Here is a 144179-nt window from a genome sequence, read left to right as displayed (position 1 = left end):
GTGCAGAACAATAAGTGCAGAATAAGAACAATTTTTTTAGAAAGAACTTATTGTGTCCTTTGTGCTCCCACTAGTTTAATGGGCGGCGGATAAGGAGGTCACCCTGTCTCGCGCATCCTCGGGCATAATGTCCAGCGTGTTTTTTCCTGGCAAGGTTCAGGATCAGTTCTGCCTCCGGAGGGGTTCAGGATTACTGGAGGTTTCTTCCTTAAGTCGGACCATTCTTCTTGCATGTCCTGGATTTCCTTCCAGATTTCTCTCACCCAGCCTGGTTCAGCTGCGGGAAGAACATATACCTCCCCGTTCCAGACTTTCCCCGCCGGGGCTGTCATCCCCTGCTCTTGCTCACGCGTGCACACTTCCGCCCCAGCTTCCAGGAAAGACATATACCGCTTAACTCGCAAGCACTCTCACAAGGCCTGTTTAAGCAGCGTATCTCTAAAGCCTGCTACTAGCTGGTCTCTCAGAATTACATCAGGAGGCCCTACGCCCACATCATCACGCTTAGCGATCGCAGTGTGGATCTCCTGCAGCATGTCATGTATTGGGTCGCAGACTCCCCCTCCATTTGGACACAGCTAAACATGCACATTCGCAATTCACTGATGTCCTTGGTGAAAACGTTTCGCTCATGCGGGGGCTGGAACATGACAGAGCACCTCACCTCTTCATCCAGGGCCATCATGGCAATTTCTGCATCCTTTGCAGAAGTCATGGGGTGCATTCTCAACATACCCTTAACCCACCCAGTCCAGTCCCACAGCAAAGAATTGCTCCCTGTGAACTTTGGGAGGTTGCTAAGTATGGCCCCCTGCAGTAAGCTGGCCCTTGGGACACCTACGGCTGCTTGGACTGTCACCTCTGTGCTTGTGAACTGCATCCTGCCGACTACATCAAGCGTTAGCAGGTTGCGGGATGCCGTGACAGAAAGAAGGCAGACCAAGGATTAACAATGTTAACAGTTTAATTTAACAAGGGATTAACTCCTCACGGGGGGACAAATAGTTAATGGGGAAATGTGCAGAACAATAAGTGCAGAATAAGAACAGTCTTTTTAGAAAGAAATTATCGTGTCCTTTGTGCTCCTCCACGGCAGACGATCCCGCAGGGAGTTGCAGCGTCATCAACGGCAGAAACGATGTCCAAAGGGAGGTCCTTTACATGATGTTCTGTCTTCTGGCAGCATTGGTCATTGTCTGGTACCTTCCGCTGAGCACCTAGTCCATGAATATGTGCGGCCAAATAGACAAGACGGCAGCTCTCCCAGAGTCAAACGTGAATGGCCATGAAACAGGTGGCAGGGAAGGCCGCAAAAGTTTGTCCGGTACTTGGCTCTGCTTGCTCTGCACCGGTACTCACATGCAGTGGGCGCACGGAACCTCTATCTCTGGCAGTTACTGAGTGTATGGCACCTCTCTGCGCAGTGGTCCCACTGCAGACGACAGGGACCAACAGACGTGGCCTGTCGCGGCGTCGGTACTCGGAGGACAGAGCGTGCTGCTCGCCTGTCTGCACGCTGCTGCTGGTTGGCATGAAAACTGACTGCTTCCACGCGCGCTGCTGCTTCGCCATGCCCCCTGCTTCTGGGTCAAGACATTTGTCCGGTGTCTTGTTCTTTCCCCCGGACAACAGAGGAGACAGCCCCGATAGTTCTGGAACCGGCACAGGAAAGGTACCTGCAGCCCGGTCTTCCTCCTTACAAGTATAATGAAAGTTATTTTTACTCTCTACCAGGTCAGATCGAGGGCTTATCTACAGCATTATAGAATGCTGTAGATAAGCCCTGAAAGGCGGTGCCCGTAACTCTTATCGTCCAAACCTAGTGACAGGTTCCCTTTAACGTCCTTACTCTTTTTCTAACCATTAGGGCTACCGATTTGCTAAGAGTTGGGGCTAAACTTATTGCTAGGGTTAGGGATCCTGTTATGGCTGGAGTTAGGGTTATTAGAAAGGATAAGGCTAGAGTTTTAGATAGGGAGAGGGCTAGGAGAATAAAACTTATACCTAAAAAGAACGCAATAATAAAAAAAAAAAACAAGCGAACGTATAACTTTTTGTTTGAAAAAATGTATAGCTGATTTCAGGAAAAAGAAGAAAAATAATAGAAAGGTAAAGAACAAACTGTAATTCTATCAGCAATTTTCTCAAAGTTTATAATACCTGTTCAATACTGCATTGCTGAAAGGCACTTAAGGAAAGAGTGCTAATGGTTTACCAGTATGGCAAACAAAAAATATAATCACATAGTATTTAATTTAATATCCTAAATATGTAATAGTTTGCAAGAAATATAATGAATATAGTACAATAGGGGTCGAAAATAAAGGGAGAGAGGTAGGATTGGAAAATCCCTGGAAATAAGGTATGCAACTAGTTTTAGATGCAAATATCTTGTTTTTATCTTAAAAGAGGAAAGAATCAATATAGTTTAAACGGCTTTTCTGTAATGGAGACTTGTAGTATGACACTATTATCTGAGGATACCATGTTGAAAAAGAGGCATTCATAGAACCTGTTATGGCAGCATATACTTTTTCAGAATTGATTATATTACAGACCTGGTTTATTACAGTTGAAAAAGAGAAAGTTGAGTGTGACACCCCAGAGTCCGGTTGTCACAGTGACATTACCTCCCTCTAAGAGGTAAAGTCATGCTTGGAGGCAGAAAGGGGACCCCCATACCAGGCAGCATAGATTTAATCACAATTTCCTGTTGCAAATCAGGAAAGGGAGATGCCTTATAAATTCTGGCCAGCAGAGGGGGTTGGTGAGTCAGATAGAAATCAGCTAAGGGGTTGTCATAGAAACAAAACAGCTGTGAGCTGTGAGGAGAAAGGACAGTTTAAACGTGAGGACGTAAGGTAAAGAGATCTTTCTGGAAGATCCTGTCAGATAAAGACAGGCAGCTGATCTGTGAAGAGGGAAAGGACAAGAGCAGAGACTGAGAGACTCTAGGGAAGCTAAAATACTGCATATAGCAGACCCCTGAGTGAAGTGCTAATAAAGAGAAAAGGGAACTGTACTCCCTGATAGCCGAATCTGAAAGTACAGGGGATTGTAAATTCCTGTGCACATTGAACACCTGAGGGCACGTTCTCGGATAAGGAGCCCGGGGCTGATGGTGAAATGGACCGTACCCGTTGAATAGGCTCACGCTGACAGCCGTACAGGTTAGTGAAACCATCACGAATAGCGGGTCTCAGCATAGTTATATACAGCAGAGACCCACACACATAGCGCAGAAAAGAAGGTCCTAAATCCCCACCTGGCAAGGTGGATCCCCTGAATGCCTCCAGGCGAGCCGGACTTATTCCATCACCTGCATGTGATACTCCGGACTGCAACCTATTACCGAGTACCCCCAGGCCCCGCAGGGCCCTCCATGAGCTTTTTCATTGTGTTGTAGTCTAAATGCTTGCATCAATAAATATGAATTTGGAAAACTTATATTTTTTATTACAGAGACTTGTCATTCACTTCTCATTTTTTCATCATTTTATTTCACTTTGTAGTCACTAATTCATCATGTGTGCAGTTCAATATGAAAAATTTGGTAAAAGGTCCTCCTCCTTATCCTCATTCTGTTTAACTACTTCATGATATATGACATATATTTACATCATATATCGTGTCCCTGACATTGATGTGGGCTCCGCCGCTGAGCCTGCATCTTTGCCTGTACATGACAGCTAATTTAATCTGTTAAATCACTGCTGTCAATGTCTGATAGCGGGATTTAACACGCTGGGGCGCACAACTTTCTTCGTGCCCATCGGCTTTCCATGACATGATCGCGGGATACCAATGGGTTGTCATGACAGATGAGGGTCTGCTGTTGACCCCTATGTCTGTCATTACAATACTCCTGTGAATGCCGGCTCGTGATTGACATTCATAAAGGAACGTGATTTCTGGTATACATAGCTGTGCTATATATAGCACAAGCAATCAGAAGATCACAGCTAAAAGGGGACCATTAAATTAAGTAAAAAGTGAAAACAAAGGTTTAAAAATATGAAAAAAGCACAAAAGTTCAAATCACCCACCTTTTGCCTCATTGAAAGTAAATAAAAAAATACACTTATTTAGTATCGATGCGTTCATAATATCCAATTTATCAATATATAAAATAAATTAAACAGATAAACAGCATAACAAGAAAAAAACCGAAACGCTAGAATTACTTTTTTTGGTCTCCGCAACATTGAAATAAGAGGTGATTAAAACATCGTATCTACTCCAAAATGTTATCAATAAAAAAGTCAGCTCAGGGCACGAAAAATAAGCCATCACACAGCCACAGACCCAAAAAAATGAGGACTCGGAAGACGGCGACAAAGCATAAACTTTTTTTCATACAAAGTTTGGATTTTTTTTCACCTATTAAATAAAACATTATTTATACATATTTGGTATCTGCGAGCTTGTACTGACCTCGAGAATTATACTGACACATCAGTTTTACTATATAGATTTACAATATAGTTAACATTAGAGTTGAGCGATACCGTCCGATACTTCAAAGTATCGTATCGGATGGTATCGGCCGATCTTTAAAAAAAGTATCGGTATCGCCGATTCCGATACCGGAAGTCCCATTCAAGTCTATGGGACTTCCGGTATCGGAATAAGAAAAACCCTTTCCTGCCCTTGTACAGCCTCTCTGGGGTCTGTACGGGCCTTTCGGGGGGCTGTGCCGGCCTGCCAGGGGGTCTGTGCAGGCTCCGGTGGTCTGTGCCGGCCTGCCGGTGGTCTGTGCCGGCTCCGGGGGGCTGTGCCGGCCTGCCGGGGGGCTGTGCCGGCCTGCCGGGGGGCTGTGCCGGCCTGCCGGGGGGCTGTGCAGGCTCCGGGGGGCTGTGCCGGCCTGCCGGGGGGCTGTGCCGGCCTGCCGGTGGTCTGTGCAGGCTCCGGGGGTCTGTGCAGGCATCGTCCGATGGGACTACAAGTCCCATCGGGCGATGCCTGCTACCATGACAGTGATTGACACATTAGCCAATGATGGGACAGTAGTAGTCCCATCATCCGGCTAATGTGTTAAATGTAAAAAAAAAAAAAAAAAATTACATGCTACATACATACAACATGCATACTACATACATGCTACATTCATACTACATGCAACATACATACTACATATATACTACATGCATGCTACATACATACTGCATGCTACATACATACTACATATATACTACATGCATGCTACATACATACTACATGCTACATACATACTACATATATACTACATGCATGCTACATACATACTACATGCTACATACATACTACATATATACTACATGCATGCTACATACATACTACATGCTACATACATACTACATATATACTACATGCATGCTACATACATACTACATGCTACATACATACTACATATATACTACATGCATGCTACATACATACTACATGCTACATACATACTACATATATACTACATGCATGCTACATACATACTACATATATACTACATGCATGCTACATACATACTACATATATACTACATGCATGCTACATACATACCACATATATACTACATACATACAATACATTCATACAATACATACATAGACATACAGTACATATAACATAGAGTAACATACTTACCAATACTTGTCACATTGTTCCCCGAAGCCATTGTCTTTCCGGAATAAATATTAACATAACAAACCACAAAAATACTCACCCACGATCCGAAGCAGTCCACGAGTGTGTCCCACGACGATCTTGGGTAGAGAACTGCAGCATCAGCTGTTGCTGCCGTTCTCTACTGGCTGCAGGAATCCAATGACGGAAGGTAGGTATCCTTCCGCACTGTATTCCTCCGCCACTTAAAAAAAAAAAAGTCCCTAGTCTCACTTTATGCCATTGCTGTGTGGGAAATTCCCACGCAGCAATGGCATAAAGTGAGACTAGGGACTTTTTTTTTTTAAGTGGCGGAGGAATACAGTGCGGAAGGATACCTACCTTCCGTCATTGGATTCCTGCAGCCCGTAGAGAACGGCAGCATCATCTGATGCTGCAGTTCTCTACCCAAGATCGTCGTGGGACACACTCGTGGACTGCTTCGGATCGTGGGTGAGTATTTTTGTGGTTTGTTATGTTAATATTTATTCCGGAAAGACAATGGCTTCGGGGAACAATGTGACAAGTATTGGTAAGTATGTTACTCTATGTTATATGTACTGTATGTCTATGTATGTATTGTATGAATGTATTGTATGTATGTAGTATATATGTGGTATGTATGTAGCATGCATGTAGTATATATGTAGCATGTAGTATGTATGTAGCATGCATGTAGCATGCAGTATGTATGTAGCATGCATGTAGTATATATGTAGTATGTATGTAGCATGTAGTATGTATGTAGCATGCATGTAGTATGTATGTAGTATGTATGTAGTATGTATGTAGCATGCAGTATGTATGTAGCATGTATGTAGTATGTATGTAGTATATATGTAGTATGTATGTAGCATGCATGTAGTATGTATGTAGCATGTAGTATGTATGTAGCATGCATGTAGTATGTATGTAGCATGCATGTAGTATGTATGTAGTATATATGTAGTATGTATGTAGCATGTAGTATGTATGTAGCATGCATGTAGTATATATGTAGTATGTATGTAGCATGTATGTAGCATGCATGTAGTATGTATGTAGTATTTTTTTTTTTTTTTGTTAACATTTAACACATTAGCCGGATGATGGGACTACTACTGTCCCATCATTGGCTAATGTGTCAATCACTGTCATGGTAGCAGGCATCGCCCGATGGGACTTGTAGTCCCATCGGACGATGCTTGCACAGACCCCCGGACATCAGCACAGCCCCCCGGCAGGCCGGCACAGCCCCCCGGCAGGCCGGTACAGACCCCCACAGGGTGCACAGACCACCGGCAGGCCGGCACAGCCCCCCGGCAGGCCGGTACAGACCCCCACAGGGTGCACAGCCCCCCGGCAGGCCGGCACAGCCCCCCGGCAGGCCGGCAGAGACCCCGGGCAGTCCACACAGCCCCCCGGCAGGCCGGCACAGCCCCCCGGCAGGCCGGCAGAGACCCCCGGAAGGCCCGAAATGACGGCGCATCATGATGCGCACACACCGCGCATCATGATGACGTCAGGCCGTCAATCAACTGAACTTCCGATTCCGATGCCGAATTCCGATATTGAAAAAATATCGGAAGTCGGTATCGGAATTCCGATACAGCAAGTATCGGCCGATACCCGATACTTGCGGTATCGGAATGCTCAACACTAGTTAACATGGTAATTAAAAACCAAAAAACAATTGTGATATTGCACTTTTTTTGCAATTTCACCGCACTTGGAATTTATTTCCTGTTTTCCAGTATACTTATACTACAGTATATGGTAAAATCAATAGTGCCATTCAAAAGCCCAGCTGACCCAGCAAAAAACAAACCCTCATATGGCTATATTGACAGAAATATTAAAAAGTTATGGCTGTTTCAAGTAGGTGAGGAAAAAACAAAAATGAAAAAAATGAGGGTGAAGTGGTTATTAGACATCTTCAAAGGGAATCTGTCAGCAGGATTGTGCACAGTAACCTACGGGCAGTGTCAGGTTGGTGCCATTATATCGATTAGGGCTCATACTCACTTGCGAGAGACTCGCACAACGCTCGTGCGAGTCTCTCGCATGAAAGCCTGGCACTGCCGCAGGCACTCGGACCGGATCGTGCGGCTGCATAGAAATACATATAGCTGCATGCTCTGGTCCCAGTGCCGGCGGCAGTGCCAGGTTTTCATGCGAGAAACACGCACGAGAATCGTGCTAGTGCTCTCGCAAGTGAGTATGAGCCCTTACAATGATGCCTTGGTTGATGAAATCCATCTTGTGGTTGTTGTTTAATCTTTATTTTCAGTTTTGAGCTAATGATATGCTCATGCTCTGGGGCAGCCTGTGGGGGGTCTTCATGTGGGGGTCTGCTTAGGTATTCATAGTGAAGACTGCTGACAGGTCACTCATTTTGGGATGTAATTGACACCTGTAATATTTCTTAGCTCCTCAGTAGTTAATAAAGGTGAAAACAGTGACGTTTCTACTAAACATTCCTCAACAATAGTGCAAATATCTTCTTATGACATGAGCCTGATGGGGCATCATTATCTTTATCTAAGTTTCTTTTCTGGAGTCTTTTAATGGTACTTTTCAACCTTTGCATCACATACTATTCAAGTCAGAAAGTGAAGTTTTTAACAAAGAAGTCACATATGATACGATATGATACACTTTATTGATCCCGAGCGAAATTATGGTATCACAGCAGCGTTACAACAGCATTGCAAACAAAACATTACGAACAGCATTAATACATTACATTACAAACAGCATTACATAGAGTAATTACTAGACATAGATCCTGCACATGACTAACCACAATACTTAACAAACAAAGGTACACAAGTCTCTGATCCTTTACATTAGTATGCCGGCCCTAGGTCATAGCCATCTTTCACCCTTAGTGAATTGTTATACATCCCTAGGTCATAGCCATCTTTCACCCTTAGTGAATTGTTATACATCCCTAGGTCATAGCCATCTTTCACCCTTAGTGAATTGTTATATATCCCCATAGCAGTAGGCACAAACGATTTCCTGAATTTCTCCTTCTTGCACCTTAGTAGGATTAGACGGCTGCTGAATGTGCTCTTCTGATTCAAGAACAGCTCGTATAGTGGGTGTGTATTATTGTTCATTATAGCCCTGCACTTCTTTTGAATCCTATCTTCCACTACCTCCTCCAAAGAGTCAAGATGGAGGCCAACAGCCACGCTTGCCTTCTTGATAAGTTTGTTGAGCTTATTGGCATCAGCTACTCGCACACTACTGCCCCAGCAAATGATGGCAAAAAAGATGGCTCTTGCTACAATGGACTGGTAGAACATTTCCAGCATTTTACTGCACACATTGAACGACCTGAGCTTCCGCAGAAAGTACAGTCTGCTCGTTCCCTTCTTGTGAATCTTCTCTGTATGACACCTCCAATCAAGTTTGCTGTCAAGGTGAACCCCCAAATATTTGTAAGTCTCAACCATCTCCACCTCCTGGCTAGCAATAGTGATCGCTAAGTAGTCATCTTTTTTCCTTCTATAACTCACCACCATCTCCTTGATTTTCTTTACATTTAGTTCTAGACAGATAGTCTGGCACCAATCCACAAAGTCAGAAACCACCCTTCTATATTCCTCCTCACCCTGGTCCCCCATAATGCCCCCTACAATCACTGGGTCATCTGAGAATTTTTGGAGGTGACAGAAATCAGATTTATACTGAAAGTTAGCTGTATACAATGTGAAGAGGAAGGGTGACAGCACTGTACCCTGAGGGGCTCCCACACTGCTCCGTACACTGCCAGATACCACCTCTCCCATTCTTACAAACTGCGGCCTGTCCGTCAGGTAGTCACTTATCCAGTTCACCATCCCCTCATCCACTGCCATATCAGTCAACTTATTTCGTAATAAGAGCAGCTGTAAGGTATTGAAAGCACTAGAGAAGTCAAAGAACATGGCACGCACTGCAGTTCCATCATTGTCCAAGAATGAATGTATTGTATGTAGCAGAAACACTACAGCATCATCCACCCCCAATCTCTGCTGGTACCCAAACTGCAGGGGGTCAGTGTAGTCCCTCACCCTCGGGTGCTAGTAGGTAAGTACTATTCTCTCCAACGACTTCATAGCATGCGATGTTAAGGCCACTGGATGATAGTCATGTAGGGAAGTTGGAAAGGTGATCTTGGGAACCGGCACCAGGCAGGTGGTCTTCCACAGCACTGGTATTGTCTGAGATTGTAGGCTCCTGTTAAACAGGAGTTGAAAGACATTACACAGTTGGTTTGCACCCACTTTTAGGACACGTGGACTGAGGCCATCAGGCCCAGCAGCTTTGCCAATGACTAGTTTACGAAACTGTTTCCTCACATCACTTGGGGAGAACATCACTTGGGGAGACAGAGAAAGCAGACAGTTCATCTAAGTTCATCATCAAAGTTCATCATCAAAGAAGTCACATCGAACTAAGAGCTGCTAAATTCCACATTCTTATTTGGAAATAAGGACAGACAGATTAAAATCATTATTTTGGGGGGTAAAATAATCGTGAATTACATCGGCAGGGGAGGAAGGCATTGCTGGGTTTGTATGCCGCTTATCTCAATTTTGCATGCATAAAATACTCCATACAGGTAAAATCATAAATACTGTTTCTTATTTTGAGACCTTTCTTGGAGGTGATTTTAAAAACACTTGACGTTGGCAACCAAGGGCTCAGATGGTTTACGAGTGATTCATCGCAATCTTCATTTGAAATATTATTATTATTTTGAACAAAAATGCTTGTTATTTCAGAAACCTCCACAGCATTAAACATTCCACAAGCAAAATAATTTGCTTACACTGTGGGTTGGAACCATGCAAGGTTGTCAGGCGTGGGAGTACAACACAAAAACATCATCTTTCGAGTGAAAAGTCCACTAATGTATTTGTGTCCATATCATTGTTAGCAGCTTTTAAGCAAAACTCCACTGCTCCGACTGCATACATTTGGTTTGCTTAATATTATAGACCAGCACACACACACACACATACATATGCTTATTTTTCTTGTAATCACGTGTCCAATAAGTTGGTGACTATGGTGTCACTGTTTGAAAGTCACCTTTTCAGTATTTACAAGACATACTAATGGAAAGTGGAAAGTTGTATGCTGTTACTCATGAGAATCCCTCCTGTTGTTATACAGACTCACTATTGGGGTCCTCTTTATAAAGTAACAGCACGTATTAGGTGATTGAACTTGTAATATACAGTATGTGTTATCTGTGTAATTATGAAATTTGGAAAGGCAAACCTTTTTGAGTTGCACTTTTCAGAAATCATGGAGCGTAGTGCAATTTGGTTTTAGATATTGGGGACTGTAACTTAACCCTGGCACTGAGTAGGCCCATGTCCATGAGATGGACTCATTGATCTCTCTTCAAATTAATGAGGTACTGCCAATGTTGGCAGAACACGCAGCCGCTATTGGGTCTGTGACTCGGGGGGGGGCTTAGCTGCCTCACCCCACCTCCCAGTATCATACTTTCAACTGTATTGGCATCCATCTGCCTGTTGCACCTGCTCCCATCATTCCCCTTCTGCGTCTGAGCTCTGTAACATCTCAGTGCAGAGGGTGCAATGATGTCACAACTGAACACCCTCTGTGCTGAGGAGTGCAAAGGGTCAGAAGAAGTGCTGCAGAGACTGGAGCATGGGGGGAGGGGAAAAGGTGAGTATTTTTTTATTTTTAATGTGGGCCCCATTATACTGTATGGAGGGCTATATGGGACCCATAATACTGTATGGAGGACTATATGGGGCTCATAAGGCTGTATGGAGGATTATATGAGGCACATAATACAGTACTGTATGGAGGATTATATGGAGCCCATAATACTGTATGGAGGACTATATGGGGTACATAATGCTGTATGGAGAACTATATGAGGCCCATAATAATATATGGAGGAGTATGTGAGACCCATAATACTGTGTGGAGGACTATAATTGGGCCCATTATACTGTATGGAGAAATATGTGGGGCCCCTTATACCATATGGAGGAATATATGCAGCTCATTATGCTGTTTGCAGGAATATGTGGGGTCCATTATACTGTATGGAGGACTATGTGGAGACCATTATACTATATGGAAGACTATCTAGAGGCCATTATACTATATGGAGGGCTATGTGGGGGCTATTATACTATTTGGAGGGCTCTGTGGGGGCTATTATACTATTTGGATGGCTATGTGGGCGCCATTATGCTATTTGGAGGGCTTTGTGGAGGTCATTATACTATATGGAGGGCTATGAAGGGGCTATTATACTATTTGGAGGGCTATGTGCAGGCCATTATGCTATGTTGAAGGCTTTGCAGGGGTAATGATAATATATAAAGGACTATATGGGGCCCATTATACTGTTTGCAGGTCTATTTAGTAGGCATTATACTGTTTGCAGGACTATATGGGAGCCATTATCCTGTTTTCTGAACTATATGGGGGCCATTATACTGTTTACATGACTATGTGGAGGTGCCATTATGCTGTTTGCAGGTCTATGTGGAGTGGCATTAAAATGCTTGCAGGGCTATGTTGGGGTCCATTATATTGTTTGGAGGGTAGTTTCCTCTCCCCTCTGTACCTGTCTGTCTCTATTAGTTTGATCATTGCAATTTCTATTTGTGCTTTGTATGTAACCCCTTCTCATATACTACACCATGTAATCAATGGTGCTCTAAAAATAAATAATAATAATATGGTGACCATTATACTGTTTGGAGGATTGTGTGGGGGTCAATTTGTTGTTTGGAGGGTGATGTGGGCCATAATACTTTATGCAAGCAATTATACAGTGTGAAGGTTTTTGTGGGGTCCATCATACTGTGTAGAAGGCTGTGTTGGTGACCTGCAATGTTTGGAGGATTGGATGGGGCCATTTTACTGAGTGGATTGTTGTGTTGGGGCCATCATACTGAGTAGAGGAGTGTGAGGGCCATTATACTGTATGGAGGACTGTGTGGCGATAACGGTGCTTCTAACTTTGTTGGGGTCACCTCACCATACTAAGTTGTAAAATATTCTCTTCTGTGTCCCTGCTGAATATTAAGGATTTTTGGGGAAGATAAGCCCAATTAAATCTTCTGCTATGGGGTTCCCTGATTTCTATGTACAGCCCCGCCTCAATCTTGGAAGAACTTTATATGCTTTGTGCTCTTATTACTAATAAATATGACTGTGGAACACGTAAATTATATTTATAATTAAAAAAAAAAATTTGAGTAGTCTATGGGCTCAACAGAACAAAATGGGGCTTAGTTCTGTGCAGTACTCTTCCTCCTTGTGACTATGACTGTGGCATAAATTGTTTACCCTGTGACATTGTTATTTATAGTTTCTAAATTTTTGTTTTACTGTAACTTCCAATTTATTTGGTATGTATTATTTTCCTTTGTTTTAGCTTACACAGGAAAAAAAATCTTAAAAGAAAAAAGAAACATGGGACAATGGATCAGGATGGGAAAACATATGGGACCATGATGGGAGGACAGATGAGGGCAGGATGGAGACACATGGGGCACGGATGGGAGGACACATGGGACAGTATATAGACAAATGGGGCCAGAAAGAGAAAACATATGGAGCCAGGATAGGAGAACATATGGGGCCAGGAATTAGACACATGGGACCAGGAATAAGATGAATAAGATGCATGGGGCCAGGAATGAGACACAAGGTGCCTGGAATGAAGCACATTGGGCCAGGATGTGTGATGTTATTACAGGAAGGGGCCAGGATGTGGGACATTATTACTGTTGGGGCCTATCAAGGGATATTATTACTGTTGTGATATATTTTATTTTTAAGGATACTGTTTTCAGTGGGGGTCCTGTTACTGTCCAGGGTGGCAATATGTTGCTTTTTCCTTTAATCTGGCATATATTATATACAGAGCTCCTGTGCATAATAGCACTGGTGATCACTAGATTACCTGCACACTGACACTATATACAGAGCTCCTGGGTATAATGTCAATGGTGATCACTGTATTATCTGTACACTATATAGAGAGCTCCTCTGTATAATGTTACCTGTGATCACAGTATTATCTATACACTGTATACACTACATGCAGAGCTCCTGTGTATAATGTCACTGGTGATCACTATATTACCAGTACACTGACACTATATGCAGAGCTCATGTGTATAATGTCACTGGTGATCACTGTATTACCTGTACACTTATGTGGCACCGCAGAGTCTGGATGCCACGGTGACATTGCCTCCCTCTAAGGATTGATGTTATGCCTGGAGGCAGGGGGGGTCCCCCATGCCAGATAACACAGTGTACATATCAATTCCTGCTCCAGACCAGAAATGGAAGATTCCTTATAAATTCTAGCCAGCAGGTTGGGTTAGTGAGTCAGAAAGAAGCTAGCTGAGAGGGTAAGCAGGGGAGTTGTCATGGTGACAGGACAGTGAGAGAGGAGAGTTGGCAGTTGGTCTGTGGAGAGGGAAGGGACAGGAGTAAAGACAAGGGCTCTGGGGAACTAAAATTGCATATAGCTGACCCCAGAGCGGAGCGCTGATAAAAAGGGACGTCAGAGTCCTTGGCTGGGCGGGTGCTGTACGCCCTGACAGCCGAATATGGAGGGCAGGGGACTGAAAGCTCCCTGGCCTCACTGAATACCTGAAGGCGCGGCAGCAGACCAAGAGCCCGGGGCTGACAGTGAAAAGGACAGTGCCCGTGATATAGGCTCATGCTGTCTGCAATACAGGTTAGAAACCATCACGCAGGACTGCAGCTTAGCTACAAGCAGCAGGGACCTAAAAAGAGAGTGCAGAAGGAAGGTTCCCAACCTCACCTGGCAGGGTGGATCCACTGAATGCCTCCAGGCAAGTTGGACTCAATCCATCATCTGTAATTGGTACCCCAGATTGCATCTACTTTCAAGTAAAAGGGAAAGAAAACTGCACCTCTCTGTGTCCTTCACTTATTCTCTGCACCCCAATGTTCACCACCATCTGAACAATCAAATATATTTGCCCTGGGGCCCTGCTATACCCGTGGGGAGCTGAACCATCTTTGCTGTGTCACCATCAGCCCCAGTGGAACAAAACCGCAGTGTCGGCCACCCATTGCCGAACACCACGGGTGGCGTCACGATTAAACACCTCATAACTATCCTCTATATTATGACACGGCCAGGGCAACGGAAATGGATCACGGCTCCATGATCTCCCCCATAGAACTGTCCGGTCCGATTCCGGGTACCCCACGGCCTTGGTGGGCGCGTCATTTTGGCATCACGAACAGGATTTTCGGAGCCCAGCATAGCCGGGTACTGTGTGCCAGAGACTTTATTAAATTGTATACCAGAGACTTTAATGAACTTTCAAATCACTGCCATAACTGCATCACACAGTGTGCGCGAGCACAGAGGGGCATGCAGTTGTGGGCGGAGCCAGAAAAAGAATACGAAGTGAAGCCCTGCCCGTGCTCTGACGTCAGCGGGCGAAGTGAAGATGGAGCTGCGCTCGATTGTGAGCGAGTGAAAAACCGGAAGTCACGCCTTGGAGACCAGGAGGAGCTCAATCCAGCCCGTCGGAGATCAGCTGCTGACAACTGTAGAGGTAAATGGAGCTTGGATGAGGTTCACTGAGGGGGGGAAGAAAATGCCCAACTCGGGTGGAGATTCAGCGGCGGTCGCAGCCGCAGCCCCCATAGTGCAGCAAGACCCAGCGGCGGCCGCAGCCGCAGCCTCCATAATGCCGCTATCAATGCCATATATGCCAGGAGCAGCATGGTTACTGCAGTACTCAGGGGAGTCGCACACCCTGAGCGATTTTAAGGAAATACTATGTAGTTTGTTCAAAGTGTACCCCCTGTCTGAAAGTCAAAAAGTCAGTATCTTCATTGGCCAGTTAACTGATGCGGCCCAGAAGGAAGTAAAGTCCTGGCCGGACACTAATAAAGGAACTATCAAACAAATCTTGGCCAGACTGATGGACTCAATTGACACCCGCACTGCAGCAGTTAAAAATGAGATTCAGGTACAAACAAAGCGTGCAGGACAGTATACGGGACTATGCCGTTAACCTTCAGGAGGCACTACGGGCCATAAAGCAGGTTGACCCTGACAGCGTGCAAGATGAGGATAGATTGCTAACGGAGCAGTTTATAGAGGGACTCCAGTCTAACAATCAAAAGACACAGCTGCGCATAATGGCCCTACAAAATTATGAACTGGACTTTGCACACTTTAAGGATAGGGCCATCCGGGTGTTGTTTGAACCAAATCCTAGCGGCACAGAGCCCTCTAGGCACCCAGCAATAACATACCAGCAGGAGGCAGCATCAATTCCCCAGACATCTATTGACACCGACACACCAACCTAAGATGATGACTCTGCTGCAGACCTACGTCTCCAGGTCAAGGAACTGACCAAAAGTGTGGCTGCACTCACAAAAACTCCCCAGCTCGGGGAGACACTGGTGAGTGTCTGACAGCAGGACGAGCAGGATGCAAAACATAAAGCGAGGTCACTGGATTTCTTCAATAAACGTGGTTTCAAGCTTTAATCAGGTGCAAGGCATAAACAGTGAAACACAGCAAAGTGCATGCAAGGGCACGCCAAATGTTCAAGGCATAACACTTGCTAGAAAACATACCAGGGTCCAAGGCAGGGTATGTGCTAGGAGACACAACAGGGTTTCAAGGAAGGATGCGTGCTAGGAGACATGCCAGAGTCCAAGACAGGGTGCGTGCTAGGAGACCCGCCAGGGTACGTGCTAGGACCTGTACATGCAAGAGGGCACGACAGGGTACATGGCAAGACCTGCGCGTACTTTAGAGAAGCACAGGGGGGAATGCCAAGAAGCAGGCTAGGGCCTCCGTGTGCTTTAGAGAGCACGCAAAGCACAGTGCACAGACAGCGTGGGTGCAAGGAAGCACAAAGGGCATGGCTGGGGCACTGGATAGCTGGTCAGGCTGCGGCACAGAAAGACGGGCAAGACTGAGGCAAACCCGGCTGAGGCATAACAGGCGACACAGCTGTCACTGGCCGACGAGCACGGCTGAGGCACAAGCAGGAGGCTAGGAAGGCCAGGCACATGCAAAGGGCACGCGAAGAAACAAGGCGAGAAACAAAGCAAGGAAAGGCAAGGTACAGAGCAAGGAGCGGAACGTAGGCAGAAACACAGTGTCAGGTCATAGCGAGTATAGAGCTAGCAGCGAAGCGTAGGCTGAAGCCCAGAGCCGGGTCAAGGCAGAGCCTTGAGACTAGCCTGGAAATGTGCAAGAGAGCACCATAAGTCAGAGAGCAGAGATGGTGCGTGTGCCAGGAGGCACAACAGAGCACCAGGCAGAGGATAGGGCTAGCAGCGGAGCATAGGCCGAAGCCCAGAGCCCGGTCAAGAAAGAACCTTGAGACTAGCCTGGAAATGTGCTTGAGAAGCACCATAGGTCAGAGAGCAGAGGAATGGTGCGTGTGCCAGGAGGCACAGCAAAGCACCATAGGTAAGAGAGGAGGAATGGTGCGTGTGCCAGGAGGCACAACAGAGCACCATAGGTAAGAGAGGAGGAATGGTGCATGTGCCAGGAGGCACAACAGAGCACGCTAGGTCAGAACAAGGAAGACCAAGCAGAAACAGGGAAGCGGAAGCAGTACAAGGAAAGCATAGCATAGACAAAACATGGCAAAGCAGGCAAAGGCAGAGAACACAGGAAGGACTACAAGTCCAAGCATGACAGAGACAAAACATGGCACAAAGGACAAGGCAAGACATGGCACAGGACAAGAGGCAGAGTACAAGCACAGAGCGTGTGCAGAGACGCACGACAGGGCAAAGTGCAGGGGCACAGAATATGAGGAGCGACCGAGCAGACCAAGCAGCCATGCAGGGAAGCAACACAATACTCAGGCCCCGACCATAGGAAGGGGCGGTCTGATATAGCACCATAGCACCTGCACTTCCGGGTCAGGACAAGGGAAGGACTTCCGGTTCAGATCCTCCAGGATCATAGAGAGCATTGCTAGATCAGACTGGGCTGGACCATAGAGAAGGTCACATGATCAGGGGCTCCAGAAACACTGTGAGGTTAGGTGGGTCAGACAGTGCTGGAACATAGGAAATGTCACATGATCAGGGGCAGGACCACAGAGACAACCACAGCAGGCAGAGCAGAGATGGTCGCACACAAAGCAACGGCGTGCAGCCATGAGGTACGCATGTGCCTACACACTGCTCCAAGAGTCACGCAGCACAGCAGTCATGAGGTGCGCAGGCACACTGCTCCAGGGATCTTGCAGCATAGCAGACATGAGGTGCGCGTGCACACTGCTACGGGGATCTTGCAGCATAGCAGACATGAGATGCACGTGCACACTGCTCCAGGGATCTTGCAGCATAGCAGACATGAGGTGTGCGTGCACACTGCTTCAGGGATCTTGCAGCATAGCAGACATAGCAGGCATGACAGTATGCCACAATTGCTAAGCTGTTCACTGTCAGCAACAATGCAATACAGGCAGCAGAACCCTTGCTTCCGTCCGATCAGGTGGAAGACAATGGCTCTGAAGGGCAGCTGGAGGATTGGTGTCAGCAGCTACACGTGAGCACTGACTCCACCCCTTCACACCAAAAGCATGGGGCTTACCGAGTGGCTCGAGAATTTGAATGGGTCTTCGGCAAACATCCTCTAGACTTTGGGCAAGCAAAAGGGGTCCAACACCATATCCCCACCGGAGATCATCCGCCCATTAAAGAAAGGTACCGGCCTGTACCCCCAGCACACTATCAATGTGCATGTTACGGGAGATGAGATGAAGGAGGCTGGGGTAATCAGAGATAGTTGTAGCCCCTGGGCAGCTCCGTTAGTCCTCGTTAAGAAGAAAGATGGTGCTATGAGAATGTGTGTGTAGACTACAGGCGGATTAACGGCATTACACATAAGGACGCTTAACCATTACCTAGAATTGAGGAATCACTAGCTGCACTAAGAACCACTAACTACTTCTCTACTTTAGAATTCACCAGTGGGTATTGGCAGGTTCCCGTGGCAGAGGCAGACAAAGAGAAGACAGCATTTATGACACCAATGGGCCTCTGTGAGTTTAACTACATGCCGTTCAGGCTCAGCAATGCACTGGGAACATTTCAGCAGTTGATGGAATGCTGCCTTGTACATAAAAACTTTGAAACCGTTCTGCTGTACCTGGATGACATCATCGTCTTCTCCAAACCCTACAAAGACCATTTGATGCACCTGGCCGAGGTATTCAAAGCCCTGTCCAACTTTGGCTTGAAAATAAAGCCGTCCAAATGTCACCTTTGAAGCCCAAGGTGCAGTGCCTAGGCCATATGGTAAGAGCGGAAGGTGTGGCATCAGACCCTTACAAAGTCACCATTATCCGGAACTGGCAAAAACCCAGCACGATTCTTGAAGTAAGGCAGTTTCTTAAGTTGGTAGGCTACTACTGGAGATTCATCAAGGACTTCACCAAAATATCTGCACCCTTGAAAGATTTTCTAGTGGGCCAATCCAAGAAAGCCAAGAACAAGAGTCTTCCATTTGAATGGAAGAAAAGGATAGAAGAGACCTTCATCATGTTGAAATTGGCCCTCATGGGAGATGAGGTCTTGGCCTATCCTGACTATGACCAACCATTTGTACTTTACACTGATGCCAGCAATGTGGGATTGGGAGCAGTGCTGTCACAAGTGCAGAAAGGCAGAGAGAGAGTGATTGCTAAGCCAGCAGGAAGCTTCGTCCCACTGAAAGGAACACCAACAATTACAGTTCCTTTAAACTGGAGTTCCGCGCCACAGTCTGGGCGGTAATGGAGCGCTTCAAGCACTACTTGGCTTCAGCGAAGTTTACCATCTACACGTACAATCATCTGTTAACCCACCTTGAAACGGCAAAGTTAGGTGCACTTGAGCAGCGATGGATGGCCCGGCTGTCCAACTATGAGTTTACTGTCAAGTACCAAGCGGGACATAAGAACGTAAATGCTGATGCGCTGTCCAGGATGCCCAATTCACCAGAAGAAGATCCAGAAGAACTCGAAGAAATCGAGTTACCAACCTTCCACCGTCCAGTTGCGGCCCAGCGCTCCCCAGAGGTAAGGAATAAGCGCTATATCGTACAAGAGGCAACATTGAACCCATTACCCCATCATGAGTGGGCAGAGACGCAAGATAGTGACCCAGCCATTCGCCTAGTAAAGGAGTTGCTGATACAAGCTAATTCACACCCTGGTCCAGATGCCCCACAGGAAGCACAGCAGTTATGGAAGGAGAGAGGCAAGCTGTGTTGGAGGAATATCAACTCGCGCACACACGAACTGGTCTGGCAGGTGGTAGTCCCGAAGCGGGATGTGCCAATGGACTTGGAGGCATACCACAACGGAGCAGGACACTTCGGATGGAAAAAGTTGGAGGTTCTACTTCATGAAAGATTCTACTGGGTTGGCATGAGGAGAGCCATTGAAAATTGGTGCCGAGAATGTGGCCCATGCAACCTGCATAGGAAAGACCGTAACAGCCAGCGAGCCCCATTACAGCCAATCATCACGAAACAGCCGGTTGAACTGGTAGCCTTGGATCACATGAAGTTGACTCCAAGTAGGACTGGCTACACCTACGCTCTGACCATCATTAACCATTACTCAAGGTTCTTGGTAGTCATGCCTGTCAAAGACCAAACAGCAAAGACAGCAGCCAAGGCATTTCAACAACACTTTTGTTGACCGCACGGTTACCCTGAACAAGTGCTCAGCGACCAAGGTCCAGCCTTTGAGGCAGATGTGTTCCACGAGTTCTGTAACATTATATCGTTGCAAGAAAATCAGGATGACGCCATACCATCCACAGACAAATGACATGTGTGAGAAGATGAGCCAGGTGGTAATTAACCTATTGAAGACCTTACCTCTGGAAGAATGAAACCAGTGGCCAGAGAAGTTGCCAGATCTGATAGATCTATATATTCATATACTGGTAAACTCCACCAATTGCACTTCGGCCTACCTGATGAGAGCAAGACCTGTTAAGTTACCCATTGATTTGGACATGGGAGTCTTAATACCTGAGACGACATCACCTGATGCAGACTGGGATACGGAGCGGCAGCAACAATACTGCAAAGTGCAAGAATGTGTGGAGAAAAGTTTGTCCCAGGCAAGACATAGGCAGATGTCATGATGCGCGGTCTGTGTGCGGTCTGTGCTGGCCTGCCGGGGCTCTGTGCGGGCTTGCCGGGGGTCTGTGCGGGCCTGTCGGGGGTCTATGCGGGTCTGCCGGGGGTCTGTGCGGGCTGCCGGGGCTCTGTGCGGGCCTGCCGAGGCTCTGTGCGGGCTGCCGGGGCTCTGTGCGGGCTGCCAGGGCTCTGTGCAGGCATCATCCGATGGGACTACAAGTCCCATCGGGCGATGCCTGCTACAATAACAGTGATTGACACATTAGCCAATGATGGGACAGTAGTAGTCCCATCATCCGGCTAATGTGTTGAATGTAAAAAAAAACAAAAAAACATACATACTACATACTACATACATACTACGTATATACAACATTCATACAACATACATACATACTACATACATACTTCATATATACTACATTCATACAAAATACATACATGCTACATACATACTACATATATACTACATTCATACAACATACATACAACATGCTACATACATGCAACATACAAACTACATACATACAACATACGTACTACATACAATACATTCATACATTCATACAATACATACATATAGACATACAGTACAAATAACATAGAGTACATATTCACCATCACTTGTCACTTTGTTCCCCGAAGCCAGTGTCATCTCACTGTAAAAAATATTAAAATAACAAACAACCGATATACTCCCTGATCCGTAGAAATCCACGAGTGTCCCACGACGATCTCCTGCACTGCATCACTGAGAGGTTACTATAGTTCACTGGTCTCACTTTATGGCAAATGCTGCGTGGGAACTTTCTCACACAGCAATGCCAAAAGTGAGACTAGGGACTATTTTTTTACAGTGGCGGAGGAATACAGTGCAGAAGGATACCTACCTTCCCGTCATTGCATTCCTGAGGCCCCTAGAGAGCGGTGGCATCAGCTGATGCTGCTGTTCTCCATGGGAGATCGTCGTGGGACACTCGTGGATTTCTGCGGATCAGGGAGTATATCGGATGTTTGTTATTTTAATATTTTTTATAGATGACACTGGCTTCGGGGATCAAAGTGACAAGTGATGGTGAGTATGTACTCTTTGTTATATGTACTGTATGTCTATATGTATGATTGTATGAATGTATGAATGTATTGTATGTAGTATGTATGTAGTATGTATGTAGTATGCCTGTAGCATGTTTTATGTATGTTGTATGCATGTAGTATATATGTAGTATGTATGTAGTATGTATGTATGTTGTATGAATGTTGTATATATGAAGTATGTATGTAGTTTGTATGTTGTATGTATGTATTATGTAGTATGTATGTTGTATGAATGTAGTATATATGTAGTATGTATGTATGTTGTATGAATGTAGTATATATGTAGTATGTATGTAGTATGTTTTTTTTTTACATTCAACACATTAGCCGGATGATGGGACTACTACTGTCCCATCATTGGCTAATGTGTTAATCACTGTCATTGTAGCAGGCATCGCCCGATGGGACTTATAGTCCCATCGGACGATGCCTACACAGAACCCCGGCAGCCCGCACAGAGCCCCGGCAGGCTCGCACAGAGCCCCGGCAGCCCGCACAGAGCCCCGGCAGGCCTGCACAGAGCCCTGGCAGCCCGCACAGAGTGCCGGCAGCCCGCACAGAGCCCCGGCAGGCCCGCACAGAGCCCCAGCAGGCCCCCACAGAGCCCCGAGAGGCCCGTACAGACCCTGCCCGCACACACAGACACGCACAGTGTCTGCCCACACTCTTCACCCCTCCCGAACTGGATGTGCAAGTAAAGAATGGGGTTTTTTGAATTCCGATATTTCTGTCCCATTGACTTGCATGGGACTTCCGGTATCGGAATCGGCGATACCCGATACTTTTCGGGTATCGGTCCGATCCAATCCGATCCGATATTTCCCAATATCGGAAAGTATCGCTCAACACTGGTTGTAACCATTAAGCATGAGAGCCTACAGAGACTTACTGTATGAACTTTTTAAGTATTCATAATAACCAGTTGAAGGACAATTGGACCACAGGACTATATGTGGTCAGGACTTTATTTGTAAATAGTTACCCCAACTTGGCCTTGAAAATAAGCCACCAGCGTGGCCAAAAAACCAGGCTCATCTACAGAGTGCCCTGTAGCCACTCCCAGGGATGACATACAAACCCCAGGTACAAGGACAAATACAAATCCTGAACAGTAGCGTAAGGACTGGTCGCTGCAATAACTGTGTTATTATTTTTTTTTTAGGTTTTGATAATTTTTACATTTTTAAGACTTTGCAGATTTTCATTTATTGTTGTTGTTAACAGTTTTTGTTGTTACCTCAGTTCGGGAGTACTGAATTTGACTGGGGGGGGAATGTGGCACTCCAGAGACCGGTTGCCACGGTGACATTGCCTTCCTCTAAGGGGTGATGTTATGCCTGGAGGCAGGGGGGGTCCCCCCTGCCAGGTAACACAGTGTACATATCAATTCTTGCTCCCGGCCAGAAAGGGGAACTTCCTTATAAATTCTAGCCAGCAGGTGGGGTTAGTGAGTCAGAAAAAAGTCAGCTGAGATAGTAAACAGGGGAGTTGTCATACTGACAGGACAGTGAGAGAGGAGAGTTGGCGGTTGGTCTGTGGAGAGGGAAGGGACAGGAGCAGAGACAAGGGCTCTGGGGAAATAAAGTTGCATATAGCTGACCTCAGAGAGGAGCGCTGATAAAAAGGGATGCCAGAGTCCTTGGCTGGGCATGTGCTGTACGCCCTGACAGCAGAATCTGGAGGGCAGGGGACTGAAAGCTCCCTGGCCACACCAAACACCTGAAGGCACGGCAGCTGACCAAGAGCCCGGGGCTGACAGTGAAAAGGAAAGTGCCCGTGATATAGGCTCACTCTGTCTAAAATACAGGTTAGAAACCATCATGCAGGAGAGGGCAGCATAGCTACAAGTAGCAGGGACCTGAAAAGAGAGTGCAGAAGGAAGGTCCCCAATCCCACCTGGCAGGGTGAATCCCCTGAATGCCTCCAGGCAAGCTGGACTCAATCCGTCATCTGTAATTGGTACCCCAGATTGCATCTACTTTCAAGTAAAAGGTAAAGAAAACTACACCTCTCTGTGTCATTCACTTATTCTCTGCACCCCAATGTTCACCACCATCTGAACAATCAAATATATTTTCCCTGGGGCCCTGCTATACCCGTGGGGAGCTGAACCATCTTTGCTGCGTCACCATCAGCCCTAGTGGACCAAAACCGAGGCATTGGCCTCCCATTGCCGAACACCACGGGTGGCGTCACGATTAAACACCACATAACTATTCTCTATTTTATGACACGGCCATGGCCATGGAAACAAATCAAGGCCCCGTGACCTCCCCATAGAACTGTACGGTCTGATTCCGAATACCCCACGGCCCTGGTCACATACACTATCTCTATACAGTATATAAAAATGAATGTGTGTGTGTATAACCAACCAATCACGAAGCATCTTTCATTTCAACAGAGCTGTTCAAAAGAAGCTGAGCTGTGAATGGTTGCTATGAGCAACAGTTTTCCTTGCAAACAATCACTAAGCATCTCTCATTTCACCAGAGCTGGTTAACGGAAGCTGAGCTGTGATTGGTTGCTATGACCAACAGTTTTCCCACTTGACAACACCTCAGCAGACACTGACATGGTGGGAGAAATATAGCATCCCTGGGAACATAAGCTCCCAGCCATTGTCTGCCCCCCTGAAAGGAGCAGAGAGCACATGACAGAAATGAATCCCCTCCTCCCTGCCCATATCCCCATCACACATCCTCCCATCACACATCCTCCATCCCATAGACACATCTTCCCTCTTAAAGGGATCATTGGTATGGAAGTCAGAGCAAATCCATCCAGCGCTTTGATTTTGACCCCAGGCCTCTCTTAAAGGGATCCCTGGTATGGAAGTTAGGACACTTCCACTCAGCTCTGTGGTTTTGACCCCAGAGTCTCTTAAAGGGATCATTGGTATGGAATTTATGGCAAATCCACTGTGCGCTTTGGTACTGACCCCTGGCTCTTCTTAAAGGGATCTCCGGTATGGAAGTCAGGGCAAATCCATCCAGCTCTTTAATTCTGACCTCAGGCCTCTCTTAAAGGGATCCCCGGTATGGAAGTCAGGGCAATTGCCTTCAAATTCTCTGGTACTGACCCCAGGCCTCTCTTAAAGGGATCTCCTGTACGGAAGTTAGGGCAAATCCCTCGGCGCACTGATTCTGACCCCATGGTTCTATTAAAGTGATCATTGGTATGCAAGTTAGGGCAAATCCACTCAGTGGTCTGGTTCTGATCCGAGGCTCTCTTAAAGGGATCCCCAGTATGGAAGTTAGGGCAAATCCACTCAGCGCTCTGGTTCTGATCCCAGGCTCTTTTAAAGGGATCCCCGGTATGGAAGTTAGGGCAAATCCACTCAGCGCTCTGGTTCTGACCCAAGTCCCCTCTTAAAGGGATCCTCGGTACAGAAGTGAGGGAAAATCCACTCTGCGTTTTGGTACTGACCCCAGGCCTCTCTTAAAGGGATCTCCGGTATGGAAGTTAGGGTAAATTCCTCAGCACTCTGATTCTCACCCCAGGCTTTTATTAAAGCGATCATTGGTATGGGAGTCAGGGTAAATTCACTCAGTGCTCTGGTTCTGACGTCAGGCCTCTCTTAAAGGGATGCCCAGTATGGAAGTTAGGACCGTTCCACTCAGCGCTCTGGTTCTGACTCCAGGCTGACAGGATAATGTTGGATACTAGTGGTAGTTGTCCGGTGGCTCTGGCTGATGGGATGATGTGGGATATTAGGAGTAGTAGTCCGGTAGCTCTGGCTGACGGGATGATGTGGGTTATTAGTGGTAGTTGTCTGGTGGCTCTGTCTGATGGGATGATGTGGGATATTAGGGGTAGTAGTCCAGTGGCTCTGGCTGACGGGATGATGTGGGATATTATGGGTAGTAGTCCGGTAGCTCTGGTTGACGGGATGATGTGGGATATTATAGTGAATGTGGCTATGCGGAATGGGCGGGGTTCAGCTTTATATATATAGATATAATCATTATAATTTGTTATATCTAACCATAGTTAGTTACTATGCCCGGGCAGCGCCGGTCTCTTCAGCTAGTACAATATATGCAGGACTCCCGTGTATAATGTCACTGGTAATCACTGTATTACCTGTATAATATATACAGAACTTCTGTGTATAATGTCACTGGTGAGTCCCTGAATTATCTGCACACTTTACACTATATACAGAGCTTCTGTGTATAATGTCATTGGTGACCACTGTATTACCTGTACACTTACAGTATATACAGAGCTCCTGTATATAATGTCACTTGTGATCACTGCATTACCTGTATACTATATACAGACTGTATTTGTCCCTTGAATGTGGCATCATTTTAACCCCGGGGCTCAGAGGAGGAGAGGGGCCCCTGCAGGAGGGCTAATAATGAGGGCAATCTTGCCTGTTTATCTGGCCCCAAGGCTCCGGGGGGGCCCTGGCTAGAGATCTTTCCTGCCTGCGCTTTCTGTCGCTCACAAAGTCAGCAGCGCGGCTAGATGACATCATCATTCAGCTCCGCGGCTTTGCCAGAGAGAGGAAGCTGCCGGCGACAGTGATGCTGTGGGCGTGCAGAGAGGTAAGAGGTGCTGTGTGTGTATGTTTGTGTGTCGCTGTGGGGGAATGTGCAGAGAGGTGAATAGTGCTGTGTGTGTGTAGGTGGAGGAGAGGGCAATGATGGGGAGAAGGCAGTAATGGGGGTGGCAGAGAGGGCAATTATGGGGTGATGGGGGAGAAAGCAATGATGTGACAGTTAAAAGGACAATGATGGGGTGGTAGGGGAGGAGGAAATGATGGAGGTGGTGGAATGGGCAATGATGGGGGCTACAATTTTGTTCCTGGTGTACTTCAACAGCTCTTTGGTCTTCACCATAGTGGAGATTGGAGTGTAACTATTTGAGGTTGTGGGCAGGTGTCTTTTATACTGATAACAAGTTTAAACAGGTGCCATTACTGCAAGTAATGAGTGGAGGACAGAGGAGCCTCTTAAAGAAGAAGTTACAGGTGTGTGAGAGCCAGAAATCTGGCATGTTTTTAGGTGACCAAATACTTATTTTCCACCATAATTTGGAAAATAAGTCTTGTTAATTCAGACAAGGTGATTTTCTGGATTTTTTTCTCAATTTTGACTCTCATAGCTATGGTCTACCTATAATGTCAATTACAGGCTTCTCTCATCTTTTTAAGTGGAAGAACTTGCACAATTGGTGGCTGACTAAATACTTTTTTCCCCACTGTATACTTCTCACATGTGCAGGTTCACGCTGAGCGCCGCCAAGGTCAAGTGCAGGTGCCAGCTCTATAAGAGAGCTGACACCCTACAGCAATGCCCACAATCAGTCCTAGCACCGATTGTGGATGTTTAACCCTTCTGATGCCGCTGTCAATAGTGACAGCGACATTGAGGAGCATCGCAGAGGGAGTAAGCTCCCTGTCTGATCCTATCGGCACATCTTTGTGCTGATGGTCTCCATGGTGACCCCAGGCCTCAAAATTCCCATGAGGTCCCTCAAGATCCTTCAGTCAAGGTGGCTTGTGAGCTCCTGCTCAGAGCAAACGCTGATACGCTTCCTCCCTGCCTGTCAGACGCTGCTCTGTTGAGCAGCAGTGCTGCAGCATTGCTGAGTATCAGATCAGCGATCTATTAGTGTAAAGATGATGTCCCATAGTGGGACAATGTAAAAAAGTTTTTAAAAATTGTAAAAATATTAATAGAGCAAAGAAAAAAGAACAAATAAAAAAATATTAATCCAATAAATTCATTTATGTAAAAAAATAAAATTTGCAAAAAATTAGACATATTTGTTATTGCTGCAAACAACCCAACCTATAAAACTGCTAACACCTGCAGTGAACAGCATAAAAAAATATAAATAAAAAATGAGGCAAAAAACTATGCTTTATCATCATTCTGCCGAACAAAAAGTGCAATAAAACTTGATCAAAAAGATGACTGTAAATAAAAATACTACCGGTGAATATGTCATCTTTTCCAGCAAAAAAAAAACTGCCATACAGCTCTATCAGCGGAAAAATAAAAATGTTATAGCTCTTAGAATAAAGCAAAGCAAAAATAGTATTTTTTTCTTAAAAACAGTTTTTATTGTGTAAAAGCGCCAAAACATAAAAAAAGATAAAAATGTGATCTCGCTGTAATCATACTGACCCAAAGAATGAAGCTGCCTTATCAATTTTACCACATGAGGAACAGCATAAAAAAAGCTGAATTGTTGTTTTTTGTCCATTCTGCCTCCCAAAAATCAGAAAAGAAATTGATCAAAAAATGTAATGTGCCCAAAAAAGTACCGTTAAACAAGTCAACTCATCCCATAATAAAGAAGCTGTCAAATGACTTTGTCGGCCAAAATATGGAAAGATTATAGCTGTCTAAATATGGGGATGTAGTTTTTTGCAATAAAAAGCGTCTTTTACTACGTAACAGCAGCCAAACATAAAAATCCAATATAAATCTAGGTACCCCTGTAACCACACCAGCCCAAAGAATAAAGTCGTGTAATCACTTATAACAAACGAGTATTGGTGAAAAAAATCAATAAAACCAATTCTTCACCTTCTGTTGATTTGTTCATTATGCCTCCCAATCATCACAGTAAGGCTTGGCTCACATTTATCCTGTTCTTTGCGCTGAAAGCTTTCACTGGGGTTTCCATGTAAATTTATAAAATATGTGATTCATACGAAACCCTTAGCAGAAGATTCCCTATAATGAGGCAAAAGGAGGCACTGGGAATGCATTAGGACCTGTGATCTGGCAGTGTCCGTCTATTTAGGCATGCATAAAAGCGCGATTGACCACTGTTTTATGTACTTCTGAAAAGAAAGGCACCACTGGACAGACGCCAGACGGAGTCCACATTAACTATGCTGCCTCATTATAGTGAATTGATCCATCGGGGGGTTCTTCTGTCATGTCACTTGGAGATTTAGCTATAAAACTCAAAGTGTTCAGTGTAGAGCGCCGGATAAATATGTTAATAAATGTTATGTAAAATGTTCCCAATAAAAGCTTCAACTCAATCCACAAAAAAGTAAGTCCCACTCAGGTCTGTCATGTGTTAATGGAAATATAGAGGGGTTCCACTTTACTGGTAGTGCAAAGGCTCGAGAAAAGCAAAATGGCTCCTTGTCACCCAAAAGAAATTCTGCAAATTCTGCACTCTCAAATGCAAGTGCCCCCCTCCATTATAAGCCCCAGTGTGTCTAAACTACACTTAGCATCCACATGTTTGGCATTTCTGTAGTAAAGATAGTCTGCCTAATTTACAGGTGCGCATCTTCAGAAGTGTGAGCTGCTCACTGCAGCGTGTTGGTTACTACGTGTTGCAGATTTCACTCAGCAACACCCACTAATGTTTGTTTCTAGAAAACACCCATGGAGTCAAAATCGTCAGTAAACCTGTAGATACATTCTGAAAGAGGTATAATTTCCAAAATTGGGTCACTTGAGAGGGATTCTGCTCTTCTAGTACTTAGGGGCTCTGTATATGGAGTCTGCAAACTATTCTAAGAAAATCTGCGCTCCAGGAGTCAAATACCGCTCCGTCTCTCCAGAGTCTCGCTGTGTGGCTAAACAGTACTGTACAGCCACATATGGGGTATCTACGTTCAGCAGAAATTGAGGAACAAATACTGGTGTCATTTTTAGGCTACTTTCACACATCAGGTTTTCGGCGTCAGGCGCGATCCGGCGTCGTGCCGGAATGCCGGATCCGGCAAATGTTTTGTAAAACCTGATGTGCCGGATCCGGTTTTCTGCCGGATCCGTCTTGTTCTTGACAGACAAAACCGGATCCGTCTCATCCGGTTCATCCGTTTTTCTATCCGTTTTTCGACGGATTACGCCGGATCCGGTTTTTAAAATTGACCCTTGTGGCCCCTCAAGGCAGAGTACACTGGCAGGATGACAGAGTGTGAAAGATTTGTGCCCTAACCAAACTTGTGTACCTTCTGGACCAACAGTATATACCTTTGCCAACCAAAGTTGGCTATCTTGTCATGGTCTACTATTTTTAGCTTTAGGCCACAGGTGTGTACCTGGTTGTGTTTTATGCAAAGTATTTCACCTTTTAACAAAAATTGTGTACATTGTTAGGAAATCACCAACAATAAACACAACTTTTTAGGTGAAATACTTTGCTTCAAACACAACCAGGAACACAACTGTGGCAAAAAGCTAAAATTTACCCACAGTTATATACCTGGTTTTGAATACCTTTTTACCTTTGAAATACCCTGTATTTAACCTTTTTTTTAAACATAGTTCGCCGCAGAAAGAAAAGACAGACAACCATTGTGAAACGATAATTTAACTTTTATTTAAAATTTTTTTTTTTTTTGTAAAATGGTTTTAAAGTGCAAAAAACTTTTTTAATAAAGGTTTTAAACCCAATGGGCATTTTTATTAAAAAACACACATTACAAATCTGTGTAGTGTGGGGTGGAAATACTGCTGGAGGGGCTGCGGGACACTTCGACACTGGGTGTGTGGAGAGAGGACTGGGATCGTGGTGGGGAAGGAACAGTTAGAGGTGAAGTTGTGGAAAAAGCTACAGAATGGGTGGACATGTTGTAGGCAGAAGAGGTGGTGGGTGGTGGAGTGGAGGGTTGGGCAGGGACTGTAGGAACAGATGATGTTGATGGAAAGTTGTATGGGGAAGGAGTTTGGTACGGGGAAGGAGTTTGGTACGGGGAAGGAGTTTGGTACGGGGCAGGTTGCTGGAAGTGGGGAGATGTCTGGTACTGGGGAGGTTGCTGGTACTGGTGAGGTTGCTGGTATGTAATAGGAGGGGGAGGATGGAAAGTGGCTGGAGGGGGTGCAGATGTAATAGGAGGGGGAGGATGGAAAGTGGCTGGAGGGGGTGCAGATGTAATAGGAGGGGGAGGATGGAAAGTGGCTGGAGGGGGTGCAGGTGGAGGAACTACAGTGGTGGGAGGTGGAGGTTGGGAGGTAACCTGCTGTAGAGCACCGTGGCACGAATGCATTACATGCATCTGCTGGGTAGGAGATAGTGTTGCCATGTGCTCCACAACAGACCTGAAAAAGGTGTGGTTTGGCGAAGATCTTGCTTCTGAATGCATGGTTTGCAGAAGTGTCTTCACCTCCAGAATGCTGGAGTTGATCTGCTGAAAGCCTGCGGAGATTTGCTCTGACAAGACTTTTAGACAGTTCTGGAAAGATGCATTCAGATGCAACAACTCTTGCGCATAACTCTTTTTCTGACCCCTCTGCCGCTGCCGCCCAGTACCCGCAGGTGTACTAGAGGTGGCAGGGGCAGAAGGGTGGGGTAAAGGGAAAGCGATCTCCTCACCAGCAGCTTCATGTAATGTAGGCGGCCACGATGCTCCTGTGCTGGTGGATGGGACAGATGGGTCGAATGTGTGGGAAGGCTGGGAAGGTGCAGATGTACCGGGGCGGTCGAAGTGTCCCTCGGTGCCGGTCTCCTCAGGGATCGCCTCAGAAGGGTCCAATCGTGCAGGCTCCCGAGTGCTGCTCACCGTGCTGTGGAATAAAGAGAAAAAAAAACAATTAAAATACTGACATGGTATGGCCCTGGCTGAAAAAAAAAAGTTACATCTAACATTTTTTTTCACATGTGGTGTGTAATATTTACCTTCTGGTGAGCATTGTTTCCCAGAGGAACGACAGGGCTTGTGCGTACTTGTACTTGCTCCTGCGTCCTCCAGATCCACTCGGGGCCCGCATCTCTTTATTGAACTCCTTCTTGAAACGATCCCTCACAGACCGCCACCGATTCACAATTCTGTTCCCTGAAACGAGAAAGGAGTGGTTAGTATACAACATCAGTGTTTCACAAACTCCAGTCCTCATGGTCCCCAGGGGTCATGTTTTCAGGATTTCCATAGTAAATAGAAATCCTGAACACATGATCCGTGGGGACCACGAGGACTGGAGTTCGGGAAACACTGGTTTACATCAAGCAACCGGTACTGTATATACTTACGCTCTTTAATCTGGGCCCGAACATCGAGGTCCTCCCAGCGGCCCACAAGGAGCGAACAGATTTCCTCCCAGAGTCGTCGGGTAACGATAAGGTCAGCGTGGCGGCGGTCAGCCATATTCCAGAGCGGCTCCCTTTGCCTGACGAGATCGATGAGGTGGTCCACATCGAGTCCTCCATCCTCACCGTCAGAGTCGGGAGCACGCTGTGAAGGCTGTTAAAGAAAAAGACAAAAATAACATTAGCCTCCACAAAAGAAATGAAATAAAAAGTGCAAAAAAAAAGCAAAAATATTTATACTTACACGCTGGTGACCGCCGCGTTGCTGTCGCCGACGACCCTGGGAGGCACTGCGAGGACCTCTTGGCCGAGCACCAGATTGGGAAGACTAGAGAAGAAAACAAAAAATGTTATGTCTTTGGATGTAGGCATTTGTTTGCTGTGTGTGGTCTGCAGAACATTGTTTTCTATGTGTTGTGTGTAGTGTGATGTTGTGTTTCTGCGTTTTATGCAAAAAACTTACCAATTGTGAGCCCACTCCAGGTGTCTGTCCACCCCTTCCTTCTTCTTCTGGGAGCTCCTCTTCATCTTGTGATTCCTGTTTTGAAATAAAAGGCAATGAATAGACATATATTACAGAGATGATGGATTTTGGAAATAAAAACTTACCGTCAAACGCTGACGATGCGAGGGAGGGCTCCCAGAAGAAGATGTGCTGTCCTGTTGATGGCCAGACTCCATGGCTGTGGGTATTGCTGCTGCTGTTGCTGCTGCCAGTGATGCCATTTCTGCTGCTGCTGCTGCTGCATCTCTTTGGCGGCTGTTGAATAAAGAGAAACAAAGGGCCAATGAATATCTTGATATTCCATGGCCCTAGTTTGGAGGAATGGGGGATTTGATAATTACCGTCTCTCATCTGCTGCTGGACTCCCCTCCTCAGCATGTTCCATTTGCTGCTCCATTTGGGGTGGTGCTGATGGTGCTGCTGCTGCAGATGTCTGCTGCCTTCTCCTGCTCCTGGTTCTTGGCTTGGGTGGCATGTTGGGTGTGGCTGAGGGTCCCATTGTCTTGCTTTTATATATCTCCTGTGGGCAGAGCTACTGAGCATGCTCAGACCAAAAAACCGGATCCGGCGCATTGCGGCGCTCATAGGCTTTCATTGTGTGAAAAAGCCGGACGCGCCGGATCCGGTGTGTCCGGCTTTTTCGCCGGAGACAAAAAACGTTACAGTAGCCGTTTTTTCCAGACGCCGGATCACGACACATTGCCGGATCCGGCGAAAACCGGATGAAACGCATGGCCATCCGGCGCGATCCGGCGCAAATGCAAGTCAATGGGGGGGAAACCGGAACCGGCATTGCATTTCGCCGGATCCGGTTTCTGTCAAAAGCGCCGGATCGCGCCTGACGGCGAAAACCTGATGTGTGAAAGAGGCCTTACCCATTTCCCCATGGCAAAAAAAGTAAAATCTGGGGCTAACACAAAATCTAGGTGGTAAAAATGTAATTATTTACTCTTCACTGCCCAATAGTTTAAAATTCTGTGACACACCTGTGCTGTCAATATAATCACTGCACTCTTAGATGAATCCATTGAGAGATGTAGTTTGTAAAATGGGGTCACTTATGGGGGGTTTTGCTGGTCTGGCACCTCAGCGGCTCTACCAATGTGACATGGCACCCTCAAACCAGTGCAGCAAAATCTGAACTTCAATATGGCACGCCTTCCTTTCTGAGCTTACTTTCACTAAAAGTAGTTTTTGACCACATTTGAGGTATTGGTGTACTCAGGAGAAATTGAAAAACTAATTTTGGACTCCACCTGTATAGTCCATTTTTTTCCTATTACCCTTGTGAAAATACAAAATTTGGTGCTAAAAATACATTTTTGTGGGAAAAATTAGACTTTTTTATTTTCAAGGTGCTCACCACACATTTAGATAACCATGAGGGGTAAAGTTTCCAAAATGTTGTCACTTGTGGGGGGTTTCCACTATTTAGGCACATCAGGGGCATTCCAAATGCGACATGGCGTCCGATAATTATTACAAAAAATTTTGCATTCAAATAGTCAAATGGCACTCATTCCTTTCCAGGCCCTGCCGTGTTCCCAAACAGTGGTTTTCCTCCACATATTGGGTATTGGCGTACTCAGGAGATATTGCACAACAAATTTTATGGTGCAATTTCTACTATTACCGTTATGAAAATCCAAACTTTGGGGCTAAAAAACATTTTTGTAGTAAAAATTTCAATTTTTTACTTTCAAGGCGCTCAACATTATAAACTTCTGTGAAAAACGTGGGGGTCCAAGGTACTCACCACACATCTAGATAAGTTCAATGAGGGGTCTAGTTTCTAAAATGATGTCACCTGTGTTTTTTTTACTGTTTTGGCACATCAGGGGCTCTCCAAACACGACATGGCATCTTCTAATTATGACAGCAAATGTTACATTCAAAAAGTTCCTTCCGAGCCCTGCCATGTGCCCAAACAGTGGTTTTCCCCCACATACAGTTGTGCTCAAAAGTTTACATACCCCAGCAGAATTCTTGCTTTTTTGGCCTTTTTTCAGAGAATATGATTGATAACACAAAAGCAGTTTCTCCACTCATGGTTCATGGTTGGGTGAAACCATATATTGACAAACTACTGTGTTTTCTGTTTTTAAATCATAATGATAACCCAAAACATCCAAAAGACCCTGATCAAAAGTTCACATAACCCATTTCTTAATACTTTGTATTGCCCACTCTAACATCAATGACAACTTGAAGTCTTTTGTGGTAGTTGTGGATGCGGTTCTTTATTTTCTCAGATGGTAAAGCTGCCCACTTCTTGGCAAAAAGCCTCCAGTTCCTGTAAATTCCTGGGCTGTCTAGTATGAGCTGCATGCTTGAGATCTCCCCAGAGTGGCTCAATGATATTGAGGTCAAGAGACTGAGATGGCCAATCCCGAACCTTCACTTTGCTCTGCTGTAGCCAATGACAGGTCGATTTAGCCTTGTGTTTTGGATCGTTGTCATGTTGGAACATCCAAGTACGTCCCATGCGCAGCTTCCAGGATGATGAGTGCAAATTTGCATCCAGCATTTGCTGATAACGTGCTGCATTCATCTTTCCTTCAACTTTGACAAAGTTTCCTGTACTTTTGTAGCTCACACATCCCCAAAACATCAGCGGTCCACCTCTATGCTATAAAGTAGGCCTGTAGCATTTATGGTTGTGGCCAAAAAGTTCAATTTTGGTCTCATCATTCCAAATTACCTTGTTTCAGAAGTTTTGAGGCTTGTCTCTGTGCTGGTTTGCGTATTGTAGGTGACATACTTTGTGGCATTTGCACAGCAATTGCTTTCTTCTAGCGACTCAGCCATGCAGCCCATTTTTCTTCAAGTGCCTCCTTATTGTGCGTCTTGAAACAGCTACACCATTAGTTTTCAGAGAGTCCAGTATTTCAGCTGTTATTTGTGGGCTTTTCTTTGCATTCTGAACAATTTTCTTGGCAGTCGTGGATGACATTTTTGTTGGTCTACCTGACCGTGGTTTTGTTTCTACAGAGCCCCTGATTTTCCATTTGTTAATCACAGATTGAATGCTGCTGACTGGAATTATCAATTCCTTGGATATCTTTTTGTATCCCTTTCCTGTTTTATACAGTTCAACTACCTTTTCCCGAAGATCCATTGACAATTCTTTTGCCTTCCCAACGACTCACAATCCAGAAATGTCAGTGGCTGGATGAAAGATGCAAGAGTCTGTCTGGATCCCAGAAACTCACTCAGCTTTTAGGCACACACACTGATTACAAGCAAACAGTTCACAGGTGAGGATTTTACCTTTAGTAGCCATTCAAACCCATTTGTATAAACTTTTGTGCATGTTATCAGGCCAAAATCCCCAGGGTATGTGAACTTTTGATCAGGGTCATTTGGACATTTTGGATTGTCATTATGATTTAAAAAGAGAAAACACAGTAGTTTGAATAACTTCACGCAACCCACTAACCATGAGAGGAGAAAAAGTTTTGGTGTTATCATTCATACAGTGGGTGCGGAAAGTATTCAGACCCCTTTAAATTTTTCACTCTTTGTTTCATTGCAGCAGCGATTTGGTAAATTAAAAAAGTTCATTTTTTTCTCATTAATGTACACTCTGCACCCCGTCTTGACTGAAAAAAAAAAAATGGAGAAATTTTTGCAAATTCATTAAAAAAAAACCTGAAATATCACATGGTCATAAGTATTTAGACCCTTTGCTCAGCATTGATTGGAAGCAGCCTTTTGAGCTAGTACAGCAATGAGTCTTCTTGGGAATGATGCAACAAGTTTTTCACACCTGGATTTGGTGATCCTCTGCCATTCTTCCATGCAGATCCTCTCCAGTTCCATCAGGTTGGATGGTGAACATTGGTGGACAGCCATTTTCAGGTCTCTCCTGAGATGCTCAATTGGGTTTGGGTCAGGGCTCTGGTTGGGCCAGTCAAGAATGGTAACAGAGTTGTTCTGAAGCCACTCCTTTGTTTATTTTAGCCTGTGTGCTTAGTCATTGTCTTGTTGGAAGCTTAACCTTTGGCCAAGTCTGAGGTCCAGAGCACTCTGGAAGAGGTTTTCATCCAGGATATCTCTGTACTTAGCTGCATTCATGTTCAGTTGTAATCAGTCGTCCTGTCCCTGCAGCTGAAAAACACCCCCATAGCATGATGCTGCCACCACCATGGTTTACTGTTGAGATTGTATTGGGCAAGTGATGAGCAGTGCCTGGTTTTCTCCACACATACCGCTTAGAATTATCACCAAGAAGTTCTATCTCATCAGACCAGAGAATCTTATTTATCATATTCTTGGAGTCCTGCATGTGTTTTTTAGCAAACTCTAGCGGGCTTTCATATGTCTGGCACTGAGGAGAGGCTTCCGTCGGGCCACTCTGACATAAAGGCCCGACTGGTGGAGAGCTTCAATGATAGTTGACTCTGTGGACCTTTCTCCCATCTCCCTACTGTATCTGTGGAGCTCAGCCACAGTGATCTTTTGGGTTCTTCTTTATCTCTCTCAACAAGGCTCTTCTCCCATGATTGCTCAGTTTGACTGGACGGCCAGGTCTAGGAAGACTTCTGGTGGTCCCAAACTTCATCCATTTAAGGATTATGGAGGCCACTGTGCTCTTAGGAACCTTGAGTACTGCAGAAATTCTTTTGTGCCTTGCCACAATCCTGTTTCAGAGGTCCTTGGCCAGTTCCTTTGACCTCATGATTCTCATTTGGTCTGACATGCACTGTGAGCTGTGAGGTCTTATATAGACAGGAGGGTGCATTTACAAATCAAGTCCTATCAGTTTAAATAAACACAGCTGGACTCCAATGAAGAAGTAGAACCAGCTCAAGAAGGATCACAAGGAAATGGACTGCATGTGACCTAAATATGAGTGTCTGAGCAAAGGGTCTGAATACTTATGACCATGTGATATTTCAGGGTTTTTTTTTAATAAATTTGCAAAAATGTCAACATTCTGTTTTTTTTTCAGTCAAGATGGGGTGCAGTGTGCATATTAACCCTTCCTGACATCAGACGTACTATCCTGTCCATGGGACCCGGGCCCCTATGCCCATGGACGGGATAGTACGTTTACCGCGATCAGCGGCGCCCACGTGGTGAGCGCCGCTGATCGCGGCCGGGTGTCAGCTGATTATCACAGCTGACACCCGGCACAATGTGTCAGGGGCGGTCACGGACCGCCCCCGACATGTTAACCCCTTGCACACCGCGATCAAACATGATCGCGGTGTACCGGGGGTTAAAGGGAAGCATCGGCAGGGAGGGGGCTCCCTCCGTGCTTCCCTGAGCCCCCCACGGCAGCGCAATGTGCAGCACTGCTGCCGGGGGCTCCTTTCCTGCAGGCCCCCGATTCCAAGATGGTGACGGGGGCCTTCGGGGGCCTGCAGAAAGCTGGCTTCCTCAGTGCCTGCAAAGCGCAGGCATGAGGAAGCCTTGTGCACTGCCTGTGACAGATCGCTGATCTGTCACAGTGATCTGTGATGTGACAGATCAGCGATCTGTCACAGAACAGTGATGTCCCACCTGGGACTATTTAATAAAGTAAAAAAAAAATAAAAATAAACTGTTAAAATAATTTTAAAAAAATCGCCAATTACAAAAAAAAAAAAAATATTCCCCCAAATAAATCCATTTTTTGAAAATAAAAAAAAAAAAAGCAATAAAAGTACACATATTAGGTATCGCCGCGTCCGTAACGACCTGCCCTATAAAACTGTCCCATTAGTTAACCCCTTTAGTGAACCCCTTAAAAAATAAAAATAAAAAACGAAGCAAAAAATAATGATTTATTATCATACCGCCAAACAAAAAGTGTAATAACGCGCGATCAAAATGACGCATATAACTATCCATGGTACTGCTGAAAACGTCATCTTGTCCCGCAAAAAACGAGCCGCCACACAGCATCATCAGCGAAAAAATAAAAAAGTTATAGCTCACAGAATAAAGCGATGCAAAAATAATTATTTTTTATATAAAATAGTTTTCATTGCATAAAACCGACAAAACATAAAAAAACGACCTAAATGAGGTATCGCTGTAACCGTACTGACCCGAAGAATAAAACCGCTTTATTAATTTTACCGCACGCGGAACGGTGTAAACGCACCCCCCCAAAAGAAATTCATGAAACGCTGGTTTTTGTTCATTCTGCATCCCAAAAATCGGAATAAAAAGCGATCAAAAAAGTCACGTGCCCGAAAATGGTACCAATAAAAACATCAACTCGTCCCGCAAAAAATAAGACCTCACATGACTCGGTGGGTCAAAATACGGAAAAATTATAGCTCTCAATATGTGGTGATGCAAAAACTATTTTTACAATAAAAAGCGTCTTTTAGCGTGCGACAGCCTCCAAACATAAAAGCCGCCATAAATAGTAAATCAAACCCCCCGTTATCACCCCCTTAGTTAGGGAAAAATAATAAAATAAAAAAATGTATTTATTTCCATTTTTCCATTACGGTTAGGGTTAGGGTTAGGGTAGGGTTAGGGTTAGGGTTAGGGCTAGGGCTAGGGCTAGGGTTAGGGTTAGGGTTAGGGCTGAGATTAGGGTTAGGGGTGTATTGGGGTTCGGGCTGGAGTTAGAATTGGGGGTTTCCACTGTTTGGGCACATCAGGGGCTCTCCAAATGCAACATGGCGTCTGATTTCAATTCCAGCCAATTCTGAGTTGAAAAAGTCAAATGGTGCTCCTTCCCTTCCAAGCTCTGACATGCGCCCAAACAGTGTTTTACCCCCACATATAGGGTATCAGCCTACTCAGGACAAATTGCAAAACAATTTTTGGGGTCCAATTTCTCCTGTTACCCTTAGGAAAATAAAAAATTGGGGGCAAAAATATCATTTTTGTGGAAAAAAATGATTTTTTTATTTTCACGTCCGAGCGTTATAAAATTCTGTGAAGCACTTGGGGGTTCAAAGTGCTCACCACACATCTAGATAAGTTCCGTGGGGGGTCTAGTGTCAAAAATGGGGTCACTTGTGGGGAGTTTCAATAGTTTAGGTACATCAGGGGCTCTCCAAACGCACATGACACCCGCAGACCATTCCATCAAAGTCTGCATTCCAAAACGTTACTACTTCCCTTCCGAGCCCCGACGTGTGTCCATACAGTAGTTTTCTCCCACATATGGGGTGTCAGCATACGCATGACAAATTGGACAACAACTTTTGGGGTCCAATTTCTCCTGTTACCCTTGGGAAAATGAAAAAATTGGGGACTAATTGATCATGTTTGTGGAAAAAATACGATTTTTTTATTTTCATGCCCGGGCATTATAAACTTCTGTGAAGCCCTTGGGGGTTCAAAGTGCTCACCACACATCTAGATAAGTTCCTTAGGGGGTCTCATTTCCAAAATGGGGTCTTTTGTGGGGGGTTTCCACTGTTTAGGTACATTAGGGGCTCTCCAAATGCAACATGATACCCGCAGAAGATTCCCTCAAAGTCTGCATTCCAAAACGTCACTACTTCCCTTCCGAGCCCCGACGTGTGTCCATACAGTAGTTTTCTCCCACATATGGGGCGTCAGCGTACTCAGGACAAATTGGACAACAAATTTTGGGGTTCAATTTCTAATGTTACCCTTGGGAAAATAAAAAAATTCGGGACTAATTGATCATGTTTGTGGAAAAAATACGATTTTTTTAATTTTCATGCCCGGGCATTATAAACTTCTGTGAAGCCCTTGGAGGTTCAAAGTGCTCACCTCACATCTAGATAAGTTCCTTAGGGGGTCTAGTTTTCAAAATGGGGTCATTTGTGGGGGGTTTCCACTGTTTAGGTACATTAGGGGCTCTCCAAAGGCAACATGACACCCGCAGACCATTCCATCAAAGTCTGCATTCCAAAACGTCACTACTTCCCTTCCGAGCCCTGACGTGTGTCCATACAGTAGTTTTCTCCCACATATCGGGCATCAGCGTACTCATGACAAATTGCACAACAACTTTTGGGGTTCAATTTCTCCTGTTACCCTTGGGAAAATAAAAAAATTGGGGACTAATTGATCATGTTTGTGGAAAAAATACGATTTTTTTATTTTCATGCCCGGGCATTATACACTTCTGTGAAGCCCTTGGGGGTTCAAAGTGCTCACCTCACATCTAGATAAGTTCCTTAGGGGGTCTAGTTTTCAAAATGGGGTCATTTGTGGGGGTTTCCACTGTTTAGATACATTAGGGGCTCTCCAAAGGCAACATGACACCCGCAGACCATTCCATCAAAGTCTGCATTCCAAAACGTCACTACTTCCCTTCCGAGCCCCGACGTGTGCCCATACAGTAGTTTTCTCCCACATATGGGGTATCAGCATACTCGGGACAAATTGGACAACAACTTTTGGGGTCCAATTTCTCCTGGTACCCTTGGAAAAATAAAAAAATGGTGACTAAAAGATCATGTTTGTGGAAAAAATACGATTTTTTTATTTTCACGCCCGGGCGTTATAAACTTCTGTGAAGCACTGGGGGGTTCAAAGTCCTCACCACACATCTAGATAAGTTCCTTGGGGGGTCTAGTTTACAAAATGGTGTCATTTGTGGGGGGTTTCCACTGTTTTGGTACATCAGGGGTTTTCCAATCGTGACATGGTGTCCGATCTCAATTCCAGCCAAAAACGTCAAATGGCGCTGCTTCCCTTCCGAGCTCTGCCATGCGCCCAAATAGTGGTTTACCCCCACATGGTATCAGCGTACTCAGGACAAATTGCACAATAACTTTTAGGGTCCTGTTACCCTTGGAAAAATAAGAATTGAGGGTGAAACGATCATTTTTGTGGAAAAAATATGATTTTTTAATTGTACGGCTTTATGTTATAAACTTCTGTGAAGCCCTTGGGGGTTCAAAGTTCTCACCACACATCTAGATAAGTTCCTTAGGGGGTCTGGTTTCCAAAATGGTGTAATTTGTGGGGGATTTCCACTGTTTTGGTACATCAGGGGTTTTCCAATCGCGACATGATGTCCGATCTCAATTCCAGCCAAAAACGTCAAATGGCGCTGCTTCCCTTCCGAGCTCTGCCATGCGCCCAAATAGTGGTTTACCCCCACATCTGGGGTATCAGCGTACTCAGGACAAATTGCACAATAACTTTTAGGGTCCTGTTACCCTTGGGAAAATAAAAATTGGGGTGAAAAGATCATTTTTGTGGAAAAAATATGATTTTTTTAATTGTACCGCTGTACGTTATAAACTTCTGTAAAGCCCTTGTGGGTTCAAAGTTCTCACCACATATCTAGATAAGTTCCTTGGGGGGTCTAGTTTCCAAAATGGGGTCACTTGTAGGGGGTTTCCACTGTTTAGGTACATCAGGGACTCTCCAAACGTGACATGGCATCCGATCTGAATTCCAGACAATTTTGCATTGAAAAAGTCAAACGGCGCTCCTTCCATTCTGAGCTCTGCCATGCGCCGAAACAGTTGTTCCCCCCCACATATCAGGTATCAGCGTACTCAGGACAAATTGCACAATAACTTTTGCATTCCAATTTCTCCTGTTACCCTTGGTAAAATAACAAAAATTGAACCTGAAGTACTTTTTTTGTGAAAAAAAAGTTAGATGTTCATTTTTTTTTAAATATTCAAAAAAATTCCTGTGACGCACCTAAAGGGTTAATAAACTTCTTGAATGTGGTTTTGAGCACCATAAGGGGTGCAGTTTTTAGAATGGTGTCACTTTTGGGTATTTTCTATCATATAGACCCCTCAAAGTGGCTTCAAATGTGATGTGGTCCGTAAAAATAAAATGGTGTTGTAAAAATGAGAAATCGCTGGTCAACTTTTAACCCTTATAACTTCCTAACAAAAAAAAATTTTGGTTCCAAAATTGTGCTGATGGAAAGTAAACATGTGGGAAATGTTAGTTATCAAGTTTTTTGGGTGCCATATCTCTGTGATTTAAGGGCATAAAAATTCAAAGTTGGAAAATTGCGAAATTTTCAAAATTTTCGCCAAATTTCCATTTTTCTCACAAATAAACGCAAGTTATTTGAATGAAATTTTACCACTAACATGAAGCACAATATGTCACGAGAAAACATTGTCAGAATCACCGGGATCCATGGAAGCGTTCCAGAGTTATGACCTCATAAAAGTACAGTGGTCAGAATTGTAAAAATTGGCCCGGTCATGAACGTGCAAACCACCCTTGGGGGTGAAGGGGTTAATGAGAAAAAAATGAAATTTTTTGAATTTACCAAATGGCTGCAATGAAACAAAGAGTGAAAAATTTCAAGGGGTCTGAATACGTTCCGAACCCACTATAATCTCCGAAAAAAGGCCAAGAAAAGAAAAATTCTGTCAGGTTATCTATACTTTTGAGCACAACTGTATGGGGTATTGTTGTCTCAGGAGAAATTGCACAACAAATTTTGGTGTCCATTTTCTCCTGTTACCCTTGAGAAAGTAAAAAAATTTGAGTCTAAAGTAAATTTTTGGTGAAAAAAGTTAAATGTTTATTTTTTCCTTCTACATTCCATTAATTCCTGCGAAGTACCTGAAGGGTTGATAAACTTCTTGAATGTGGTTATCAGCACCTTCACGGGTGCATTTTTTAGTATGGTCTCACATATGAGTATTTTCTGTCACTTCAAATGTGATGTGGTCCCTAAAAATGGTTTTGTAAATTTTTTTGTAAAAATCAGTGATCACTTGTCAGTTTTTGACCCTTCTAACTTCCTAACAAAGAAAAATTATGTTTCAAAATTTGGTCTGATGGAAAGTTGACATGTGGGAAATGTTATTTATTAACTATTTTGCGTGACATGACTCTCATTTTAGGGCATAAAAATGAAACTTTCAAAATTGCAAAATTTTCACCAAATTTCCCGTTTTTTTCACAAATAAACATTCATATCAAAGAAATGTTACCACTATCATGAAGTAAAATATGTCACGAAAAAAAAAAACAGAATCAGTGGCTTATTACCTCATAAAGTGACAGTGGTAAGAATTGAAAAAATTGTCCTGGTCAGGAAGGTGAAAAGGGTGAAAGGGTTAAAAGATGTATGTCACACATTCCCTTTAAGAAAAATAAATACAAATATACCTAAATAGAGTATTGGATTGTTTAAGAAATGTTTATTAGGTTAGAAGAGAGTAGGGCCCTGCCAAAAGTCCACCTTTTAATGGTGGCGGCTTAAAAAATCTTTTGGCCAAAAAAAAAACGATGACTATGTATGTGATTTGCTATTCAGTGGGAACTGTTAATGTGTGATTGATGAGGACGTGGTGCAGAAGTGGAGTTTTTCCAAGAGTGGGCAGTGAGACTTTGGAAGGATCGAGGGGGGGAGGTAGAGCTGGGGTGGATGCTGGGCAGAGTCTCAAGGTGGCTCGAAAATTTTGCCAGTATGGGGCCCTGAAATTCCTGGTGGCAGCCCTGGCTGTTATGCTTGGGTCAGTAGACCCATGGCCAGTCCATGCATTGTAGTCAGATATCAGACCAAAATCCACAGGCAACTGAATGAGCCTTAAGACAGAGAGGCCTTTCAGTGTTCTCACGACCTTGGTGCAGTTCTTACCTTTGAATCCTGCAGAGCTTCATCACCATTTTGGGCTGTTATGGAAACATCACTCCAGCTTGTAATAGGATCCCAACAGTAATTAGGACATTTTTCCAGAGTTTCACTTTGCATCATACTTACCACCTCTCCAGGAGTGTCAAAAACCTCCCAGAAAAAAAAGCTGACCCTATTGACTCCCAGTGTAGATGACTAATCTCCCAAGTCTTTCAAAGGCTTCCTGCAACTTCCAAAAAGCAACACTTCACGAAGGTTTCCTATGCGTGACTCCTGGATGCTTCATCATTAGATCTAGAACACACATGGTCGGGGGATGGAAAACTAGGGAATGAAACAGGTGCTGCCCTGTTAAATGATGCATGTTATAGGGAAAAAATATGTGTGTCGAAATCTGGGGTCTCCAGCAAAAACTGTCACAGGCCACTATGGGGCCTGTGAGCCAAGGGGTGCCAGCACACCGCTTGTCTTGCAATTTCAACTGTATCAGCATCCAGGATGCAGAACCAGTTGAAAGTAATGATGGAGGAGGGAGCGTCTGCTGAGGTTCTCTCCCAATATTTTTCCTCAGCATCTGACATCTTGGTGCAGCTGATGCGATTATGTCACTACATGGCGCCCACTGCCCTGAGATATGCAGCACTTCAGAACGCTCACTGCAGAGAACAGAGCAGCAAGGGAACTAATTGTTTAATTGTGGTGGCCATAATACTATAGAGGACTATGGGGAGTGCATTATACTGTACAGAAGACTATGGGGAATGCATTATACTGTATTGACTATAGAGGACTTTGGGGAGTGCATTATACTATATGGAGAACTGTGATGAGTGCATTATATTACATGGAGGACTATGGGAACTACATTATACGGTAAGGAAGACTATGGGGAGAGAATTATACTGTATGGAAGACTATGACGAGTGCATTATGCTGTATGGAGGACTATGGGGAGTGCATTGCACTGTATGGAGGACTATAGGGAGTGCATTATACTATATGGAAGACTATGGGAAGCATAATATACTGTATAAAGGACTATGGGGAGTGGATTATACTTTATGGAGAACTATGAAGAGTGCATTATACTGTATGGACTATGGAGGACTATGGGGAGTACATTATACTGTATGGAGGACTATGGGGAGTTCATTTTACTGTATGGAGGACTATGGGGAGTTCATTATACTGTATGGGCTATGGAGGACTATGGGGAGTACATTATATTGTATGGGGAGTGCATTATACTTTACGGACTATTGAGGATTATGGGGAGTGTATTATACTGTATAGAGGACTAAAGGGAGTGCATTCTACTGTATAGATGATGGAGGACTATTGGGACTGCATTATACTGTATGGACAGTAGAAGACTTAGGGGAGTGCATTATACTATATGGAGGACTGTGAGAAGTTCATTATATTGCATGGAGGGCTATGGGGAGTACATTAAACTGTATGGAAGACTATGGGGAGAGCATTATGCTTTATGGAAGACTATCTCGAGTGCATTATGCTGTATAGAGGACAATGGAGAGTGCATTATACAATATGGAGAACTAAGAGGAGTGCATTATACTGTATGGACTATGGAGGATTATGGGGAGTGCATTATACTATATAGAGGACTAAAGGGAGTGTATTATACTGAATAGAGGACTAAAGGGAGTGCATTCTACTGTATGGATGATGCAGGACTATTGGGACTGCATTATACTCTATGGACAGTAGAGGACTTTGGGGAGTGCATTATACTATATGGAAGACTGTGAGGAGTGCATTATATTACATGGAGGACTATGGGGAGTACATTAAATTGTATGGAAGACTATGGGGAGTGCATTATACTATATGGCCGATGAAGGACTAGTGTGAGTGCATTATACTGTATAGATTATGGAGAGAGCATTATACTGAATAGAGTACTATGGGCAGTGCATTATACTCTATGGAGGACTATGGGGAGTAAATTATACTACATGAAGGCTATGGAGAGTGCATTAAATTACATGGAGGACTATGGTGAGTGCATACTACTGCATAGAAGACTATGGGGAGAGTGTTATATTGTAAGGAAGACTATGAAGGAGCGCATTATACTGTAAGGAGGACTATGGGGAGTACATTATACAATATGGAAGACTTTGGGAGGTGCATTATACTCCATGGAGGACAATGGGGAGTGCATTACACTGTATGGAGGACTAAAGGGAGTGCATTATACTATATGGAGGACTATGGGGAGCGCATTATACTTTATGGAGTACCATGGGGAGTGAATTATACTATATAGTTATTCTATATGGAGGACTATGGGGAGTGCATTATACTATATGGATTATGGGGTGCCATATACTATATGGAGAGCTATGGGACCCATTATACTATATGCAGGGCTATGTTGGCACTATTATAATATAATTTGGAGGGCTATGTGGGGGGAATTATAATATTTAGAAAGCTATGTGGGAGCCTTGATACTTTATGGACAGCTATGTGGGGGCCATTATACTGTATGCAAGCAATTATACAGTGTGAAGGTTTGTGTGGAGTCCATCATACTATGTGGAGGGCAGTATGGGGGCCATTATACAGTGTGGTGAGGTGTGGGAGCCATTATACTGTATGTAAGCCCATTATACTGCATTGAGGGTTGTGTGGAGGTCACAGTTGGAGGATCATACTACGTTAAGGTCACCATACTTTGCCAGGGAAGCTAAGGTGGGGTTCAGTAGTAGTGCGTTTGGAGGGTACTGGGAGGAATTCACTATGTGAGTATCAGTGTTTGTGGAGCACTTTTGTTTGCATCATACTTTATGTGTACAATGAAAGGGGAATCTAGAGCTTCAATAGAAGGAAAATTGCTCTTATGTGACCCCGTCAAATTTTTTTTTTTTTTGGGCAGGAGGCCCAATTAGAACTTCTGCTATGGGCCCCATGATTTCTATATACACCCCTGAAAGATACACTACACCTTTAGTAATAATAATGATGGGATTTATAGATCCATATAAAGAGAAAAAAATAGGATCATCAAAATAAATGCATATAACTTCATGGCTTTATTTTTTATTTCTTACAGGTATAGAAACTGAACAGTACTAAAGAAATCAGCCTTTTTCAGGATTTATTCTATAATCTCCTTCATAAACCATAAAAAAGGCATTCAATGTTTGCTGATTTTAAATAAATATACACCCCCTCTAATGACGGCCCTTGCCTATGTGTAGTGGCTACATCTCCCTTCTATTCCACAATGTGCCCTCTGTTGGTAAACTATAATATTGCATCTGTATTCAATACAGTAGAGTACAGAACCATAAAGTACATTATGTATGTCTCTCCCAATGTGTGGATCATTAATCTAAGAATGAATAATGATGTTAATATGCACCAATGCTTCGACCGGTACTATATGCATTCCAGTTATAATTTAGTCTGTATGCTTGGCTCTTAGGATATTGAGCTGTGACAGCATTACCATAATTAGTATCTTTTTTACCTCCATAAAACATCAAATATTGTATGTTAACTGAAAAAATAAAGTCTCAAAACTGGCAAAAATAAAATATAAGGACTATATGACAACACCGATTTACTTGATAGAACCCTCCTGCTCATGTTCTATGCCAGTCTTTGCTGTAGGACAAGTTTATCAGGCAGGCGTTCTCCATCTGTACATCCACCTTCCTTCTGGTGGAACAAGAGAATATGCTGCATAAAGTAAATGTTCACACTCCCTGAGTGGGGGTCACGGCAGCATTTAACTCATCTTATAGCAATAAACCCCATGTTTTGTGTGCTTTTCGGGGAAACCAAAGCTCCGTATGCCAGGTTCTGGTGGTCCACAATTAAGACGAGGGAAAGCAACTGGATATCTCACACTTCCGTCATCTAACCATCCAGCATCACAGCGATCTAAGTCCACAAATTTCCACGCAGCGTAAAGTTGACCGATTTTGGCAATCTGAGCACCATCTTGAAGACAGGCATCTCTGGCCTCTTCAAATGTCAACTTGTCAGGGTGTTCAAGATAGTAAACTCGACCTGGTTAATAAAAAATAATGCACGAAAATAACTTTTCATATATAAGAGAGCCATCATTTCCATGTACGATTTCAATGAATTTGCTAGCAGTTAAGAATTGAATTAAATACAGTATATGTGAAAGTCATCATGTTATATAATGTACTGACAATGCTGTCTTTACATATAGTACTTTATAGTACTTTATTTTTATCAAAAGATATGTAATTGAATATATTATAGCAAAATATAGGGAAGGCATGGACACATTCACATGTGATTGTTGTACATGTTATTAAAGAGAACCTGTCACCAGGTTTGGCCGATACTAGGGCTTACCTACAGCATTCTTTAATGCTATAGATAAGCCCTCTATCTGACCTGCAAGAGAAGAAAAATAACCTTTATTATACTCACCTGCGGGGTGGTCCAGTCCAATGGGTGTCACTGGTCTTGGTCCGTCCCTTCTCATCTTCTTGTGATGCCACCCTCTTGCTTGCTTCACAGGCTTCCCGGCATCGCGCTTCTGTGCAGGCGTAATTATCTGTCAAAGTGCGCAGGCGCTGGGCCTCTCTGACCTTTCCCGGCACTGGGGTACTTTGCTCTGATCTTAACAGGGCAGATAAGTGCGCCTGCACAGGAGCGCGATGTCGGGGAGCCTGTGAAGCAAACAGGAGGGCGGCATCGCAAGAAGATGGGAGGCGCCGGACCATGACCTGTGACACCCATTGGACCAGACCGCCCAGCAGATGAGTATAATAAAAGTTATTCTTCTTCTCTTGCAGGTCGGATAGGGGGCTTATCTACAGCATTATAGAATGCTGTAGATAAGCCCTGAAAGGCGGTGGCCGTAACTCATATCGGCCAAACTTGGTGACAGGTTCCCTTTAAATAAATCATGGGGATTAATGTGAATTTCATTCCCCAATAACTATTACTGGCTGCAAGTAGTATAAGCCATAAGCCTGCAAGGTAACCAACACTCAAATACATGTAATAAGAATTAAAGAGCAGCTGAATTTTTATTTTATTTAATTATCTTCCAAACACTCAAAAGTGGTGAATCTTTTTAATATACTTCATTACCTTAATTTGCTTCCTTATCTCCCAAACACAATGCTGCAGTGCAGTTTCAATGCGCCGCTCATGCTCATTTAAAAGTTGCTTACAGCTGCCGCTCAACAAAACCCCATGCATTTCACTCAAACAATCTGTGCGGTTGGAACTTTATCTGTCTGAGCCTCTATGTCCCTGCCCGATACTGGAAAATGGAAAGACCTGTATACAGACTGTTTGAATAATGAACAAGGGATTTTGCTGAGCAGCAGTTGAGAGCAGCCTCTGACAGAGCATAAACTTGACATTGAAAAAGCACTGCAGCAAACAGTTTGTGAGAAAAGGAAGCAAACAAAGGTAATTAAGTATTTCACAAAAAATAAATCAAACATTTGCCTGGGAAATAATTTAAAAAACAGCATTGATTTACTCTTTAATAGAGATAGGCGCACCCAAACAGTAAACTTCGGCGTCCGTACCAAACACCTATTGTTCGGGCAAGGACACCAAACACAGACTTCAGCAATATGGACTTCCTGGTGTTCATAGTGCTTTCATGTGCATGACAGCATGGAAAACACCGCTGCTGATCAGCAGTAAAATCATCTCCACTGGTCAGACAGCCGCAGTTCCCACTCTTTCAAAAGACAGCATGTACGCTCAGCTATGATCGGAGGTATAAAGTTTAGCTCCGGTCACTGATGACAGCTGATGGGACTACTGCTCCCATCAGCCGACTTCTGCTGCCGCTAATATCAGTGAGAGCAGGAGCGGCTTATGGGAATATTCAGTCATCTCCTATGCTGTAAATAAATAATAAAAAAAAACTGTGCGGGTTCCCCTGTATTTTTCATATCCAGCCATGCAAAACTCACAGCTGGGAGCTGCAACCCTCAGCTGTCCGCATTACAAGGCTGATTATCAAGAATAGAGGGGTCCCTACGTCGTAATTTTTAATTATTTAAATAATTTTAAAAAACGGTGTGGGGTCCCCCCATTATTGACAACCAGCCTTCCTAAAGCAGATAACTGGTGGCTGGTATTCTGAGGCTGGTAAGAGGCCATGGATATTGCCTCCCCCAGCCTCTAAAAATAGCAGCCCACAGCCTCCCAGAAAAGGTGCATCTATTAGATGTGCTAATTCTGGTGCTTTGCCCAGCTCTTCCCACTTGCCCTGTAGCAGTGGCAAGTGGGGTTCATATTTGTGGGGTTGATGTCACCTTTTGTTAAGCATCGGGTTCCTGTTGCTGCACAGCGGGAATACCGAGCCCTGCTCCCGGCGCTCTCCCATTCCTCCCCAGTCGCAGAGGAGGTTGCTCAGCAAACTCTTCAGTCTTGGCACTCTGCCCAGACCAGCTCTGTGGGTTTGCTTGCTGCTGCCACCTCTGGCACAGCTATGGCAATGAATGCTGCTCAGCAGCGAGTTTCTCCAGGGACTAAGTCCACATTTCGGGCCACTGGGCATGCCCGTGGAGTGATCTCCCATTGGAGATCGAAAGTCACGTGCTCAGGTCCTGCGCGTGTTCGGATTGGCCCATCCGAGAAGCCAGGAAGGTCCCGGATGCGCGTGGCTATAAAAGGTTCGCATGGCCGCTCGGCCATGCGCTAGGATAGACTGTAATTTCAGACTATGAGGAGTGAGTGTTGTATGCACATATGAATGTCTCTGGTGACTGACTCATTATGAAACCCCTACCCTTGGTACGCATGTGTTGTACAGCCTAGCCTGCTAGCGCCCAGGCTTAGGTGTAGATAGGTCAGAGTCTGAGTCAGGCTGTAGGCATCATCAGTGACTTGGCACGCCTCAGTGCACATGCTCCACACTCCATTGCCAGCGTCTATAGCAGCGTTCGTGGCAGTGACGCCGCACGCTCAGAGGGCCTAGAGGGACTCTAACCCCGTGTCCTTGGGGTAGAGTTCTGTGGCCGCTTTCTGTGCGCGCTTTAGCCGGGCTCTGTGAGCTAAACAGGCCCCGGCATTTATGTTCAGCGGTAGTGCGGCTCTGTGAGCTAACAGAGTTCGCTCCTGTTCACACGGGGTGACGTAACACACGTGTGACCTTTCCACACCGCTTTATACTTCCGCCATTACCTAGCAGCAGTATACCAGCTCTGCACGGTGGACCCTGGGCTGCAAATGCACCTACTATTATTTTATAATTTGGTGCATTCTGCCAGCCCTAACACCTTTGTACTCTTAGGTGACATCAAGCCCACGGATTAGTAATGGAGAGATGTCTATAAGACACCTATCCACTACTAATCCTATAGTTATATATATACTAGCTGAAGAGCCCGGCGCTGCCCAGGCATAGTAACTAACTGTGGTTAGTTATAACAAATTATAATTATTCTCCATCCCATAGTCCCGTGCCCATATACCCATCATACATATCCACCATCCCATAGTCTCATGCCCATATACCCATCATACATATTCTCCATCCCACAGTCCCATGCCCATATACCCATCATACATATTCTCCATCCCATAGTCGAGTGCCCATATACCCATCACACATCCTTCATCTCATAGTCACATGCCCATATACCCATCATACATATCCGCCATCTCATAGTCCCGTGCCCATATACCCGTCATACATATCCTCCATCCCAGAGTCCAGTGCCCATATACCCATCACACATCCTCCATCCCATAGTCCCGTGCCCATATACATATCCGCCATCCCATAGTCCCGTGCCCATATACCCATCAAACATATCCTCCATCCCATAGTCAAGTGCCCATATACCCATCACACATCCTCCATCCCATAGTCCCGTGCCCATATACATATCCTCCATCCCATAGTCCCGTGCCCATATACCCATCACACATCCTCCATCCCATAGTCCCATGCCCATATACCCATCATACATATCCTCCATCCCATAGTCCAGTGCCCATATACCCATCCTCCATCTCATAGTCAACCATTATGACATCATAATGAGCGGCGGCAGGGCTTGCAACCTATAATGACATCAGCGTTGCCATGGCAACCATTGTGACATCATAATGAGGGGCGGGGCTTGATACGCACACACTGTTTCCCCAGTATGCAAATAGGGGCATTATGACATCATAATGAGGGGCGGGGCTTGACGCGCACACACTTTTTCCCCAGTATGTAGACAGGGGCAAAATTGCTTGGTGAATTGGAATGCGCGGGGTTGAAATTTCACCTCAGAACATAGCTTAGGATGCTCTCGTGGTCCAGACGTGTGACTGTGCCAAATTTTGTGGCTGTAGCTGCGACGGTGCCTATCCCGGACATACACACACACATACACACACACACACACACACACACACATACATACATACATACACACATACATACATACATACATACACACTTTGAGCTTTATATATTAGATATATATATATATAAAAACGAGTGTATGTGTGTATGTACAGGGCCTGGACAAAATAATGGAAACACCTTGAAACATCAACAAAAGTTAGTTTAATATGGTGTAGGTCCACCTTTTGCGGCGATTACAGCCTCAATTCTCCGAGGTATGGATTCATACAAGGTGTGAATTGTTTCCAAAGGAATTTTAGCCCATTCTTCAGTTAAAACACCCTCCAGTTCTTTGAGCGACGATGGCGGCGGAAATCGACGTCTAACTTGAATCTCTAAAATCGACCATAAATGCTCACTAATGTTGAGGTCTGGGGATTGTGGGGGCCAGATGAGATGCTCAACTTCATTAGAATGTTCCTTGTGCCATGCTTTAACGATTCTAGCTTTATGAATTGGTTCATTATCATCCTGAAAGATGGCGTTCCCCTCCAGGAACAGTGCTTGAACCATAGGATGCACTTGGTCGCCCAAAATGCCTAAATAATCTTGGCTATTAATTCTTCTATGAAGGGATATTATTGGCCCTGTGGATCTCCACGAAATAGCACCCCAGATCATCACAGAACCTCCACCATGTTTTACGGTTGGGAGAAGGCAGTCTGGATGGAATGCTTCTTTCGGCTGACTCCAAACGTACACTCGGCCGGAGGTCGGAAATAGGGTAAATGATGATTCGTCTGAGAATATCACATTTCCACTGCTCGAGGGACCAATTCTGGAGGTTTCTACACCACTCTAAATGCTTGGAAACATTTGTCATTGAGAGCAGCGGTTTTCTAATCGCAACTCTTCTGTGGAATCCAGATTTGTGCAGCTCCCGATGAACAGTTTTCATGGAAACTGGGTTCTGTAGGTGTTCATTGAGCTCAGCAGTGATTTTCAAAGCCGTGGTCTTGCGATCCTCTCTCACAATTCACTTTAGAATCTGACGGTCTCTCTCAGTCTACTTCGACTTTTGGCTGGACCTGTGCTTTGCTGCGGACGTTTTTCCTTCTCTTTCAAATGCAGTCATCACTTTGGAGACAGTACCTCTTGACATGCCAAACATTCGGGCACTTTCTGTTACACTAGCGCCTGCCATACGAGCACCAACAATTTGGCCTCTTTGAAAAGCCGAGAGGTCTGCCATTGGTATTAGGTTCTGATCAATGTTCTTACAATTCTGCAAAACAAACAGTTAATTTACATATACATATCATATAACACAAATAATCTACTACAAAACATTACCATGTGTCACGGTTTGCATGTTTATAACATGTTCAAAGATTATGATGCCAAAACATTAGGTGTTTCCACTATTTTGTCCAACCCCTGTATGTATGTGTATATCGACGATGATGTCATAATGGTTGCCATGGTGACGATGATGTCATAAAGGTTGCCATGGCAAAGATGATGTCATAATGGTTGCCATGGCGACGATGTCATAATAGGTTGTAATTGTGATGGTTATGTCATAATGGTTGCAATGGAGACAATGATGTCAGAATGGTTGCCATGGCGAAGATGATATCATAATGGGTATACGGGCACGGAACTATGGGATGGAGGATATGTGATGGGAATATGGGCACGGGACTATGGGATAAAGGATATGTATGATGGGTATATGGGCACGAGACTATGGGATGGAGAATTTTTGATGGGTATATGGGCACTGGACTATGGGATGGAGGATAGGTATGATGGGTATATGGGCACTGGACTATGGGATCACGGATATGTGTGATGGGTATATGGGCAGTGGATTATGGGATGGAGGATAATCATTATAATTTGTTAAAACTAACCACAGTTAGTTACTATACCCGGGCAATGCCAGGCTCTTCAGATTGTTTTAAATAAAGACACAACCAGAATAAAATCTTTTATTGTAAATAATACAAAACACTTACTTTTTTATTAAAAAATAACATACACAGTTATACTCACCTAACGCCTAATTCCCCCAAAGCTCTCGTCTCCAGTAATAAAACAAAAATAAAAAAAAACAACAATATCCCTCACCTATCCATCGTTCTGTCTCACGCCATAATCCATGTCTGTGGGATAAATAGTTTTCAACCTGGACGGTGCAAAGATGCAACTGTCCAGGCTGAGAACCACTGACGAATGAGCTTCTGCCATATTTTAATATTATTTATTTAAATATTAAACAATTACAGCATAGGGACCCCTCTATTCTTGATAACCAGCCTTGCTAATGATAACCAGCTTGCTAATGCCAGCTGTGAGTTTTTCCTGACTGGTTAAAAAAAACAGGGGAACCTGCGTCAATTTTTTTATTATTTATTTACACCACAGAAGCCGGCTGATGAGTACTCCCATCAGTCGCTCCAGCTTTCACTGTTATTAGCGGCAGCAGGAATTGGCTGAAGGGAGCAGTAGTCCCATCAGCTAACATCAGTGACTGGAGGTAAACTTTATACCTCCAATCAAAGCTGCATGCTCATGCTGTCTTTGGATAGCATGGGATCCACAGCTATCTGACCGGAAGTGATGATTTTACATGACAGTGTGGCAGACACTGGATATTCGGGCCAGCTATTCAAGTGAATGGGGTCCGGGTTTGAGTTTGGATCCGGGTACTGTTCTGGTACCTGAACCCAAACTTTTTGTAACTGTTCGGCAGAACCCAAACATCCAGATGTCCGCCCATCTCTACTCTTTAACTCAGCCTGTCAATGGCTTACTTCAAACTTTGTAAATAGTTTTTTTATCGACTACACTTTGTGCATTCCAGAGGGAGGCTAATAACAAAAATATTTGCATTGTTTCCATGTCATCCCAAGATCCCTAAAGGTGATTTTACAGAATAGTAAAATTAATAACCCATCCTTAGGATAGTACATTAATGTCCAGTCTGTCCAACTTTTAGCAGCCCCTAAGATGAGAAGTTCGAAAAGGTAGGTAAGCAACCTCTTCAATGTTTAGACTGATCCGTCTACCAGCATGCCATCATGGTTAGTAGCAGCTGTGTTGGGTATAGCAGCTTTGTTCCATTCAAGCGGATGGAGCAATCATGTAATAGCAGGTAGAGAGAGCAACGCAAATATTAGAGAGGCCACAACTCTCACTCGAGTACCATGATCGCTTCAAAAGCTCATTCACGCAAGTGTCTGGAAAAGTAATCTAATATTGTTGACCCATCCTAAAAGTAAGCCATCAATATTGTGATCCTGGAAATCCCCTTTGATGATTATTAGTTAGGTGTCTTACAATTAATATCTTCATACATTCTCTATTAATGCTCCAGGAGGTAATTCAGTCACTGACAGTCTTAAGCAGGGTCCTTTTAGATTAATGTAAAATGAATTGATTTAATTGAATGCTTTAAATATTTGTAATCAAAACGGGATCCATTTTCTATATACTATTGCTTGCTTGACAAGCCAATTAGTTTGTTCCAACACGAGATAAGTGGCTGCTAGACACTCAAAGGGAATGTGTCATCGGAACATCAATTAAAACAGGTGTTTTTATGATAAATTAACTTTTTTTTTGTTCTTTTCTTTTTTTTCTTGAAGTTTGTCTTGCAATTTTCACACTGGCCACTTAGGCTGGATTAGAATGGCTGGTGATACCACTATACAGAGCTGACTAAAGTCCATACTAAGACTAAGTCCACAACCTTCAATCTAAAGGCCCCTTTACATTTAGCGATGCACCAGCGATCCCGACCACGATATGACCCGGTCAGGATCGCTGGTGCATCGCTAAATCGTCGCTAGTGAGCTGCCAAACAGGCAGATCTCACCAGCGACGCAGCAGCGGTCGTTACTTACCTGTCACACGCAGCGATGATGACATCTTCCCGCCCGCGTCCATGTGTCGCTCGTCGGCGCCAGCAGGAAGCCCAGCAGGAAGCCGTCGACAAGAAATGGACCTGGACGATCTCGCGCGATCAGCGATTGTCAGCGGGGGAGCCGGTCGGTGGTAAGTAACACATGTAGCGATATCGCTAGCAATATCGATGCTGCGTCACATAATCGGTGACGCTTTAGCGATATTGCTAGTGATATCGCTACGTGTAAAGTGCCCTTAAGGCTAATGGGAACCTGTTTTATATACAGCCAACATTTTTTGGTGACTCTATTCTTCACCCATTTTCTTCTGTTGTTATACTCGTCCCTTTTTCCTAACTAGCCAACTTTCAGGAGCAAACACCAGATAATAAATCTTTGAGGACAATTTACAGATCTAGACTTTGGATTGGACCTCACCTTTCAATGCTGAAGAAAAGCAGAAGACATCATACTTGTGCAGGTGCTTGTGACGTTCCCCATAGCTCCTTACTCCAGGTGCTGTCTCCTTCCCACCACAAGGTTCTCTGGGTAAAGTAATAGGGTATTGAACAGTACCATCCATTAACCATCCAGCATTGCACCAATCCAGACCTTCTTCCCAAGCTCTAAACAACTGCTCAAATGAAGCCATCATGGAGTCTTGAGTTTCACAGGCTTTCTTTGCATCATGGAAATTTAGTTGGTACCTTCCATAACGTGGTTGGTATGGAAAGACAACACCTGTGAATAAGAGTATTTTATTAGCAAAACACAGGAGGACCCAGGCACCTGTCCACTTGTAAATTACAAAAGAAACATGCCGGAGACCAAGATGAAAACAGTAACATTTTTACACACAAGAGTTGATACAAGATAATTGGGATAACATCTTATAATATTAAAATGGACTAATGAGTGACAAAGAGCGAATTCATTTAAGTGGAATTAAATGTAAAAAAATTTGTGATTAACAGAATACCGATTTTTTTGTAATTCGTTTCGCAAGAATTCAGTGAAATGGTGGCCAACTGCAAAAAGGTAAAGATTATTATGATGTTAATCACCATCAGCCTCTTCATTTCAGACCAGGACTTATTGCTTTACTAGGCTTACAGTGTTACTGTTCGCCGTGCCATCGTGGCATTGCAAAAGTAATAGCACTGCATGCAGGGACAGCAGAGACCTAGTTGTACTGAGAATTTTGGCATGGACTGAAACGGCCAAAAAGGATGTGCACAACAGGGGAGAGGCAAAAGAAAGATGTGAAGGACCGGATGGGGGAAGGCAGGACAGATGAGGTGAGTATTAATTTCTTTTACATCCTAAGTTTATTGTGATCTGGAGTTTGGAGAGAAAGGAAATAAACATTGCCAAATTCAAATCCTGGCATATCCGCTCATCTCTAACTCTGGGTGATTTTCTAGAGGACTGCTCTATTTTCTTAAAATAGTACAAAGTAAGGCAAAATTTCTCAAACCAGTCATTGTCTCCTGTTATGAAATTAATACTTAGAAATCCAAGTTCTGGAGTTTGGTAGCATGTTCTTTCAGTGAAGAGGTCCAAAATGTTAATGATGTGTACTAACAGGTTCTAAGTGCCAGCCCCTGTGTAGTGTGGAGAACGATACAAACATGCTCTCCAGAATCATGGAGATCTGAGATCTGGGAATGTCAGATAAATAGTGCAGCAAAGGTTTTAAGGCTGTGTTCACACACAGCGGTTTCTTTTTTGTTTTTCCTGCGGATTTACCAAAAAATCCACTCAAAAAATGCTTCAAAGAAGCCTCCCACTCATTTTAATGCATTTTGCACTTTTTGTGCATATTGATGAGTTTTTTCCGTGAAAAAAACTCTTTAATTTTGCGGAACATTCCGCATTTCTAGCCATTTTCTATGTGTCTGGGGACGCGCGGAAAAAACCACGGCAAAAACGCGCAAAAATCGCGGCAAAAACGTGCGTTTTCTGGGAAGGAGTCCGGTTTTTATGCAGAAATTTTCTGCATACGTGTGCACATAGCCTTAAGAAGCAAATTACATATTCAGCTTCTGCTACGAGATTAACAAAAGGGTGGCTCAAAATATTGGTACTCGTCTTATTTTTGCATTCTTTTCATATGGGGAAAAAGAAGTGTTTAGAACTCCCAAAAAGTAAATGCACCAAATTTTCAGCAAAATGTGGCAAAAGTTGGCCCATTTTCAGGCAAAAATAAAGATTTGAAACCGTCCCCCCCAACCTGATACATACAAGTGCTTCCCACTAAATTAGAATAACATAAAAAAAAATTATTTCAGTTCTTCAATACAAAAAGTGAAGCTCATATTATATAGAGGCATTACATACACAGTGATGTATTTCAAGTGTTTATTTCTGTTAATGTTGATGATTATGGCTTACAGCCAATGAAAACCCAAAAGTCATTATCTCAGTAAATTAGAATACTTTTTTAACACCAGCCTGAAAATTTATTTTAAAATCCAAAATGTTGGCCTACTGAAATGTATGTTCAATAAATGCACTCAATACTTGGTCAGGGCTCCTTTTTCATCAATTACTGCATCAACGCAGCGTGGCATGGGGGCGATCAGCCTGTGGCACTGCTGAGGTGTTATGGAAGCCCAGATTGCTTTGAAAGCAGAATTCAGCTTGCCTGCCTTGTTGAGTCTGGTGTCTCTCATCTTCCTCTTGACAATACCCCATAGATTCTCTATACGGTTAAGGTCAGAGGAGTTTGCTGGCCAATCAAGCACAGTGATACTGTTGTTTTTAAAACAGGTATTGGTACTTTGGCATTGTGGACAGGTGCCAAATCCTGCTGGAGAATGAAATTTCAAAACTCAAAAAGCTTGTCGGCAACACCTTGGACCATTGAGCAACAGTCCAGTTCTTTTTCTCCTTGGCCCAGGTAAGACGCTTCTGGTGTTGTCTATTGATCATGAGTGGCTTCCCACAAGGAATGCGACACTTGTAGCCCATATCCTGGATACATCTGTGTGTGGTGGCTCTTGAAGCAATGACTCCAGCAGCAGTCCACTCCTTGTGAATCTCCCCAAAATTTTTGAATGACCTTTTCTTAACAATCGTTTCAAGGCTACGGTTATCCCAGTTGCTTGTGCACCTTTTTTTAATCACACTTTTTCCTTCCACTCAACTTTCCATTAATATGCTTGAATACAGCACTCTGAACAGCCAGCTTCTTTAGCAATGACCTTTTCTGGCTTACCTTCCTTGTGGAGGGTGTCAATGACTGCCTTATGGACATCTGTCCAGTCAGCAGTCTTCCGCATGATTGTGGAGTCTACTGAAACAGACTGAGGGACCTTTTTAAATGCTTAGGAAGCCTTTGCAGGTGTTTTTTGTTAATTTTTCTAATTTACTGAGATAATGACTTTTGGGTTTCCATTGGCTGTAAGACATAATCATCAACATTAACAGAAATAAACACGTGAAATAGATAACTCTGTTTGTAATGACTCTATATAATATATGAGTTTCACTTTTTGTATTGAAGAACTGAAATAAATTACCGTAACTCTTTCATATTTCAATTTTGTGAGAAGCACCTGTATGTCCCTCATCCAGTCCCCATCCTGGTATATATATATATATATATATATCTCCTCTATCCTAGTATATATATATCCTCTATCCTAGAATATATTTATATGTCCTCCATCCGGGTATATATGTCCCTCATCCTGGCCCCATCCTGGTACTGTAAACACATTTCTCTTCCTGGTATAAATGTTCCCCTTCCAGCGCCCCATCCTAAATATATTCCCCATTCTCATATATGTACAGTATGTCTCTTATCCTGGGCCCCAACCTGTTATATATGTTCCCTTTATCCTGGTATATCTGTCCCTCATCCTGGTCCCATTCTGGTATATTCCCCATCCTGGTATATATGTTTATTATCCTTGGTTCGAACCTAGTATATATATATATATATATATATATATATATATATATATATATATCCCCCAACCTGGTATATATATATATATATATATACATATATCATAGTAGAAAAAGACAGCAGGATGGCACTCACCATTCTCTTGAAATGATTCACTTTATTTCATATTAATAAAGCATAGGCAATGGCACGGGAGAAATGCAAAAAGACGGACAACAGCCGTTTCGTGCATTGTGCACGAAACGGCTGTCGTCCGTCTTTTTGCATTTCTCCAGTGCCATTGCCTATGCTTTATTAATATGAAATAAAGTGAATCATTTCAAGAGAACGGTGAGTGCCATCCTGCTGTCTTTTTCTACTATGATATTTCATGTTTTTTCTTCACATGGATAGAGCACCCGTTCAGCAAGGGTTACAGATGTCACACAGATAGCGGTTATTAGTGGCTTTGCGGGTATTTCATTCTCAGGGACAGTGCCGGATGTTTATTTTTTCTTTGATTGACTATATATATATATATGCTCTCCATCCTGGTATATATATCTATATATATATATATATATATATATGTATACGTGTGTAGATAGATAGATAGATAGATAGACAGACAGACAGACAGACAGACAGACAGATAGATAGATAGATAGATAGATAGAGATATGTCCTCCATCCTGGTATATATGTCCCTTATCCTGGGCCCCATCCTGTTATATATATTCCCCATCCTGGTATATTTGTCTCTTATTCTGGGCTCGAACCTGGTATATATATATCCCTGTTCGAATATGTTTGGTGCAACAACTCCATTCCTGTCTGAGTGTTTAGTTGTTAGATTTGTATGCTGTTCATAAAGTTAGAACAAATAAAAAAATGCCCCAGAGGCTCACACAGGGAGAGCATGTACCTTTATTTCCTGTTTTCCTGAGTCTGTGTATGAGAGAAGCAGCCTGCTGTAGATGCTCCACAGATACAGACACATAAATGATTTATTCCTGATCTATAAAGCTTATCATATATTGTTTCTGTTTGTTCCTGAATAAAGAAGCTCTGTTGTCACACGCTTGGAGAGTATCCTGAATATTCCGCTGCCAACAATCCCCCATCCAGGTATATATATATAAATTTGTCCTCCATCCTGTTATATATGTCCTTTATCCTGGGACCGAACCTGGTGTATATATATTCTCCATCCTGGTATATGTCCCTCGTTTAGAAAAAAATGAACGATTGTACTCACCTCCCATCCGCTCCCCTCCACGCAGTGTCCTCAGCTGAAGCCGGCAACTGATTTCAGTGTGCAAGAGAAAGAGTGCATGATGTCACAGCCATGCGCTCCCAGTCACATGCTTGCCACCATCATCTGACTGGCCAGCAGCGTGTATTGCTGTGCATGGACCCAATGGGTCTACATGCCGCAATACACTTCAGATAAATGTGCATCTGGGTATGCACATCCAGATGAACTTTGTGCTGGCATCAGCGGGCCCCCCACCCTCTTGGGCCATGGTGGTTACACACCTGGTTGTCCGGTCTTAAACTAGAAGTCTGCAGACCTGTGAATCCTCACATTATGCATACTGTGCAACAATTGATAAACTTTTGGCATATGCCAAAAACGTACATCAGCCCTGACTGGAGTAACATTTATGGCAGAGGGACATCGCAGTCGTAAGTTGTAGCTTCTTAATAAATTTGGCTTAATGAAGTACATGCTTCTTAATGAATTTGACTCATCATACTTCAGCACACCGTTCATTAAGACTGGCGTGCAAAATTTGCTTTATACAGTTATAGATCACTGTGTAATTGCTAAGGGGCTAAAATATGTTATGAGCCATCAAACGTCAAAGATGCAATTTATTCTAAAGACTTACACAATTTTGGGCAGTAAAGTAACACTTCTCTGCTTTGGCTCATAGAGGATGAGGTCTTGAGGGTGGGACCCCTTATGATTTCCACATATCCTAAATACAACACCTTCAATGACTGATTTTACTGCCAAAAATGAAATTTACATTTATTCCCATCACAGACCTATTAAAAAAAGACCTGCTCCAAACCAACGTATTTGCACAAGAATTCAATCTGCATTCGGTCACATTTTTTTATCCACCAGTTCCGATTTTCTTTTTGTTTCATAGGCAAAATAAATTATATATTTTAATGATGGAAATTCTAGATGTAGCGATAGGTTTCAAATATCTTGCTAATTCTGACATCTAGTGGCCACTTTACGAAGTGCAAAAATAATCTTATTTGGTCTTGTAAACTCTAAATTATTATTTCTCAATATAGGATCATACAATCATAAAACAGTAGAGTTGGAAGGGACCTCCTGGGTCATCTGGTCCGACCCCCTGCTCAAAGTAGGATTCACTAAATCATCCCAGACGGATGTCTGTCCAGCCTCTGTTTGAAGACTTCCATTGAAGGAGAACTCACCACCTCTCGTGGCAGCCTGTTCCAATTATTGATCACCCTCACTTTCAAAAAGTTTTTTCTAATATCTAATCTGTGTCTTCTCCAATTCAGTTTCATCCTATTGCTTCTAGTCTTTCCTTGTGCAAATGAGATTAAAGATGATCCTTCTACCATTTGACAGCCCTTGAGATATGTGTAGACAGCTATTAAGTCTCCTCACAGTTTTCATTTTTGCAAGCTAAACATTCCCAAATCTTGTAACCGTTCCTCACAGGACATGGTTTGCCGACCGGTCACCATTTTGGTCGATCTTCTCTGAACTTGCTCCAGTTTGTTGATGTCTTTTTAAAAATGTGGTGCCTAAAACTGGACACAGTATTCCAGATGAGGTCTGACCAAAGAGGATTAGAGCTGTATAATGACTTCATGTGATCTAGACAGTATGCTTCAGTTAGTACATCTCAGAATTGTATTTGCCTTTTTTGCAGCTGCATCACACTGTTGACTCATGTTTAGTTTAGGATCTATTAGTATACCCATGTCTTTTTCAAATGTGCTGTTGCTTAGCCCTATTCTTCCCATTTTGTATATGATTTTTTGCATTTTTTAGTAGTACTTTGCATTTTTCCCTGTTAAAAACCATGCTGTTAGTTGCTGCTCACTGCTCCAGTTTATTTATATCTTTTTGAATCCTCTCTATTCTCTAGTATTAGCTATCCCTCCTAACTTTGTGTCATCAGCAAATTTAATCAGTGTACCCTCAATCCCTTCATCTAAATCATTGATAAAGATGTGGAACAATACACTGCCCAGAACAGAGCCCTGTGGTATCCCACTTGAGACATTCTTCCAACTGGATGTGCAGTCATTTTCAACCAATCTTTGGGTCCAATCACTAACCAAGTTATAATCCACCTAACAGTTGCCTTTCCATTCCATACTTAGTCATTTTTTCACTAAGGATGGTGTGAGATACTTTGTCAAATGCTTTGCTGAAGTCAAGATATACTATATCTACAGTATTTCCCTGATCTACCCAGTCAGTGATTCTGTCATAGAAGGAAATTAAGTTAGTCTGACATGACTTATTAGTTACAAACCCATGCTGACTCTGGTTAATCACTTCATTCTTATCCAGGTACATACATACATGTTGTTTAATAATTTTTTCAAAGATCTTTCCTGGTATAGAAGTCAGACTCACCGGCCTATAGTTCCCTGGGTCCACCTTCTTCCCCTTTGTGAAGATAGGAACAACATTTGCTCTTCTCCAGTCTTCTGGGACTTCTCCTGATCTCCAAGAATCAGTACTTCAGTAATTCACCTGGACCTGGAGACTTGAATTAATTTATGTTAGCTAAGTAGTCCCTCACTATCTTTCTGTTTATAGTTAGCCTGGATTCTTCTATTTCTTTAATAGGGCAGTGAAGATCAGTTGATGTTACATTTCCTTTCTGAGAGAAAACAGATGCAAAATAGGAATTTAAAAGTTTGGCCTTCTCAACATCCTTTCTTGCCATTTCATCATTTTCATCTTGTAAAAATCTTATGGCATCTTTGGCTTTTCTTTTACTTTTGACATATCCCCAAAATCCTTTTTTATTGCTTTTGACATCTCTTGCAAGCCTTAGCTCATTGTCAGCTTTAGTTAATCTGATTGGTGCCCTGCAGGTTCTGCAGACAGCATTATATTCTTCTGTAGATATGCCTCCCTCTTTCCATTTGATAAACATTTCTTTCTTCCTTTTTAGCACGTGTTTAAGTTCTGTGTTCATCCATCCTGGTTTCCTTAAATCCTTCCTATTCTTCCCTCTTTTTGGAATTGATAGCGATTGTGCTTTGAGATTCTCATTTTTCAAAATTTCCTATCCTTCCTGGACATTTTTGTCCTTAAGAATATCCAGTCATTGAATTCCTCTGAATCTCTTTCTGAATCCCTTAAAATCTGGCTTTTTGAAATCTAACTTTGAAGTTTGAGTCTTCACAGGACTTCCTCCTCTAGTTATCCAAAATTCTAAAATTGCATGGTCGCTACCTCCTAGGGTCCCAGCCACTCATACCGCCTCAACTATTTCCTACATGTTTATAAGGATTAGATCCAAGGTAGCAGTTCCCCTTGTTTTCTCTCCTACCTTTTGGAAGATAAAGTTGTCAGCAAGAGAGGATAAGAATTTTCTTGACCTGTTAGTTTTGCCTGAGAGAGTGTTAGGAACGGCGGAACGCACTAAATATTAAATAACAGAAAGTGCGTTTGCCGCCCGGGGTCCACCGTGCAGAGGTGTTAAAATGCTGCTATATAATGGCAGACGTGCTATATGGCAGTATAGTACTCGTGGGTTATACGTCACCCGATGTGCGCTGGCGAGCTCTGTTAACCTCACAGAGACGCCTAAGTTATAAACATAAATGCTGAGCCTGTTGACCTCACAGGTCTCAGCGGTGTGCACACACGTTATACGGTCACTGGACTATGCCCAAGACTCAAGGTCAATGTCCGTCTAGACTACCGTGCGTGCGGCGTCGCTACCGCGGACACCAATAAGTGCTGCTGACTGCAGCGCGGCGACCGACTCAGCCGCCACACGACAATGCCCAAGAGGGGGCTCACTGTCGGATGCTAGTGCTGTAGGATGTGAACTGTGGCCTGTAGCGCGCCACTGACTGGTGCTGACTCTATGACTAACTTCCTATCCACACACGTAATATCAGAGGGAGGGGATCTTAATGAGTCATTGGCAGGCACATTCATTCATCATCATTCACACAGATAGCAATTACAGTCTACACTAGCGCATGGCTGAGTGGCCATGCGGGCCTTCTATAGCCATGCGCTTCCGGGACCTTCCAGATCTCTGAGATGGACCAATCAGATCAGGAGAAGGACCTGAGCATGTGACTCCCGATCTCCACTGGGAGATCGTCTCGTGAGCATGCCCAGTAGCGCGGCGAGAGGACTTAGCCTCTGGAGTGGCTTGCTGCAAAGCAGGCTGCGCTACTATTGCTGGTCCAGAGGTGGCAGCAACAACCAGACCCAGAGAACTGGTCTGAGTAGGGCGTCTGGATCCCCGAGATTGCTGTGCAGGTCCCTGAGAGGTCAGAGGGGAATGGGAGACCGCAGGCTGCATGGCTCTGGATTCCTGCTGTGCAGCTGCAGGAACATGACGCCTAACATTACCCCCCTCCTAGGGCCCCCCATACTCAAAGGCCACGATCAGGAGCGGAGCATGGATGTTCTCCACTGGCTCCCAGGTCCGGGCCTCTGGACCATGACCCTTCCAGTCCACTAAATAAAATTTTCTGCCACGCACAATCCTGCGTCCCACAATGGCGATAACCTCAAACTCATCCGAAAACAAGTCTGATGAGCTGGCAGATGACTCGGAGAACCGGGCCATGTGAACAGGGGAAGGAACACGTGGAAGACGTCAGAGATGGCCAAATGTGGTGGAAGAGCCAGGCGGTAGACCACCAAGATGATTCACTCGAGAACCTTAAAAGGTCCGATGTATCGCGGCGTGAACTTGGTAGACTCGGCCCGCAGCTTGATATTTCGAGCAGAGAGCCACACCAAGTCGCCCGGGGAAAAGGTTTGAGCGGGACGCTGATGTGTGTCGGCGGACGCCCTCATTCTTTCTTTAAAGGCTCGAATAGCATCCTGGGTGCGATCCCAAATGTCGCAAGCCTCCACTGCCCAGTCTGCCACCCTGGAATCAGTGGAGGACACTGGCATCGGGACAGGGACGCGTGGATGCTGGCCATAATTAAGAAGGAACGGCGTCTGACCAGTGGAATCAGCCACTGCACTATTCAGGGCAAATTCAGCCCTTGGTAGCAAGGATGTCCAGTCCTCCTGCCTGGCAGAGACAAAATGCCGCAGGTACGTGACCAAGGTTTGGTTGGCTCTCTCAACCCACCCGTTCGTCTCGGGGTGATAAGCGGAGGATAGGTTTAGCTCAATGCTAAGTAAGCTGCAGAGCTCCCTCCAAAACCGGGACGCGAATTGGGGACCTCGGTCACTGACAATTTTGTCCAGCATGCCATGCAAATGGAATACATGTTTTATGAACAGTGTGGCAAGACCACGAGCGGAAGAAAACCGCGCGAGTGGCACCAGATGCACCATTTTAGAAAAATGGTCGGTGACTACCCAGATGACCGTACTGCCACCAGACTTGGGCAGGCCAACCACAAAATCCATGCCAACCATCTCCCAAGGTCTGTCTGCCACCGGCAGAGGATACCATAACCCAGCCGGCCTCTGTCTAGAGGACCTGTTCCGCGCACATGAGACGCATGCCTGTATGTATTCCTTCGCGTCTCGAGCCATGTGTGGCCACCAATAAGACTTGCCAAGAGTTCTGTGGTCCGCTTATTGCCGAAGTGACCATCCACCCTGGACGCGTGTGCCCATGCGAGAAACTTCGGTCATAGCTGAGGAGGGAGAAAGGTCTTGCCCGGCAGCACTGACTCGAGAGCAACTGGAGCCACGGTCCTAAAACTCTCAGTAGGGAGAATTAGCCGAGGCTCAGCCTCCTCTTCCTCCACTGAAACCACAGAGCGCGAGAGAGCATCCGCACGGACGTTCTTCTCTCCGGAAAGATAGTGCAAGGTGAAGCGGAAGCGGGAGAAGAAGAGCGACCACCTAGCTCGACGAGAGTTCAAGCACTGGGCTGTTTGTAAATAGACCAGATTTTTATGGTCCGTATACACCTGGAAGGGAAACCGGGCTCCCTCCAGGAGATGTCTCCACTCGGAAAAGGCCAACTTCATTGCCAGCAGCTCCCTGTCCCCAATGGAGTAGTTCTTTTCCACCGGTGAGAAGGTCTTAGAGATGAAGAAGCAGGGATGCTTCCGACCTTGAGCATCCTTCTGGAAAAATACTGTTCCTGCACCGACGGAAGAAGCATCTACCTCTGGGATAAAAGGTTTATCCACATCGGGACGGTGTAATATGGGAGCACCCGCAAAATGGGATTTTAGAGACGAGAAGCCCTTGGAGACTTGTTCAGACCAAGCCTTAGGATTAGCTCCATTCTTTGTGAGAGCAACAAGAGGAGCTACCAGTGTGCAGAACTGGGGGATGAACTGGTGATAATAGTTGACGGACCCCAAAAAGCGCTGCACTGCTTTGAGTGAATGTGGTTCCTGCCAGTCCATTACCGCTTGCAGTTTGGCCAGATCCATAGCCAACCCCTGGGCCGAGATGATGTAGCCCAGGAACAGCAAGGACTCCTGCTCAAACTGGCACTTCTCCAGCTTGGCGAAAAGAGAGTTCGCCTGCAGACGGTCGAAGACCCTGCAGACGTCTCATTGGTGGGAGGTCAAATCTGGCGAAAAGATGAGGATGTCATCCAGATAGACCACCACCGAGGTAGTGAGCATATCGCGGAAGACGTCGTTAACAAAATCCTGGAAGACAGCAGGCGCATTACAGAGGCCGAAGGGCATGACCAGATATTCATAATGGCCGTCCCTGGTGTTAAAGGCTGTTTTTCACTCGTCTCCTTTGCGAATGCGGATCAGGTTGTACGCCTCCCGTAGATCTAATTTTGTAAAGATCCGGGCCCCTCGCAACCTGTCAAATAACTCAGAGATCAACGGAAGAGGGTACTTATTTTTAACCGTTGAGACTTCTGTAATCAATGCAGGGACGTATCTCTCCGCTCTTCTTCTGCACGAAGAAGAACCCTGCACCAGCCGGCGACACCGACTTTCTGATAAAACCTCTTGCCAGGTTCCCCCGGATATATTGAGACATAGCCTCCGTCTCGTGGAGTGATAGTGGATACACGCAGCCTCTAGGAGGTTCCGTGCCTGGCAATAGATCTATCGGACAATCGTAAGGACGATGCGGAAGAAGCGTCTCAGCACATTTTTTAGAGAAGACATCAGCGTACTGATGGCACGGTTTGGGAAGCGCAGAGGGATCCGCGTGTACTTCAGTGGAAGCTACCTGAACACTGCCCCTCAGTCACCTTCCCTCACAGTCCTTGCTCCAACCCAGTATATTCCCCGAAGCCCAATCAATATGAGGGGAATGGCAATGGAGCCAGGGAACTCCGAGAAGCACCTGGTCGATGCCATCAAGCAAAAGGAACAAGGACAAAGTCTCATGGTGGGACGGCGAGTTTGAGAGACCGAGAGGTGCTGTTTGGTGGGTCACCTTAGATGGTAAAGGTGCACCATTAACCACCCTGATGGTCAGGGGTTGGGGCAGTAACACCAGAGGAATAGCATGCTTTAGGGCGAAGGTCGAGGACATAAAGTTCCCTTCTGCCCCAGAATCCACCGTGACCTCTACCTCCCAGGTGGAAGCCCCACTATCTAAGGTCCCTCGGAATACTGGTTTGGGAGAAAAGGGTTTCATATTAGTTAGACCACCACCTACGACCACTTGACGTGATCGATTTTTCGACCGCAGAGGACACATGCTAGCCGAGTGACCAAACTGCGGGCACTGGTAACAACATGCAGAGCTTCGCACCGGACGTGGCTTGGGGCCGGCGTGAGACACCTCCATAGGTTCAGAAGGTGTAAGCTCCTGAGCAGGAAACCTTAGCGGCTCGGAGAAGGTGGGAGCCAAGTTAACCCTTCGTCTGGATTGCGCACGTTCCAGTCCGCACTCCGTAAACCGGAGATCAATGCAGGTGGAGATGGCAATCAATTCCTCCAGACTTGTGGGGACGTCTCTGGTTGCAAGAGCATCTTTGACATGCTCCGCTAACCCTCTCCAAAACACAGGGACGAGTGCTTTATCAGGCCACTCCAGTTCGGAAGCCAATGTCCGGAATCGGACGGCATAATGGCTGACTGAGAGAGACCCCTTTGTTAGGGCCAATAATTGGAGAGAGGTGTCGTGCGTGATCCGTGGTCCCAAAAAGACCTACTTCAGGGCCGTAAGGAACTGAGCAGCGCCCTTAACCACGGGGTCATCACGCTCCCACAATGGCGTAGCCCACTCTAACGCCTTGCCTGATAGGAGAGAAACAATAAACCCCACCTTAGCCCACTCTGTAGGAAATTGCGTGGCCAGTAACTCAAGCTGGAAAGAGCACTGACTCACGAAACCCCTGCAGGCGGTGCTGTCACCGGAAAACTTATCGTGCAACGTGAGGCGGGTTATTGTCAGCACAGGCGTGGGTGTGGACACGCGTGAGACAGCCTCTGCGACTGCCTGAGCAGCGGCCACTGTAGCATTCGCAGCTGAGGTGGAGCTCTCAATAGCCGCCAACCTGCTCTCCAGCTGCCGAATGTACTGCTGTAGCTGCTGCAGGTCCGCCATTACTAGCCAGACCCTGGTGCTTGTATAATGTTAGGGGCGGCGGAACGCACTAAATATTATATAACAGAAAGTGCGTCGCCGCCCGGAGTCCACCGTGCAGAGATGTTAAACTGCTGCTATAAAATGGCAGACGCGCTATATGGCGGTATAGCACTCGTGGGTTATACGTCACCCGATGTGCGCTGGCGAGCTCTGTTAACCTCACAGAGACGCCTAAGTTATAAACATAAATGCCGAGCCTGTTGACCTCACAGGTCTCAGCGGTGTGCACACACGGTATACGTCACAGGACTATGCCCAAGACTCAGGGTCAATGTCCGTCTAGACCTACCGTGTGTGCAGCATCACTACAAAGGGCGCCAATAAGTGCTGCTGACTGCAGCGCGGTGACCGACTCAGCCGCCACAAGACAATGCCCAAGAGGGGGCGCACTGTTGGACGCTAGTGCTGCAGGATGTGAACTGTGGCCTGTAGCGCGCCACTGACTGGCGCTGACTCTATGACTAAGTCCCTATCCACACACGTAATATCAGAGGGAGGGGATCCTAATGAGTCATTCGCAGGCACATGCATTCATCATCATTCACACAGATAGCAATTAGAGTCTATACTAGCGCATGGCCGGGCGGCCATGCGGGCCTTTTATAGCCGTGCGCTTCCAGGACCTTCCAGATCTCTGAGATGGACCAATCAAATCAGGAGAAGGACCTGGGCATGTGACTTCCGATCTCCACTGGGAGATCGTCTCGTGAGCATGCCCAGTAGCGCGGCGAGAGGACTTAGCCTTTGGAGTGGCTTGCTGCAGAGCAAGCTGCGCTACTATTGCTGGTCCAGAGGTGGCAGCAACAACCAGACCCAGAGAACTGGTCTGAGCAGGGCATCTGGATTGCAGAGACTGCTGTGCAGGTCCCTGAGAGGTCGGAGGGGAATGGGAGACCGCTGGCTGCATGGCTCTAGATTCCTGCTGTGCAGCTGCAGTAACCCGACGCCTAACAGAGAGAATCCCAACAAATGTCTGGATAGTTGAAATTTCCCATGACAACTATGTCATATTTTTTGGAGACCTTGGCCATTTGATGCATAAAGAGTTCATCCATATGTTCAGCTTGCACAGGCGGCCTGTAGTAAATGCCTACAATGGTGTCCTTTCTGTTGTTCTCTCCTTGTATTCTTACCTAAACAGTTTCCACAGAACTCCCAGTCTCTGAAGCTTCAATCTCTGAGCAGATACAGTATACGCTTTTCTAACATACAATGCGACACCTCCTCCTTGTTTATCAAGTATGTTTCTCGCAAATATGTTGTATCATTCTAGCCTTGTATTCCAATCATGTGTATCGTCCCAGCAAGTTTCAGTGATTCCAATGACGTCATAGTTCTTTTCCTGTGTTAGTAGGTCCAATTCTCCTTGTTTGTTGCCCATGCTTTGTGCATTAGTGTAGAAACATTTTAGTTTGTGATTGGTTTCTCTTTCTCCAATATTTTTATTATTTAGATATTTTGTCTTTGTTCTTCCTTTACACTTCTAATAGAAGAATTCTCAATAGTATTTGTCAGGTGTATGGCTTTTTTTGGCCTTTTGCTTCCCTTCCCACATTGTTCTAGTATAAAGCTCTCCTGATGAGTGTAGCAAGGTGACTTCCACATAGATGTTTTCCAGTCTTCGTAAGATGCACTCCATCTCAAGCAAGTAGTCCATCATATAGGTAATTCACTCCCGTGATCCAGAAATCCAAATCATTGCTGAAATGGCACCATCGACGTAGCCAGTTGTTCACTGGCAGAATCTTATTCCACCTCCTTGTTCCATGGCCATCCACTGGGAGGATGAATGAGAAGACCACCTGCGCTCCCAGTTCTTTCACTTTCTTACCTAAGTTTTCAAAGTCTCTGCAGATGTTTCCCAGGTTGTTTCTCGCGGTGTCATTTGCCCCCACATGTATTAGCAGGATTGGGTAGTCATCTGTAAGTCTGAAGAGTCCTGATATCCTATCAGACACATCTTTAATTTTTGCACCTGGAAGACAGCACATTTCTCTTGAGACTATATTCGGTCTGCAGATAGCGGCCTCTGTTCCTCTCAACAGGGAATCCCCCATGACCACCACTCTCCGTTTCTTCTTCACAACATTTTTCTTTCTCCATTCAGGAGGACTCTGGGGGCGTACAAGCTTGTTCTTTGTGGGCAAAGTGTGCTGTTCCATTTAAGGTTATGATTGTATGCTTATAATTGTGTTATGTTACCTTTCTTTGTATTCAGTTTTGCATTTGATCTGCTGCCACCTGCTGTCCTTTTCTGTATAGCAGACGGCAGCTAATTAATTCTAGTACATGCCTCCCACTTCCAGGTCAGATGACTCCTTCTCGTCCTGCCGGTGGCCATTAATAGTTTATTTTTCACCCGGGAGAGACACTCTTACCAGGCTGTGGAAGGCATCAGTTTTTTGACCACACACACACAATTTGCTAACTTTGCTGAATCATCTTGCTGCATACCTTGCTACACACATCTTGCTGTACCACGTGGGTTGTTACACCTGCATTTCTGGAGAAGTACTACATTATCAATCATACGCTGTATGTCCAGATTTCCAATAAACAAGTCTGGACTTCACAATATCTGGTGTGTATCATCTCTCCGGACACATGAACAGCAAAACAGCATCAATGGTCCTGTCTGCTCTGCATCGAGGAAACGGAAGGTAGGAATCTCTCCCAGCCCCAATCAACTACACCTCCATTCGCCTCATGTGGGGACAGAACACAAAGTCTTTTGTTAAAGTATTTCTTCATTATTCTCCTGTGGGAGAGCCTGGTACTGATTACTGAGCAGTATGGGTGCTGACTGCCTCTTGATCCTCCTGCTTCTCTGTCTCACATGTTTCCATTCCTCTGTTTCTTCAGGTGAACTTCGAATTTCTTCTATTTCTGTAACATGAATAGATTTCTTCAGGTGAACTTCGAATTTCTTCTATTTCTGTAACATGAACAGATAATTCTGCTCTGTCTAAGAAGTCTTCACTTTCCTTAATGATCTTCAATGTAGCTAACCTCTCTTCTAGATTTTGCAACTTTTCCTCCAATAGGGACACAAGCTTTCATTTCTGGCATGGGAAGTTTGGCTTATCCACTGGTAAGTCTGTGAACATGTAGCAAGTAATGCAGCTCACCAAATGGCTCCTGGCCTCTTCCATGTTCTTATGTTTAGACTATTGCTTAAAAATATGCGCCCCAGCCAGGATGGTGATTGGTCTCACTTCTTTCACTTCCCTGGGGATCACAGTAACCACCTTCCCGTCTACAGAAGCACCGGTAGTATTAGCACTGGTATTTCCTCCCCTTGTAATTCTCAGTGGAAGACGTCTTCTGGTCCTAAGTGATGGATATGGAAATTTGAGGCTTAAATTGGGGCTAGAGGGAAACTATCAACAAATTCTTTCTTTCCCTCTCTGAATTTTAAAGGGAACCTTTCTTGTTGACAATGGGGTCTGATCTGCAGGCAGGATGTTATAGATAGAGCAGGAAGAGCTGATCAGATTTATATATTTTATTAGAAATGTTTTCATCAATATTGCATTTTATTCATTGAAATCCCTGGAGTTTTTAGGTATAGGAGTCCAGTGGGCAGGAATAATCTATGATTGACAGTCTTTCCTGCATGACTGTGTATGCAGAGCTATTATTCTGCTCAGCTTCTCCTTCTACAGAATGCGGTCCACAGATCAGACCACACAACGAGACAAGTCACCTTTAATTTAGACTAACGCTGCACGGTGACTTTGCTTAAAGACCAAAAAATCCCTCTGCTACATCACAGCACAATGCAAGTAAAAGTAGTTGTGTTACAGCCCACGAGTTGCCAAGATCCAACATGTTGTAGTATCGGTCACTGTAGTCTCTGGCCAAATCTCTGGTGGTTGTCATGGCCAAAGTAGCCATATACTCCAGGCCTCATCAAATTGTTTTGTCCAGTCTACGGGTGTGTGCACACAATGAAGGTTTGCAGTAGAAATTTCTGCACCAAAACTGCATCTCTTGGAAGGAAAAACACGGCAAGAAATACAGAAGTATGACACGTTTTTTACATGCATATTCTCCCCAGTCATTTGAATTGGTGAAAAAGACTACAAAAATGCTGAAAGAACTGACATGCCACAGATTGGAAATGATTTTAAATCTGCAAGGAAAAAATAAGCAAAGTGTGCATGAGATTTCAGGTATCTCATTCATGTTTCTGGCACTATAAAATGCAGGGTTTTTTGGTGTAGAACTACTGCAAATACTTAATGTGTGCACAATCCATTAAGATAAGAAAACCCAGTCTGCATCTTATGTCATTTTCTAATATCATATGCATTCAGTCACTCATCAGTTTTAAGATCGTTTTTTGATGTTAATGAATGGGAACATTCTCATTTACATTCAGACCCTAGAAAATGTTCTGATCAGGTCCACATTTTAACAGCAGCTTTTTGATCAGTATATTTATCAGTTGCTAGTTAAGGCTATGTGCACACGCTGCGGATTCACCTGCGGGTTTTTCCGTGCGGTTCCGCGGGTAAAACCGCAGGTAAAGTGACCTGCGGTTTTCCTGCGGATTAGCCTGCGGTTTCACACCTCTACTATGTTAAAGGTGTGAAACCGCTGCGGAATCCGCACAAACAATTGACATGCTGCGGTTTGTAAACTGCAGCAAAACCGCCCAGAAAAAACCGCAGCGTGAGCACAGCGTATTTTAATTACCATAGGCTAATATGGTACTGTACACTGCGGAACTGCTGCGTTTCCGCAGGGCCAAATACGCTGCGGAAACGCAGCAGAATCCGCAACATGTGCACATAGCCTTAGAGAAGATCGATTATCCTGAGGTCCAGTAAGAGACAGATTACAACTGGTTCTATATTTTTGCAGAAGAAAGTCTAACCCTATTCTAATACAATACAATAAATCTCAGTATGTCTTAGGGGTTTTTGCCAAGTTTACCCCCCACCAATCCTGAGAACACACCTCCCCTCCATCCATTCTCTGGGACCCACAGAGAATGAACACATACTTCACATCTTCGTTCTTGGGATTGGTGAGGGTTCAATCGTGAAATTAGCCCCTATTCTATGAATAAGGGATAGATTCATAACTTGGCATAAACCCTTTAACTTATATAAGGCAGAAGGTCTCCATTATCATCTGATGTTGTGTGCTCATATTCTTTGCTCACCTCTTAATTCTAGTTCCACAATGCCACTTTCATCTTCAAGTCCATCGATGACCTCACACTTGTACTTTCCATAATCCTCCAGACGTAGATCAGTGATAACCAGGGACACCTCATTGGGCTTCTTTTGATGTAAATGTACTCGACCCTTATATTCTCCAAAACTACGATGCCTTAAACCAATGGCCACTAGCACATCCTTCTCCTTGGTGTTATCCTTGTGGAGCTTGGCCCATTTGATGCGGAGTCTTCTTGGAGACTGTAGTTCTGGCTCATAGTGGAATGTACATGGCAGTGTGATGTTACCTCCCCGGTAGGCGAAGAGGGCATCTTCTGGAGTATTAACCACAAGTTTCACACCATTGAACTGAATTACTGTAACACAAAGCAAAAGTGAAGAAAATTTAGAGCTGGAATTACGATGGGAGGAATTTGGCAACTGCTGTACGCCACTTTTATGGCATAGAAAAGTTGTTATATTTTGTCACTTTTTATACTTTAAAACACCCCACTCCACCCATACATTAATGCCACGTTCACTCGTTCAGTATTTGGTGAGGTTTTTTTTACCTCAGTAACTGTAAGCCAAAACCCGGAGTGGGTGATAAGTACAGAATTGGTGATTAGACTTTTCCACTGATTGTTCCACTCCTGGTTTTGGCTTATAAATACTGAGGTAAAAAACTCACCAAATACTGAAGGAGTGAACGTGGACTGTGGATTTTATTTCCTATTCTTCATTCTACAGTGTTCATGTCTCCCTCTTCACACTTATCACTAACTGCATCGCACCTCTGAGGAGATTGCTATGAACCAATCTCCATAACAGCTTTCCTGATACCACGGCATACCAAATAAGGCGACATGTATAACTAAGGAGAGACTTAGCAACCTGGAGCCATGTTACTAATTTAACAGTTTTATTTCTATTATTTATAAAATATCAAATGTAATAAAACTTACATTACCAATGCACAAAATGCTTTACTGATTCCCGAAGAACATTGCCAGAAGTGCCTGAAACACTTGGCACAATGTCACTGACTGCTATTCCCATCAGTGACCACTAGAGGGAGCCAATTTATAACTTTAACAACTGCTAAGTTTACAGAATGGGAGCAATTCCAGTATTTCATTGAAATCCAGAGAAGAACAAGCAAATATTTAGGATTCTAAACAAAGTATCTATAAAGCTTTACAATTGAAGTGTGAATCTAGGAAAGTTGGAAATGTGCAATTTGTGTGGCAGATTCCACAAACTCAAGAAATGAGGGTCATGACTGGATAATAATTTTGTGCTACACCTAACCAGTTCCCATAGCTTACTTGTAACACCTATTGTTAGTGAAGATACATTTGGTTAATTCTCAAATATAACAATGGGTATATGGAAAATATTGCGAGTTAACTCTTAGGATGATCTCCCTCTTACCAAACTCTCCCCTCTCCAATCTGTCTTGAATGCTGAGCCAGGATCATATTCCTCACCAATCGTTATACTGATACCTCTACCTTGTGCCAGTCATTACACTGGTTACCTATCCACTCCAGAATTCAGTACAAACTTATTACCCTTACCCACAAAGCACTCCACGGCTCAGCACCACCCTCATCTCCTCCCTCGTCTCAGTCTACCACCCTACTCGTGCCCTCAGTTCTACTAATGACCTGAGGTTAGCATCCTCATTAATCAGAACCTCCCACTCCCGTCTCCAAGACTTCTCACGTTCTGCGCCAACTCTTTGGAATGCACTACCCAGGTTAATGCGATTAATACCCAATCCCCACACTTTTAAGCGTGCCCTAAAAACGAATTTCTTCAGACTGGCTTTCCGCCTCAACACAATAATCTATCTATCCCTGTGTTGCCCATTCAAAGTTTTTACCATAACCAGGTTCCTTGTATCATGTTTGCACATGCTTTATGCATTTAATAGCCCACTGTGTCTGTACTGTTCATATTCAGGATGATAACCTGTTCATGCAGCATTACATGACCACCCGATTCTTACACTATGGCTGGTCCGAACAATCAGGGCAACTGTTACCACCCACCTTTCGTGTCTACCTTTTTTCTCATAGATTGTAAGCTGGCGAGCAGGGCCCACATTCCTCTTGGTATCTGTTATGATCTATGTGATTATTGTTATGCTGTAATGTCTATCATCTGTACAAGTCCCCTTTATAACGTAAAGTGCTGCGGAATATGTCGGCTCTATAGAAATAAAATTATTATTATTATTATTATTATTAACTCTTATCATTTCAGATTTTTTTTTTAGCAATTCTTTTAAAACATGTTTTAGTGCCATGCCTGTGAACGGCTACACAAAGTATGTTTTACATTATCATTTTTATTTTTGTAGCACTCTGGCCAGTATTTTTCACCAGCTGTCTCCAACTAAGGAACAAGGCCAGGAAGCAAAACTAATGCCAATCCTAGCAGAATACCGACAGCGGCGTCTGATCCTCGTGCCAGCAAATCACACGACCACACCAATCTCCAGACAAAGAAATAGCGGAGACCTTGCTGCTTCTCGTCCTCATCACGATCTCACAACATGTTCATTATTGTACCCAGATCCTATGTAGGATCACCATCAGAAAACCTGCCTGAATAGCAGTCCCATAATATAGTCTGATAAATATATCAAAAACTCAGCAGCTTTTTAAAAAAAACAAGAGATACAAAAACAGACAAATCTTTCAGCATCAAAATCGCCATAAGAACGCTCTCAAAACCTCTATGAAAAAATGCAAGTAATCTAAATTAATTGGGGCAAAAATGTTGTAGAAAATCTGCAACATCAAAATCCCTAAAAAATACACATGGTGGGAAAGTAGCGTTAAGCAAATAAGTCCTCCAGGCTACAATAGTATGGAAAAGTAGCAATTGTGAACAAGTGAGAGACTCATATTCTTAGAATCAATAATATTTTGGTGGGAATCCAACTCCCAGGTCCCCCTTTAACCAGCTGATTGGTGGTCTAGAACAAAACCATTTGTGGCTGGGCTTAGTATTAGGCTGAGTTCACACGTGGCATTTTTTTCGCGTTCCCGCGGCTGTTTTAACCGCGCGATTTTGCCGCGAAAACGTGAAAAATAAGCATCCATGCATTCCTATGGGATTCCGCAATGCTGTGCTAATGCTGCGGTTTTTACCGCGGCGGAATCGCTTTGCGGTAAAAACCGCAGCATGCTCATTAATTTGCGGAATCGTGGCGATCCCGCACCCATAGGAATGCATTGTTCCGCTTACTTTCCGCATGTGGCTGTGCACACCATGCGGAAAGTAAGCAGAACATTTGCGGATGGTACCCACGGTCCGGAGGAGAGGAGACTGTCCTCCGGGCTTTAGGTACCATACCCCTGTAAAAAATAGAATTTAAAAATAAAAAATATTGTTATTCTCACCCTCCGACGTCCAGCGCTGCCTTCCCGCTTCTCTTCACGCTCCCGTTCCCAGTAATCCTTTGCGAAAATGCCCGCGATGACGTCCGTTCTTGCGGGATCGCGAAGTCTCACGGTCATTCGCGCGACGTCATCGCGAATTACCGCGAGACATCGCGATCCCGCGAGAACAGACGCCATCCCGGGCATTTTCACAAAGGATTACTGGGAACGGCTGCGCGGGACGTCGGAGGGTAAGAATAACACCATTTTTTATTTTTTTTTACATTTTATCTTTTACTACTGATGCTGCATAGGCGGCCTCAGTAGTAAGAAGTTGGTCACACTCGTCAAACACTATGTTTGACGAGTGTGACCAACCTGTCAATCAGTTCTCCCAGCGATGCTCCAGATCGCTTGGAGAACGCTAGCATTTTGCAAGCTAAATACGCTTGCAAAATGCTAGTTTTTCCGCGGGAAAATCGCGGGAATTTAAAATGCGATTTTCCCGCGGACTGGAATTCCGGAATTCTCGCGGTAATTTCCGCGAGAGTTCCGGTACGTGTGCACTTAGCCTTACTGTTCATTTGGCTGTTGTTAGCTGCAGCACCTAGCACAGCCACCAAAAAATGCATGGTGCTGGAGGGCAGCAAATCCTTCACTGTTTACAGCTCCATACCAGGTGTATTGACTAGTAGAGATGAGCGAATTTGATCGGGTCCCGGCTTATTCAGTAAGCTGTAGCACTTACCGAGTAAGCTGCATAAGGAACCTGGATACATGGAGCGTGCTGGCTGATCGGCGCCGCAGCTGCATATGTCGCGGCCGTGTGACAGTCACAGCACATTCATGGATAGCTTGTGTGTTGGGCTCTCCATGCATGTGTTGGGACTGTGACACAGCCATGACACATGCAGCTGTGGCGCCAGACAGCTGATCAAATGGCACACTCCATGTATCCGGGTTCCCTATGCAGTTTATTCGGTAAGCGCTACATCTCTGCTCTTTCTGCCGCTGAGAAACCTGTGATTCTATCATAAATGCTATACCTACATAATGCTGTCAGATTACATAACAAAAACCTGTTGACAGACTCCCTTTAAGTGAATATGAAGTGAGTTGCATTATCAATCACACCTACATTCAGAGGCGGACCTACCGCCCGTGCAGCCGGTTCATTGCATGGGGGCCCCATGCAATGAACCAGCTGCACGGGCCCCTCCAGCCTCACATGGCTAATTATTCATGCAAATTAGCCATGTGGACTTGAGCAGAGCCAGCAAGGAGGAGATGAGAGCAGCCTCCCTGCAAGAGGCAACTGGAGGGGTCTCACTCCTCCTGAGGCTGCATGCCAGCGCAGCCCAGTGCAGAGGAGCCAGCCCTGAGGGCTGAGGTGAGAGATCATCAGAGATCAGCCAGCAGCGTCAGTGCCATAGGGGAGGAGAGGAGGGAAGACAGACTGTCTGACTGTCACTCACACTGCCTGCCCTGTGGCGCCGGCCAGACGGTGGCTGCAGTTCAGCCGCAGGTCAGTGTGTGACATCACGTGTCTGTCTGAGTCTGTGTGGCTGTGCCGTGCCCTGCCCATAGCAGCAGCTCAGTCAGGAGGAATGTGCGGAGTGCAGACACTGTGACTGGAGACTGGAGTGTACACAGTGTGGATCCTCTTGGTCTGGACTCCGGCCTGCCCTGCCTGCCTGCACAAGGTAAGAGTACCGGAACTGAGCAGGACTGAGGGACTGGGACCGAGGAGGCAGGCATGATTTTGGGGGGCTCCTTGGGTGGAGGAGAAAACTGAAGCATGGCAGGCATGATTTTGGGGGACTCCGTCCTGGGGGAGAGCTGAAGCATGATGGCCTGGCAGCTCATGAATGGGGGGCCCCTGGCCTTGGGAGAAGCATGGCCTGGCTGCTCATGAATGGGGGGTCCCCTGGCCTGGGGAGAAGCATGGCCTTGGCTGCTCATGAATGGGAAGCCCTGGCCTGGGGAGAAGGATGGCCTGGCTGCTCATGAATGGGGGGCCCTGGCCTGGGGAGAAGCATGGCCTTGGCTGCTCATGAATGGGGGGGCCCTGGGGGAGATTACTGGCTGCTCATGAATGTTGGGCCCCTGGGAGAGAGGCTTGGCTGCTCATGAATGGGGCGGCTCATGGGGGGAGAAGAAACCTGAATCAGGCGGCCCACATAGAGGGAGAAGCAGCATAAACCGGGGGGGCACATAGGGCGAGAAGCACTATGCCAAAAGTAGACTGCATTTGGGGGAGAGCATTATGAAACAAAGGGAAACGGGGGTGCCTATACATATTACCTGGAGGCTGTCTTGGGCTATATGTATTATTTAGAGGCTATGCTGGGCTGTATATATTACCTGAAGGCTATGCTGGACTGTATCTATTACCTTAAAGCTATGCTGAACTGTATATATTAACTGGAGGCTTTGCTGGGCTGTATTATATATTACCTGGAGTCTGTGCTGGGTGCTGTATATATTACCTGAAGGCTGTTGCTATACTGTATATATTAACTGGAGTCTGTGCTGGGCTGTATATATTAACTGGAGGCTGTGCTGGGCTGTATATATCACCTGGAGGCTGTGGTGGGCTGTATATATTACCTGAAGGCTGTGCTGGGCTGTATATATTAACTGAAGGCTATGCTGTGCTGTATACCATATTTTATTTGGAGGCTGTGCTGGGCTGTATATATTAACAACTAGAGGCAATGCTGGGCTAGTGGGCTATATATGTTATTTGGAGGCTGCAACTGGGAAATAATAAATACAGCCCAGCAGCACCCTACAGATATTATAACCAGCCCTGCATAGCCTCAATATTAGATATACAGTACATTTACGGTGGGAAAATCCGCAGCAAAAATTGACATTGTGTAGATTTAACCGCTCTAAAAAAACGCAGCATATCCGCTGTATATTTTAGTGGCACCATGTAACGCGGATCTAGCACATCTGCAATTGCCGCGACCGGCCGCAAGCCCGATAGAGAATGAATGGGACTTCCCGGATCAGTGCCCTGATGAAGGAAAGCGTTCTTTCCGAAATGCGTTGGATGTTTTTTGGTCCTTTCTGCAACCCATACTTTAATTAGCCAGCAGCATACTTTGGACACGTGGCCACTCGTGGTACGCTGGAATCGGCCTCTACCTATCCAACAGCAGATTTGTAGCTGCTAATCTGGATGACCGGGATCTCTTTTGCAACTAATCGGCATGAGTGTCTCTTGTTTGTTATAGAGATACAGGCCGCACCGCTCTCCAGCATTGGTGTTTCACCTTGGACTGTATTTGAACACGTGATTGTAGCGTCACGCTAGGTCCTGCTCTCCTCATCTCAGGGAGCGGAGACACCGCAGTTAACGGAGATGCAGCACTATACAGTCTGAGCGCGGCTGAACACGTGCTATCGGCGTCACACCAGGTCCTGGTTTCTTCATTTCAGAGAACGGAGACACAGCATTTAACGGAGCGGCAATTACAGACCATAGGTACCGCAGTTGCTTGCTAATAGCTGGCTTTGGCTTTCAGACTTCTTTCGGGACTTTCAAGGTACTTTTAACATAGAAAGTTTATTTGAATTATTTGGCAGGAGATGTTGCCACTGGCCGGGGCAATCTCCATGTGAATGCAATCAATCTGCCATTCTCTCCGCAACCATTATTTGGTTACTCCTAGGAATTTCCTTATGGTTGGATGACATTTTAGCAATAACATTTTTCATTTATCTTAGGTGGTGGGATATACATACATTTTTTGATCTCTTTTTAAGTTCATTGAATATATTGTCAGCGTTTTAGAGATATAGCACTATATCTATTTTATATGCTTAAAAATTTTTTCCTATGAGATTTCTTTAGGCATATACAGTATATATGTATGTTGAGTAAATTGTAACTTTTTTTTCCCTCAATGCAGTGATTTTGTTTTTTTTTATTTTGTTTTAATAAATTTTTGAGTATAGTGAGGTTTTTGTGCGCGAAATTATTTTAATTTTATTTTGAGATTTGTAGATTTAACCGCTCTAAAAAAACGCAGCATATCCGCTGTATATTTTAGTGGCACCATGTAACGCGGATCTAGCACAACTGCACTTGCCGCGACCGGCCCGATAGAGAATGAATGGGGCTTGCCGGATCGGTGCCACAAGTCGCCCGTTAGGCGGCAGAGGTGCCGGATCTGCTGCTAGTAGGGGGGGGGGGGCCCGAAAAATTTCTTGCACAGGGGCCCACTACAGTCTGTGTCCGCCCCTGCCTGCATTAATATGACACAGTGTTCTTAAAAGCTTCCTGTTTCTCTATGCTCTCAGTGATGCTGACAGCATTGGGAAAGGGTTCTGCAGAGATCTGTAAAAGAAAGAGGGCAGTGTTTCTTGGCAGGAAAATAAAAAAAGTGTTGGAATATGTTTGGTGCAACAACTCCATTCCTGTCTATGAGTGTTTACTTGCTAAATTTGTATGCTGTTTATAAAGTTAGAACAAAAAAAACTCCCAGAGGCCCAAACAGGGAGAGCATGTGACTGTATTTCCTGTTTTCCTGTGTCTGTGTATGAGAGAAGCAGCCTGCTGTAAATGATGCACAGATAGAGACACACAAATGATTTATTTCTGATCTATTAAGCTTATCATATATTGTTCCTGACTGTTTCTGAATAATGAAGCTCTGTTGTCACACGCTTGGAGAGTATCCTGAATAATCCGCTGCCAACAAAAGGTTATACTCAAGAAGGAAAGCAATTAGAGAGGAAACACTGGATTGGAGTTGGGCTGGAGCATGAAATCAAGTGAAGACTTCAGCACCCTGGATACAACACACAGAGCACACAAAGCTCACATCTAGCATGTATTACAGGGAGAGACGCTCCCACAAGAAAAAAATCTGATACTTGAGTCAGGCTACAAACTGCATATCAGGGGGGGCCTAAAAATGAATGGAGACTGCATACTGAAAATTAGTGTAATTTAATTAACGGTAACCACTAACAAACATAAATATTTTTTTCCATGTCAAGTGTCCATAGCCTTTAAAGGAGCACTTTCATCAAAAATTTTATCATCTTAATATATTGCAGTCATCATATTATACAGCAGTGTGCACTTACAATTGCTCATTTTGCCTTTCTACCCAGCTAATTCTTCTGTTTTCCATTAGGTCTATGACATCACATGATAACTGTCTAGCTGAATCCTTCTAAGCTCTATGCAGAAACAAGAAGTCAATTTTCCCTGTATGAGTCACGAGCCTTTGCAAAAGTCCCTGGCAGGGGCAAGAGGGGGCAGGTGAGTCAGGAGTTGAAGAGGAGATGATAAATGCAGGAACAAGAGACTTCCTATTTCTACATAGAGCAAAGAAAAAGAGAAGAATTAGCTGGGTAGAATGGCAAAATGAGCAATTATAAGTACACAATGCCATATAATACATTGGAATATATTGAGAGGATAAAAACATTGATATTGAATTAACAAGTAATTTCCAACATAATTTGTGAGTCAGCGTATTTAGAGATCTGTTTGATGTTGGTGAATGGAAACAAATTACAAGAGAATTAAAACCGATTCTGACCTAGAATAATGTTTTTTCTTTGAGCTGGACATTACATTCTTATAGTTCCACATGGCTGGGTGCCCATTAGCCAGGTCTCAATCCTTCTCAGCCCTTATGCACATGTACGTCACTTGACAAATGGTAAGCTTTTAATACTAGAGGTCAGGACCATCCCGAATAGGGTCACCATGATGTGGTGGGATGGCTTTTACAATTTTTTACCAAAATTATATTAACTAAGCATCCCATATTATTTTCTTGCACTATAGCTATTTATTTGTTTACTGCAGGGTGTTAGCTTATTTTGTTTTTATCTTGAGCTTTGTCTATTTATTGGCCAGTGTGAATATGTGCCTACACTCTGCATGCACACTAACATATTCCAGTTCATCTCTTTAAGATTTTGTTTGTTTTTTTTTGTTCTCTATTCAGATAAAGGTGTGGCTTCCCATTTTCTTTGAGTTGGACTTTAATTTCATCCAGTTCCCCTTGACTGGGTGTCCATTAGCTGTGCCTCAGTCCTTCTCAACCCTTATTCACATGTACGTCACTTGACAAATGGTAAGTATTCTAATATTAGAGGTTAGGACAGTTCCAAATATGGTCACCTTGACATGGTGGAATGGCTTTTACGGTTTATTTTTATCAAAATTTTGTTAACTAAGTACCCCATATAAATTTAATGCAATAGTGCTATTTATTTGTTTACTGCAGGCTGTTAGTTTATTTTGTTGCTTTCTTGGATTTTTCTAGTATAATGTTTGACAACTTTATTTTATTACAGTAGGTTATATTGTGAAGGTTAGAGCTACAGGTCTTCAGTCCAGTGCATCATTATAATTTTAGTTGCTGTGTGCCAATTACCTGATATTTGTCATATGATTGGATGAAGAGTCGCCCATGATATGCCTACAATAAGGATCTACTCTTTATACATATGATTCTTTCCTGTAAAATCTGCATTAGTGACAAGCAAGTTTTTAGCGTTGTGATTTTCTCAATCTATAAGGTAAAGTGGTTGCCCCCCGTTAGAGAGCCTATAAACTCATTTACATTTAATTCATATAGAAATCTTGTTGCTTTAGACTAATACCACAAATACTTGAACCTGAACAAAGCATACAGTACAGTATATCCATTCTAGAACTGAGATGTGCCCCAAATATCACGGAAGAGGTCAATGTGCACCATTCTGGTGATAAATGGCACTCGTTCATCATTATCCTCTTTTCAGTGTTTCCAGGGTTATTTCTTACTGTAATGAGTGTTAGAAAATGCTGTCATTGCTGAGTGGCAGCTTGACATATCGCCATCGTTGTAAGAAGGCTCAGCCATCGCTGCAGTCTATAAAGTATACTTCACACGTGCTCATTACCTGTCCCATCACAGGTCTGATTCTCAGGAAACGGCACAGTCTAAGTCATGATTAGTGGGAGCAGCAGCAGCACTCGTAAGTGACTGGACTTAATCCAAGAATTTCCTGCTGAAGGGAGATGAACACCTTACTTCTAACTACAGAGAATCAATACATCCATGCAAACAGGGACCATATTCACCAGAGGGGCATTTACTCTGCTTGTCTGCAGCTGTTTATGACACAATGAAGGTGGCACAGACACAGGGCACATTGTGCCGTCAAGATGTTTGTTAGATCTACATACTGTGCATAGAGCAAATATATAATATCATATGCCAGCTGGGGAAGACTGGTATTGAAATATTATTTTATGTGTTAAAGGATTGTGTATAGAGAGCAGGATGGTAGCAGAAATGTAGGAAATTCAGTGTCATACATCAATAGTAAATAAGAAATTAGGAAACTTTGTAATATATCTAATCAGAGAAATCTTCTTTCTCCTACTGGACTAATCTTTCATTCTCAAAATTCTCAATTCAAAGGTAAAATCTGTCTTCACTGAATACAGATTTCCCCATTGCTGAGATAAGTAAAGGCAGTAGGTGCTTATAAAGGTCTATAGAGAGAAGAGGGAGGAGGAGGCAGACACAGACATTCTACTGCAAAGTCTCCGGAAATAACAGTCTGAAGACATCTGACAGTCATCTGCAGACTTGTTAATCTCAAGTGCCAGTGCCGAGTGGGCGGTCATGTGACTGCAAGTATGAGATTTGCATACTTCCATCCGCATTTCGACTAGACGCGTCCGGCCTCGCTCAATACGCTTGCGTTGAGCGAAGCCATGCAACTGTGGTCGGCACATGACTGCATGTATACAAATCACATACCTGTGGTCACGTACGCAACACCAGAATTGGAAAACCCTTAAGGCCCCGTTACACATAACGATGTCCCAGCGATCCCACAACGATCCGACATGGATGGGATCGCTGGGACAGTGTTAGGCTGATCGCTGGTGAGCTGTCACATAGACAGCCCCTCCAGCGATCAGGGCCAGCGAGCAAGCTGGTTTCCAATGTAAACAGCGGGTATCTAAGAGCCGCGCGGCTCTTGGATACCCACTGTTTACCCTAGATACCAGCGTGCACGCTGGTTTCCAACGTAAACATTGGGTAACTAAGAGCCGCGCGTCTCTTGGATACCCGCTGTTTACCCTAGATACCAGCATGCTAGTGATCTTGCTGTGTTTGACGGGGCCCTTACAGTGCTCACTGTGTGAGATGTGAGGATTAACAAGTATGCAGTCACAAAGAGTGACTGCAGACTTGTAGCCTAAGGCCAGACAGCCTCTTCAAAAGGAACCTGTCAGCAGGATTTCACCCCCAAACTATTTCTATGTTCATGTAGCTCTGTCAATGACATGTCCAAGAATTCCATTACTTACACAGTCCATTCCTCCATTCCTGAGAAACCAGTGTTTGAATTGATATGCAAATGAGACCGAAGAACTTTTTGTAGTTCTGAAACCTCTGTCACTCCAGCTTTATTCCCCACCCAGGGCCACCTTCTCCTGCCAGATTGACAATTTCTATACTGTGTGACTTCAGGCAAAGGGGTTGTTAAGCAGGAGGAAGCGGTGCTGGACGGGGAATGGAACAGGAGTGAAAAAAGCTTCAGATCTACCATAGTCCTTCAGCCTCATTTGCATTTCAATTCAAATGCTGATTTCTCATTAACAGTCCATGTGGAATGAAATGTAGCACAGAAATTAAAACGTGTTATGTATTAAAGATGTTCAGAAATAGAGATACATAGCGATGAGGGACATAGATAGCTAGAGGGACAGAGATAGATAGAGTGATAATGTGTGCAAACTGTAAAGCGCTGCGGAATATGTTAGCGCTATATAAAAATAAAGATTATATAAAAATAAAGATTATTATTATTATAGAGAGCTAGACAGACACTGTTTTTGGAGTGTTTTTATGTAGCAAATAATTTTAAAAACCGGTGTGGGGTCCGCCCTATTTTTTTTTAAAACCAGAGCAGATAAAGCAGTCAGATGAGGGCTTCTTTTATCAGTCTGGGACAGTCCGTGGTTACTCAACCCTCCCCAGCCAAAAAATAGAAGCCCACAGCTGCCCCAGAATTGGTGCATCACATTAGATATGCCAATTGGTTTTGTGCAATTTGGGTAATATATAGGGTTGATGACAGCTGTGATTTGTCAAAAAGCCCTGGGGTTAATAATGGAGAGGTGTCAGTCAGACACCCCCATTACTAACCCTGTAAGTAAAAATCAATAAACACACACAAAGAAAAGTCCTTTATTTTAACTCTTTCAACCAGTTATTTAACTATTTAACTCTTTCACCAAGTTATTTCCCTAAAAAACTCACCCGCAGGCACGCTGTAATCCATATCAATGTCTCATAACGATCCCCGACTCAGTTACATCCGGAGACTGCTATGAGTGGTGACATCAGTAATGTTACCACTCACCATGGCCATCGGACCAAACTGAGAGTAGCAGAAGAACCAACAGCAGTGAAAACTGTTGATGTCATTAAGGTTACTGCAGTTCAAAGATGGCCAGCTCACGCGCAGAAGACAGCGAATGACCTGGCCAGTTTTGACCTGCGGTAACCTTAAGGCTGTGTTCACACGTAGCATTTTTTTTGCGTTCTTTTCACGGATTTGCCAAAAAATCCGCTCAAAAAACGCTTCACATTCATTTCTATGCATTTTGCACTTTTTGTGCATATTGATGTTTTTTACCGTGAAAAAAACGCTTTGCGGTAAAAAACGCAGCATGCTCATTAATTTCGCGGAAAATTCCACTTTTCTAGCTATTTTATATGGGTCTGGAAACGCGCGGAAAAAAGCGCATAAAAAACGTGCATTTTTTTCGCAGAAAACGCGCTGAAAAAAACATGCGTTTTCTGGGAAGGGAGTCCGGTTTTTATGCAGAAATTTCTGCATACGTGTGCACATAGCCTAAGGGAGTCACTGACGCCGATTCTCATGCTAATCTCATTGTGTTCCGGCGGCCATGGTGAGTAGTAATGTTACTGATGTCACCGCTCATCACAGCCTCCGGATGTAAAAGAGTCAGGGAACGTCATGTGACATCTATCTGGATTACGGTGGACCTACGTGGGTTTCTGGGGAGAAATATATTTATGAAAGTGGGTGTCTGGGTTTTTATTTTAAAATAAAGCACTTTTCTGTGTGTGTTTATTGATTTTTATTTACAGGATAAGTAATGGGGGTGTCTGACTATTTTAAAATAAAACACAGACACCCTCTTTCACCAAGTGGTTTCCCAAAAAAATTACACGTGTTCACGTATTTGGTAAACATTTCCTCCGTGCTGCTGGAAAAAAGAACATGTCTGCGAGTTTTTCACACGGACACATGGTCCATGTGAAAAAACTGACATGTGCGCACCACCATAGAAAACCATTGGCGTTTGTGTGTCCATATTTGCGGAACTTAAAAAATGGACAGCACGCGAACCAAAGAAATGGATGTGTGAAGGAGGCCTAACTAAAAAACAAAGCCTTTCTATGAACAGTGATAACCTTATATAACTCTGAACCAAATATAAGCATAATATATTATAGTAGCAGATTGCGATAATCCAACACCTATTATGGTCTATGTAGGTATTTTTTAAAGGGAACCTGTCATGTCCCCAAAAGTTGATAACCAGCAGATATAGGTTTAATAGCATTAATAGGCTGCTTGGCCGCTTTACTGAGTGCACGGCTCCTGGGAGAAAATGAACCTTAGCCCTCCTGACTGTCTCCTGTCTTCAATCATAGTGGTGTTCTGGCGCTCCTTCAGTCACAGTTCAGTATACAGTAAATGGCGGCTGTAAGCACACACTGGCACTTCGATTGACAGTTCACGGTTCAGTGCATCTGTGCAGAGCAAGCTGTCAAAGTGCTGGGGTGTGGTGACCGCCGCCGATCACTATATACTGAGCAATGACTGTAGCTGCTCCCAGCACACCTCCATGAATGCCAGAGCTTTTTTTTGTGTTTGTTAGACCCATTTTTGGCCCATGTGTCGGTTTTTACAGACCTTGCTGCATCAATTTTTCTCATATGAAAAAAAATCTTAGCTTTTCCTATCCAATAGTAAAATATGGACAGTACATGGATGACATCGGTGTCCTATCGGTTTTTCTCAATGGCCATTGACTTTCATTGTTGACTTTGTTCCGCAACAAGGATCAAGATGGAACAAGTCTCCATTTTTCTTTTTTTCTTGCTGACAACGGGTCTACAGAAAAAAGGAAGTGAAAAGGCATGTTCCATGTAATTTGCCTTGTGCTCTATCTGTAAAAATAACGAATATCACATGTACCAACAAATCTGAAGTGTGTCAGAGCCTTAAATTGAATATATATATATATATATATATATATATACACACATACAGTATATATATATATATATATATATATATATATATATATTCACTTTAAAAAAAAAAAACATCCACAATAACACAATATCATGCGATGAATCATAATTAAATGCAGCGTTTCTGAGGTTCCTACCGTCTCCATTGCCGTTTCCAGATTTGTTATTCAGGATATGATCATAGTAGAAACCATTATAGAAAGGAAGGCAGTGACAAGTGCCGACCAGTATGAGGAAGACCGCTATTCCCGTCTGCATGGTGACTTACTAGGTCTGTGCTCCAGATGAACCGTCTCTGAAAAGAAAGACAAAACAAGGACGTAACATTTGCCAATTTATATTCTTCCTTAAAGTTGACGTTTTTCTTTACCTTCCATTATCAAGACTGCCCTAGAGATGTAGGGCTATTTTTAACAATCAAGTGCATTAAAGAGAAACTATTATCAGAAATTGACTTGTTTAAATCAGGTTTTATGTTACATGTATTTATCAAAAAATAATGCCAATGTTTTTTCTGTTCATTTTAGAAACTTTATTAACAATATTATACATTTTACAATTTTCACACTGACCATGGGTGCTTTTTTAGACCACACTTAACCCCATCTTTTGTATTGAAGAATATAATAATAATCTTTAAAAAGCGCTAACATATTCCACAGCATATTACAGTTGGCACACATTATCATCGCTGTCCCCGATGGGGCTCACAATCTAGATTCCCTATCAGTATGCCTTTGGAATGTGGGAGGAAACTGGAGAACCCGGAGGAAACCCACACAAACAAGGGGAGAACATACAAACTCTTTGCAGATGTTGTCCTTGATGGGATTTGAATCCAGGACTCCAGTGCTGCAAGGCTGCAGTGCTATCCACTGAGCCACCATTCTGCCCAACTCTATCCCTAATGGGAAAATGGAAATAAATGCATTATTTTTATTTAACTATTTTTCCCTAAATAAAGGAGTGATAAAGGGGGGGTTTGATTTACTTTTTTTTATCTTGGTCACTGTGATAGACCTTATCACAGTGATCAAAATGAAGCAATAGGAAAAATTTCCTATTGCTGCCGGGTGCCGGCCGGCAGATCTCAGCTGGCATACTGCACATGCACCTGCCATTTTCCCCCAGAAGAAGACGCCAGCGACCCGGGGGACTTCACAGGGGGTTGCAGGGACAACTGAGGTACTGGGGGGGATTGGAGGACCCTATTTCTCTCTCTGAATTTGACTCTCTCTGCGAGTTTCTCACAAGTATGACCACGGCCTAATAATGGTGATCGCAACACCAATCAGTAAAAACTGAACCAAATCATGTTCTCTGGGGTCTTTGCTCCCCCCGGTAGCCCAGACTCCGGAGGAATTCCGACTCTGGGGGGGCGCTATACCCTTATTCCTCAGTACTGTTAAATAACGGCGCTGTGGTTTAAGTACCCTTAATTGTTGCTGTTAAAAGGCGTATTGGCAGTTTTTATGGGGTTAAAAGTATACCTTGGTTGATGAAATCCATCTTGTGGTTGTTGGTTAATCTTTATTTCTAGTGTTCAGTTAATTAAATTCTCGTGCTTCGGGGCAGCCTGTGGGCAGGGCTTTATGTGGTGCTCTGCTTACATATTCATCAGTATGGGCTTATGACAGTTCACTGATCCCTCAGTGACCTGCTTTTATTTTATATATTGAATATAATATGTTTTGAAAAAAAAATTCACATTCAGCAGGCATATCCATTGAATTATTTTATTTGGTGATATACATGTATTCAGAAAAAAAATTCTCTCTCAAAATGGTGCCAACTCACCTGCGCAGTAGCATCTATCGGCACTCCGATAGATGCTAATGCCGGCGCCATTTTGCTAGAATAAAAAAAATGTCTCCACCAAGATGGTACTGGCGGAGCCTGCGCAGTAGCATCTATCGGCGATCCGATAGATGCTACTGCACAGGCGCCGCCGGTGTCATTTTGATAGAGGAAAAAAAAATCTGTTTTGACCAAGAAGGCGCTAGCGGCGCCTGCACAGTAGCATTTCTCAGATCGTCAATAGATGCTACTGTGCAGGCGTGGCTGGCTCCATTTTGAGATAGTTTTTTTTCTTATGAAGATATGTATATCATCAAATAAAATACATGGATATTATAGATGCAATCATGCTACAATGCAGGCACTGCCGCCTGCCTGCTGAATGTGATTTTTTTTTTCAAAACATATTATATATTATATTCAGAATGTAAAATAGGGGACAGGTCACTGAGGGATCATTGACCTGTCATAAGCCATACAGATTAATATGTAAGCAAAGTACCACATACAGACCTCCCACAGGCCACCCCGAAGCACAAGAATTTCATTAACTGAAAACTACAAATAAAGATTAAACAACTACAAGACAGATTTCATTAACAAAGGCATAATTGCAATCAGTATAACGGCCCCAATGTGAAAATGTCTGTAGGTTACTCAGCACAATCCTGCTGACAGGTTCCCTTTGATAAAACTTTGAAGGCCATGCTTAAGAAGGTCAAAGAGAAAGACGACCGAGACTGGGTCTGTCTACTGTTACACCTGTTATTCTCCATCTGAGAAGTCTCGAAGGCCGCCACAGGCTATTTGAGCTCGTTTGAGCTATTGTATGGCCGACACCTTAGTGAAGTCCTCGACATAGCGAAGCAGACCTGGGACGCATAGGCTAGACCTTACAGGAGCATGATCGAGCATGTCACCCAAATGCAAAAAAGGATTGCTGAAGTAATGACCATTGTGAGAAAGCACCTCCTCCAGGCACAAGAGGCAAAGTGATGAGTATACAATCTGTCAGCAAGGATGAGACAGTTCAACCCTGCAGATCGGGTACTATTACTGGTACTCATGGCAGAGAGCAAATTTCTGGCCAAATGGCAGGGCCCCTATGAAGTTGTCGAAAACATTCATGGTCAATTATAAAGTCCACCAAGAGGGGAGTAGAAGGCCCTACTAGGTGTACCATGATAATCTGGTCAAGACATGGCAAGTCCGACGATGACGTGAAAGATGTCAAAGTGGCAGAGATGCTCTCATCTGCCTAGAAGCAGCAGTGTTGAGAATTGCTTCATCAGAAGTGAGACCTGTTTTCAGAGTTCTAGGTTGTACTCAGGTCAAAAAAACATGAAGACCTCATGGAGCCTCATGCCCAGGTGAATTTGAATTCATAGCGGATTCCTGAAGCTCGCTGAGAGGCAATCTTAAAGGAGGTGAAAAGAATATTCAAGAGCAGCTGGTCCAGTCTCATTGTCTTGGTGCTGAACCAGATGGAGAATGGCGGGTCTACAATGGCTACCGGAAACTGAATGGCATTTCTAAATTTGACACATATCCAATGCCCCACATCGACAAGCTCATTGAAAGACTGGGGCCAGCCCGGTAAATTACCACTCTAGACCTCAGAAAAGGGTATTGTCAGATTAAGGCAAGCAGGGTTTTCCATCAACACGAAGAAATGTGCCATAGGGATGGAAGAAGCCACGTACTTGGGATTTGTCATAGGCAGGGGCGAAGTCAAACAACAATTCAAAAAGTTTAACGCAATCCTGAATAGGCCACAACCACTTTTAAAGAAACAAGTCAGAGTGTTTCGGGGCATCATTGGTTACTACCGTCAGTTCAACCCTAACCTTGGACGGACCTCTTTAAGGGTATGAAGTCAGCTATGGCCAAATGGTCTTCGGAATCTAAGACAACATTCCAGGAGCTGAAGCTAGCCTTGTCTAATCGGCCCATGTTGGTGGCTTCGGACTTCTCCAAGGAGTTTGTGGTTCAGATGCACACATCAGATGTCGGATTAGAGGCCATCTTGTCTCAGGAACAGAAAAGCGAATAATACTCGATTATGTACCCGAGTCGGAAACTGTCTTCCTTCAAGAAAAACTACTCTATCGTGGAGGAGTATTTAGTCATCAAGCGGGAGTGGAAAACTTTAAGGTACTACCTTTTAGGCAGGAAGTTCAGGTTAGTGTCAGACCATTTCCCGCTAAGGTGGGACTGGCTGCTCACATTTCCTCAACCCATAGCGTGGCATGGCAGATATAAGGAAATCCAGCTGTATCATTTTTGATCTGTGTGTGCAAGGTGAAAAGACCTTGCTTGTGTGTCTCAGCCTCTGCTAGAGGCTACATCTAGGACTGACATTTAAACTGGGGAGCCCGTGTTATGTATGGACTGTTTATTTTCCCTTTTTTGTTTTGTTATACCTTTCTTGCCCAAAAGATGCTGTCTTGTTTTATTAAGCTGAATGGTTTATGGACATTTAATAAACCAGATGTTTGTTTGAAACAGCTAATCGGAGCTGTGTGTGCACCAGCAAGGAACATGAAGAGATGGCAGGAGCACTGTAAGATCAGGGCCCACCCACTGCACTTGCATCTCATTAGCATATAATTTCAACTATGGATTTCTCTAAAACAACAAAACAGATCTGTACAAGAAAGGTAAGGATTTACTCAGCATTCTAGTGCCAGTGCACACCAAATCCTGATGACAGGTTCTCTTTAAATAGGATTTTAAAGTTAGAAAAAATGGATGGTTTGGTTTTCTACCAAGCTGATAGGGTGTTGATGTACTCGAACATTACTTTATGAACTTTATCTTCATGTCTAGGAGCAGATTTCTAATTGATGTCTGACTTCATTGTATACAACAGAGATAGGGCAGTGGCAATGTACTTACATTCCTTACAGATTACAAAATTAAAGGGCTCCCCAATGAATTAAGGCAAAAGACCTGCTCTGGCTACTAATTTGTCAGCCTATTATTCATCTCTAAAGGTTCTTTTAAAATATGATACACGGTAATGATTAAAGTCAAACAATTAGTCTTATGTATTATAGTGAGAACACCTGGACTTTTTATTCACAGTTCTGCAAAATGATCAGGTCAAATTCAGTAATTCTAGGCACATGGAGGAGCAAAGCAATAAATATATGCACAGAAGTAAAACATGAACAACCATACACTACTGGTCTATAGAAGGAGGCAACAAAAGAGGTCCATTAGTAGTGGGCAGCACAGTGGTTAGTACAGTTGATTTATAGCGCCGGGGTCCTGAGTTCAAATTCCACCAAGGACAACATCTGTAAGTTGTTTGTACATTCTCCCCGTGTTTGTGTGGATTTCATTCCACACTTCAAAGACATACTGATAGGGAATATGGATTTTGAGTCCCAATGGGGACAGTGATGATGGTATTAATGGTGCCATAGAAAAAATAAGAATATAGTATGTTCCTTCTCTGTACACAACCAATTAAAGTAACTAGTTTGTATTTGGGATTGATACTGTGTGTCACTTTGAACATAGCTTATCTTTGAAAAGATGTTTTTACTGTTGAAAAACTACAACAAAAAACAACAAAATGACTATATAACACTAATAGACTTTTAATGTAGTCCTCTTACTCAACTACTCTACTGAAACTCTGAATTTGGGACCACCATTCTCATAATTGGTGGATGGAAAGGGATCAGAAATGTATTATCTATCCACAGGATAAGTGAAAATTGTGATTATGAGAAAACCTTTTGCCTATTGGTGGAACATCATTGAACAGCGGTTTCATATCTGTAAATATAACACATTTGCACGTTCTGTAGGTCACTTGATTATTGAATTGTTCTTGCTATCCTTTAAGGGAGTTGCCCTCTTTCTGCCCCATGAATCCCCTGCCGCTCCTCCACCCAGGTGGCTGTGTCCCCCAACAGTCTGTCTTCTCTCCAAAACTGGATGCTGCAGCCAAGCAGAGATTGTTATCTGTCTCCATCTGTATGGTTAGGTTGCATTCACACCAGTAGATAATCGGAATGAATGCTTGTTCCCAATTATCTGCCTGGTAAACGTGCCAGTGATCACCCAACAAACCCTTGTCTCTCAGGTGATCAGATCATTGCTATGTGCCCACATATGCAGAAAATTTCTGCATGAAAACCGGACTCCTTCCCAGAAAACGCGTGTTTTTTTTCTGCGCGTTCTCCACACGTTTTCTTGCGCAAAAACATGCGTTTTTTATGTGTTTTTCCCGCGCGTCCCCAGACACATAGAAAATAGCTACAAACGCAGACTTTTCCGCAGAATTAATGAGCATGCTGCGTTTTTTACCGCAAAGCGTTTTTTCGTGGAAAAAAGGGCATCAATATCCACAAAAAGTGCAAAATGCATTAAAATGAATGGGATGCTTTTTTTTAAGCGATTTTTTAGCATTTTTGCCAGTAAAAATGTGAAAAAAACGCTTATGTGGACACACAGCCTTTTGTCACCACTAGTGTTGAGCGATACCATCCGATATTGAGAAATATCGGATTGGATTGGATCGACCGATACCCAAAAAGTATCGGGTATCGCCGATTCCGATCCCGGAAGTCCCATTCAAGTCAATGGGACAGAAATATTGGAATTAAAAAAAACCCTTTCTTTACTTGCACATCCAGTTCGGGAGGGGGGAAGAGTGTGGGCGGTGCGTGGGCGGAAACTGGGCGTGTCTAGAGACTATTTTTTTACAGTGGCGGAGGAATACAGTGCAGAAGGATACCTACCGTCATTGTGTTCCTGGAGCCCCGTAGAGAGCGGTCGCATCAGCTGATGCTGCTGTTCTCCATGGGAGATCGGCGTGGTACATTCGTGGATTTCTGCGGATCAGGGAGTATATTGCTTGTTTGTTATTTTCATATTTTTCCACAGATGACACTGGCTTCGGGGATCAAAGTGACACATGATGGTGAGTATGTACTCTGTGTTATATGTACTGTATGTCTATATGTATGTATTGTATGTAGTATGTATGTGTGTTGTATGTCTGTAGTATGTATGTAGTATGTACTATGTATGTATGTTGTATGTATGTAGTATGTACTATGTATGTATGTTGTATGAATGTAGTATATATGTAGTATGTATGTGTTGTATGAATGTATGAATATATTGTATGTAGTATATATGTAGTAAGTATGTTGTTTGTCTGTAGAATGTTGTATGTATGTTGTATGTATGTAGTAGGTATGTATGTTGTATGAATGTAGTATATATGTATGTAGCATATATGTATATATGTAGTATGTATGTATGTATGTTGTATGAATGTAGTATATATGAAGTATGTATGTAGTATGAAGTATGTATGTATGTTGTATGAAAGTAGCATATATGTGGTATGTATGTATGTTGAATGAATGTAGTATATATGTAGTATGTATGTATTATGTAGTATGTATGTATGTTGTATGAATGTTGTATGTATGTAGTATGTATGTAGTATGTATGTACGTTGTATGAATGTAGTATATATGTAGTATGTATGTAGTATGTATGTATGAATGTAGTATGTATGTAGTATGTATGTATGTTGTATGAATGTAGTATATATGTAGTATGTATGTAGTATGTATGTTGTATGAATGTAGTATGTATGTAGTATGTATGAATGTTGTATATATGTAGTATGTATGTTGTATGAATGTTGTATATATGTAGTATGTATGTAGTATGTATGAATTTTGTATATATGTAGCATGTATGTATGTAGTATGTATGTTGTATGAATGTAGTATGTATGTAGTATGTATGAATGTTGTATATACTGTATGTAGTATGTATGTTGTATGAATGTTGTATATATGTAGTATGTATGTATGTAGTATGTATGTAGTATGTATGTATGTATGTTGTATGTATGTATATATATATTTTTTTACATTCAACACATTAGCCGGATGATGGGACTACTACTGTCTAGTGTTGAGCATTCCGATACCGCAAGTATCGGGTATCGGCCGATACTTGCTGTATCGGAATTCCGATACCGACTTCCGATATTTTTTCAATATCGGAATTCGGCATCGGAATCGGAAGTTCAGTTGATTGACGGCCTGACGTCATCATGATGCGCGGTGTGTGCGCATCATGATGCGCCGTCATTTCGGGCCTTCCGGGGGTCTCTGCCGGCCTGCCGGGGGGGCTGTGCCGGCCTGCCGGGGGGCTGTGTGGACTGCCCGGGGTCTGTACCGGCCTGCCGGTGGTCTGTGCACCCTGTGGGGGTCTGTACCGGCCTGCCGGGGGGCTGTGCCGGCCTGCCGGGGGGCTGTGCTGATGTCCGGGGGTCTGTGCAAGCATCGTCCGATGGGACTACAAGTCCCATCGGGCGATGCCTGCTACCATGACAGTGATTGACACATTAGCCAATGATGGGACAGTAGTAGTCCCATCATCCGGCTAATGTGTTAAATGTAAAAAAAAAAAAAAAAAAAAAATTACATGCTACATACATACAACATGCATACTACATACATGCTACATTCATACTACATACTACATACATGCTACATTCATACTACATAAATACTACATGCAACATACATACTACATATATACTACATGCATGCTACATACATACTGCATGCTACATACATACCACATATATACTACATACATACTACATGCATGCTACATGCTACATACATAACACATATATACTACATGCATGCTACATACATGCTACATGCTACATACATACTACATATATACTACATGCATGCTACATACTACATGCTACATACATACTACATATATACTACATGCATGCTACATACTACATGCTACATACATACTACATATATACTACATGCATGCTACATACATACTACATGCATGCTACATACATACTACATGCTACATACATACCACATATATACTACATACATACAATACATTCATACAATACATACATAGACATACAGTACATATAACATAGAGTAACATACTTACCAATACTTGTCACATTGTTCCCCGAAGCCATTGTCTTTTCCGGGATAAATATTAACATAACAAACCACAAAAATACTCACCCACGATCCGAAGCAGTCCACGAGTGTGTCCCACGACGATCTTGGGTAGAGAACTGCAGCATCAGATGATGCTGCCGTTCTCTACGGGCTGCAGGAATCCAATGACGGAAGGTAGGTATCCTTCCGCACTGTATTCCTCCGCCACTTAAAAAAAAAAAGTCCCTAGTCTCACTTTATGCCATTGCTGTGTGGGAATTTCCCACACAGCAATGGCATAAAGTGAGACTAGGGACTTTTTTTTTTTTTAAGTGGCGGAGGAATACAGTGCGGAAGGATACCTACCTTCCGTCATTGGATTCCTGCAGCCCGTAGAGAACGGCAGCATCATCTGATGCTGCAGTTCTCTACCCAAGATCGTCGTGGGACACACTCGTGGACTGCTTCGGATCGTGGGTGAGTATTTTTGTGGTTTGTTATGTTAATATTTATCCCGGAAAAGACAATGGCTTCGGGGAACAATGTGACAAGTATTGGTAAGTATGTTACTCTATGTTATATGTACTGTATGTCTATGTATGTATTGTATGAATGTATTGTATGTATGTAGTATATATGTGGTATGTATGTAGCATGTAGTATGTATGTAGCATGCATGTAGTATGTATGTAGCATGCATGTAGTATATATGTAGTATGTATGTAGCATGTAGTATGTAGCATGCATGTAGTATATATGTAGCATGTAGTATGTATGTAGCATGCATGTAGTATATATGTAGTATGTATGTAGCATGTAGTATGTATGTAGCATGCATGTAGTATATATGTAGTATGTATGTAGTATGTATGTAGCATGCAGTATGTATGTAGCATGCATGTAGTATATATGTAGTATGTAGTATGTATGTAGCATGCATGTAGTATATATGTGTTATGTATGTAGCATGTAGCATGCATGTAGTATGTATGTAGTATATATGTGGTATGTATGTAGCATGCAGTATGTATGTAGCATGCATGTAGTATATATGTAGTATGTATGTTGCATGTAGTATTTATGTAGTATGAATGTAGCATGTATGTAGTATGTAGTATGAATGTAGCATGTATGTAGTATGCATGTTGTATGTATGTAGCATGTAATTATTATTTTTTTTTTTTTTTTACATTTAACACATTAGCCGGATGATGGGACTACTACTGTCCCATCATTGGCTAATGTGTCAATCACTGTCATGGTAGCAGGCATCGCCCGATGGGACTTGTAGTCCCATCGGACGATGCCTGCACAGACCCCCGGAGCCTGCACAGACCACCGGCAGGCCGGCACAGCCCCCCGGCAGGCCGGCACAGCCCCCCGGCAGGCCGGCACAGCCCCCCGGAGCCTGCACAGCCCCCCGGCAGGCCGGCACAGCCCCCCGGCAGGCCGGCACAGCCCCCCGGAGCCTGCACAGACCACCGGCAGGCCGGCACAGACCACCGGAGCCGGCACAGCCCCCCGAAAGGCCCGTACAGACCCCAGAGAGGCTGTACAAGGGCAGGAAAGGGTTTTTCTTATTCCGATACCGGAAGTCCCATAGACTTGAATGGGACTTCCGGTATCGGAATCGGCGATACCGATACTTTTTTTAAAGATCGGCCGATACCATCCGATACGATACTTTGAAGTATCGGACGGTATCGCTCAACTCTACTACTGTCCCATCATTGGCTATTGTGTCAATCACTGTCATTGTAGCAGGCATCGCCCGATGGGACTTGTAATCCCATCGGACGATGCCTGCACACACACAAGACCCCCAGCAGGCCCACACAGACCCCCGGCAGCCGTCACAAGCCCCAGGCAGGCCCGTACAGACCCCCGGCAGCCGGCACAAGCCCCCGGCAGGCCCGTACAGACCCCTGGCAGCCGGCACAGGCCCCCGGCAGGCCCGTACAGACCCCCGTCAGGACCGTACAGACCCCCAGCAGGTGACACAAGCCCCCGGCAGGACCGTATAGACCCCCGGCAGGACCGTACAGACCCCCAGCAGGCGGCACAAGCCCCCGGCAGGCCCGTACAGACCCCCGGCAGCCGGCACAAGCCCCCGGCAGGCCCGCACAGACCCCCGGCAGCCGGCACAAGCCCCCGGCAGGCCCGTACAGACCCCCGGCAGCCGGCACAAGCCCCCGGCAGGCCCGTACAGACCCCTGGCAGCCAGCACAAGCCCCCGGCAGGCCAGTACAGACCCCCGGCAGCCAACACAAGCCCCCCGGCAGGCCTGTACAGACCCCCGGCAGCCGGCACAAGCCCCCGGCAGGCCCGTACAGACCCCCGGCTGTCGGCACAGACTGCGCATCATGATGCGCGCAGACCGCGCATCATGATGACATCATTTCAGCAGCCAATCACAGCCACAACAGTGGCTCATTGCATTATGGGGACTTCCGATTCCGGTATCCGATATTGAAAAAATATCGGTACTTGGTATCGGAATTCCGATCAGCGAATATCGGCCGATACCCGATATTTGCAGTATCGGAATGCTCAACATGTGCTTGTGTAATGTGTCTGATGTGTGTTGTGCTTGTGTAATGTGTCTGATGTGTGTTGTGCTTGTGTAATGTGTCTGATGTGTGTGCTTTGCTTGTGTAATGTGTCTGATGTGTGTGTTGTGCTTGTGTGATGTGTACGATGTGTGTGCTGTGCTTGAGTAATGTGTCTGATGTGTGTGTTGTGCTTGTGTAATGTGTCTGATGTGTGTGTTGTGCTTGTGTAATGTGTCTGATGTGTGTGTTGTGCTTGTGTAATGTGTCTGATGTGTGCACTGTGCTTGGGTGATGTGTCTGATGTGTGCACTGTGCTTGGGTGATGTGTCTGTTGTGTGCACTGTGCTTGTGTAATGTGTCTCATGTGTGCGCTGTGCTTGTGTAATGTGTCTGATGTGTGTGCTGTACTTATGTAATGTGTCTGATGTGTGTGTTGTGTGATGTGTACGATGTGTGTGCTGTGCTTGAGTAATGTGTCTGATGTGTGTGTTGTGCTTGTGTAATGTGTCTGATGTGTGTGTTGTGCTTGTGTAATGTGTCTGATGTGTGCACTGTGCTTGGGTGATGTGTCTGTTGTGTGCACTGTGCTTGTGTAATGTGTCTCATGTGTGCGCTGTGCTTGTGTAATGTGTCTGCTGTACTTATGTAATGTGTCTGATGTGTGTGTTGTGCTTGCGTAATGTGTCTGATGTGTGAGCTCTTGTGTAATGTGTCTGATGTGTGTGTTTGTGTGTCTGATGTGTGAGCTCTTCTTGTGTAATGTGTCTGATGTCTGTGTTGTGCTTGTGTGGTATGCTTGTGTAATGTGTCTGATGTGTGTGTTGTTCTTGTGTAATGTGTCTGATGTGTGTGTTGTGCTTGTGTAATGTGTCTGATGTGTTGCCTCAACTACAACACTTTTGAAGGTGCGCCGAGCGCGCCAAAATGCAACATGGTGCGTTCGGCGCACACTGGCGCACCTTCAAAAGTGCGCAGCGCACGCAAAAATCCTGCTAGCGCACGGTCTGCGCACCCTATGCTAAAGATAGGGTGCGCAGATCGCATGCGGCCGTATGCTATAGTAGGAGGAGATGACGGGATGGGCAGGGAGCGGGCCGTGCCCTGCATGTAAAATGCGCTAATGTGAAGCTAGCCTAACACTGATTTTATTACTTTTCCCTAGAGTGAGTTCTCCTTCAATGGAAGAGTCTTCTGCCTGAGATGGTTTATTGTGTCCTGGTTTGAGCAGCGGGATTGGGCATGATGACCCTGGAGGTCCCTTCCAACCCTAACATTATCTGATTCTATGATCAATAAAAATTAGCATCTTAAAAGTGTTTTGTGGTGGAGGTAGGGTGCAGCCCGATTACAATATACGGCAGGAACTCCAGTCATCAGTGGAGGTAACAGACCTCAAATGAGTTTATTTATTTTCCCCTCTTTCCACCCCAGGCTGTCAATCAAAATTCCTGAGCTGCTAATTGATACACCTATGTTTACTGGACTTTTAGAACCTATAATCTTAGCACAAGTTGAACCGAACTCCAGTCAACTGCAATGATGTCATTTCTACAACATTTCACTCATAAATCTAGTTTCATTTTTCTTTCTTTTACTAGGGAAGGTTATAACCTGGAAGGGTGTATCCCCTATGTTCTCATCATGTGCATAGCATTACTGACAAGAAGCAGACGGCAATCAAATCCTCGGAGGAGCCCTTTGCAGAATTGAAGAGTGTACATCTGTTGATGTCCTCTCATACTGACTTGTGTACACAGAATACTGTGCCCCATTAACTTTAAGATCCCAACCTAGTGGCCGTTCCACTAAAAGGCAAAGCACATTGAAAATGAATCTGACAACATGGAAAAATGTTGTCACAAAGTTCTGGGTATGTGAAGATGAATAGTAAAGCATTCAATGATAGTCAGAAGCTGAAAATATAATACACAATGAAGATATTTGGCTTCGCTACCCACTCACCCCAAGGGCAATGGAAAGAAGAGCGACTATGAAGAAATGGAACCACTGCTGCTTCCAAAAAAGGTCTTTAATAGAAGCAAAATCTGGCACGGATTTCCACATTTTATTTTATTTCAGGGTAGTAAAAGGTGTGATTTTTCCTTAATAACATGGAATAAGCTAAAACCCAACGGTAAGACATTTCGGATTGTGCTGATGGAAGCGGTATATGACTAATTACTATGGGCTGCAGCATGTTTGTGTTGCTGGCACCATAAACCCTGTTGTTTTACTTGTCCTGTATAGATGCAATGATTGGCAGCATAGGAAATGCGGAGGACCCCCCCAAAAATCAGGAGGCAAAATTTCACATACTCTTCCACCCACAGAGTATTTAATGAAACAACCACAGCTGTATAAATGAATGGCTATGTTCATCCAGTCTACCTCAGGGGTAACATATCGATGATCCTGTTTCTTACTCTATTTGCATTCTTAAGACTTAGTCCTTTCATACATTAAGCCAACAAGTAATCCTTTACCTCTCAAAACTGAATTTTAACTATGGGACATTTCCTTCCCGTTTTCTGTTCCTTACACCAAAGTGTTAGAAGAAACTACAAACGACTGACCCTTGTGATGCGGCGACATTAAGAAACCACTGTTAATGCATAGGATTTTACACCTATTTTATAAATATTGTTATCGCTATGCGGTTCAGCACCCAGAAGGGAAAATGCACCTTAAGGTGGGAAGGACTGAATTTTATATGGTTTACACACGACAGGTTCATTAAGTTCAGTGTATGCCTGAAATCTATAGGGCAGCCTTATCTAGACATGCATTCTGTCTGGATGAAATTTCAGGGCTCCAGCAGTCACATTATGCCCCATCTGGATGGTGATGTCCCAAGGTCGCCAGAATACACAGAAGCAAGTGCAGACGAGCAGAGCTGGCCCGGTGATATACGAGGTAGGTTCTTTTTATTACCCCACTGTGGGTCTACTGGGAATAACATTTAAAGTTGTAAAAAAAAATACTTTAAAGAGAAGCTATCATCAGAAAATGACCATTGTTTAAAGGGAATCTGTCACCAGGTTTTTGCTACTTAATATGAGAGCAGCATAATTTAGGTACAGAGAATCTGATTCTAGTGATGTGTCACTTACTGAGCTGCTTGTTGTAGTTTCAATAAAATAAGAAGATTATCACTGGACGACTAGGTGTTTCGTGCCATGTAGTCCTCCTGCTGTTTGTAACCCCATCCCCATCACTGATTGGAAGCTTTCTGTCATTGTACAGTGTACACAGAAAGCAGCCAATCAGTGGTGTGGGCGTGGTTATACAGAGCTCAGCATTCAGAGAACTGACAGATCTGCATCAGGTTTTATCAAAATTGCAGGAAACAGCCCAGTAAGTGACACATTGCTGGAATCAGAGTTTCTGTGTCTAGATCATGATTCTCTCAGATTTCATAGCAAAAAACAGGTGGCACATTACCTTTAAATCAGGTTGTGTTAAATGTTTTTTTTTTTTGTTCATAGAGGCAGATGACGGCTGATTATCACAGCCATCATCTTTCAGGAAAGATATGGGCTTCCAAAACAGACAAAGAGATAGCATATGGAGTATGTTATATGCCATTAAGGGGTTAATACCGCTGGAAAGTGTGCCAACTTGTACCATTACCGCAAGTCAGCCAGTTTTAATAGGATTGTTAATATCGATGTAGTTTTTGCTGATAAAACGGTAGTTTCACAGATATTCACACACCTTTGAAAGCTGCACTGATTCATGTGAGAAGTACATTTGCTGGGTGCTCCTGTGGATTTGAAGTCTCTTTGCAAAGGATAATTGTTATTAAGGTCTGTTTTGCTTTAATCTTGTGTTTTTGAAGGTGCGGTACATGTATTGCAATGCTTAGGCCACGTTCACACGTTCAGTATTTGGTCAGTATTAAGCCAAAACCAGGAATGGGTGATGAATACAGAAGTGGTGATGTGTTTGTATTAGCCCTCATTCACGCCTTCAGTATTTGGTGAGTTTTTTACCTCAGTATTTGTAAACCAAAACCAGGAATGGGTGATAAATACAGAAGTGGTGATGTGTTTGTATTAGCCCTCATTCACGCCTTCAGTATTTGGTGAGTTTTTTACCTCAGTATTTGTAAACCAAAACCAGGAATGGGTGATAAATACAGAAGTGGTGAGGTGTTTGTATTAGCCCTCATTCACGCCTTCAGTATTTGGTGAGTTTTTTACCTCAGTATTTGTAAGCCAAAACCAGGAATGGGTGATAAATACAGAAGTGGTGATGTGTTTATATGATAGGCCGGGGTCAGACTGGCGAGGAATACGGCTGAGTGAGAGGCGCTAAAAGCACGCATTACACACGGACCAATGATTCTCTATGGGGTCCCTCGCACCAGCCATATATTTCTCATCAGTATTCTACGGTCCGTGCCAATCGCAGCATGCTGCGATTGTCAGCGTACTACGGCCGTAGTACGCCAATGCAAGTCTATGGGTGCGCAAAAAATACGCATTACACACGGACCACACATGTGACTTGCGAGAAATACGCACCCGGTGTCTTTTACCAAAGCCGGCAATTCAGTGCGCTATACAGTAAACTCACACTGACAGGTTTAATAAAGAAAGAAAGAATAGATATATACACAAAGAATATATATATATATATATATATACACATATATACACGCATTCTATGTGTCTATATTTATTCTTTCATTTCTTTATTAAAACTGTCATAGGGCTCCATTATATGTCCATTTTGCAAGCCTGCGAGAAAATCTCGCCATACGGATGCCATACGGATTACATACGGATGCTGACATGCGCAAAATACGCGACCACACCTTGATTACGGATGACATACGGAGCACTATTTAGGGGTCAGTCATCCGTATTACGCATGTAAAATTCTGACCGTATTTTGCGCAGGTTAGTGTGACCCCGGCCATACTTTCCCTCTGACTGTTCCACTCCTGCTTTTGGCTTACAAATACTGAGTTAAAAAACTCACCAAATACTGAAGGCGTGAATGTGGGCTAATACAAATACGTCACCACTTCTGTATTTATCACCCATTCCTGCTTTTGGCTTACAAACACTGAGGTAAAATACTGACCAAGGACTGTTACCTTAGTCTCTAACCCATGTCTTTTCTTGGGGCAGGAATTGGAGAGGGAGGTACCATTGGTTTCATCTGCCTAGGGCACCAAAATACCTTGTCCCAGCCTGGTGACTGACTTGTGCCAGTATCGGGTAGAATAGGCAGGTAGTTAGTAAGTACCTGCCTGTTAGTTTTTAGGCCCATAGTAAAAGAAAATAGTCCTGGATAACCCTTTAATGCCTGAGGCTTTTGTTCTCAGGGGAGGTAAGTCGCAGTTAGATGTGTCTAGCTGCAGCTTACTACCCTCTCCATATTAAAATCGCAGAGAGTACATGTGTAAGGTGGTCAAGGGGAATGGACCCACAGTCGTTAATGGTGTGTTGGCACATTTATATAAGTGTGATTAGATTGTGAGTCACATTAGGGACAGAGACTGAAGCGAGTGATTCATGTTCAGCACTACAGATCATGTTGGAGCCATACAATCCAGAAACATCTCTTCATAGTCCCTCACATTAAACACAATCTTACTAGAAATGTATTGAATTACATAGTATGTCCACTACAATGGGCAACACTGCAATCTGCATCATCCCCATCGGAGCACTGGCGCACCTTAGTGTGTCCCCGTATAATAGTTCATATGCACCTCTCCTAACAATGGCAGAATAAGTAAGGCTGGATTATAAAAATAAAGGCACATTGACCTATGTGAACCAAAAGGAAATGAAAAAAGATAAAGCTGGCCAATGTATAACCAGGACAACAGAGTTATTTCCCAAGGAATTTTAAGTGGAGAGACTGACACATCAAGGTCAGACCACCTCCCCCTGCCATAATTACAATCGTTCCAGAAGTGGTTGCTCTAAGGATAAGGAATTCTGTCATGTGTATTCTATTAGAACATGCATGATGTCCACACACCCGGCACCATCTCTATTATTATCTATGACTGCTCCGCACTTTTCAGGCTACAGTGTCTAAATATGTTTTAGCTTCATAATCAAAGGGTTATTCCCCTAAAAAAAAGGTATCCCTTATCCATGGGTTAGATAATAATTTGCTGATCACTGGAGGTCCGACCATAAGTCTTGGCTAGTCCCATAGTCAATGCGCATCTCCGGTCCATTTAGGAAGGGGCTGCAGAGCCCCTTTATGTGGTTCAGAAACCCCAATCTTGGGATCGCAGTTGGTTCCCCAGAGATCAGAAAATTATCCCCTAACCATGGATAGGAGAGAACATGTTTTGGGGAATAACTCTTCCAGGTCTCCTGAATACAAAATCTGAAACAAGGTCCTACAACTACTACATATTATTTATGGCACTCGTCTCCCCATATGACTTAGAAGGATTTTCTTGGCCCCCTCAGTTCAAGATTTTTGCACTCCCTTTAGCAATAGTCTAAAATGTTCAGTCTGCCACTAGATCTTTGTCAATGATTAAGACGCACGGTTTTGCGTTGAAATGCGTTTGATTTTAATGTCTGGACTATGACGTAATTGCTTTTATACTATTGGAAGTTATGGAATAAAAGAAAAATGGATTTTATGGACTTACAGCGCTGGACTTATTTTTTCTAAGCCCTTTAGCAATGCTCTAGTTTATCAGAAGAGAAAATATATTATAAATGTTTATGTATATATGTATATTAAAGGTGATCTCAAATCCTGATCCCTCTTATTTTGTGGGTTACCAAAAATTAAGTGGAGAAAGAAAGGATCCATGTTTTAAAAGTGTTGGCACGTGGGCTGATAAGGGCAGAGCAAAGTACTACAGTGCGCAGGCGCTGGGCCTCTCTGACCTTTCCCGGCACCTGCGCCCTCAGAGAAGTGCAATGCCAGGAGCGATGAAGAAGCAGGAGAGCGGCATCACAAGAAGATGGGAGGTGCCGTACCCGGACCTGCGACACCCATTGGACCGGATCTCCCCCTCCCCAGGTGAGTATAATAAAACTTATTTTTCTTATCTTTCAGGTAAGACCGGGGGCTTATCTACAGCATTATAGAATGCTGTAGATAAACCCTGAAAGGCGGTGGCCGCATCTTATAGCTGCCAAAACAGGTGACAGGTTCCCTTTAACCTTGGCAGGAATTCACTGACTTTAATGGAACATCCACCACACGGGTCACAGGATGCTTCTAATATTTCAAAGTGAGAAAAGGGTTTTTCTACACCAAGCAGAGCTGACTAACACAGAAATCCAGAAAGAAAACTGTAATGACAGGCGTTATAGGGATTTAGTGTTCAATGCAGATGTTCACCCTCCATTTATCTTTATAATTATCTCCTATTATCTCATCTATTTCCAGAGGGTAAGACTTTTGAAGAATCTTTCTGGCACTCCCACATAATGCGGTCCAGGCATACTGGGCTCCTATTAATTCCCTATTGAACTGGTTAAAGAGAATCTGTCATTATATGATCAAGCTGTCTAAGCCATCTATATGGGCATCTAGGTCATGAGAGCTGAATACCTGATACCTTGATAATCCATGTTTTTCTTATATGTAAATGAGCTGTTCCAGGACTATGGGCCAGACACTGATCTGCATGAGAATCTGCCTCCAGAGATTATTTTACATGAAGAGGGTCATTACCAGTGTAATATGTAATGGCAGCGCTCTGCTCTCCTGATCTCACTGCAGAGTTGCATGTGATTACACCTGACTCATTTGCCGATTTCTCTCAGCTTCAGCTTCCATCTCAGAGGACGTCAGGATTGTTATACAGCAGAGCTGTGAGAGCTGCAGCAAATGTGTTTGTAAGGAGAAAGAGTTCAGATCTACTGTTATCTTTTAGTTACTTGTCTCATGCTGGTAACTCATAGTAACATAGTAACATAGTTATTAAGGTTGAAGGGAGACTTTAAGTCCATCTAGTTCAACCCATATCCTATCCTAACTTGCCCTAATATGTTGATCCAGAGGAAGGCAAAAAAACCCCATGTGGCAACAGTAAGCTTCACATTGGGGAAAAAAATTCCTTCCCGACTCCACATACGGCAATCAGACTAGCTCCCTGGATCAACGCAATATTAAGGAGACTAGTGTATATACCCTGTAATATTATACTTTTTAAGAAAGGCATCCAGTCCCTTCTTAAATTTTAGTAGTGAATCACTCATTACAACATCATATGGCAGAGAGTTCCATAGTCTCACTGCTCTTACAGTAAAGAATCCGCATCTGTGAGTATGCTTAAACCTTCTTTCCTCCAGACGTAGAGGATGCCCCCTTGTCCCCGTCACAGGTCTAAGGTAAAAAGATCATTAGAAAGGTCTTTGTATTGTCCCCACATATATTTATACATTGTAATAAGATCACCACTAAGCCTTCGATTCTCCAAACTAAATAACCCCAAGTGTAATAACCTGTCTTGGTATTGCAGACCCCCTAGTTCCCTAATAACCTTGGTCGATCTTCTCTGCACCCGCTCCAGTTCAGCTATGTCTTTCTTATACACCAGAGACCAGAACTGTACACAGTATTCTAAGTGTGGTCGCACTAGTGACTTATATAGAGGTAAAATTATGTTCTCCTCATGAGCATCTATGCCTCTTTTAATGCATCCCATTATTTTATTTGCCTTTGCAGCAGCTGCTTGACTCTGGCCACTAAATGTGAGTTTGTCGTCCACCCATACACCCAGGTCTTTTTCAGAGACTGTTTTGCCCAGTGTTTTACAATTAAGCACATAATTATACAACTTGTTTGTTCTACCCAAGTGCATGACCTTACATTTATCCCCATTAAAGCTCATTTGCCATTTATCAGCCCAAGCTTCTAGTTTACATAAATCCTCCTGTAATATAAAATTGTCCTCCTCTGTATTAATTACCCTGCAGAGTTTAGTGTCATCTGCAAATATTGAAATTCTACTCTCTATGCCCCCTACAAGGTCATTAATAAATATGTTAAAAAGAAGCGGGCCCAAAACTGACCCCTGTGGTACCCCACTGCTAACCGTGACCCAGTCCGAGTGTGCTCCATTAATAACCACCCTTTGTTTCCTATCCCTGAGCCAGCTCTTAACCCACCTACACATATTTTCCCCTATCCCCATTGTTCTCATTTTATGTATCAACCTTTTGTGTGGCACCGTATCAAAAGCTTTTGAAAAGTCCATGTACACCACGTCCACTGCATTCCCTTGGTCCAGTCCGGAACTTACCTCTTCATAAAAGCTTATCAGATTAGTCTGACAGGAACGGTCCCTTGTAAACCCATGTTGATATTGGGTCATGAGGTTATTCTTCTTCAGATACTCCAGTATAGTATCTCTTAGAAAACCCTCCAGGATTTTACCCACAGTTGAGGTTAAACTTACTGGCCTATAATTTCCAAGTTCAGTTTTTGTCCCCTTTTTGAATATTGGCACCACATTTGCTATACGCCAGTCCTGTGGTACAGACCCTGTTATTATGGAATCTTTAAAGATTAAAAATAGTGGTCTATCTATGACTGTGCTTAATTCCTGCAGTACTCGGGGGTGTATCCCATCCGGGCCCGGGGATTTGTCAATTTTAGTGATTTGTAGACGCCGCCGTACTTCCTGCTGGGTTAAGCAGGTGACATTTAATGGAGAATTTTTATCCCTGATCATGTTATCCGTCATGGGATTTTCTTGTGTAAATACTGTTGAAAAAAAGTCATTTAGCATATTGGCTTTTTCCTCATCCTCATCCACCATTTCATCCAGACTATTTTTAAGGGGACCAACACTATCATTTTTTAGCTTCTTACTATTTATGTAGTTAAAGAATATTTTGGGATTATTTTTACTTTCTCTGGCAATGAGTCTCTCTGTCTCAATCTTTGCTGTCTTGATTTGCTTTTTCCAGAATTTATTTAATCTTCTGTATTTATTTAATGCCTCATCACTACCTACTTGCTTTAATTCTCTAAATGCTTTATTTTTATCTCTTATTGCGCCCCTTACAGCTCTATTTAGCCATAGTGGTTTCCTCCTATTTCTCGCATGTTTATTCCCATACGGTATATATTGTGCACAGGTCCTATTCAGGATGCTAATAAACGTCTCCCATTTTCTTTGTGTATTTTTATGTCTCAGGATATCGTCCCAGTTAATTGCACCAAGATCATCTCTCATCCGTTGGAAATTTGCCTTCCTGAAGTTTAGTGTCCTTGTAACCCCTCTACTACACATCTTATTAAAGGATACATGAAAACTTATTAATTTGTGATCACTATTACCCAAGTGACCCTCAACCCTTACATTTGATATGCGGTCTGGCCTGTTGGTTAATATTAGGTCTAGCAGTGCCCCCCCTCTTGTTGGGTCCTGAACCAGTTGTGAAAGGTAATTGTCTCTCATCGTTGTCAGAAACCTATTACCTTTGCTGGAACTGCAGGTTTCGGTTCCCCAATGTATTTCAGGGTAGTTGAAGTCCCCCATAATAATGACTTCTCCTTGAGTCGCTGCTTCATCTATTTGCTTTATGAGGATATTCTCTGTAGCTTCCATTATTTTTGGAGATTTATAACAAACCCCTATCAGTAATTTATTATTTTTCCCCCCTCCCCTTATCTCTACCCACAGGGACTCTACATTTTCATTAGATTCATATATATTATCACGAAGGATGGGTTTTAAGAATGATTTTACATATAAACACAAGCCTCCCCCTCGCTTATTTGTACGGTCATTTCTGAACAGACTACAGCCCAGTAAATTAACCGCCCAGTCATGGCTCTCGTCCAGCCATGTCTCAGATATCCCCACCATGTCATAATTATGTTCCAACAACATTAACTCCAATTCCTCCATCTTGTTGGCGAGGCTTCTGGCATTAGTGTACATGCACTTTATGTATCTCTCTGTACCTCTATTCTTTCTTAAATTATTAACTGTTCTAACCCCACCCCCCATGCCACCTCCACCCCCAATGTCATTATTTGTGCCCAGGTCTCTATCTGCACTGTCTTCCCCTCCTATAAAAGGAATACCCTCCCCCCCCCCGTCCCTAGTTTAAACACTCCTCCAACCTTCTAGCCATTTTCTCCCCCAGCACAGCTGCACCCTCCCCATTGAGGTGCAGCCCGTCCCTAGCGTAGAACCTGTAGCCAACTGAGAAGTCGGCCCAGTTCTGCAGGAACCCAAACCCCTCCTTCCTACACCAATTCCTGAGCCACTTATTAACCTCCCTAATCTCCCGTTGCCTCTCTGGCGTGGCACGTGGTACAGGAAGTATTTCCGAAAATACCACCTTGGAGGTCCTTGCTTTAAGCTTACAGCCTAATTCCCTGAAATCATCTTTAAGGACCTTCCACCTACCTCTAACTTTGTCATTTGTGCCAATGTGCACCATGACCGCTGGATCCTCTCCAGCCCCTCCCAGTAATCTGTCAACCCGATCAGCGATGTGTCGGACTCGAGCGCCAGGTAGGCAGCACACCGTTCGACGATCCCTGTCTTTGTGACAGATTTCCCTATCTGTTCCCCTAATAATTGAGTCTCCCACTACCAGAACCTGTCTGGCCTGCCCTGCTCTCCTATTTCCCCCCTTACTGGAGCAGACACTCCTCCGGCTTTCAGAGGACATGCCTTGCTGCAGCAGTGCTACTCCTGCACTAACACTCCCCTCATCTGCCAACTTAGCAAACTTATTGGGGTGTGCCAGATCAGGACTAGCCTCCCTGGTGCTCTTCCCTCTACCCCGCCTTCTAACTGTCACCCAGCTAGCTGCTTCATTGTCCTGCAGCTCCAACCTAGCATCCCCCCCTCATCTATCCCATTGAGCGTCTGCTCAGTGAGCAGAAGACTCCTTTCCATATTGTCTATGGATCTCAGTGTTGCCAGCTGCACATTTAGATCCAGTATCTGGGCTTCCAAATGCACAACGTGCTCACATCTCGAACAGCAGTATGCACCCTTGACCGGCTGGTCAAGGATTTCATACATCTCCTTTAATTTACAAAAATATCTGAAGGCAGATTCTCGTACCGATCAGAGTCCAGTCCAAAGATCTTCACTGCTCATTTACATATATGACAAAAACAAGGATTTCTCTGAAATAAGACATCGGATTGCAGATATCAACGTATCATTTTATTCAGCTTCCTATAAAGACGGCTTAGCAGGGTTGATCCTAGAGATAGATTACCTTTAATAAAGTTAAAATATCTGAGAAATAGACAAGCTTTAGTTTTCTAAATTACATCAAATAGTATTAATATCTGGTCCGAAGAGCAGATCTGAGTGGTTAAGCTTCAGAAGGGATAGTATTACTATGTCTACTTGCCTTTTTTATGAGATTATTTAGGAGGCTCAAAATAGAAGAGTCCTCTGAAGACTATCAGCAGGTTAAGTACTGTGAAGCTGGAGTCACACATAGCGACTCACCAGCGATCCCGACAACGATATCAACGGATCAGGATCGCTGGTGAGTCGCTATGTGATCGCTGGTGAGCTGTCACACAGACAGCTTCACCAGCGATCAGGACAGCGACGCCGAGCGCGCGGCGTCGCTGTGTTCGTCAGTTACCAGCACGCTGATGCAGGGAGCTGGTAACTAACGTACACATCGGGTATCCAAGGGACGGGCGTCCCTTAGATACCCGATGTGTACGTTAGTTACCAGCTCCCTGCATCAGCGCGCTGGTAACTAACGTACACATCGGGTATCTAAGGGTCGCCCGTCCCTTGGATACCCGATGTGTACGTTAGTTACCAGCAGATCGCTGGTCTCCCGCCTGTCACACGCAGCGATGCGTGCTGGCCAGCGGGAGACCAGCGACTAAAGAAAAGTCCAGAGGTTTCCCAGATCGATCAGCGATACCGGCAGGGGGGCCGGTGGCTTATCGCTGTCACACGCAGCGATCTCGCTGGTGAGATCGCTGTTGTGTCACAAAACTTGTGACTCAGCAGCGATCTCGCTAGCGAGATCCCTATGTGTGACGGGGCCTTAAGAATCCCACACAACAACCATAATGCTTCTGCCAGACAGGTATGTTGACTCTTGCTACAATGATCTGATGACTGGATCAGAAAATGACATAAAAGTAGATTTAGCAGCCTGTCATTATGGGGGTTCTAATTAACTATGGATGCATGACCATCAGATAAAATACAGCCATAGTGGTCAATAAATAAATCTAAAGCATACATGCATACATGTATATATTCCCCTCCATGGCTAAACTTAAGAGGTTGTCCATATTTGCGACTTTTTTTTTTTTATCTAAATGCATGTACGGTATACTAAGCAGAAAAAAAAATCATTTTTGGAATTGGGTTTCAGTAAAATATTTGCACTGCTTGCCTTCTATAGCTATTGCTGGCTGCAGAATGAGTTAACTGAGAATCTATCAGTGCGCTCAGTCTGGCAGAGAGGCTGTAATTATTTTATCTGTCTTTTTATGAGCGCCTCTATTATAACCACAGACCACATCACTGGTGAACGTGCAGTGAAGTTCAAAGAGCTAAAGGTAAAATTTACAGTTGTAATGAAGCCCAATTGCAAAAATGATTTTTATTTCTTAGCTTGAATGCATGCAGTTAAGCATATATTTTTTTTTTCATATGTATATATTTGATCCTTGACTGCTGGTATCAGAGACTGAAGCTGCAGTTGGATGGAGGCTATATACTCACATATAGTGTGGGCGAAAAAAGACATGTGTCCATTAAAGGTGATGTCCAATTTTGGACACACACACATACTGTATATATAGTATATAGCAGGAGTATATAGCCTCCGTCCTGCAGCTTCAGGCTCTGATAGCAGCAGTCAAGGATCAAATTTTATCACCATACATTTTAGCAAGTTGGGTGTCACATGGTGCTCTGCCATTGAGTAACCTAACAGAGCACTGTGTGACACCCATACATTTTAGCAAGTAGGGTGTCTGTTAGGTTACTCAATGACACATCTAGAAGCCTTTGCTGAAGGTAGACTATTACAAAAGTTCATTTAATGAGATCTTAAGTGGCAAAGAACAAACAGATCATTACTAACCAATGAAAAATGTCAGGAGAGCAAAATGCCATTCATTCTACTAGTGATAGTGAAATATGTTGGACAGGCTGCAGTGATGATTGCTAATCATACCATCATACCACAGAAATCAACCAAGATGACCCTCCTGTAATCTGGCAGACCTACAGATGAAATCTGACAGCTGATCTGCTATTGAGACAGATTCTTAGAAAGTGGGGAGGATGCCACACTGCTAATAATGTGTAGACATGAAACCTTAGGAATCCACAGCTTCCAGAGTCACACCAGCAGAGGGGGACACATTCTCATAGTCCTCCCATCTCTTGGGTAACCAAACTGACATCTGTTTGGAATAGTAGGTGAAATTTACTTAGGAAACAATTCACAATGAGAAAGTGGAAAGAAGGGAAATCAGATCTAAAAGTAGCAGCAACAGACTGCAGCCCTGAGTATGAAAGAGCCATCAATTCCAGCATGGTAAGCCCTCTAATACTTGTCTTCTTTGTGTGAAGCATCACAGGGAACAATACCTCTTTTGTTCAATACTCTCCTAACTTTAAGACGGAATCATTTGGAATAAAATGTCCCTAAAGTCTGTGTGTGACAGGGACACCAGAGTGCAACCCTCACTGATGTGTGAGCCTGATCCTTTGTGGTATATTATCAGTTACATAATAGAAAAGTAGATACAAATATTAGGAAAGAAGAATGTAAATATTGTATAATAACATAAATAGTGGCAACATGATAAAGGCATCACTTGGCAGCACAGCAACAGGTTGTAGAGTGTTGCCTGCACACCTACATAGAGTATTCATACTGATGTCCTGATAGGAGCAGCATTTATTGGCTCATAGTCTGGGGATCCACAATGATCAGAAGAATATACAACCATTGATTAGAGATTGAACCTTGCATAGGAAAGATGCAGATGCAGAGGATGGAGATCTGAGCAGGCAGGAAATCATATACTCACATGTCTGGGTTAATCAGGGGTGTAATATGGGCACCTTCCTCTGTGACTGGCTCTGCAGCTCTGTAGTAAAATGTTTGGGTTCCAGTCTTAATGAGTAGTAAAGTGGAAGCACAGGACGTCAGCACAAGCCAAGCCCCAAGTCAGCTCTGATACAGCCCCTTCATACAGAACATGCCTCCTTCCAGGGCTGCTGTGAATGGCTAGGTGGGGATTGGGTGGGTGCCAGTGACCGCAGCCATCCATGTGCCATCACCCACTGCATTGATTCCCTCCAGCACAGGGTTAATGTGGCTGCCATGCATTATACCCTAGGAAAGTTGTGATCATTAGATGTAGATGGCATGGTACATGGGTACCTGCTGGGCACTGTGCTCTGCATATATGGGTGACTTTTTACTTAGAGGAATCTGGAAGGAAATCCAGACTGATTGCAGGCAGGGGTTGGTGGCTGCAGCTCGGTTTCCCTCTATTGGGAAGTTTATCACTGGGTGGAATGCAAAGTGATCACTAGCTGGTTGTGAATGCTTGTACAGACAGGAGCATAAGGCCAGCACTATAGATGTGAGGAGTATTGGCATTCAGTCCAGTGATGCACTGGCAGGGACATAGTGGAAGGAATGCCTTACTGAACATAAATGGAGTTTTACCAAGATTGTTTCGCTATAGACTTGTGACGATCATCATTTTTCGACATTACAAGTGTAGGCTACGTTTCATTCTTATTAGGCCTCTTTCACACATCAGTTTCTTGCCTTCAGGTGCGATCCGGCTTTTTTTTGTAAAACCGGATCCGGCAAAATGCAATGCCGGATCCAGTTTTTCCCCATTGACTTGCATTAGCACTGGATCGTGCCGGATGGCATTGCGTTTCATCCGTTTTTTGCCGGATCCGGCAACTTGTCTCATTCCGGCGTCTGGAAAAAACGGCTACTGTAACGTTTTTTGTCTCCGGCGAAAAAGCCGGAAGCGCCGGATCCGGCGCTTCCAGCTTTTTGTTACAATGAAAGTCTATGGGCGCCGGAATGCGCCGGATCCAGAAAAAGACGGATCCAGCCACCGGATCCGGTTTTTTTAAGTCTGCGCATGCTCAGATCCAATTGGCCAGCCCCCAGGAACAGATATAACCTGCTAGACGGATCCAGCAAAAAAACGGATCCGTTTCTACAGTTCTCCAAAATTTATGCCGGATCCGTTTTTTCTAAAAATAGCCGGATCCTGCCTGACGGCAAAAAACTGATGTGTGAAAGTAGCCTTAAAGAGAACATGTTGTTCACAAATTTTCAAGCAGTATGTAACAGAGCAGACAATGCTGAGAAGATTCATTGTTGCTTGCATCATATTATTCAAAAATAATGTCACCACTCACCAATAACTGTCTAACCCATCTGAGAGCACCATAGTGTAGGAGCAGAGACCCTGATTTTAACGATGTGTCACTTACTGGACTGTAGTTTTGATAAAATCACTATTTGCTGCAGATCCACCAGTTCACTGAAGGCACCCACACCTTAGGATTATTAGGATTAAAATTAGGATTAAGACGACTGAGGGGCGATCTAATAACCATGTATAAGTATATAAGGGGACAATACAAATATCTCTCCAAGGATCTGTTTATACCAAGGAATGCGACAGTCACAAAGGGGCATTCTCTGCATCTGGAGAAAAGGTTTCTCCACCAACATAGAAGAGGATTCTTTACTGTTAGGGCAGTGAGAATCTGGAATTCCTTGACTGAGGAGTTGGTGATGGCGAACTCAGTCGAGGGGTTCAAGAGAGGCCTGGATGTCTTCCTGGAGCGTAACAATACTGTATTGTATCTTACAGTTACTAGGTTCTTTAGAGGGACGTAGATCTGGGGATTTATTCTGACGAGATATAGGCTGAACAGGATGGACAAATGTATTTTTTCGGCCTTGCTAACTATGTTACTATGTTACCTCTGATTGGCAGCTTTCTGTGTCAACTGTGCATAGGCAGGAAGCTGCCAATCAGTGGTGGGGGGGCAGGGTTATACAGAGCTCATGAATATGGAGGATTACATGGTAGCAGGTTTACTGGTTATAATCTAGCAATTAGTGATAATCTAATTTCTTAGTAATAATCTTCTGTTGATACAACAGTGATTTTATCACAAATTCAGCAAGCAGCCTAATAAGTGACACATCACTGGGATCATGATCTCTGTCTCTACTTTATGCTGGTCTCAGATTAGATGGCAAAAACCTGATGACAAATTCCCTTTAAAATCTCTGCTCAGGAGTCCAGTGTGCAAACAGTGTTCAAAAATGAGGACATTCCCATTCAATTTGCGTTTATTTATCGCACCCATTTTTGGTTAACATTTTGTAAGTTTTTTGGACAATCTTTAACTTTTTTTGTGCGAAATTGTGTCACCTTTTTTTTAAATCCATTAAGCAATTAAACTGTTTCATATGAGGCAAAAACCCTCCAAAAACACATACAAAATGCTCAAAAATACACCCATTCATCTTTTTGTAGGCTTCACATTGAATTCTATTGTAAAGTACCCAGCGGCTTCAAAGTGGAAATACCTGAAGAATGCTCTGCTTACTTTTTTTTAATTACTTGAAGCTAATTAAAAACGATGAAAAGACTTAACATCTGAACAGCCAAGTCATTTTTCAATAGGAAGAGTCTTTTAAGCATTTTTTGAGCAAGTATGTTTTGGAGCCGACCAGTTCCAAAAAACTCCTCAAAATGCCCTGAGGGTATGTGCAGATGAAAGTTTCTGAGACCTTCAAAAATATGGAGTTTTTCAAGTGGAAACCAATTCACTAAACTCTCCTTTTTCATGTTTTAAACATTTATTTCAAAGTTTTTCTTTTTTCCTAAGGCATTTTTGCAGCTTTTTTTTATTGAACTGTGCCTGGTTTGAAGAAGATCCCATAAAGAATTGCTTCAAAGAAGTTTCTTAGTTTCTACCAGGTGTTTTTGAAAATGTAAAAAGTAAAAAAAAACAGACACTCAAAACACTGAAGATATGAGCAGAAAAGATGTTTCACAATGAGGAAGAAGAAGAATTTTTTCAGCATTTTTAAAAGAATTTTAAAGCGATTTTTGAAGCAGCCACAGTTTAAAACACTGTATGTGCACATAATTCACTGCATCTTGGGTATGAGGGTGCATGATAGTTAACAATTGTGTATCGCCAATGGCAGCAAGCCACGGGACTGCTGTAGTGCCTGTAAGCCATAAAGGCCCAGTGGCTGCGCCGACGCCACCGCCCATGATCAAATTATGGGCATCATGAATGCTGATGAAGTTGAAACTAATGATAAAAGAGGGATCATCAGCTGACGCTTCCTCCTCCTTCATTTTTCCTTAGCATCTGATGTCTCAGCGCAGCGAGCGTGATGACATCACTATATGGCGCCCTCTGAGCTGAGATGTGCAGTGAATTAGAAAACTTGCTGCAGAGACTGAAACAGTGGAGGTATGAGGAGAGGTGAGTATTTTTTTAAATCAGTGAGTACATTGTGATGGCCATAATATTGTATGGAGGACAATGGGTAGAACATTAAACTGTATGCAGGACTATATGGGAGTGCATTATACTATATGGAGGACTATACGGAGTGAATTACTCTGTATGTAGGAATATGGCCGGTGTATTATACTATAAGGAGGAATATGGGGTGAATTATACTGTATAGAGGACTATGAGGAGTGAATTATACTGTATAGAGGACTATGGGGAGGGAATTATACTGTATGGAGGACAATGGAGAGTGTATTTTACTATAAGTAGGACAACAAGGAGTGCATTATGCTATATGGAGGACTATGTAGAACATTATACTGTATGGAGGACTATGGGGAGTGAATTATGCTATATGGAGGACTATGGGAAGTGCATTATATTGTATGGATGACTATGAGAGTGAACTAAAACAGTATAATTCACTCTCCAGAGTCCTCCATATAGTATAATGGAGGAGGACTAGGGGAGTGCATTATACGATATGGAGGACTATGGGGAGTGCATTATACTGTATGGATGACTTTGGAGAGTGTATTATACTATAAGGAGGGATACAGGGAGTGCATTATACTATATGATATGGGGAACTATGTGGTACAATATACTATACGGAGGATTATGGGGTGCAGTATACTAATATATGGAAGACTATGTGCCCCATTTTACTATAAGGAAAGCTATGTGGGGGCCATTATAATATTTGCAAGGATATGTGGGGGAAATTAAAATATTTTGAGAACTATGTAGGGGCCTTGAAACATTATGGAGGGCTAAGTGGGAGTCATTTCACTGTATGCAAGCAATTAATCAGTGTTAAGGTTTTGTAGGGGTCCACACTCACTCGGCTGAGGTAGGCACAAGAAGCAATAATGATCAAATGTCCAAGCACATTTATTAAAACGGAATAAACTGCTCTAGACAGAAAAACAAATTAAAAACCTTTTCCGGCACAAAGTAAAAAACAGAATAACGAGTCCATATAGTAATGCGGGTCCGCCCGCTCAGGTCAGTGTCTTCAGCAACACACACATGGAGGTCTCCACACCTCCAGCCACGACACTGATTGAGGTAACTGGCCTCCATTTTATAAACTGAACCACGCCCCTTGGGTGGGGATATGTGACCAGTCATTCCCACCCATCTCTTATGACCGGTCGTTCACCTCACCGTACTTAATAACCGTGATGACACATATCTCCTCTCAAGAACTTGTCCGGCGGCCATCTTACAGTTTGTATGGAGACTATTATACTGTGTGGAGGGCTGTGTGGGGGCATACAGTCATCATACTATGCATTTGGAGGGGACAGCATACTTGGTTTGGGGGGCACGTTTGCTGGCATCATTTTATGGGTGCAATGAAAGGACAGTCTAGGGCTTCAGTAGGAGGAAAATTACTTTATAAAGGCAACAAAGTTGTAAGATATGCTTTTCTGTGACCCCGACAAAGTTATTATTTTATTTTATTTTTTTGGGGGGGAGGCTTATTTAGAACTTTTGGTATGGGGCATCATGATTTCTATGTATACCCCAGATAGCTAAGTTCAAGGTGAGCAAAAAATGTCAATTAATAAATAATCATTTAGATTACCGTATATCTTTGTTCTTTATCCATAATAATAAATATACGTTTTCTCAGCTCTTTTTCTGCTTACAGATCAGACATCATATTCAATGTAAATTTCATGTTTTTTATTTGCTTTGTATATTGTGCCTTGTTTACCACATATCTAAATAAAAAATATAACTACATAAAAGCCGGGGTTTTATAGTAACATCTGACAATGGTTCACAGTATATTAGCTGATGAAACAGTTATAGAAAAACCAATTTACATATAATGTTTATAGCCATTCATGTGCTGACAGTCATTTCAGTCATCGCAGGTCAACATCAGTGATGACCCATGCAAAAGGTCAAATCACCAATACTGGACAATCATTCAGCAGAAACCAAGACATCATGTTTTCCAATATAACAGTCAAATTTAGATGTTTTGTTGGGATGAGTAAACATGCTGAGCTTTCTGAACTGAATTAGAAATCCATACAGTATAACGTGCTTAGTTGCATCAAAGATGGCAGAATCACGCGAGCCTCCTAAGAGAGCGACCGGCGGAATATTGGAGCCAGACCAAGCTGGCACAACTGGGAAGGTGGCAGTAGCCAGTGGTCCAGGACCATCTGCTTTCCCAGAACCACCAAGGTCTGAACCCAGGCCGTAGCCTTCGCCGCTGGGGTTCTTACAGACAGGAGCCAGGAACTAGCAACGAGTGAGCAGACTGTGGGGACTAGGCTGGTCAGAAGAGACAAGGAGGCAAGCAGGACCAGGGCAGGAGAAATTCAAGTTGGCCCGCTTGCCGCAAGGTGCCACGAGATGGCATCCCATGGGAAGGTATGACCGGAAGCAGAGAAAGGTGTCCATCGAAGACTTTGAGAAGGGGGTAGTAGAGACAAAACACTTGCATCGAAGGCTGCAACAGCTGACGACCAAAACCAGGGTTACGTTCCTCAAAATGAAGGGTCAACATTGCTGATATGCATTGGGTGTGATGCCAGAATTACGGGGGCAGGATAAAACCTTCTTGAGAAATGAACGGGCCTTAGAGACTCCTCTAGGCGGCTTGAGAAGGGACTACCACCCCTGAGAAATCATTCTGTCCTTGGGGTTTCCCACCTCCAATGCAGGAACAGGTGATAGTGCAGGTGATACAGGGAGCTGTTGCCCCGAAGCCAGGTCACTTACAGTCCAGGCATCTAGGAATCTGGCTCCCTCCACGAAGCAGGTGGAGGCAGTCCCATCAGCCTCCCGAGAAAGAAGAATATGAAGTGGACACTTGAAGAGGATTACTGTATTACCCTCCTTTATAATAATTTACTGGATTTGCACTTTCTGCAAAGAATTTAGGAGCGTTGGAATACCTGAAGTATACTTTCAAAATATTTACATTCAAAAATTTGTTCAGGATTCAATTAATCATCCATACAGTTTAACATACAAGGAGCACGATTTCTTAATTGTCTGGATACCCCTTTTGTAACCATGTGAAATAAAGCTACATATTTTTATTCATACAGCTTTGTGGATCCTTTTCTTCTTTTTTTTGTCAATTTTTTCCGGTGGTCAACACTATTGGATCCATGCTGTGTTAACAAGGAGCAACGCTATATTTATCATATGGTGCGGTTTTTCCTAATTTTTCTTTTTGTGCTTCTTCACAGTTTAACATGGTTTGTGTAAAATAACAGTGCTTTAAATTTTTTAAAAACCACCTGGCCTGGTACAGTTCACAAAATATTTTTGTTCCAGAAATTGATTATTAGAAATAGAGTACATGTCACTCCGTCTTTGAGGTGCACGGAAAAGGATACCACTCCTCAAAACGTATAGTATAAGAAATTCTGGCACTCAAAAGAAGTATATGCAGAAGAAATATACTTGTACAACAGATTCTCCCAAAATCATGTGACGTTTCGGTCTACAACTCAGACCTTCATCAGACTGGGAACAAAAGACAGAAAAGCACAAAAAATCCATTAAAAACATAAAAATCACCGTGTTTCAGAATCAATATTACAAGGGCTAATGAAAGATGATAATCATCATAAATGTTTAAATATATGACAAAAAAACAAGAACCACCAGTTAACACAAGGTTCACACTTCATATATGACAGAAGTATCTAAAATGTTGAAAATATAACATAGTTACTTGTTGCTTGTAACATGTTTAGTTGCATACAGGGAAAAAAATTAAAATTAATTTTGGAGAAATTGCCCTACCAAAGGAAATATACGAGAATAACTAGTTCCTAGAGGTATGGAGATACAGTATGTGTGAGCATGGAAAGTACATGGAAGGCAGCCACAATAAGTAGCAATATTCTCTGTAGAAATTAATTAGAGTATTAATAAAAGAACATTCAAGGAAATAAGGAAAAAATAAAATAAAAAAATGAATGAAATGAAAAATAATTAAAAAAATGAAAAAAAATTTTGTTTTATTTATTTCTTTTCTTTTCTTCCAATTTTTTCATATTTGCATGCTATGGTGCTACAGAGTGCTGCTTTATTTGTTTGACAATATTTGAAAGAGACCCACCACTTGTTACCTTATATGGTCTATGGATGACCCTACTTATAATTGCTTCCTGGGTTTGCACTTTCTGCAAAGCCTTTATGAGTGTAGAAGTGCCACAACTACACTCTCTTAATTTATTTATGAGGCACTACAGTTGGTGCCTTCAAGGGTGTATGGATGACCCTGCTTGTAATTATTGACAGGCTTTGCACTGTGCGTGGAGCTTTTATGAATGCAGGAGCACCACAATTACACTTTGTTCACAGTATTTGATTGAGGCAGTACAGTTGTTGGATTCGGTGGTGTATCTAATTTTGGACAGAATTTGCACTTAGTGCATAACCTTTATTATTCTAAGAGTACCACTACATGACAATTTCAACAGAATGTGTATGAAGTCTTCCTTTATGTCTAATACAGGGTGTATCCAAGTCCCTAATTTTTGGCACTTCTTGTTTCCTTCATTAATTACACTGAAATTTCCAAAAAAAATTTATAAAAAATAAAATGTTGGTTAACTTAAATTATATATTTTTTTTTAAATCCTTTTTAAATTTAGCCTGATGTAGAAACAGGAAAGATGTATATCTTTGTACCGTGTTAGCCAGTAGATAGAAAAATATTCAGAATTGAGAGTCCTCAGTGGTTGATACCTTTTAATGGCTAACTGAAAAGATGGTAACACATTGCAAACTTTCGAGACTACTCAGGTCTCATCATCAGGCATTGACTAATACAACATCTAAAGAATCACATATTTATACACAACACAGCACAGAAAAAATGCAATAGATAAGACAAGTGACAGTGAAGCAGAATTATCAATTTTTTACATCAATTAAGGAATTTGCTAAGACCTTGTGGGGGCATGACAACACATTAGGAGACCCCAATCAGAGGACAATAAAACATCCAGACTCCTTATCTATGAACTGGTCCAATATTTATGTTTCTCCCTATCCCATAATGATAATTCTGCTTCACGTCACTTGTCTTATCTATTGCATTTTTTCTGTGCTGTGTCGTGCATATATATGTGATTCTTCAGATGTTGTATTAGTCTAGCCTGATGAAGAGACCTGAGTTGTCTCGAAAGCTTGCAATGTGTTACCATCTTTTCAGTTAGCCATTAAAAGGTATCAACCACTGAGGACTCTCAATTCTGCCTGATATAGAAGTCATTGTCCAGGAAACTAACATTTCTTAACGTTTTTTTTGTGTAAACTTCAATTTCTCGTCGATTTTGAATGATTTATTGTGAGTCCTTAAAGTGGAGTAAAAGTGTAACACCATTGTTCTCAGCAGCGATCAGGGAGTCAGAGATGCTTCCAGGGGTCTTCTCCTTGCTGTTCTCCTTCCATTCCTTCCATACAGAACAGTTTCCATCTATTTCAACATTTTGACTGCCCCCAGACCTCCTTGTAGGGTCTACCAAAAAAAGTTTGGATTTTCCATTGACTCCCATTATACTCATTACTCAAAAAGAGCACCCAAGCATCAGAAATTGACCAATCGAGTGACGAGCATCTGAGCATTTTAATGCTCACTCATCTCTAATGTTTTAACTTTTCTCTATCTTCTCTTGCTCTTTGACATGTGCATATATGCAGTATATTTCTTGTTTACTTATTTTGCTCCTTTATTTTTTCAATTATTTTATGTTTTCAATCCAGCTATTTTATTCCATCACTTTAGTATCAGTGCTCTTGTGTCTGACTCTTTCTATCTCCAAAAACCCTTCAACTTTTTGTCTTTCTGACAATGCTAGGCATAGTTTGGATTTGTGGTACAGGAAAGTCCAAGAGTGATAATGCTAATTTCAAGTGAAATGAGATACTATCCAGTGTCAGCATTCTTTGTTATCCTGCTGCTTGTCAAGTGAGTGACAATGGCAGGATCAGACACCAGAAACCGAGATGTGACTAAAGGAACCCACTGTATATAGTAAAGTTTTGTATAGTTTATAGTAAAGTATTTGGATATAAGGTATCTATTTTGGATTAATAGACAAGTATTATAAAAAAAAAAAGTGTTGATTTGTCTTCTCCTTGAAGTTAGTCTATTGGGCTACTTTTCAATCGAAAATTGAGTGAAAACCAAAATAATAATTATAATTTTTATTTCTATAGTGCCAACATATTCCACAACACTTTACGTTTTAAAGGGGACTTGTGCAGACAATAAGGGCAATACAAAATAAACATAACTCAGATGCCAAAAGGAGTGAGAGTCCTGCTCGCAAGCTTGCAATCTATGAGGCAATAGGGGAGACACGAAAGGTAAATGGTAAAATATGCTTATATTGTACGATACAGCCATAATATACTAAGTAGGGTCTGCACATGGCCAGCAACACCTCTCAAGGTTGTTATCATATAGTGTCCTACATCCTGAAATGCAAAAAATAATAAATAGCAATAGATTCAGTAGGTACATAGCTGTAAAATCCACCTAAACCATGTTATATCTCACAAATAGAGGTGGATGCTAATGCTACTCCAAAAGAATGTATAAAGCAATTAGACAAAGAGGAGTTTTATGGCAAAAATAAAGATAACTCTTAAGGACACTCTAGCTTTGGATTCTCCTCCTTGTTCCTTAATGAGGGCAATGACCTGTAACAAGGTGGCACGGGGTGGCAGCCATTGGCAAGTCCACTAAGAAACAGTCAGTGAGCACCTCGGCACCTTGCCCATGAAAAGTTAAACAAAATTCCTTATACAGCATGTGTAACATGCACCACTTTTCCTGCTCCATTTTCCATTCGATGGTGCATCCGGCATGCCCCGTGATTCAACCACAGGCACTGTTTCCACTGCAGGTGCCACTGCTTTCTGGTTATCTGCAGAGTATGTGACCACTGTAGGCGGCCGTGTGTAAATACCTGGATGTTCGATCACTTCTTCCGGCTCCGGCCTCTTCGCATCCGGGGTGTTCCAGCTCTTGGTAATCTCGTTTTCCCGCAGACTGAAGGGGAATCAGTCCTCCATCCCGTCTATCTGCCAGCCTCAAGGATGTTGACCCTTCTCCGCCCAGGTCACAGACCGCTCCCAGTCTTGAGGACATGCTTTCACGACATTGCGGCAGGTAATGGCTTCTCCTATTCAGCCACACTGGCTAATTCTTCTCTATCCCTCTCATTCATGGGTGGAGTCGACTTCGGCTGCTCCACCCATTTCCACCGATTCTGCAGTAGAGGTCAGGGCCTTCGCTTCAGCCTCAACTATTTTGGGTGGGTACCAGCCCTCCATCTTCGTGCCCTTTTCCATTGTAAACACCCACGATGGGAGACACTGCTCGCAGTTTTTGCGCCATTGCCCATTGTCATCTTAGAAGTGTTTGGCGCCATTACAAAGTCCCTCTCAGCCACCATGTTAGATTTACTTACAGCTGTCACTTTTAAGGCTCCTCCACTCGCAAAATATGCAAGGCATCTGAATCCTGCAGAATACGCCAAAATGTAACAAGGTGGCATGGAGTGGCTACCATGGGCGAGTCCACTAAGCAATAGTCAGAACTCTGGCACCTTGCTCATGAAAAGTTAAAGTTCCTTGTACAGCATGTGTAACGTGCCCCACAGCACACTCACAGGCTCTGTCAATTTCCTTTTGGCTGCTATCATGTAGACTCCGCAAATCACTTCAGAGAAGAGGTCTTTTTCCAACAGTTGAACTTTAATAAACAGCAAGGCATCCATGAAATCAGCAGCACAGTTCACACAGAGTGGCATCTCCTCAGTCTCCCTATCCTTCAGACAGACCTGATTCTTCCTGACAAATTCTTCCATCTCCTAAACTTAATTTGTCCCACACGGGCTCCAGGCTCACCAGTTCCCTTTAGTACCAAAGCCAGCTTCCTTAGGAAGCTCCACCTGCCCCATTCATAAACCCTGAATTCTCATTGAATTTACCACTGATTACTGGTGGCCGTCCACACTGGTCCCTATCCTGGGACTCCTTCCAGCCATAGCTGCTCCATTCTCCCAGCTATATAAATCCTGTATTCTACATGCATCTTGCCTTCAGGGAAAGCTGCCCAGGAACTCCTTACTAACCAGGAAGTCTTTCTCCTATCAGGGATTGGCCTTGTGGCACACCAGTGCAAAAAAATAATCCGTATGTGGCAATGTTCACACAGGGAATGCAGAGCATATAGTTCACAGCCTCTTAGTAACACCATATAGGGGGGCTGCCCAGTGCTTACTATAATGCATCCCGTGTGAACAGAGGCCAATCCCTGATTGTAGGCTGGCTGTTTCATTAGGTATTATTGCACCTGTGCAGTTGCCATTTTACTTGGGCCCGCTGCACCCTGTTAGTGCACTTGTACCTGTCTATACAGGTAAGGCCTGTCTATACAGGTAAGCATCTCTGCCTGTTTTTGGTGTTTTTTCTAAGATTTCTGGCTCTCACAGACCTGTAACTTCTTCATAAAGAGGCTCCTCTGTCCTCCGCTCATTACCTGTAGTAATGGCACCTGTTTGAACTTGTTATCAGTATATAAAAGACACCTATCCACAACCTCAAACAGTCACACTCCAAACTCCACAATTGGGAAGACCAAAGAGCTGTTGAAGGACAGAGAAACAAAATTGCAGCCCTGCACCAGGCTGGGAAGACTGAATCTGCAATGTGCAAGCAGCTCGGTGTGATGAAATCAGCGGTGGGAGCAATAATAAGAAAATGGAAGACATACAAGACCACTGATAATCTCCCTCGATCTGGGGCTGGACACAAGATCTCACCCCATGGGTCAAAATGATCACAAGAACGGTGAGCAAAAATCCCAGAACCACAAGGGGGACCTAGTGAATGACCTGCATAGAGCTGGGACCACCGTAACAAAGGCTACTATTAGTAACACACTACGCCACCAGGGACTCAGATCTTGCAGTACCAGACGTGTCCCCCTGCGTAAGCCAGTACATGTCCGGGCCCGTTTGAAGTTTGGTAGAGAGCATTTGGATTATCCAGAAGAGTATTGGGAGAATGTCATATGGTCTGATAAACTAAAGTAGAACTGCTTGGTAGAAACAAAACTCATCATGTTTGGAGGAGACAGAATGCTGATTTGCATCCAAAGAACACCATACCTACTGAGAAGCATGGGGGTGGCAACAACATGCTTTGGGGCTGTTTTCTACAAAGGACCAGAACGACTGATCCATGTACATGAAAGAATGAATTGGGGCATGTTTTGTGAGATTTTAAGTGCAAACCTCCTTCCATCAGCAAAGGCATTGAAGATGAAACGTGGATGGGTCTTTCAGCATGATAATGACCTCAAGCACACCACCAGGGCAATGAAGGAATGGCTTCGTAAGAAGCATATGAAGGTCCTGGAGTGGCCTAGCCAGTCTCCAGATCTCAACCCCATAGAAAACATTTGGAGTGATTTGAAATTTCATGTTGCACAGCGACAGACCCAAAACATCACTGCACTAGAGGAGATATGCATGGAGGATTGGGCCAACATAACACTAACAGTGTGTGCCAACCTTGTGAAGACTTACATAAAATGATTGACCTCTGTCATTGCCAACAAAGGATGTATAACAAAATATTGAGATGAACTTTTGTTAATGATCAAATACTTATTTTCCACCATAATTTTAAAAATAAATTTTGCCATATCAGACAAGGTGATTTTCTGGATTTGTTTTCTCATTTTGGCTTTCATAGTTGTGGTCTACCTATGATGTCAATTACAGGCCTCTCTCATCCTTTTAAGTGAGAGAACTTGCACAATTGGTGGCTGACCAAATACTTTTTTCCCCAGTGTAACTCTCTGCTTTAAGTGCCAAATTTATAATATTTTCATAAATAAACACAAGTGATATCAAAGATATTTTACCACTATCATGAAGTACAATATGTCACGAGATAATAATCTCAGAATCAGTGGGATCCATTTATGCATTTCAGAGGTACCTCATAAAGTGACACTCGTCAGAATTGAAACAATTGCCCAGGTCAGTATGGTGAAAAGAGGCATTGGGGTGAAGGTGTTAAACAGAGCCTATGAGCTGATTCATACTTCCCAAACATAGGCAGCATGTATCAGAGTATGGCAGCAAGATTGCCAGGGCATTTCAGATAAAATATATGTAGAAGAGCTGTCCAGCTTTTCCTAGCACTGTTGGAGGTGATTGACAGGTCTCTATCATATCAAATAGCCTGGAGTTCTGGCGTCTCAGAGAAAAATATACCTGGCTTCAATCATGTGTAGGGAGGAGGCTTGGATGAAGAAGACATAGTGGCAAAAAATGGTTGTTGGGAACTTTTATGTATTTATGTCTTGAGTGTCATATTTTATCTCTAGGGCTGGTGTTGTATGTTGGGTTGTCCTACTTGTTATGCCTAAGGCTGTCCTTCGGAATGTGTGGAGATCTGTCCTCTAGGGGAACCATACAGTAGATAGGGATACTGTTTGCCCTACACTAGGGAATGGGATAAGAAAGTTAATAGAGTTGGGATTAACTCACAGTTTAGGAGGGGTTAGATGAGGTTTTATAGAAAATGTTTTCCTGGTTGCAGTCTAGTCAGAGTCCAGGACTCAGGTGGAGTGGAGAGCAAGGCTAAATATAGCAGAATTAGCAGGTTCCAGTGCAGTGAAGGTGCAGCAGAGAAGAACGAGTTCAGTCAGTGCAAGTTTTCCTAAAAGAATGAGGACACATCTGCAGTCCCGTCTGGATGCCAGGACAGTCTTGGACCTAAGGTTCAGAAAAGGTAGAGAGCGTCATGCCTCTGTTTCCGTGATGAGGAAGATGTCAGCTGGGTTGCAGAGTGGAATGAAGATGGCGGGTCTCAGGACAAAAAGGGGACAAGTAAATAATGAAAATAACTTGGCACTCAACTGAATGATCCTTTGCACATGTCGTTTTTATTTTTTTATATATTTTTATGCAGTCCTAGAACTAGGACTGCTTAAAAATATATATAAAAAAATAAAAACTTCATGTGCAAAGGATCATTCAGTTGAGTGCCAAGTTATTTTCATTATTCACTTCGGTCTGGGTAACCTACTTGGGCACCTTGTGGTGGTGCCACGCTATACTTGAGAAAGGGGACAAGGACTTATGGGACATAAAACTAAGGGAGCATCACTAAAAAGAGACTGTCTTAGGCTGGATTCACATTTGCGTGTCTGTGCGCAGTGTTTGATCCACATAGATCCGCATGTATCATGCGTACATATCTTTAACATGGTGTATGCAAGGACATGCGTTCGCATGCGGATGTGTACACATGCATCGTTTCACGGGGTGCGGCGGGGCGCGGTGAACGCAACATGTTGCATTTTTTGAGGCGTCAAAAATCCGTCGAATATACGCAGGCATACACATGCGGATGAGTGTGTAAAAAACGCATTACTGTCTATGAGAACGCATTGGTGCGCAAGGACATGCGTACACAAGCGTTCGAAACACATGCGTACTTTAGACTGAACAAGTCCATGAAGTTAATTTTGCTTCCACTCATAATGTGTCCTCTTCCCCCAATGTGTCCTCTGCCAATGTTTCTGACCCAATCCTCCAACTGACTGCCACTTCCCCTGTAGCAACTTACCCAACCACTCCTAATCTACCTTCACAGCCCAACACCCCCAGGTCCACAATGTAACTCCCTACCGCAGATTCCAAAAGTAAAGCCCTTTTTTTTTCTTTTTTGTTATTTATTTGTCAATTTTCCTCTTGTTGTTTGTTAATAAAAATTCCTTTGGTTCACAATACCTGTTTCTGTATCTCTTTATTTAAACATGTGTATTGTTGAGTGAAGTATTAACGGTTGTTACAGTCAAGGTGTTTATTATTAAAGTTACAGTCAAAGTGTTAGTATTAAAGTCAGCAAACAGTACAGGTACATAACATTACAGGTACAGTTTACTTAGCGGCTTAAACCATTTCGTCTTGCCATGCCACACATCCAATATCTAAAACAAAGTAGGCAGCAAATTTATCCCTCATTTGGGCAACTTCCACTGTAGTCCTCAGAGGGTGATCTTGGTAATCCTGCAATGAGGTATTTGTAACGTGCTGCTGCAGTGCAGAACAGTGCAACCTCCACCAGGGGGTGGTGGTGAGGGAAGCTGTATATCCAAAATGCGCCATTCAGATACCAGCAATCCAAAGGTACACTCCACAGTTCTTCATGCCCTTATCAGTCAGTAGTTGTAAATCCTTTTGGTGTGATTCAAGTCCCGACTTGAGTATGTTTTATGAGGTTGGCACACATTTGAAACGCCTCATCCCCAACCACAACAAATGGCATTGGCAGTCCTTCGGTGTTCGGAAGAAACCGTAGCTGTGGAAAATTGAAATCATTACCATACAAACGTTGGCCTATGACTGAGTTTTTGAAAATCTGGGAGTCATTTCCTCGTACAAATGAGCCAACGTCCAAGGCAACAAATCGACAGCATCTGCAATCACCATGAGAACAATCGAAAAGTATTTTTTGCAATTGAAATACTCGGATCTGCTTCCAGCTGGTTTCAAAATCAGAATGTGTTTGCCGTCCACAGCCCCCAAACAGTTTGTAAAATTCCAAATGTCCAGAAATTTTGCAGCATTTTCCAGCCAGAGTTCAGTTGTGGGTTGGAGGAGGAATTCTTCAAGCAGAACGTCACATAAAGCACTCAGGTGTCTCCAACAATCCCAGAAAGGGTGAACACTCCAATCCAGAATTGAAAATGTAGAGATGATAAGGTCTCTCCAGTAGCCAGAAATCGGCCGAACAGAAAATGGGAAAAAAAATAAGTACATGGCTTTTCAAACAATAATACTAATGACATGTGTTTGTTTTTTCAAAATTACGTACCTCAGGGTCACCAACATCTCGACGTAGTTGCGTGTCCTGCCTGGTGATGGATCCACAAATAAGTAGCAGCAAGTCATCGAAGCTCTGTTCCGACATTCCCGTGTACTCAAGAAACTTCTCAGGGTTTTCACGCAGCTCTGTGTACAACGAGTGGTAGGCTCCACGGCTCTCTCGGACTTCTAAGATGAGGTGTTGCCAATAGCGATGACGACGTCTTCTCCGTCTTTCTCTTCTTTCTTCTTCACAAGCCACAGCAAAGGCAACAGCCAATTTCAATTGCAAATCAAGGTTAATAAGGGAGCTCTCCACGCTAAGGTCTATCTTGCAGCTGGATACAGCAGCAATAGATGAAGATTTCATCTGTGCAGTGTGTCTATATATAGAAATCCCATGAGACACGCCCATTGGGTGTCTGGTGTCAAGGAAACTCTGCTGGAAAAGCATTGGAAATATCAAATGCATGCGCAGAAGCAACACAAATGCATGCAAAAATGCATTCAAACACATGCACACGCAGCGCTTTTTTGCCGTCATGCATAAGATGATGCGGATAAAAAACGCTGCGTAAACATGCGTTTTGCATGCGTTTGTGCATGCGGATGATACGCTGAGGACTGAAACGCTAATGTGAACCTAGCCTTAGGCCGAGGTCAGACTTGCGAGAAACTCGCACGAGTCTCGCACGTCAATACCCTGGCACTGCCTCCAGCACTCGGGACTGGAGCGTTTAGCTGCATAGAAATACATGCAGCTGATCGCTCCAATCCGAGTGCCAGTGGCAGTGCCAGGTATTGATGTGCGAGTTTCTATGTGTAAATGAATTGCACAGTAAAGTCGGACCTGTTAACCCTGACCAACGGTCTTGTGTCTGGTTTGTAGTCAAAATTGGTCCTATGGACGGGGAGGTAACAAGAGCTCCCAAAGCAAAAGTGAGTAAAGAATATATTCTACCACACCATACACTCCACCCAGACATCCATTTAGAAGAGGGGTTGCTGGGTAATCAGAACTCAGTACCGACCCACAGCAAACACAAACGGCCTTGCTTCACATGCATTCAGGCTCCGATTCATTCTGCCCGTGATTAGGGCAGCATGATCAGCTGTCAAGTTCCCTTTAACTTTATTAAGCAATGCATACAATATTAGTCAGATAGCATAATCAGTACACCAAAAATCTTCAATTTGGTTTAATACAGCCAAAAAATCATATCAGAAACTTTCTTTAAGTGTGACTTTTTCTTAAAAGGCTAAAGACATCTTTATTGTAACATCTAAAAGGTACAGCACATAATAATCATATATAATCAAATATCAAAACAACAATATTAAGCCAAAGTACAACAATAGACAGACAGATATTGTCACGATACAGCTGTCGGGTGACTTGGGACCAGGGGCTCCTTCCCTGACCCTAACACTAGGGGGCGCCCTAGCTCACCCTGCTCCCCAGGATACTTCAGATGGCAAAGATGCTGGGGCTTCCGTCCTTGCCTTATCTCCCGAGTTAGCCCTCCGTCTGTTCTCTTCCCCAACCAGGGAAGAGGGGGGTGCTACTGTGCACCGTAGTACACCAACCTGACAAACAAGGCAACACGGACAATGGTTAAGAGAAAACTCCAGGCATACAAAATGTTCACTCACATGTAAAAGAGGAATACACCAGGGTATGAAGGTAGGGAAATAAACCAAAACAGAGAAGGATAAAGAATTATCACGCATACAAACTAAGCAAGTCACAGATAACTCCTCCAACTCTCCTTTTTATATGTACTTCTCTCCCACTGATAGCCATGCAACAATAAAGCTAGCTCTGGCAAGGATTTGTAACACAGCCCAAAATGTAAAGGGGAAGGGAGTGGCTAACTGAGCTCAGCTGTGAACACAGGGATTCCCAACATGGCCAAATAATCCCGGTTCTGCCAGAAAAAATAAACACATTTAAAATAAAGGAGAAGTGCTTCTTCTCAGCAATGAAGTAGGAGCAATCAGATGCTGCGGTCTTCTGTCTCCACACTGTGGCGGTAACCCTGTGACAGATATGCATCAACAGACACATTAGATAAAAATATGAGGTAACGTTATCAGCAACGCAGGGAACCAGGATCCCACAACACCTGACGTGCGTTTCGCTGTGGAAAGCTTCGTCCACATAACATAATCAGTAGAAAAAAAAGACACTTTCCATCTCAGTGTTTAAGGTAGGCAGTGACAAAGAGCATTTATTGCTCTATGGTATTTTAACTAATGTGGTTGAGGCCAGGTTCATATTACGTTTTAGCCACACGTAATTTTCATCAGTGCTCCCCTTTTGAGAACTTTTTTTTTTTTTTTACAAACATGCATTTGACCACTAATTTGTGCCCACCTCAGAAAAGGGAATACTGCAAAAAATGAGGTCAGATAGAGCATCACGTGATTGCTTGCTTCAGTAACGTCAATGGCCCAGTCGCGGGATCTGCCTGAATCCTGCTTTTCAGGGTTTAAGATGGAAACTTGACAGAGTCAATGACATTTGGCTAAAACGTGATGTGAACATAGCCTAAACACTATGGAATATTTTCCTAATACCATGAGACAGCCAACACAACACAATACATTGCATTCCAAGATGCAACAGCCCTAAATGATGATGCATAAAAATAATCTAAGCTAAATGAATGTTAGCAAAGTCTTGTTCATGAGGTTAGTGCTGCTCTCTCAGTCTTGGCACAAATCTGTCCCACTCCCTTGATAATGGACTATGTCTTGTTGTTGCATTTGAAGGGGTTGGGAGTTTATTAAGTCATCTGTTTATTTGGTAGATGTCTCAGTATCCACTCTTAACTTCCTCTTGAAGCATAATTCTCACATATATGTGTTTGAAACCTGTCAGTGTTTGCTAATCCCTTTACTTTGAAGATGGAAATGTTTTCCTTGAGGACATCATCCAAGGCTTCTTCTTCCTTTTCTTTTGTTTTGTCTCAGTGCTAATTGTCACATACCTTGTAATTTTTCACCCCCTGGACTTGAGTTTGACAGACACCAAGTACAGCTGCTCCATGTTCCGTTTAACCACTTGCTGGGAAATGAATTTTGCCTGAACTGAAGCTTCCATCACCTGCCATCACAGCTACTGCCCCTGACAGAGAGGAACACACATGAGGTTTACAAGAAACCTCTGCTTCTTATGAGAATATTTACTTCAGGAATTCCTCTGCAGTCACAGTGATACTTGCAGGAAACCAAAACAACCTTAGTAGCGGCTCTCAAGAGCACAATCACTATACGAGTATTAATCTTCATTTTCCTGCAGCCTTTTAGAAAAGTGTCTGTTTTAGAAAGCCCATTTTTAAATACTTTATTAGAGTTTGTCTCACTTTGGAGGACTCTGGTCTTCTGAGCTTTGCAAGAATAGACAATTAATTTGAAATAGGCTTGCATATGGCCCGAGAGCTGCATCTGGATCAACGACAGATGTTGTGCGGCTCACAGACAACCGGGAGACTCTGGTTCTCATCTTCCTATATTCAACTGGATTTGAGACTTTCAGACATGAGTTCAGTTTAACACTTTGGCGCTGGGACAGACAAACATATGCCTGCCCCTACCCCGGCAGCATGATGAGGTCATCATTCCACGCTGTGACCTCATCATATTGCTGCTGTCGCCAGCACCGCAGTGCAGGGGATGCAAGGATGTGGCCGGAAACAATAAGTGCTCCAGGAGGAGCCGAAGATTAAAGATCTTATTGTTGGAGGGAGATGGGTTGGTGTTACTATGAGGGGACCTTATGGGGCAATGAGGGTTGGGGGGGGATTTTGAAGGAGGCATAGTATGCTGAAGTGCATGGTGAGGAGCTGTGTGGTGGGAATAATACGGAGAAGGTAGTGTGGGGGGACATTACGGACAGGGGCAGTGTGGGAGAATATGATAGAGAAGGGTAGTAGTTGTAGAATATTAAGGAGAAGAGCAGTGTGAGGAAACATTACAGAGAGGGGCAGTGTAGGAGAATATGATAGAGAAGGGAAGTAGTTGGAGAATATTAAGGAGAAGAGAAGTGTGGGGAACATTACGGAGGGGGCAGTGTGGGAGAATACGATAAAGAAAGGCAGTAGTTGGACAATATTAAGAGAAGAGTAGTGTGGGGGGACATTAAGGAGAGGGGCAGTGTGGGAGAATATTATGGAGAAGAACAATGTGGGGGAATATTACGGAAAGGGGCAGTGTGGGGGACTATTATAGAGAAGGGTAGTGTGTGGGGGATATTTTGTACAGAAAGCACAGTGAGGGGCAATTATTTATTCAGGGACACATCAGGGGAGATATTTTTAATTGTGGGGCAATATAGTGATATTTTTATTTTTAAAGGCATTGTGTCAGGAAGTGCTGCTGAAGAGAGAAGTCTACAGAGAAGACCCCTGAGCATGAAATGTCATCAAGGCATCTGTACTATGTGGAGACAAATGGGATGGGAACAACTTCAAATCAGATAAGATATTACCTATGTAACGGGTTGAGAGTCTTATCCCTTTTAAACCTCCATGTTGTTATTGTGCATGTGTATATATATATATATATATATATATATATATATATATTTAATACCATTGTTGAGTAATATCATGTACAGTATATTTTATGTTGCTGTATTACCCGTGTATAATATGCTGTTTTGTTGCTGCACCATGTATATGTTAGGGACAGAGCAGTCTGTGTTATGGCCACTAGATGGGACACCTAGCTCACTTCTTAGTAGATATAGCTGTAGGACATATAGGAGTTAACTGTAGGAGGGGCTAAATGGGGAGTAAGCCAGGAAGGTCTTCCTGTATTAGTCACTCAGTCAGTCTCTATTCATTGGGATCTAGGATCTGCTTCAAGCCAGCGCAGCAAAGAAGATGCTGACAGCACCTTGAGTACTGATGGTACCATGCAAGAGAAGAGGTACTGTTTTCCTGTAGAGGGAGGCCAAGGTATACAATGCCCAAGCTACTCAGCCTCGACTACTGCCCTGGCCGACCTTTAGGCTGGGTTCACACGTAGCGGAACTCTCGCGGAAATTACCGCGAGAGTTCCGGAATTCCATTCCGCTGGAAAATCGCATTTTAAATTCCCGCGATTTTCCCGTGGAAAAACTAGCATTTTGCAAGCGTAATTAGCTTGCAGAATTGCTAGCGTTTTCCAAGCGATCTGTAGCATCGCTTGGAGAACTGATTGACAGGTTGGTCACATTCGCGATGATGTCGCGCAAATGACAGCGAGACTTTGCTATCCCGCGAGAACGGACGTCATCGCTCGCAAAGGCTTACTGAGTCCGGGAGCGTGGAGAGAGGCGGGAAGGCTGCGCGGGACGTCGGAAGGTGAGAATAACAATATTTTTTATTTTAAATTCTATTTTTTACAAGGATATGGTACCCAAAGCCCGGAGGACAGTATCCTCGCCTCCAGACCATGGGTACCATCCGCAAATGTTCTGCTTACTTTTCGCATGGTGTGCACAGCCACATGCGGAAATTAAGCAGAACAATACATTCCTATGGGTGCGGGTTAGCCGCGATTCCGCAAAATTAATGAGCATGCTGCGTTTTATACCACGAAGCAATTCCGCCACGGTGAAAGCCGCAGCATTAGCACAGCATTGCGGAATCCCATAGGAATGCATGGGATGTTTATTTTTCGCATTTTCGCGGCAAAATCGCGCGGTTAAAACCGCCGCGGAAACGTGAATAAAACGCCACGTGTGAACTCAGCCTTACAACTGGCGTAGTCGGCAGGATGCCGATACCTTACAATGCAGAGGAACCGCAGGAAGAAATGGAGATTCATATGTGACCAGTGAGGAGATAAAAGGAGATGCTGAAGAGAAATAGGATGTAACAAGTTTGACCCGAAGAATGCGGGTTGAATATACTGCAATTGTGAGTAAATTACCGGATGTGACTGAAGAACTAAATGTGAAAAAGACTGTGATTGAGTCTGACAAAGTGAGTGACAAGATGGCGGCCATGAAGACGGAGGACTTTGGCGCCAAAAAGGACTGTAATAGCACCTTTCGTGGGCATGACGGCGCAGCAATGGTGACAACAGATTGCTGTCAAGAACCCCTGGCCTGCGCCTGGTGGGAACGTCGAAGAATGGGAAAGACTCGCCCCCTACAGCAAGTTACCAGAAAATGGGTGGAACGGCCTTTACACCTATACGTTAACTGGGTGTAAAATGTTTTTTTTTTCATTTTGCCTCATTATTGCTATGGTTCCTATATGGTTAGCAGTCTGATGATGGCTGGTAACAACAACTACCCATATTTCCTTACCACTGTTAAGGAAATACTGGGAATTGTGGGTTCATTTTATAAAAGTACTAGCTAAAGAGCCTGGTGTTGCCCGGGCATAGTAATTAACCGTGGTTAGGAGCTTTTCTCCTTTATAGGCGCCTCCTCCGGCAGCACCTCACACTCCTCTTCCATATACAATCGGAAACACTTGATACTAAGAGAAATTTCACTAATTGCAATAAAGCATATCATATACACAGCCTACTTCTTCTGCAGCACCACACAACAACTTCCTGTTATGAGCACAGTGGTGTATTCCATGAGGCTCCTCCCTTTCCCTTGACATCATGTCTCACAGGAGCAACTCCATACTAGACACGACAGAGCTAGATGTGTCCTGTGCCTGCCATGCACTGATACTCAGAAGGCAGCGGCCCTGATTGTAGCTCGAAGCGGATGGGACATCACAGCCAGTGAGCTTTGCAGGGTGGCTTTCGAGGTGAATGTGTCTTCGCCTGTGTGTGCTAATAACGTGGGCCGTGTGGAAGGGTCTTTGCGTGTGGAGTGGGTGTGGCTATGCTGAGTGGGTGGGGCTATGTGAAGTGGGTGTGGCTTGATACATACTGTACATACACGCCGTGTCAGCCAGGTGCGGGAGCACTGCTTAAATTCCTCTCATATCCAGGTCAAAAATCTGCCGGGACTACAATTTAACTGAATTATATCTATGCTGCCAGCACCAATTCTTCCATCATATTAGTCCCACATCTCCTAGGGACTATATGTCTTTCTGCTCTTAAGTCTCTCTACAAATTGATTGAACTAAGCGACGAATATGATTAAGGCTCTGGTGGAGCCGAAACGTCATTATTCTGTTTAGTCGTCGTCCACCATCTTTGTTTGCTCCCACTGTTTGTTAATAAATTAACAATTTGCATGAGAAATCCCTCTGAGTGTGCAGTAAAAATTATTCTGGGCTTGATACATACACACACTCATACATACAATACACTCAGCTTTATATATATAGATATATGTGGGGCTGCCGTGAAACTAAAATTGATGGCTGTAACTAACTTGGCGATGTATTCCAGTATCGATGCTTGTTCTGATCACGTAGCAATCCATAACATGCTTCATGTTAAAACTGAAAAATCCTCAAAACTTAGTTGAGCCGGCTTCATACAATCAGATGTTGGATGTGTTAAGGCAGTGGTTTTCAACCAGTGTTCCGCAGCACACTAGTGTGCCGCGACACATGGTCGGGTGTGCCGCGTGTCCGCATGGCTAATTTACATGCGATGCAAATTAGCCATGTGGAGGCAAGCAGGGCGGCGGGTCGGAGAGGCAGCAGTCCCGTGTTCCTGTGTCGCTTCCTCCCTGACACAGCAGTCAGCGGCGCAGCTGGATGACATCATCATTCAGCCCCACGGCTGCTGTGCCAGTGAGAGGAAGCTGCCGGTGAGGAGAGGTGAGGGGTGTGTGTGTGTGTGTGTGTGTGTGTGTCTAGGTGAGAGGTGTGTGTTTGTGTGCGTGTGTAGGTGAGTTGCTGGATGTGATGAGAAGCAATGATGGGAGTCATGGAGAAGGCGGTGATGGGGAGAGGGCAATGGAGAAGGCGGTGATGGGGGTGATAAGAAGGCGGTGATGGGGAGAGGGCAATGGAGAAGGCGGTGATGGGGGTGATAAGAAGGCGGTGATGGGGAGAGGGCAATGGAGAAGGCGGTGATGGGGGTGATAAGAAGGCTGTGATGGGGAGAGGGCAATGGAGAAGGCGGTGATGGGGTGATAAGAAGGCGGTGGTGGGGAGAGGGCAATGATGGGGTTGTCGAAAGGGCAATAATGCGGTGGTGGGGAGAAGGAAATGATGGAGGTAGTGGAATGGGCAATTTCTACATGAAGGGGATTATGATGGGGCATATTACTACAAGAAGGTGATAATGATGGGGCATATTACTAAAAGAAGGGGATAATGATGGGGCATATTACTAAAAGAAAGGGATAATTATGTATAATATGTACTGTTTTAGTGTCATTTTGTGCCATTTTGGTTAGTGGTGTGCCCCGGGATTTTTTACGTATAAAAAGTGTGCCGCGGCTCAAAAAAGGTTGAAAATCACTGTGTTAAGGGACCGATGTCTGGGTGTATCTGCAACGACTGTTTGTCCTATCACTGCAGCTTAACCATCTAAGCACAGCTGTAAATTTCTGCAGGGAACTGATGTGTTAGGCTAGGTTCACATTTGCAGTTGAGTCTGCAGCGTATCATCCGCAACCATGAACGCATGCAAAAATGCATGCAAACGCATAAAAACGCCGTGGTTTTTAGCCGCATCATCTTACATAAGACGTCAAATAAACACTGTGTTTTTATGCGTTTTTGCATGCGTTTGCGTTTTTTATGCGCATGTTTCCCATTTGGAAACATTTTTCCAGGAGATATTCTGGGACACAAGCCACGCCCAATGGGTGTGTCTCATGGGATTTTATTATATAGACCCTTGTAGAGCTGAAAACAGCAGATTTTGATCCTGTATCCTGCGTCAAGATGTATATTCCCAAGGAGAGTTTCTATTTTAAACTGGATTTGGATATCAAATTGTTTCTTGCCTTTTCCCTTGCTTGTGAGCAAGAAAGGAAAAGAGAAAGACAGAGAAGAAGACGGCGTCGGCACTTTTGGCAACACCCCATTCTTGAAGTCCGGGAGAGCCGTTTATTCAGTGAGCTCCGTGACAATCCAGTCAAATATTTTGACTACACGAGGATGTCTCAAGAGATCTTCCAGGAATTGCTTGCTCATGTAGAAGGAGCCATCAGCAGACAGGACACCCAGTTCCGTAGAGCTATTCCGGCTGAGGAACTTCTGCTGGTTACACTAAGGTACGTAATATTTGAAAATAAATGCACGCCTGTCATAATTAGTATTGTTCAGCAATGTCATTATTTTTTTTTTTTTTTTGCAAAACCCCTGTCGTTATTATTACTAATATTTTTTTCTTTCTCTGTTTGGCAGATTCCTGGCTACCGGAGAGAGCCTATCATCGTTCCATTTCCAGTTCCGGATTGGCCTTTCCACCCTTTCTGGGATTGTTGCGGACATTTGCCGGGCTTTGTGGGACATTCTTCATCATGAATTTATCCCTCTACCCACCACAGAAATATGGCAGGAAAATGCTGAAAAATTCTGGGACATGTGTAATTTCCCCAACTGTTTGGGAGCAGTGGATGGGAAACACATTAGGATAACAAAACCGGCTCAAAGTAGATCCGATTACTTTAACTATAAAAAATACTTTTCTATAGTGCTGATGGCCATTGCAGCTGCAGACTAGTTTTATTGCTGTAGACATTGTTTTTTTTGGCCATGGAAATGACTCCCAGACCTTTAAAAATGCGGAAATGGGCCAACGCTATATACCAATACTTTTAATTTCCCCCTCCCACGACCTCTTCCCAACACTGAAGGCCCGCCAATGCCATTTGTTGTAGTTAAGGATGAGGCCTTTCAGATGTGTGGAAACCTACTGAAGCCATACTCCAGTTGGGACTTGAACCACACAAAAAGGATTTTTAATGACCGACTGACCAGGGCACAAAGAACTGTTGAGTGAGCCTTTGGTATTCTTGTCTCAAAATGGCGCTTTTTAGGGACAGCAATTAATCTGAAAATTCAAACAGTTGATGAGGTGGTCAAGGCGTGTGTGGTTCTCCACAACTACATAATGGCTAAAGAGCGACCAACCTTTGATCTTGATGAACCTGTTGCTAACCCAATGCCAGATTACCATCATCAACCTCTGAGGACAACAAGGGAAGTTGCCCAAATGAGGGATACATTCGTGGACTACTTTGTTTCTGAGGTTGGATGTGTAGCATGGCAAGATGCAATGGTTTAATGTTTAAATTTTATGTAATGTTATGGCCTTTGAATTTTTACCTGTATTTTAAATGTTTTATGTTAAATAAACAAAAATTGGTACAACACCTGTTTACTTTGTTTAAGTCCTCATGCTTTATACTTCACCTGTTCTATGTGTCAGTGCTATATTTGTTCTCATGAGCTCCATCATCTCTTAAGTCTGCATTAATCTATAGTACAATAGATTAATGCACACTGAAGAGATGATGGAGGAAATCCACCTCATATCTTTACTCACCTGCCCGTGAGTCAGACCTACTGCACTCAGGATGCAAAAAACACAGCATCCTGAGTGCAATAGTACTGACACCTGGGCAGGTGAGTATTGCAGACCCCTGAGCAGTTGTGTTGTTCACCTTTTTTGGGGGGGAGGATTATCAGGCCTTTTTGTTGTTTTGCCACCTCATAGCTCCATGACAGACACAAGAAAGAAAAAGAAAAAAAGCTTGTGTTTCATAGAGCTATGAGGTGGAAAAAAAAACATAGTGTGTGTGTATATGGCGATTTGTGTGTTGACAGCGCGCGGTGTATGTTGCCGGCGACGAAAGAGACAAAGAGCAAGCAGTGATATGGGGCAAACAACACAATTTTATTTACAAAAAAAATAAAAATTATTTTTTACAAAATGAGGGGTAAATGTTACGGACCAGAGGGGTGTGCAGATGGGAAGATTGGCTTGGGATGGACACTGAAGGGGTTCCAGGGGAAGGGGCTAATAGATGTGTGGGGTCTGGGAGATCAAGGATGGAGGTTGACACATTAGGAGTGGAAACATGGGATGGGAGAGACACATTAGAAGGGAGGGACAAATTGGACATAACAGACACATTGGGAGGTGAGGGTGATGGAGGGAGTATGACTGTCGTTTCCCGCCTCTGTTCCCTTTTCTGCTTTTTCTGCCTTACATGAGGCTGCTGGCGGCTTCTTCTCCTTGGAAGGATGGGAGTGGTGGGTTCAGAAGGCGTGGTGGCGGTGGATAACCGTGCAGGACCCGGAATCTGCATGCTGGTGGATGGCCTTAAAGTAGCAGGAACCTGCGTGCTGGTGGTGGTGGACGGCTGGGCAGGAGCAGGACTCTGCATGATGGTGGTGGTGGGCATCCGTGCAGGAGCTGCACTCGGCATGGTGGTGGCGCTGTAGTGGAGTGCGGCAGGATTGGGCATGGTGGTGGCCATACAGGGATAGGCATCAAAACTCGGTATTGATGTGAACCAGGTAGCTGTTGGCACAGTGGGAAATACATGTGCCTGCGGTTATAACCGAGTCTGCTGCATAGCCTGAACATACGCAACATTGCAGGCCTGCATCACATTCAGCTGAAGTTCAGGCGTAAGGTTTTCCCCCATACCCAGTTCAATGGCCATAAAAAAAATGATGTGCTGGCTTCTGGATGTCAGATTCCAGGTGGTCAAGGCGCTGGTGGACAGACTGGAAAAGTGAGTAATATGGTTCCTACTAGAGTTGAGCGAAACGGGTCGAAAAAATTCAAAAGTCGCCGACTTTTGGCAAAGTCGGGTTTCATGAAACGAAACCCGACCC

General features: G+C 43.7%; 1 protein-coding gene across 1 annotated transcript; it reads right to left on the bottom strand.

Annotated features, from left to right (window-relative positions):
- Positions 1-46960: 46960 nt before the first annotated feature.
- HAPLN3 (hyaluronan and proteoglycan link protein 3) lies at positions 46961-116212 on the bottom strand. Its single transcript, XM_073568709.1, has 5 exons — positions 116062-116212; positions 89861-90018; positions 74995-75366; positions 56599-56901; positions 46961-47964 (listed from the first exon to the last, which is right to left on the bottom strand). Exons 2-5 carry the CDS (start codon positions 89979-89981, stop codon positions 47681-47683), a joined length of 1080 nt encoding a protein of 359 aa, XP_073424810.1. The 5' UTR covers positions 89982-90018; positions 116062-116212; the 3' UTR covers positions 46961-47680.
- Between the last annotated feature and the right edge of the window lie 27967 nt (positions 116213-144179).

Source organism: Dendrobates tinctorius, unplaced genomic scaffold (genome assembly GCF_039654945.1).
Source record: "Dendrobates tinctorius isolate UK_male_01 unplaced genomic scaffold, ASM3965494v1 ptg000022l, whole genome shotgun sequence".
NCBI classification, from domain to species: Eukaryota; Metazoa; Chordata; class Amphibia; order Anura; family Dendrobatidae; genus Dendrobates; species Dendrobates tinctorius.
This window is presented reverse-complemented; position numbering and strand designations above follow the sequence as displayed.

Coding starts and splice junctions, on each gene's coding strand:
- HAPLN3 (XM_073568709.1), bottom strand. CDS start 89,981: ATGCAGACGGGAATAGCGGTCTTCCTCATACTGGTCGGCACTTGTCAC. Junction 75,367..89,860: donor TGGAAACGGCAATGGAGACG/GTAGGAACCTCA, acceptor TTTGTGTTACAG/TAATTCAGTTCAATGGTGTG. Junction 56,902..74,994: donor TGTGGAACTAGAATTAAGAG/GTGAGCAAAGAA, acceptor TCTTATTCACAG/GTGTTGTCTTTCCATACCAA.